The sequence below is a fragment of the Bombina bombina genome, chromosome 4 (assembly GCF_027579735.1).
Source record: "Bombina bombina isolate aBomBom1 chromosome 4, aBomBom1.pri, whole genome shotgun sequence".
In the NCBI taxonomy this organism is placed as follows: Eukaryota; Metazoa; Chordata; class Amphibia; order Anura; family Bombinatoridae; genus Bombina; species Bombina bombina.
The window spans coordinates 811300198-811444376 of record NC_069502.1 but is presented as its reverse complement, the minus strand read 5'-3'; the positions used below and the strand labels follow the sequence as shown (position 1 = coordinate 811444376).

The following is a 144179-nucleotide window of genomic DNA, read 5'->3' as shown; positions in this document are numbered from 1 at the left end:
TGGTCTGGGTGAGATGAAGTTAGGGTAAGTGAGATGGTCTGGGTGAGATGAAGTTAGGGTTAGTGAGATGATCTGGGTGAGATGAAGTTAGGGTTAGTGAGATGGTCTGGGAGAGATGAAGTTAGGGTTAGTGAGATGGTCTGGATGAGATAAAGTTAGGGCTATTGAGATGGTCTCGATGAGATAAAGTTAGGGTAAGTGAGATGGTCTGGGTGAGATAAAGTTAGGGTTAGTGAGATGGTCTGGATGAGATAAAGTTAGGGCTATTAAGATGGTCTCGATGAGATAAAGTTAGGGTAAGTGAGATGGTCTGGGTGAGATAAAGTTAGGGTTAGTGAGATGGTCTGGATGAGATAAAGTTAGGGCTATTGAGATGGTCTGGGTGAGATGAAGTTAGGGCTAGTGAGATGGTCTGGCTGAGATGAAGTTAGGGTAAGTGAGATGGTCTGGGTTAGTGAGATAATCTGGCTGAGATGAAGTTAGGGTTAGTGAGATGGTCTGGCTGAGATGAAGTTAGGGCTAGTGAGATGGTCTGGCTGAGATGAAGTTAGGGTTAGTCAGATGGTCTGGGTGAGATAAAGTTAGGGTAAGTGAGATGGTCTGGGTGAGATGAAGTTAGGGTTAGTGAGATGGTCTGGGTGAGATGAAGTTAGGGTAAGTGAGATGGTCTGGGTGAGATGAAGTTAGGGTTAGTGAGATGGTCTGGATGAGATAAAGTTACGGCTATTGAGATGGTCTCGATGAGATGAAGTTAGGGTTAATAAAATGGTCTGGGTGAGATGAAGTTAGGGTTAGTGAGATGGTCTGGGTGAGATGAAGTTAGGGTTAGTGAGATGGTCTGGCTGACATGAAGTTAGGGTAAGTGAGATGGTCTGGGTGAGAACAAGTTATGGTTAGTCAGATGGTCTGGGTGAGATAAGTTAGGGTTAGTGAGTTGGACTAGGTGAGTGAGATGGTCTGGGTGAGATGAAGTTAGGGTTAGTGAGATGGTCTGGGTGAGATGAAGTTAGGGTTAGTGTGATGGTCTGGCTGAGATGAAGTTAGGGTAAGTGAGATGGTCTGGGTGTGATGAAGTTAGGGTTAGTGAGATGGTCTGGGTGTGATGAAGTTAGGGTTAGTGAGATGGTCTGGGTGAGATAAAGTTAGGGTTGGTGAGATGGTCTAGGTGAGTGAGATGATCTGGGTGAGATGAAGTTGAGTGTTAGTGAGATGATCTGGGTAAGATGAAGTTAGGGTTAGTGAGATGGTCTGGGTGAGATGAAGTGAGGGTTAGTGAGATGAAGTGAGGGTTAGTGAGATGGTCTGGGTGAGATGAAGTTAGGGTTAGTGAGATGGTCTGGGTGAGATGAAGTTAGGGTTAGTGAGATGGTCTGGGTGAGATGAAGTGAGGGTTAGTGAGATGGTCTGGGTGAGATGAAGTTAGGGTTAGTGAGATGGTCTGGGTGAGATGAAGTTAGGGTTAGTGAGATGGTCTGGGTGAGATGAAGTTAGGGTTAGTGAGATGGTCTAGGTGAGAGAGATGAAGTTGAGTGTTAGTGACATGGTCTGAGTGAGATGAAGTTAGGGTAAGTGTGATGGTCTAGGTGAGTGAGATGAAGTTGAGTGTTAGTGACATGGTTTGAGTGAGATTAAGTTAGGATTAGTGAGATGGTCTGGGTGAGATGAAGTTAGGGATAGTGAGATGGTCTGGGTAAACTAAAGTTATGGTTAGTAAGTTAGGGTTAGTGATGGTTAGTGAGATGGTCTGGATGAGATAAAGTTCGGGTAAGTGAGATGGTCTGGGTGAGATAAAGTTAGGGTTAGTGAGATGGCCTGGGTGAGATGAAGTTAGGGCTAGTGAGATGGTCTGGCTGAGATGAAGTTAGGGCTAGTGAGATGGTCTGGCTGAGATAAAGTTAGGGTTAGTCAGATGGTCTGGGTGAGATGAAGTTAGGGCTAGTGAGATGGTCTAGGTGAGTGAGATAATCTGGGGGAGATGAAGTTGAGTATTAGTGAGATGGACAGGGTGAGATGAAGTTAGGGTTAGTGAGATGGTCTGGGAAAGGTGAAGTTAGGGTTAATAAAATGGTCTGGGTGAGATGAAGTTAGGGTTAGTGAGATGGTCTGGGTGAGATGAAGTTAGGGTAAGTGAGATGGTCTGGGTGAGATGAAGTTAGGGTTAATAAAATGCTCTGGGTGAGATGAAGTTAGGGTTAATAAAATGCTCTGGGTGAGATGAAGTTAGGGTTAGTGAGATGGTCTGGGTGAGATAAAGTTAGGGTAAGTGAGATGGTCTGGATGAGATGAAGTTAGGGCTAGTGAGATGGTCTGGCTGAGATGAAGTTAGGGTAAGTGAGATGGTCTGGGTGAGTGAGATGGTCTGGGTGAGATAAAGTTAGGGTTAGTCAGATGGTCTGGGTGAGATGAAGTTAGGGCTAGTGAGATGGTCTAGGTGAGTGAGATGATCTGGGTGAGATGAAATTGAGTATTAGTGAGATGGACTGGGTGAGATGAAGTTAGGGTTAGTGAGATGGTCTGGGTAAGATGAAGTTAGGGTTAATAAAATGGTCTGGGTGAGATGAAGTTAGGGTAAGTGAGATGGTCTGGGTGAGATGAAGTTAGGGTTAGTGAGATGGTCTGGGTGAGATGAAGTTAGGGTTAGTGAGATGGTCTGGGTGAGATGAAGTTAGGGTTAGTGAGATGGTCTGGGTGAGATGAAGTTAGGGTTAGTGAGATGGTCTGGATGAGATAAAGTTAGGGCTATTGAGATGGTCTCGATGAGATAAAGTTAGGGTAAGTGAGATGGTCTGGGTGAGATAAAGTTAGGGTTAGTGAGATGGTCTGGATGAGATAAAGTTAGGGCTATTGAGATGGTCTGGTTGAGATAAAGTTAGGGTTAGTGAGATGGTCTGGGTGAGATGAAGTTAGGGTTAGTGAGATGGTCTGGGTGAGATGAAGTTAGGGTTAGTGAGATGGTCTGGGTGAGATGAAGTTAGGGTTAGTGAGATGGTCTGGTTGAGATGAAGTTAGGGTAAGTGAGATGGTCTGGGTGAGATGAAGTTAGGGCTATTGAGATGGTCTCGATGAGATAAAGTTAGGGTAAGTGAGATGGTCTGGGTGAGATGAAGTTAGGGTTAGTGAGATGGTCTGGCTGAGATGAAGTTAGGGCTAGTGAGATGGTCTGGCTGAGATGAAGTTAGGGTAAGTGAGATGGTCGGGGTGAGATAAAGTTAGGGTAAGTGAGTTGGTCTGGGTGAGTGAGATGGTCTGGGTGAGATAAAGTTAGGGTTAGTCAGATGGTCTAGGTGAGATGAAGTTAGGGCTAGTGAGATGGTCTGGGTGAGATGGTCTGGGTGAGATGAAGTTAGGGTTAGTGAGATGGTCTGGGTAAGATGAAGTTAGGGTTAATAAAATGGTCTGGGTGAGATGAAGTTAGGGTTAGTGAGATGGTCTGGGTGAGATGAAGTTAGGGTTAGTGAGATGATCTGGGTGAGATGAAGTTAGGGTTAGTGAGATGGTCTGGGTGAGATGAAGTTAGGGTTAGTGAGATGGTCTGGATGAGATAAAGTTAGGGCTATTGAGATGGTCTCGATGAGATAAAGTTAGGGTAAGTGAGATGGTCTGGGTGAGATAAAGTTAGGGTTAGTGAGATGGTCTGGATGAGATAAAGTTAGGGCTATTTAGATGGTCTCGATGAGATAAAGTTAGGGTTAGTGAGATGGTCTGGGTGAGATAAAGTTAGGGTTAGTGAGATGGTCTGGATGAGATAAAGTTAGGGCTATTGAGATGGTCTGGCTGAGATGAAGTTAGGGTTAGTGAGATGGTCTGGGTGAGATGAAGTTAGGGTAAGTGAGATGGTCTGGGTTAGTGAGATAATCTGGCTGAGATGAAGTTAGGGTTAGTGAGATGGTCTGGCTGAGATGAAGTTAGGGCTAGTGAGATGGTCTGGCTGAGATGAAGTTAGGGTTAGTGAGATGGTCTGGGTGAGATAAAGTTAGGGTAAGTGAGATGGTCTGGGTGAGATGAAGTTAGGGTTAGTGAGATGGTCTGGGTGAGATGAAGTTAGGGTTAGTGAGATGGCCTGGGTGAGATGAAGTTAGGGTTAGTGAGATTGTCCTGGATGAGACAAAGTTAGGGTAAGTGAGATGGTCTGGGTGAGATGAAGTTAGGGTTAGTGAGATGGTCTGGATGAGATAAAGTTACGGCTATTGAGATGGTCTCGATGAGATGAAGTTAGGGTTAGTGAGATGGTCTGGGTTAGTGAGATAATCTGGCTGAGATGAAGTTAGGGCTAGTGAGATGGTCTGGCTGAGATGAAGTTAGGGTAAGTGAGATGGTCTGGGTTAGTGAGATAATCTGGCTGAGATGAAGTTAGGGTTAGTGAGATGGTCTGGCTGAGATGAAGTTAGGGCTAGTGAGATGGTCTGGCTGAGATGAAGTTAGGGTTAGTGAGATGGTCTGGGTGAGATAAAGTTAGGGTAAGTGAGATGGTCTGGGTGAGATGAAGTTAGGGTTAGTGAGATGGTCTGGGTGAGATGAAGTTAGGGTTAGTGAGATGGTCTGGGTGAGATGAAGTTAGGGTTAGTGAGATTGTCCTGGATGAGACAAAGTTAGGGTTAGTGAGATGGCCTGGGTGAGATGAAGTTAGGGTTAGTGAGATTGTCCTGGATGAGACAAAGTTAGGGTAAGTGAGATGGTCTCGGTGAGATGAAGTTAGGGTTAGTGAGATGGTCTGGGTAAGGTGAAGTTAGGGTTAGTGAGATGGTCTGGGTAAGTTGAAGTTAGGGTTAATAAAATGGTCTGGGTGAGATGAAGTTAGGGTTAGTGAGATGGTCTGGGTGAGATAAAGTTAGGGTAAGTGAGATGGTCTGGGTAAGGTGAAGTTAGGGTTAATAAAATGGTCTGGGTGAGATGAAGTTAGGGTTAGTGAGATGGTTTGGGTGAGATAAAGTTAGGGTAAGTGAGATGGTCTGGGTAAGATGAAGTTAGGGTTAATAAAATGGTCTGGGTGAGATGAAGTTAGGGTAAGTGAGATGGTCTGGGTGAGATGAAGTTAGGGTTAGTGAGATGGTCTGGGTGAGATGAAGTTAGGGTTAGTGAGATGGTCTGGGTGAGATGAAGTTAGGGTTAGTGAGATGGTCTGGGTGAGATGAAGTTAGGGCTATTGAGATGGTCTCGATGAGATAAAGTTAGGGTTAGTGAGATGGTCTGGGTAAGATGAAGTTAGGGCTAGTGAGATGGTCTGGCTAAGATGAAGTTAGGGTAAGTGAGATGGTCTGGGTTAGTGAGATAATCTGGCTGAGATGAAGTTAGGGCTAGTGAGATGGTCTGGCTGAGATGAAGTTAGGGTTAGTGAGATGGTCTGGGTGAGATGAAGTTAGGGGTAGTGAGATGGTCCGGGAGAGTGAGATGATCTTGGGGAGATGAAGTTGAGTATTAGTGAGATGGACTGGGTGAGATGAAGTTAGGGTAAGTGAGATGGTCTGAGTAAGATGAAGTTAGGGTTAATAAAATGGTCTGGGTGAGATGAAGTTAGGGTTAGTGAGATGGTCTGGGTGAGATAAAGTTAGGGTAAGTGAGATGGTCTGGGTGAGATGAAGTTAGGGTTAGTGAGATGGTCTGGGTGAGATGAAGTTAGGGTTAGTGAGATGGTCTGGGTGAGATGAAGTTATGGTTAGTGAGATGGTCTGGGTGAGATGAAGTTAGGGTTAGTGAGATGGTCTGGATGAGATAAAGTTACGGCTATTTAGATGGTCTTGATGAGATAAAGTTAGGGTAAGTGAGATGGTCTGGGTGAGATGAAGTTAGGGCTAGTAAGATGGTCTGGCTGAGATGAAGTTAGGGTTAGTCAGATGAAGTTAGGGCTAGTGAGATGGTCTAGGTGAGTGAGATGATCTGGGTGAGATGAAGTTGAGTATTAGTGAGATGGACTGGGTGAGATGAAGTTAGGGTTAGTGAGATGGTCTGGGTAAGATGAAGTTAGGGTTAGTGAGATGGTCTGGGTGAGATAAAGTTAGGGTAAGTGAGATGGTCTGGGTGAGATAAGTTAGGGTTAGTGAGTTGGACTAGGTGAGTGAGATGATCTGGGTGAGATGAAGTTAGGGTTAGTGAGATGGTCTGGGTGAGATGAAGTTAGGGTTAGTGAGATGGTCTGGGTGAGATGAAGTTAGGGTAAGTGAGATGGTCTGGGTGAGATAAAGTTAGGGTAAGTGAGATGGTCTGGGTGAGATAAAGTTAGGGTAAGTGAGATGGTCTGGGTGAGATGAAGTTAGGGTTAGTGAGATGGTCTGGGTGAGATGAAGTTAGGGTTAGTGAGATGGTCTGGGTGAGATGAAGTTAGGGTTAGTGAGATGGTCTGGGTGAGATGAAGTTGAGTATTAGTGAGATGGACTGGGTGAGATGAAGTTAGGGTTAGTGAGATGGTCTGGGTAAGATGAAGTTAGGGTTAATAAAATGGTCTGGGTGAGATGAAGTTAGGGTTAGTGTGATGGTCTGGCTGATATGAAGTTAGGGTAAGTGAGATGGTCTGGGTGTGATGAAGTTAGGGTTAGTGAGATGGTCTGGGTGAGATGAAGTTAGGGTTAGTCAGATGGTCTGGGTGAGATAAAGTTAGGGTTAGTGAGATGGTCTGGGTGAGATGAAGTGAGGGTTAGTCAGATGGTCTGGGTGAGATGAAGTGAGGGTTAGTGAGATGGTCTGGGTGAGATGAAGTGAGGGTTAGTGAGATGGTCTGGGTGAGATGAAGTGAGGGTTAGTGAGATGGTCTGGGTGAGATGAAGTTAGGGTTAGTGAGATGGTCTGGGTGAGATGAAGTGAGGGTTAGTGAGATGTTCTGGGTGAGATGAAGTTAGGGTTAGTGAGATGGTCTGGGTGAGATGAAGTTAGAGTTAGTGAGATGGTCTGGGTGAGATGAAGTTAGAGTTAGTGAGATGGTCTGGGTGAGATGAAGTTAGGGTTAGTGACATGGTCTGAGTGAGATGAAGTTAGGGTTATTGTGATGGTCTAGGTGAGTGAGATGAAGTTGAGTGTTAGTGACATGGTCTGAGTGAGATGAAGTTAGGGTTAGTGAGACGGTCTGGGTGAGATAAAGTTAGGGTTAGGAGATGGTCGGTCGGTGAGGTTAAGTGAGATGGTCTGGGTGAGCTGAAGCTAGAGTTAGTAAGATAGGTCCAGTGTATCAGAAGCAGCACAGTAAATAGGATCAGTGTCACATGACATTACCCGGCAGCTCTTACCTCTCCGGTCAGCAGGCAGATGATGCCCAGGGCCTGACTCAGGAACTGTTCTGCTATCTGCTTCCTGCATTTGTTCATCTTGTTCTTTGTCAGTGATTGAGTCTGATGCTATAAATGTGACACCTGTAAGAAGAAAGGAAAACAGCAACATAAGAGATGGGAAATAATCAGAGCTCTTCCTGTATTTTTATTATGGTAAAGAGATGATGATGTGATATTAAACATATTTAATTCACTTATGCATAATCTAATACTACACGTGACCAGCTGCATGTAGAGCAGATAACATATAAAGTGATAAAATGTGACAATCTTTATATAGCAGGTTTGTCAAACGTTATGGGGTGACACATTTGTTTAATATTAGTATCATGAGAAGCAAGAGAAGGTGACACATTTATTACAGGAATATGCAGAGTTAACTGATAAATCAGGAAACAAATGTAAAATACTAAGTGCCACAGCTCCCTGGTTACCAGTTATCCTGTAATTTATGGGATTATCCCAAACTGGTAGCTCTGTCCTGCTGCCCCTCAGTTCTTCATATGCTATTTATGCTCAAACAGAAATCTGCCCCAAATCGTATAACCCAAATATTACCTTGATCATAGGATAAAATTACAAATTATGTGAGGCTGCTAAAGTGAGGACACAACAAATACTGTGCACCAAGTAAGTATTTGCCCTACTACATGTGCTGTAAGCCTGGTCCTTATACCTACTAACCACTGAACAGTTGTGCTTCATTTTATTATATTTATTGCATTACTCTGGGATGTGGTTTCCTCTTCATATTTAGTTAAATGTCTTCATGTCACCCCTAACTTTTCACCTCTCCTAATGCCATTAAGATAGTTATAAATGGTCAATTATAGCAACAGTAATAATAATAATAATAATATCTAATAGCAATAAGAAACATATTTTTACAAACTTTTTCCCATGGTCTGGGTGAGATGAAGTTAGGGTTAGTGAGATGGTCTGGGTGAGATAAAGTTAGGGTAAGTGAGATTGTCTGGGTGAGATGAAGTTAGGGTTAATAAAATGCTCTGGGTGAGATGAAGTTAGGGTTAATAAAATGCTCTGGGTGAGATGAAGTTAGGGTTAGTGAGATGGTCGGGGTGAGATAAAGTTAGGGTAAGTGAGATGGTCTGGATGAGATGAAGTTAGGGCTAGTGAGATGGTCTGGCTGAGATGAAGTTAGGGTAAGTGAGATGGTCTGGGTGAGTGAGATGGTCTGGGTGAGATAAAGTTAGGGTTAGTCAGATGGTCTGGGTGAGATAAAGTTAGGGCTAGTGAGATGGTCTAGGTGAGTGAGATGATCTGGGTGAGATGAAATTGAGTATTAGTGAGATGGACTGGGTGAGATGAAGTTAGGGTTAGTGAGATGGTCTGGGTAAGATGAAGTTAGGGTTAATAAAATGGTCTGGGTGAGATGAAGTTAGGGTTAGTGAGATGGTCTGGGTGAGATGAAGTTAGGGTTAGTGAGATGATCTGGGTGAGATGAAGTTAGGGTTAGTGAGATGGTCTGGGTGAGATGAAGTTAGGGTTAGTGAGATGGTCTGGGTGAGATGAAGTTAGGGTTAGTGAGATGGTCTGGATGAGATAAAGTTAGGGCTATTGAGATGGTCTCGATGAGATAAAGTTAGGGTAAGTGAGATGGTCTGGGTGAGATAAAGTTAGGGTTAGTGAGATGGTCTGGATGAGATAAAGTTAGGGCTATTGAGATGGTCTGGGTGAGATAAAGTTAGGGTTAGTGAGATGGTCTGGGTGAGATGAAGTTAGGGTTAGTGAGATGGTCTGGGTGAGATGAAGTTAGGGTTAGTGAGATGGTCTGGGTGAGATGAAGTTAGGGTTAGTGAGATGGTCTGGGTGAGATGAAGTTAGGGTTAGTGAGATGGTCTGGGTGAGATGAAGTTAGGGCTATTGAGATGGTCTCGATGAGATAAAGTTAGGGTAAGTGAGATGGTCTGGGTGAGATGAAGTTAGGGCTAGTGAGATGGTCTGGCTAAGATGAAGTTAGGGATAGTGAGATGGTCTGGGTGAGATAAAGTTAGGGTAAGTGAGATGGTCGGGGTGAGATAAAGTTAGGGTAAGTGAGATGGTCTGGGTGAGTGAGATGGTCTGGGTGAGATAAAGTTAGGGTTAGTCAGATGGTCTAGGTGAGATGAAGTTAGGGCTAGTGAGATGGTCTGGGTGAGATGGACTGGGTGAGATGAAGTTAGGGTTAGTGAGATGGTCTGGGTAAGATGAAGTTAGGGTTAGTGAGATGGTCTGGGTGAGATGAAGTTAGGGTAAGTGAGATGGTCTGGGTGAGATGAAGTTAGGGTTAGTGAGATGGTCTGGGTGAGATGAAGTTAGGGTTAGTGAGATGGTCTGGGTGAGATGAAGTTAGGGTTAGTGAGATGGTCTGGATGAGATAAAGTTAGGGCTATTGAGATGGTCTCGATGAGATAAAGTTAGGGTAAGTGAGATGGTCTGGGTGAGATAAAGTTAGGGTTAGTGAGATGGTCTGGATGAGATAAAGTTAGGGCTATTGAGATGGTCTCGATGAGATAAAGTTAGGGTAAGTGAGATGGTCTGGGTGAGATAAAGTTAGGGTTAGTGAGATGGTCTGGATGAGATAAAGTTAGGGCTATTGAGATGGTCTGGGTGAGATGAAGTTAGGGCTAGTGAGATGGTCTGGCTGAGATGAAGTTAGGGTAAGTGAGATGGTCTGGGTTAGTGAGATAATCTGGCTGAGATGAAGTTAGGGTTAGTGAGATGGTCTGGCTGAGATGAAGTTAGGGCTAGTGAGATGGTCTGGCTGAGATGAAGTTAGGGTTAGTGAGATGGTCTGGGTGAGATGAAGTTAGGGTAAGTGAGATGGTCTGGGTGAGATGAAGTTAGGGTTAGTGAGATGGTCTGGGTGAGATGAAGTTAGGGTTAGTGAGATGGCCTGGGTGAGATGAAGTTAGGGTTAGTGAGATTGTCCTGGATGAGACAAAGTTAGGGTAAGTGAGATGGTCTGGGTGAGATGAAGTTAGGGTTAGTGAGATGGTCTGGATGAGATAAAGTTACGGCTATTGAGATGGTCTCGATGAGATGAAGTTAGGGTTAGTGAGATGGTCTGGGTTAGTGAGATAATCTGGCTGAGATGAAGTTAGGGTTAGTGAGATGGTCTGGGTGAGATGAAGTTAGGGTAAGTGAGATGGTCTGGGTTAGTGAGATAATCTGGCTGAGATGAAGTTAGGGTTAGTGAGATGGTCTGGCTGAGATGAAGTTAGGGCTAGTGAGATGGTCTGGCTGAGATGAAGTTAGGGTTAGTGAGATGGTCTGGGTGAGATAAAGTTAGGGTAAGTGAGATGGTCTGGGTGAGATGAAGTTAGGGTTAGTGAGATGGTCTGGGTGAGATGAAGTTAGGGTTAGTGAGATGGCCTGGGTGAGATGAAGTTAGGGTTAGTGAGATTGTCCTGGATGAGACAAAGTTAGGGTTAGTGAGATGGCCTGGGTGAGATGAAGTTAGGGTTAGTGAGATTGTCCTGGATGAGACAAAGTTAGGGTAAGTGAGATGGTCTCGGTGAGATGAAGTTAGGGTTAGTGAGATGGTCTGGGTGAGATGAAGTTAGGGTTAGTGAGATGGTCTGGGTGAGATGAAGTTAGGGTTAATAAAATGGTCTGGGTGAGATGAAGTTAGGGTTAGTGAGATGGTCTGGGTGAGATGAAGTTAGGGCTAGTGAGATGGTCTGGGAAAGGTGAAGTTAGGGTTAATAAAATGGTCTGGGTGAGATGAAGTTAGGGTTAGTGAGATGGTCTGGGTGAGATAAAGTTAGGGTAAGTGAGATGGTCTGGGTAAGATGAAGTTAGGGTTAATAAAATGGTCTGGGTGAGATGAAGTTAGGGTAAGTGAGATGGTCTGGGTGAGATGAAGTTAGGGTTAGTGAGATGGTCTGGGTGAGATGAAGTTAGGGTTAGTGAGATGGTCTGGGTGAGATGAAGTTAGGGTAAGTGAGATGGTCTGGGTGAGATGAAGTTAGGGCTATTGAGATGGTCTCGATGAGATAAAGTTAGGGTAAGTGAGATGGTCTGGGTGAGATGAAGTTAGGGCTAGTGAGATGGTCTGGCTAAGATGAAGTTAGGGTAAGTGAGATGGTCTGGGTTAGTGAGATAATCTGGCTGAGATGAAGTTAGGGCTAGTGAGATGGTCTGGCTGAGATGAAGTTAGGGTTAGTCAGATGGTCTGGGTGAGATGAAGTTAGGGCTAGTGAGATGGTCCGGGAGAGTGAGATGATCTTGGGGAGATGAAGTTGAGTATTAGTGAGATGGACTGGGTGAGATGAAGTTAGGGTAAGTGAGATGGTCTGAGTAAGATGAAGTTAGGGTTAATAAAATGGTCTGGGTGAGATGAAGTTAGGGTTAGTGAGATGGTCTGGGTGAGATAAAGTTAGGGTAAGTGAGATGGTCTGGGTGAGATGAAGTTAGGGTTAGTGAGATGGTCTGGGTGAGATGAAGTTAGGGTTAGTGAGATGGTCTGGGTGAGATGAAGTTATGGTTAGTGAGATGGTCTGGGTGAGATGAAGTTAGGGTTAGTGAGATGGTCTGGATGAGATAAAGTTACGGCTATTTAGATGGTCTTGATGAGATAAAGTTAGGGTAAGTGAGATGGTCTGGGTGAGATGAAGTTAGGGTTAGTAAGATGGTCTGGCTGAGATGAAGTTAGGGTTAGTCAGATGAAGTTAGGGCTAGTGAGATGGTCTAGGTGAGTGAGATGATCTGGGTGAGATGAAGTTGAGTATTAGTGAGATGGACTGGGTGAGATGAAGTTAGGGTTAGTGAGATGGTCTGGGTAAGATGAAGTTAGGGTTAGTGAGATGGTCTGGGTAAGATGAAGTTAGGGTAAGTGAGATGGTCTGGGTGAGATAAGTTAGGGTTAGTGAGTTGGACTAGGTGAGTGAGATGATCTGGGTGAGATGAAGTTAGGGTTAGTGAGATGGTCTGGGTGAGATGAAGTTAGGGTTAGTGAGATGGTCTGGGTGAGATGAAGTTAGGGTAAGTGAGATGGTCTGGGTGAGATAAAGTTAGGGTAAGTGAGATGGTCTGGGTGAGATAAAGTTAGGGTAAGTGAGATGGTCTGGGTGAGATAAAGTTAGGGTAAGTGAGATGGTCTGGGTGAGATGAAGTTAGGGTTAGTGAGATGGTCTGGGTGAGATGAAGTTAGGGTTAGTGAGATGGTCTGGGTGAGATGAAGTTAGGGTTAGTGAGATGGTCTGGGTGAGATGAAGTTGAGTATTAGTGAGATGGACTGGGTGAGATGAAGTTAGGGTTAGTGAGATGGTCTGGGTGAGATAAAGTTAGGGTAAGTGAGATGGTCTGGGTAAGGTGAAGTTAGGGTTAATAAAATGGTCTGGGTGAGATGAAGTTAGGGTTAGTGAGATGGTTTGGGTGAGATAAAGTTAGGGTAAGTGAGATGGTCTGGGTAAGATGAAGTTAGGGTTAATAAAATGGTCTGGGTGAGATGAAGTTAGGGTAAGTGAGATGGTCTGGGTGAGATGAAGTTAGGGTTAGTGAGATGGTCTGGGTGAGATGAAGTTAGGGTTAGTGAGATGGTCTGGGTGAGATGAAGTTAGGGTAAGTGAGATGGTCTGGGTGAGATGAAGTTAGGGCTATTGAGATGGTCTCGATGAGATAAAGTTAGGGTAAGTGAGATGGTCTGGGTGAGATGAAGTTAGGGCTAGTGAGATGGTCTGGCTAAGATGAAGTTAGGGTAAGTGAGATGGTCTGGGTTAGTGAGATAATCTGGCTGAGATGAAGTTAGGGCTAGTGAGATGGTCTGGGTGAGATGAAGTTAGGGTTAGTGAGATGGTCTGGGTGAGATGAAGTTAGGGCTAGTGAGATGGTCCGGGAGAGTGAGATGATCTTGGGGAGATGAAGTTGAGTATTAGTGAGATGGACTGGGTGAGATGAAGTTAGGGTAAGTGAGATGGTCTGAGTAAGATGAAGTTAGGGTTAATAAAATGGTCTGGGTGAGATGAAGTTAGGGTTAGTGAGATGGTCTGGGTGAGATAAAGTTAGGGTAAGTGAGATGGTCTGGGTGAGATGAAGTTAGGGTTAGTGAGATGGTCTGGGTGAGATGAAGTTAGGGTTAGTGAGATGGTCTGGGTGAGATGAAGTTAGGGTTAGTGAGATGGTCTGGGTGAGATGAAGTTAGGGTTAGTGAGATGGTCTGGATGAGATAAAGTTACGGCTATTTAGATGGTCTTGATGAGATAAAGTTAGGGTAAGTGAGATGGTCTGGGTGAGATGAAGTTAGGGCTAGTAAGATGGTCTGGCTGAGATGAAGTTAGGGTTAGTCAGATGAAGTTAGGGCTAGTGAGATGGTCTAGGTGAGTGAGATGATCTGGGTGAGATGAAGTTGAGTATTAGTGAGATGGACTGGGTGAGATGAAGTTAGGGTTAGTGAGATGGTCTGGGTGAGATGAAGTTAGGGTTAGTGAGATGGTCTGGGTGAGATAAAGTTAGGGTAAGTGAGATGGTCTGGGTGAGATAAGTTAGGGTTAGTGAGTTGGACTAGGTGAGTGAGATGATCTGGGTGAGATGAAGTTAGGGTTAGTGAGATGGTCTGGGTGAGATGAAGTTAGGGTTAGTGAGATGGTCTGGGTGAGATGAAGTTAGGGTAAGTGAGATGGTCTGGGTGAGATAAAGTTAGGGTAAGTGAGATGGTCTGGGTGAGATAAAGTTAGGGTAAGTGAGATGGTCTGGGTGAGATAAAGTTAGGGTAAGTGAGATGGTCTGGGTGAGATGAAGTTAGGGTTAGTGAGATGGTCTGGGTGAGATGAAGTTAGGGTTAGTGAGATGGTCTGGGTGAGATGAAGTTAGGGTTAGTGAGATGGTCTGGGTGAGATGAAGTTGAGTATTAGTGAGATGGACTGGGTGAGATGAAGTTAGGGTTAGTGAGATGGTCTGGGTAAGATGAAGTTAGGGTTAATAAAATGGTCTGGGTGAGATGAAGTTAGGGTTAGTGAGATGGTCTGGCTGATATGAAGTTAGGGTAAGTGAGATGGTCTGGGTGTGATGAAGTTAGGGTTAGTGAGATGGTCTGGGTGAGATGAAGTTAGGGTTAGTGAGATGGTCTGGGTGAGATAAAGTTAGGGTTAGTGAGATGGTCTGGGTGAGATGAAGTGAGGGTTAGTGAGATGGTCTGGGTGAGATGAAGTGAGGGTTAGTGAGATGGTCTGGGTGAGATGAAGTTAGGGTTAGTGAGATGGTCTGGGTGAGATGAAGTGAGGGTTAGTGAGATGGTCTGGGTGAGATGAAGTGAGGGTTAGTGAGATGGTCTGGGTGAGATGAAGTGAGGGTTAGTGAGATGTTCTGGGTGAGATGAAGTGAGGGTTAGTGAGATGGTCTGGGTGAGATGAAGTTAGGGTTAGTGAGATGGTCTGGGTGAGATGAAGTTAGGGTTAGTGAGATGGTCTGGGTGAGATGAAGTTAGGGTTAGTGACATGGTCTGAGTGAGATGAAGTTAGGGTTATTGTGATGGTCTAGGTGAGTGAGATGAAGTTGAGTGTTAGTGACATGGTCTGAGTGAGATGAAGTTAGGGTTAGTGAGACGGTCTGGGTGAGATAAAGTTAGGGTTAGGAGATGGTCGGTCGGTGAGGTTAAGTGAGATGGTCTGGGTGAGCTGAAGCTAGAGTTAGTAAGATAGGTCCAGTGTATCAGAAGCAGCACAGTAAATAGGATCAGTGTCACATGACATTACCCGGCAGCTCTTACCTCTCCGGTCAGCAGGCAGATGATGCCCAGGGCCTGACTCAGGAACTGTTCTGCTATCTGCTTCCTGCATTTGTTCATCTTGTTCTTTGTCAGTGATTGAGTCTGATGCTATAAATGTGACACCTGTAAGAAGAAAGGAAAACAGCAACATAAGAGATGGGAAATAATCAGAGCTCTTCCTGTATTTTTATTATGGTAAAGAGATGATGATGTGATATTAAACATATTTAATTCACTTATGCATAATCTAATACTACACGTGACCAGCTGCATGTAGAGCAGATAACATATAAAGTGATAAAATGTGACAATCTTTATATAGCAGGTTTGTCAAACGTTATGGGGTGACACATTTGTTTAATATTAGTATCATGAGAAGCAAGAGAAGGTGACACATTTATTACAGGAATATGCAGAGTTAACTGATAAATCAGGAAACAAATGTAAAATACTAAGTGCCACAGCTCCCTGGTTACCAGTTATCCTGTAATTTATGGGATTATCCCAAACTGGTAGCTCTGTCCTGCTGCCCCTCAGTTCTTCATATGCTATTTATGCTCAAACAGAAATCTGCCCCAAATCGTATAACCCAAATATTACCTTGATCATAGGATAAAATTACAAATTATGTGAGGCTGCTAAAGTGAGGACACAACAAATACTGTGCACCAAGTAAGTATTTGCCCTACTACATGTGCTGTAAGCCTGGTCCTTATACCTACTAACCACTGAACAGTTGTGCTTCATTTTATTATATTTATTGCATTACTCTGGGATGTGGTTTCCTCTTCATATTTAGTTAAATGTCTTCATGTCACCCCTAACTTTTCACCTCTCCTAATGCCATTAAGATAGTTATAAATGGTCAATTATAGCAACAGTAATAATAATAATATCTAATAGCAATAAGAAACATATTTTTACAAACTTTTTCCCAGTTATTTCACATCCTGTGTGGGACAACCATGCAGACTGACTTCCTGTGTCCCCATCACATATACAAGTGATAAATATACAATTATTATAAACAGGTCAGACTAGTACCCATCACCCTAACACACAGACTGTGCTTCATCAAGTCCTCACTCCCTCAAATACAGCTTGCTCATTGTATCAGCCCCCTCACACCCAGTCCATTTACCAGCTCTCAGCCCCCCTCTGTCTCACACCCCAGCCCCTGTACAGATTCTCAGACCCTCTCCCTGACACCTCAGTCCTGTACTGGTTCTCAGTCCTCCTCTGCCTCACAGCTAAGTCCCTGTGCAGACTCTTAGCCCCCTCTGTCTCACATCCCATCCCTTGTACAGGCTGTCAACCCCCTCTGTCCCACACCTAAGCCCCTGTACAAGATCTCAGTCCCCTCTGTCTCCCACGCAAGTCCCTGTGCAGACTCTAATCCCCATCTGTCTCACATCCCATCCCTTGCACAAGATTTCAGTCCCCTCTGTCCCACACCTCATACCCTGTACAAGACTCTCATACCCCTCTCTCTCACAGCCCAGTCCTGTACAGGTTCTCAGTCCTCCTCTGTCTCACACCCCAGTCACTGTGCAGACTCTCAGCCCCCTCTGTCTCACACCCCAGCCCCTGTACAGACTCTCAGCTCTACCGTCTCACACTTAAGCCCTTGTACAGACTAGGCCTGTCAAAAATAATCGTTTTGACGATGCATCGCGATGCGGCATGAAACGATTCTGCATCGATGCGCTGAGACGCGATAATCGATTAACGTTACCCACGTGACCAGCCTCCAGGAAACGTAAAAGAAAGTGCGCGAAAGTGCGCGGTACATCGTTTTGACGTCACTGACGTCACGTCACCCAATAAAGCAACATGGGCGCTCATGGGCGGTCTCTTGAAGTGCCGAAGTTACGCAGTAGGAGCAAAGCAGCAAAGCAGGAGTTTGTTGCCTGAGATTGATGATGGTACACGGCGGTATACTACAGCTACACGGCGGGCTCATTTTTATTTTGTGGGAGACAGAGGAGGAGACCTATGGTGAGAATTAGACTAACTAACTGTTTGTTTAGTTAATAGTTACCAAAACGTTGTACATTTTGCCAATGCCATGCCATAATTGCCATTGCCATGCCTGCCTATTGCCTCAACTGCCTACTACTTGCCAATAGGTAAGAGCAAATCAATAAGGGGTACACAATCACATTTATTACACAATAAGGGGTAACAATTAAATACTTGCCTTATTTACTTAACGTAGTATGCTGAGCTGACTGAGGCTCAGGCTGCTGCATAATTAATTGCTGCATTATTGAATAATATTGCATATATAAAAAATGTATTATAAATAAATATAGTATACTATTATTGTCTAATAATGTCTCTATTAGTCTAATCTGTATCTATATCTACATGTTTTTCACATGGATGGATGGCCTGGTCTGAAGTTCTAATATTTTAATAATATATTAATTCAAGAAAGTGCATGCAATTTTAAACAACTTTCCCTATTATATAATTTGCTTATCCTTTGTTGAAATGCATAGCCTCCTCCTTGTGCACAAAGTATTATATACTTAGTAAGTAATGTGTGTGCTGTGCAATGCATTGCTAATATGTCATCAACAAACGATATCTGAGAAGTATGAAGCAAATTAAATAATAGAAGAGTTAGTTATGATGTTTATTTAAAATTGTATTCTCTATCTGAATCATGAAAGTAAATGTTTGGGTTTTTGCACCTTTAAGTGTGTAATATATTACAGTAACTGTGTCAGTGAGTGAGTGATGTCCCCTGCAATTATCACAATGCAATTTGTTTTAAAATTTATGTTCGCAAAATGTATGGCATTGGCAAAGTAGTTGAAGTTACTAGTACTTGTTGATTTTACATTTGCGGCTTGACATTTTGACAACTGGAACTTAGTGTATTTTCTTTTTTTTTTAACACTGACAGAGTTTGACGTTGACAACAACATCATCCGTCACATATGTACATGTCATGCTAAAATGACAGAGGGAGACAAAAAAGATAGAGAGATAAAAAATGCACCTAGCTTTGGTATTGTTTGACTGTGTGTGACTGTGACTGTGTGTGTGTTGTGTAACAATATATTTGTGATCCCATAAAGATATTGATAATCAAAGTTAGTAAATCTAGTAGTTCAATGCTACTTCTTGTATAATGTCTATTACTACTTCTAGTGTTACTGTGATGTTTGCCAATCAGGAAGTGCTCTGTTTTGTAGATGTTGTGCTATTGTTACAGCACACCCCTGTATTGTTTGCAATGCAGTGAGTGCATAGTGCACACTGCATAAGGGATTATTAATATTATTCATTCACACTAAAAAATTGTCTATTTTAAATAGACCCTTTAAGAAAGATATCATATGTTTTTGTTTATGATCCCAATCCCAAATGCCATCCCACCCACTCCCAGGCAGATCTGTAGGGGTTAACCGAATATAACCAACCAGTTAACAATAACAATGTGTGTACTGCAGTGTCTAACTGTCTCTTTATGAGTGTGTGAGTGTGTCTGTGAGTGAGTGCCAGTTTGAAAAGTTTGTATGTATCTCATTCTCTATGAGTGTGTGTGAGATGAGTGTATTAACTGCCTTTGAATTTTTTTGTTTGTATGTGATTGTGTGTCTGTCCCAGTGTCACTGTCTAAGTGTCTATGAGTGTGAGTGTGACTGTGGCTGACTGTGGTGCCATTGAATGTTTTTGTTTGTGTGTGTGTCCCACTGTGTCTCTAGTGTCTGAGTGTCTAGTGAGTGTGACTGTCTAACTGTCTATGAGTGCACTATGCAGAGAGTGAGACTGAAGCCAAACCCCACTATAGGGGAAGGAAAAGCCTTGAGTAAACCTTGAGTAAATCTTTATTGGATCACAAATATACTGTGCACTACAGACAGTACAGCACACACACAGTGCCACACACAACAGCACAATACAAAAATAAAGCACACACACCTCAGGTGAGTGGCGTGCCACCCTTTCTTCACCATGATTTACTCCTTGATGTCTGTGTCCTTTTTTATGTATTGTTTGTTTGTGTGTGACTGCTGTGTACTGTTCAGTGACAGACTCAGTCACTATTCAGTTGTGTGTAGTACTGCTTTAACAGTAACTAATAACTAACTAATTATATTTGTGATCCCATAAAGATAATATAATCATCAAGAAGAAACTGTAGTTATAGTAGTTCAGTTCAATGCTACTTGTTTTAAATGTCTCTCTCTCAGTCTCTAGTACTATTGTAAGTCTGTAACTGTGTAAACTAATTGTATATGTCACAATCACATGTGTGTTGTGTGCACACTCTGTGCTGTGTGTTGTGTTCCAGATTCTTCACGTGATGTTTGTTTGCCACAAATTGACAGTCATGAAGGCACAGTGGACTGCACCTGTAATTTTGTACCTATAAGGGATTTATGTTTTGTTTTCTGAGGACAATTTTCACACAAATAAGGTATTATGGTGGTAACTTAAGCTTAACCTATCTATTTGGGTTTTAATTTAATGTCTATTATATTATTATTACTAAGTAAGTAAAGAAATTAAATTAAAACCAACATAGATAGGTTAGACATTTATTTGTTGTTCATGTTTCTTTACAAGTGTATAGTGTACTACTTACTAATATATAATATATACATTTAAATATTTTCTTTTACTGAAGAAGTACACTGTGAGCACTGCACTTTTTACACTACGTACTCTGTAACTACAGTTTGATGCCATAATATTGTTTCCAAACCAATACAACAATTGCCATTTAGTATTTACTGTTCTATAAACTGTTGTTGTCTGCTGTGTTCAGACTTTGCCACAGGAAGAGTGTCCTTTTTTGAGCTAATAAAATAAAAAAAGAGTTTATTTCAATACTTTGACTTCTTGAATTTTTTTTTCTGAAAAATTTAAAAATTGGGCAGAAATAGTGCAGTAATCGTGATGCATCGCGATGCATCGTAGAATCGAATCGTATCGAATCGTTACGATGATAATCGTAATCGAATCGAATCGTGAGACAGGTGAAGATGCGCAGCTCTAGTACAGACCCTAAGTCCCCCTCACATCTAAGCCCCTGTACAGGTTCTCAGCCCTCCTCTGTCTCACACCCGAGCCCCAGTACAGACCCTCAGTCCCCCTCTGTCTCATACTCCAGCTACTCTATAGACTCTTACCCCAGCCCCTGTACAGACTCTCAGCCCCCTCCATCTCACACCCCAGCTCCTGCACAGACCCTGAACCACAATAACACCACAGTCCATATATAGCCTCTCAGACCACCTCTTTCTCACACCCCAGACCCTGTACAGACACTCAGCCCCCTTACACCGCAGACCCTGTACAGAATATCACCCCCTTAAACCTCAGTCCCTGTACAGAATCAAAACTCTCTCTCTCACACACACCAGTCTTGTAGTGGTTCTCAGCCTCCCTCTGCCTCACATCTAAGCCCCTGTACAAGTTCTCAGATTCCACTGTCTCACAGCCCAGCTCCTGTACAGTCCTGTATAGTCCATGTATCCTCAACCCTTTGATTCTCTCTGCAGCCCCTCTTAAGTCTCTCAATCCCCCTCTGTCTCACACTCCATCCCTTGTACAGGCTTTCTGTTCCCTCTGTCTCACACCTCATACCCTGTATAAACTCTTAGCCCCCCTCTCTCGCAAACAGCCCAGTCTTGTACTGGTTCTCAATCCTCCTCTGCCTCACATTTAGTTGAAATATTTTTTATTGAATTTCTGATGAATAACATACAAATCATAGACATTGAGAAAGGGAGGATCACTGTATACACTTATATCAAACAGATAAAACTGTGACATCCCCTTACTGACATCAAGTGTACATTTCTCAACATACTGGGTCTGGCAGGTCTCATACCTCCATCCCCTTTATAAAGACAGATAGTTAACAGAACATCAAAAACTAAAACCCTTAACTCCCCCTACCCTCCCTCCTCCCCCCTCCAGGTGTTTCCCATCTCCACAGGTGTCCCACTGATTCTTTTAATCTATTATTTTGTCATCTCCCTATTTAATAGGAAGAAGAATGTGTCAGCTGAACTATACTAGAGGTCAAGAATGTCCAGTCTTTCTAGATATGAGTTACCAATACGTAGAGGATTCTCCCTGTACCTATTTTATCTACCCTACCTTCCTGAACTTTCTCTCTCATCTCTTTCTTGAGTAGTGTGTGAATTGGTGTGGCCTTTCAAGATCCAGTAAAACCATACTTTCTGAAACTGCTCCGTGTTCCCTTGTGCCCATGCTGCTAATTCTGACATGATATAGATATCTTTTCTAATACCTCCGCCCATCCCGGCGCAGTCACCTTCCAGTGTCTGGCTATGCATATACGTAGGCATGTGCAAAGTGTCCTAATAAAAGTGTTGATCGCAGAGTTCAGTGAGCCCACCTTTTCGTGCAGAAGTGCCTGAGTTATCGTTAATTCGATTCTTTCATCCAATGTATCACTAATTAGTCTCGAAAGCCTATCCCAGAGTGGTCGTACTCGTGAACAGTCCCACCACATATGTCTGTACGTCCCTCGCTCCCCACACCCTCTGTAACAAAGGGCGCTATTCATAGTGGGAATGTGAGCTGTCCTTTCCGGCGTAAGGTACCACCTAAAGGTTACCTTCAAACAATTTTCTTTCATATCTGCACTAAGTACCCCCTTCCCAGTGTCTGATATAATCTTTTCCCAATTTTTCTGTTCCCTTACCTCTCTCACATCTCTCTCCCATCTCTCCATAAGGGGAGACTTAAGGGTAGTTTTCTTTCCTTGTAGCACCAAATATATCTGAGATATAACATGTTTTTCCCTAGATTCTGTGCTACATATCTTTTCTAGAGAGGTGAAAGATTGGTTTGATCTATTTGCCCTGTATTTAGAGATAGCAGATGAAATCTGCAGGTAAAGAAACCAGTTCAGTGTGTATGGTAGGATTTTATCCCTAATCTGGTTAAATGTGAGGATTGATGTCCCACTCAGGAAATCTGCAACCCTATAAAGACCCTTATTTTCCCATTTTCCCACTGCTTTTCTAAGATCCATAGGTAACAGAAACTTTAAGGGTAGTAATAAAGAGTAAGGGCTAAATAAATTTATCTGTTTGGTTATCTTGTGCCAGGTGTGTAATGCTTCCTGTGTCACTGGTGATCTGTATGCAAGTTTTTTTGTGTTCCATAAGGGATCCCATAAAATATCTGCTGAGCTCTCACAACCTTCAATGTCCGCCTCTATTTTTGGCCAGATAACCCCCTGAAAATTTTTCTCCATAATGACAGATTGTGCCAGCCTGGAGGCCTGGTAATAGTCCACCAGGTTCGGAACCCCCACTCCCCCTATCTGTCTATGTTGTTTCAGTATCTGTGACGCTATTCTTGCTTTCCCATCTCCTCTCAGGAACCGAAGTAAATCTGCTTGTAAGGCGTTTAGATCTGCTAGGGGGATCCCAATCGGCAGAGTTCTAAAAAGATACAAAATCCTGGGTAGGACATTCATTTTTAGTGCCATGAGTCTCCCGTACCATGAGAATCTGCCCTTTTTCCAGTTATTGAGATCCCTTCTGATAGCTTTATATAGGGGTACATAATTTAATCTATATAGATCTGAGAAAGTGCTATTCATTAGGCCTGTCAAAAATAATCGTTTTGACGATGCATCGCGATGCGGCATGAAACGATTCTGCATCGATGCGCTGAGACGCGATAATCGATTAACGTTACCCACGTGACCAGCCTCCAGGAAACGTAAAAGAAAGTGCGCGAAAGTGCGCGGTACATCGTTTTGACGTCACTGACGTCACGTCACCCAATAAAGCAAAATGGGCGCTCATGGGCGGTCTCTTGAAGTGCCGAAGTTACGCAGTAGGAGCAAAGCAGCAAAGCAGGAGTTTGTTGCCTGAGATTGATGATGGTACACGGCGGTATACTACAGCTACACGGCGGGCTCATTTTTATTTTGTGGGAGACAGAGGAGGAGACCTATGGTGAGAATTAGACTAACTAACTGTTTGTTTAGTTAATAGTTACCAAAACGTTGTACATTTTGCCAATGCCATGCCATAATTGCCATTGCCATGCCTGCCTATTGCCTCAACTGCCTACTACTTGCCAATAGGTAAGAGCAAATCAATAAGGGGTACACAATCACATTTATTACACAATAAGGGGTAACAATTAAATACTTGCCTTATTTACTTAACGTAGTATGCTGAGCTGACTGAGGCTCAGGCTGCTGCATAATTAATTGCTGCATTATTGAATAATATTGCATATATAAAAAATGTATTATAAATAAATATAGTATACTATTATTGTCTAATAATGTCTCTATTAGTCTAATCTGTATCTATATCTACATGTTTTTCACATGGATGGATGGCCTGGTCTGAAGTTCTAATATTTTAATAATATATTAATTCAAGAAAGTGCATGCAATTTTAAACAACTTTCCCTATTATATAATTTGCTTATCCTTTGTTGAAATGCATAGCCTCCTCCTTGTGCACAAAGTATTATATACTTAGTAAGTAATGTGTGTGCTGTGCAATGCATTGCTAATATGTCATCAACAAACGATATCTGAGAAGTATGAAGCAAATTAAATAATAGAAGAGTTAGTTATGATGTTTATTTAAAATTGTATTCTCTATCTGAATCATGAAAGTAAATGTTTGGGTTTTTGCACCTTTAAGTGTGTTATATATTACAGTAACTGTGTCAGTGAGTGAGTGATGTCCCCTGCAATTATCACAATGCAATTTGTTTTAAAATTTATGTTCGCAAAATGTATGGCATTGGCAAAGTAGTTGAAGTTACTAGTACTTGTTGATTTTACATTTGCGGCTTGACATTTTGACAACTGGAACTTAGTGTATTTTCTTTTTTTTTTAACACTGACAGAGTTTGACGTTGACAACAACATCATCCGTCACATATGTACATGTCATGCTAAAATGACAGAGGGAGACAAAAAAGATAGAGAGATAAAAAATGCACCTAGCTTTGGTATTGTTTGACTGTGTGTGACTGTGACTGTGTGTGTGTTGTGTAACAATATATTTGTGATCCCATAAAGATATTGATAATCAAAGTTAGTAAATCTAGTAGTTCAATGCTACTTCTTGTATAATGTCTATTACTACTTCTAGTGTTACTGTGATGTTTGCCAATCAGGAAGTGCTCTGTTTTGTAGATGTTGTGCTATTGTTACAGCACACCCCTGTATTGTTTGCAATGCCGTGAGTGCATAGTGCACACTGCATAAGGGATTATTAATATTATTCATTCACACTAAAAAATTGTCTATTTTAAATAGACCCTTTAAGAAAGATATCATATGTTTTTGTTTATGATCCCAATCCCAAATGCCATCCCACCCACTCCCAGGCAGATCTGTAGGGGTTAACCGAATATAACCAACCAGTTAACAATAACAATGTGTGTACTGCAGTGTCTAACTGTCTCTTTATGAGTGTGTGAGTGTGTCTGTGAGTGAGTGCCAGTTTGAAAAGTTTGTATGTATCTCATTCTCTATGAGTGTGTGTGAGATGAGTGTATTAACTGCCTTTGAATTTTTTTGTTTGTATGTGATTGTGTGTCTGTCCCAGTGTCACTGTCTAAGTGTCTATGAGTGTGAGTGTGACTGTGGCTGACTGTGGTGCCATTGAATGTTTTTGTTTGTGTGTGTGTCCCACTGTGTCTCTAGTGTCTGAGTGTCTAGTGAGTGTGACTGTCTAACTGTCTATGAGTGCACTATGCAGAGAGTGAGACTGAAGCCAAACCCCACTATAGGGGAAGGAAAAGCCTTGAGTAAACCTTGAGTAAATCTTTATTGGATCACAAATATACTGTGCACTACAGACAGTACAGCACACACACAGTGCCACACACAACAGCACAATACAAAAATAAAGCACACACACCTCAGGTGAGTGGCGTGCCACCCTTTCTTCACCATGATTTACTCCTTGATGTCTGTGTCCTTTTTTATGTATTGTTTGTTTGTGTGTGACTGCTGTGTACTGTTCAGTGACAGACTCAGTCACTATTCAGTTGTGTGTAGTACTGCTTTAACAGTAACTAATAACTAACTAATTATATTTGTGATCCCATAAAGATAATATAATCATCAAGAAGAAACTGTAGTTATAGTAGTTCAGTTCAATGCTACTTGTTTTAAATGTCTCTCTCTCAGTCTCTAGTACTATTGTAAGTCTGTAACTGTGTAAACTAATTGTATATGTCACAATCACATGTGTGTTGTGTGCACACTCTGTGCTGTGTGTTGTGTTCCAGATTCTTCACGTGATGTTTGTTTGCCACAAATTGACAGTCATAAAGGCACAGTGGACTGCACCTGTAATTTTGTACCTATAAGGGATTTATGTTTTGTTTTCTGAGGACAATTTTCACACAAATAAGGTATTATGGTGGTAACTTAAGCTTAACCTATCTATTTGGGTTTTAATTTAATGTCTATTATATTATTATTACTAAGTAAGTAAAGAAATTAAATTAAAACCAACATAGATAGGTTAGACATTTATTTGTTGTTCATGTTTCTTTACAAGTGTATAGTGTACTACTTACTAATATATAATATATACATTTAAATATTTTCTTTTACTGAAGAAGTACACTGTGAGCACTGCACTTTTTACACTACGTACTCTGTAACTACAGTTTGATGCCATAATATTGTTTCCAAACCAATACAACAATTGCCATTTAGTATTTACTGTTCTATAAACTGTTGTTGTCTGCTGTGTTCAGACTTTGCCACAGGAAGAGTGTCCTTTTTTGAGCTAATAAAATAAAAAAAGAGTTTATTTCAATACTTTGACTTCTTGAATTTTTTTTTCTGAAAAATTTAAAAATTGGGCAGAAATAGTGCAGTAATCGTGATGCATCGCGATGCATCGTAGAATCGAATCGTATCGAATCGTTACGATGATAATCGTAATCGAATCGTGAGACAGGTGAAGATGCGCAGCTCTACTATTCATCTTGATCCCAAGATAAGTGATGTGAGTTTTTGCCCATGTGATATTGAAATTTAATTCTATCGACTTCTTTGTATGTGCTGGGAGGCATATCGGCAAAGCCTCGCATTTATCCAGGTTAACTTTGTAACCTGAAATTTCTGCAAATTTTCCTAAAATATTATACAGGTTAGGTAAAGAAATCAAGGGTCTGGTTAACGTCAATAAGACATCATCCGCAAATAATGTCAATTTATATTTGTCGTTGGTCACCCTTACCCCAGACACATCTACTGATTGTCTAATAAGTGCTGCTAGTGGTTCTATACTGATGGCAAATAAAAGTGGCGAGAGTGGGCACCCTTGACGGGTCCCGTTTAAAATATCAATGGACCTTGAGATATATCCTGCTGCTCCCACCACCGCCGTCGGCCTTGAGTATATAGCAGTAAGTGCCTTCATAAATGCCCCCTTAAAACCCATCCTTTCCAGGACTTTAAACATATAGGACCAGTCTACCCTATCGAACGCCTTTTCCGCGTCAAGTGATAGAAGTAGTGATGGCGTCGTAGTCTGTTTTAAGTAATCTGCTAGAGTCAAAATTCTTCTCACATTGTCTGGGGCTTCCCTATCCTTAATGAATCCAACTTGATCTTTATGAATTAATGTTGGTAAAATCAATTTAAGTCTGTTAGCTATAATTTTAGTGAATATCTTGAGATCTGTATTAATCAATGAGATGGGCCTATAATTTTGACAATATTTCGGGTTTTTCCCTACTTTTGGTATCACCACTATCTTAGCTTGTAACGTATCTCTAGGTAGTTTCCCTCCCGCTAGTATTCCATTGTAAAAAGTCAACAGATGGGGTAGTAACTCTCTCTTAAATAATTTATAGTATTCCCCCGTCAACCCATCTGGGCCTGGTGCTTTTCCCGTTTTAAGGTCTCTGATTACTGTCAGTATTTCCATAGCTGTAATGTCCTTATTAAGTACTTCAAGGTCCGAATCCTGGATCAATGCTAGTTTAGCCTGTCCTAAAAGTTCATTTGTCTGCCGAGTGAGATCCCCCGGAGCCACCTTTTTTCCATCATAAAGATTCTCATAGTATTGTGCAAAAGCTTCTGTTATTTCTTGGGGGTTAGAAGTGGGAGCCCCGTCCTGTCTGTATACAGAGGGTATAGCAAACAATTTGGTTCTCTCCCTCAACTTATATGCCAAGTATTTATCGGGCTTATTTGCATATACATAGTAATGTGCCCTCAATCTCAAAGCAGCCCTAATTGAATTTTCTTTTAGAATTGTAGATAGTTCTTTTCGTTTATATTGAAGGGACTTGTATGTTCCCGAGGCTAAAGTACGTCTGTGCTCTCGCTCTAATGTTTCTACCTCCCTCTGGAGTGTGTTCACTTTTTGTGTTGACTGTCTTACTATCACTGATTTTTCTTTAATAAGCAAGCCCCTCAGCACAGGCTTGTGTGCAGCCCAGACCACTAACGGGTCCCCCGTAGATCCAACGTTAACCTGCCAATATTCCCTCAATGCTATTCTAATCCTTTCGTATACCGCTGGGTTCCTAAGGAGTGTTGGGTTATATGTCCATGACCTTGGGCGAGTAAAATGTAAAATACCTGCTAGTTCTAGAATTACTAAGGAGTGATCAGACCACACGCACACCTGCGTATTTGATGCAACTAAGTTAGGGATCAATATTTGGCTCACAAAAATATAGTCAAGGGTAGAATAGGAGTTATGTGCTGGTGAGTAATATGTGTATTCATGTGCAGAGTTACCCACTGCCTCCCACGAGTCCATGAGGTTGTGCGCTCCCAGGGATTCCCTAATTGACTTAACTATTGAATTATGTCGATGTTGTTTGTTTGACTGTCTCTTCATTTCTCCTCCAGAGTAAGAGGTCATGGATACATTAAAGTCTCCCCCTAAGATTATTCTGTCTTGCGACCACTGGGTTAGATGTTGCGAGATTTTTTCAAAGAAAGCATTTTGTGTCTCGTTGGGTGCATATACATTACACAAAGTAACCTTAGTATTCTGAATTGTGCCTCTAACTATCACAAATCTACCTTCCGTATCCCTAATTTCACTGTCTAGTATAAAATCTAAAGATTTGTGGACTAGGATTGTCACCCCTCTTTTTTTTGTTTCTGTAGTAGAGTGGAAATGATGGGGGAACTGCTGTGTCCAGTATCTAGGAATTGTCTGCGCCAAGAAGTGCGTTTCTTGAAGAAATATAATGTTTGCTTTTAATCTCAAGTACTGTGTCATAGCCGTCCGTCTTTTAGTATCTGTGTTTAAGCCCCTAACATTATGGGAAACTAGTTTTATATTATGTGACATCATCAATCCCTTTCGTCTTCCTTTCCATCCTCCTAATATATCTTATCTTAGAAAATCTATCCAACCTCCCGGAAATCTTCCTACCCACCGTATTCCCTGAAACCTGTATTTTCCTCTTACGTCTAGCCTTCCCTAACCTCCCTTTGTTACACCTGTTGGGAAACACCTGGTTTAAAAAAAACATAAATAAAACAACATAAGAATGTAAACCTAGCAACAAAAACTTTGATAATCCCTTCAGGATTTCAACACTTTGTATACCTATGTGCAGTCAGTAGCATAGCTTAATCATTATGGCATATTATACATCTGAAGTATAGGTAAGAATAAAAAAGAAAGAGAAATCAAAACATAACAATGAGGTTTGCCTTTCTGAATGTAAGACAAAATAATTTGAGATTATTTTAAAACATGTACTGTAGTAGGCCTAAAAATTGCAACGAATTTTCCTTCCTTGATACCTGCTATGTGGAGAGGGGAATACATTAAGGAGATGTGTCCATGTCTACAGTCATAGTCATCTTGTCTGTGGGGCTAGTCCCCCAGAGCAGGCCCAAAAAGGCTAAACATCTTTTCCCCTCTCCTCCGTTTCTTATTTACTAGGAACCTATAAAACCTGGAAAACAAAACATTTGCATTATATCATTGTACTTATCTGGTTCTTTAAATATGTCCTTGCAAGTCCCTGTAGTTCAGAGCCATCCCCTTTGCTTCAGCTAAATTGAGTTCATAAAGAGGGAAAAAAGAGAAGATAAAAAGCAATATTCCCCCTTCTTTCGTCAGAGGAGGGAAAAAAGAAAAAATGAAGAGAAGAAAACTCCTCCATAAACTTGTGTGATCAGGTCTTCCGCTTCTTCTCTGGTATCCTAGACCATTGCTTTTGACGAGGGCTTCTCTCCTGACTGGGTTGAATAGGAGTGGCATCCTGCTGTAGTGCAGCTGGAGGGTCCATCTTCATCCTACGACAGATTTCTGGTATCTCTCAAGGATCTTTGATAGAGAATGTCCTGTTTTCCCATGTTATATGGAGAGCAAACGGGAAGCCCCATCTATATGGTACTTGATTTTTCCTTAACAAGGAAGTCAGCGGTCTTAGGGAACTCCTTCTTTGTAGGGTCCTTAGGCATAAGTCCTGAAAAAACTGGATGATGTTCCCCTGGTACTTAAAGGTGGGATTCTTCCTCGCCGCTGCCAGTATTTCTTCTCTCTCTTTAAAGTGCAGCATCTTGATGATGATATCCCTGGGTGGTTTGTCTCCCTTCGGCTTAGGCCGAAGTGCCCTGTGTGCCCTTTCCATTTGAAAGCTCTCCTCTCCTCCCGACCCAGTGATGCTCCGGAAGAGATTGAGCAAATATGTATTCAGGTCTTTAGGGCCTATCGATTCTGGGACTCCTTTTAATCTGAGATTAGATCTTCGGCTGCGATTCTCCAGATCCTCTAGTTTGTCGTAAATATCTTCTATTTCTGATTGTTGAGAAGTAACTTTATCCGTTACTGCGTTCAGATCCTCCACCATTGAGTCACCATTTTCCTCTAGAGTGTTTACACGTGAACCCAAGTCCACTATCTCTTGCTTTAATTCCGTTATGCTGTTAGTTACAGAGTTTTGCAAAGTTTCCATTTTTTCTATCAGTCTCTCAAAATTGACATTAATATCCTGCTTGGAAACCAGGTGATCCAAATCTGCTTTGGTTAGGGGCCTTGACTCCTCCAATCTTTCCTTAGCGCCTTCCTCTACCTCCCCTTCTTCATCTGAATCTTGTGTTTGAATATCCGATAATTTATCTCCTTTCAAGGGTTTAAAGAAGAGGTTAGCTGTAGATTGTTTATTTAGTGAAGTTGTTTTATTATTTTTTCTGGCCGCCATCTTAGTCTGCCCCTGTCTCCCTGTCAGATGTGGTGCGTGGTATTCTAGTTTTATTTTTCAGGGGAGCAGAGTGTTCTTCTATAGACAGAGTGTCAGAGTCTCTATGTCTGCCAGAGATGTATATAGTGATTCCTCAAACACCTTCCCGTATATAGTATACTTTTAACAGGCCAATATGTCGCTAAAACTCTTCCTCTATATAAATTATGCTGCTTGGTATTAAAGGGGCATAATGAAGTCTCTAGAGAGCAGCAATGTCTGGCAAGGAGTGTAATAGATCAATTCTCAAGCCATCTTTATGGAGTATCTGGGTTTGTATCCTCTGCCTGGCCTCTACTAGTTTGCATGATCAAGCTGTCAGCCCCTGTATTCCTGAGTAAACTTTTAAATCTTTGGTGCTGCAAAGTTCAACTGGCAACTTTTCCAGTCATGGCTTCTATGTGGCTCACCAGCTTCACTATCCATAAAGCGGTGTCATTGTTAACCTCCCCGTGGCTGCAGAGGGGCAGAGGCCGGGGCATGCAGATATATAATAAAGGAAGATGGCTTCCCACGTGACCTGATCTGCTACCTCGCGTTTGGGCCTGTCTTTCTGCTACTTGCCGTTGGGATAAGTGTCCCTCTGTCTTGCAGAAGCCCCTTATATAGTGGGCATATGTGTCCCCCTCACCCCTACTCCTCCGGCTCGCCACAGGTCAGGCTGCTGGAATACTCGGTCTATTTCCTCATTATAGTACAGCCCTTCATATGTACCTGTTCCGGTGCTTAGGAGCTGCAGGTGCCGTTCTCACATAATCCTCTGATCTCCCTTCACTGCTTTCCCACTCCCACGTAGTGTCGGCAGACTTAGGTATCTTTTCTGCTAACTCCTCCGGTCACCTCCGTTCAGCTGGGCATCCTCTTTCTGAGAGCCGTGTCGCAAGCAGCGCCACGTGGGCTGTAACAATGGCGCCTGAGCTGCTGCTGTTCTCACCTCCGTTATAAGGCTATTTATTGCCTAGGGGTTGCGACTTGCTTAGAGTTATGACTGATGTTACCCCTCACTTTTGGCTCCTCTTTTGTCTGTTTTCCTACCTCCTACATCACTCTTTTAACTAATATGCCATTTATGCTGCACGGAGCTCTTCACCTACACTTCCATTCCTTAGCTCCTCCCTCTGCCTCACATTTAAAGGGACATTCCATCCAAAATTGGAATCCCCAAGGATGCATTTCAGTTTTGAATGGAAGCATTTTTGTAATATACATGTATTAGCAAAAATGCTTCTAATAAAAGCTATAGCTGTTTAAAAAGTGTATTTAAGTATGCTCTGTGCACTATCATTTTTAACACAGCACTTGATCAGAGAGCCTAAGGTGCTTGTACCATCTGGTAATGACTCAATTTGTTAATTGTAGACATGATACAAGCTCCACTGGTGATCTGAGCAGCTGCAGTATTTAAAACAGAGTATTTACTATGGTGTACTTAGAATATCTAGTTATGCATCGCATGCAGAATTTTTTTTAACACTAAAGCAGTGATGACTTTTACTAGAAGCATTTTTGCCAATACTGTATATTGCAAATATGTTTCTTCTCAAATATGTAATTTATCTATGTGCATTTAAATTTTGACCGGAATGTCCCTTTAAGCCCCTGTATAAGTTCTCAGCCCCCTCAGTCTCACACCCCAGCCACCTCTATCTCATACTCCAGCTCCTCTATAGACTCTCTGCCACTGTCTCCTCTGTCTCACACCCCAGCCCCTGTACAGACTCTCAGCCCTCCTCTCTGTCTCACACCCCAGACCCTGTAAGGACTCTCAGCACCAATCACACCCCAGCCCTTGTAAAGACTCTCAGACCCCCTCTGTCTCACACCTAAGCCCCTGTACAGACTTTCAGCCCTCCCCTCTGTCTCACACGCAAGTCCCTGTACAGGCGCTTAGCCCTCCTCAAATTCCAGTCCGTGTATAGACTCTCAGCCCCCTCTGTCTCACATACCCCAGCCCCTGTACAGATTCTCAGTCTCCCTCTCACCCCAGTCCTGTACTGGTTCACAGTCCTCCTCTACCCCACACCTAAGCCCCTGTACAGACTTTCAGCTCCCTTTGTCTCAGACATCAGCCCCTTCTGTGTTACACCCTATCCCCTGTACAGACCAACATCACCCCAGTCCCTGTACAACCCAACATCACCCTTGACTCATACCCCAGTCCCTGTACAGACCATCAGCACTCCTGTCTCACACCCCAGCCCCTGTACAGCCCAACATCACCCCTGTCTCACACCCCAGCCCCTGTACAGACCATCAGCACCCCTGTCTCACACCCCAGCCCCTGTACAGACCATCAGCACCCCTGTCTCACACTCCAGCCCCTGTACAGACCATCAGCACCCCTGTCTCACACTCCAGCCCCTGTACAGACCATCAGCACCCCTGTCTCACACTCCAGCCCCTGTACAGACAATCAGCACCCCTGTCTCACACCCCAGCCCCTGTACAGACCATCAGCACCCCTGTCTCACACCCCAGCCCCTGTACAGCCCATCAGCACCCCTGTCTCACACCCCAGCCCCTGTACAGCCCAACATCACCCCTGTCTCACACCCCAGCCCCTGTACAGACCATCAGCACCCCTGTCTCACACTCCAGCCCCTGTACAGACCATCAGCACCCCTGTCTCACACTCCAGCCCCTGTACAGACAATCAGCATCCCTGTCTCACACCCCAGCCCCTGTACAGACCATCAGCACCCCTGTCTCACACCCCAGCCCCTGTACAGCCCATCAGCACCCCTGTCTCACACCCCAGCCCCTGTACAGCCCAACATCACCCCTGTCTCACACCCCGTCCCTGTACAGGTTCTTATCCCATGCCCCAACTCACACCTCAGTCACTGAAGATTTGCAGCCCCCCTCTGTCTCACACCCAAGCCCATATAGACTATAAGCCCCCCTCTGTAGACTCGCGGCCCCCTCTATCTCACACTCTAGCCCATGTAGACTCTATGCTCCCTTCTGTCTCGCACACAGCCCCCTCCTTCCCCTCTCTCTCCGCACCCCCAGGCCCCAGCTCACCTCTCACCCTTAGGCGGCTAACGTTAGTTGTCACCCCTCCTTAAATCACTAATATTACCTGGTAGCAGCTAGATCCAGTCCTGCTAAAGTACTGATGATGTCACTGCACTGCAGTCACGTGATTCACGGGTCCTTTAGCTGCAGGGGATCTAGCTATTACTCGAGGATAAGGTACTGTAAAGAGGGTGTGTGTGTGTGAAGCATAGGGAACCTCTAATAATATGTATCTGTGTATAATGCACTGGGGAGGTATTTGTGTGTGTGGCAATGGGAATATCTCTATAATATTATATACCTGTGTATAAGGTACTGGGGAGGGGGCTGTGTGTCCTTGAGGCAAATTAACATCTCTATATATATCGGTATATAAGGTACTGGGGTTCCCTATGCCTCCGTTACACATAATATTTTGGAGAGGTTCCCAATCCCATCTTGTATAGAGATTCCCTCTGCCTCTCACATGCGCATTCAGGCTGAATCACCTCCCTGCCAAAGCCTGCTGCCTAATAAACACGCACATACCGTCTTAAGTACAGTATATAGAAGTATATACCACTATACAATTATGTATTTGCTCATATTTACCTTTATGAAACCGGCAGCATATTGATACTTTTCATTATAGCAACTCGGTCCCTTCGAGCTGAAGGACCTGTGACGTCACAAGACTGCTGCTGTGACCACACAGGAAAGAGGACTGCAGGAAGTTTAAATGCATCTTCCGGTAACTCTTAGTGCATTTAGATCGCTGCACACATCACACATGTAGTTATTGTTGTATGGGAAAAGCTTTTACCGTCTCAGCACTCAGTACAGTGGTTTCATGTAGGTAACTGTGTATGTCAGAATGAAGACATTTTTTAATAATAACTATTTATTTAAAATGTACTACAGGCGATTTTGTATGTGAAGCAGAGATAACTTCCATATACAATTATATATCTGTATTTAAGGTACTGCGTGTGTGGAAGAGGGAACATGTGTATAATATTGTATAACTGTATATAAGGTACTGGGGAGGGGAGTGTGTGTGTGTGTGCGAAACAGAGATAACCTCCTACACAATTGTATATCTGTATCTAATGTACAGACTAGGAGGGGGCTGTGTGTGTGTGGGGGACCTCTCTATAATATTTTATAACTGTATATAAGTTGCTGGGGATGGGGCTGTGTGTGTGAGGAAAAGAGAACATCTATAATATTGTAAAACAGTATACAAGGTACTGGGGAGGTGGCTTGTGAGAGACAGAGGAAACTTATGTAATATTATATGTTTGTATATAATGTACTGGGGAGGGGGTCTCTCTATAACATTATACATCTTTATGGGGGCTCTGTGTGTGAGGTAGATGGAACCTTTCAATAATATTATATATTTTTATATGACATACTGGGGGGCTGTGTGTGAGACAGAGGGAACCTTTCTAGAAATATTTTATATGTGTATATAAGATACTGATGAGGTGGCTTTGTTTAAAGCAGAGGAAACCTTTATATAATAATTTGTATCTGTATATAAGGTACTATTGAGGTGTATGTGTGTGAAAGAGAATCAGGGAGCCTCACTATAGTATTATAGCTTTGTAAACAAGGTATAGTGGTGGGATATGTGTGTGTGTGTGAGTCAGAGGGATCCTCTCAATAATATTATATATCTGTATATAAAATACTGGGGAGGGGATTAAGTGTGTGTGTGAAATACAGAGGTAGACTCTTTATAATATGAACTAGCTCTGTATAAGGCACTTGTGGTTTACTATTACTTATGTATTGTATAGTACACCCTCTAAGCTCCCTTCTCTTTTACTCAAACACAAAACAACCTTTATCATCAGTTATGAGTGTGTGTGGAATGTGTGTATATGCATGTATACATTAATGTGATGCATATATATGTAGGTATAAGTAACCTGGGTATTTGTGAGTTGGTGTATATATGTTTGGGATATACATGTAAACAGATATATTTCAGGTGTATGTGTGTCTATAGTATGTGTGTATGGCCAGTAATCCCTTATCTGTAATTTCTGTCATGTACGTGCCACTGTTGCAGGTCTTAGTGTTACAGAATATCACTGACCACGAACAAGATGAAGAAGAAGCTGCCTGAGCGGATCCTGAATCACATCCTGGAGATTCTCTACCTGCTGACGGGAGAGGTGAGAAAACATCATAACAACACCACAGTAACCTGCAGTGGATATGTGTATTAGTTGCTTAGCAACAAGAGGTGATAGATGCTCAGAGATAAAGAAAGAGCCAGTGTTTTAAGGTGTTTATGCAAATACAAAAGTGTAAATTCACCTGAGGAGACAGTTACTACCCAGCAGCCTTTTGTTATTTGTTCTATCATACCCATACACAGGTCAGCAATAGGCAGCTTATGAAGCAATGACAGGTTTAGGTTAACAATAATAAACTAGTCTTTATATAGTATAGACCATTGTTTCTCAAACACAGTCCTCAAGTACCCCCAACAGGCGAGGTTTTCATTATAGCTGAACCAGTGCACAGGTGACATAATCAGCTGATTGGTAAGAGAAGGTTAGTAACAATAGTGTTACTGATCAGCGGATTACTTCACCTGTGCACTGCTTCAGCTAATGAAAACCTGGCCTGTTGAGGGTACTTGAGTACTGCCGTTGAGAAACACGGGTATAGACAAGTAGTAATTTGTGCAGAAGAGGAAGTGCTATTGTATAGAGTGGGCATACGCATGCGTACATTTGCCATATATAGATAATAAGACAAAAAAGGCAGCACACATGGTATCCAAATAAAAAACAGAACTTTATTATGGCATTGCAAAAAATACAAACAGGAGGAAAAGGCTATGACTAAGTGCCGCATGGCTATGACTAAGTGCCGCATGGCACGTAACGCGTAAGGACACGTCCCCCTTTTCCTTGTGTGTGTGTGTGTATGTATTTTTTGCAATGCCGGAATAAAGTTCTGTTTTTTATTTGGATACCGTGTGTGCTGCCTTTCTCGTCTTGTTGCATATATTCGGGACACGCTCAGTCCTCCATTTGGCCTGCACCTCGAGTCTTCAATTGTGAACATTACGGAACTGCTGTTCTATGCTATCTGTGACCAGAGGCTGTTGCTGATCTACAGAGGTATTCCTGGAGCCACACTACCCCCCCCTTCCCATATATAAATAATACCTGCACGTACACCTGCTAGCTGGTTAGTCTGCTCACATCCTGGTAATTTCATTGTGCATGTTACCTGGATTTCCTGTAATTTATCTGTATATGTTTTTTTTGTTTGTTTTTTAAACTGCATGCAAAGATACTGGAATGTATCTTACAGGAGCCAGAAATTGACCTTGCAATATATTACACAGTGATTGCTTGATTAGTGAATGAGCTTAGTTATATTTTTCCTTAATTGCCCATTCCAAAGGGGATATTCAAAAAGATTCTTAAGGCTTTTGCCCCTGGACTGCAAATAAATGTGAATGTTGCAAACAAAATGACCATTTAAATGCTTATAAAATGTATTTTGCATGCAGACCTTTTTCCAATGCAGCTCTTAATTGCTGAGACATACTGTGCATATGTAAAACCTTTATTGTGTAGACAGATATTTTGCAAGGAATGTTAACTCCTTAAGGAACAAACAGTAAATACTTGCTAGACATCATGATGTATTTAAAGCAAAGATTGGTCTTGTAAATAATATGTAGATTGTATTTTTACAATTATATTATTTGTTTAAATATTGAAAATATGTCTAAAGTTTTCATTTCTATAAATTACTTTAGTTTCTATAAAGTGATATTGAACTAGTTTTCTATTTATCTCTGTTTATGTAATTAAAGTCAGTGTTCTCCCCAGGACCTTTTTAGTGGGTGCACAACCCGGCTGAGTTTACTGACCACCCTGCTAAAATGTTAGCCAATATTACGTTAAATCATTGCGCATTATAATGAAATACATTTATGCTAAATTATGCAGAAAATTATATAATATTAGAAAATATTACACTGCCCCCACACTGTTTCATAATAACACCCGGCTGTGAAATTCCTTCTTTTATAACCTGTTTTATATCTGTATCTAATTGTCTTCAGAAGGGGAAACAGATAAGGTGCAACTTAAGCCCAAACATGGCAGCTCCCATACGTTATAGAAACTTAGTGGGATTTAAAAAAACAAAAAATGTCAGTGTTAAATTACAGGAAAAGGAAACAAAATAAATAATGAAATTATACTGTAGTCTTTTTATCTACATATATTTAAACATCTTATATTATAATTTCACACTGTTTAATATCCTTTTAATTCCTGATATATACTATATGTGTGTGTGTGTGTGTATATATATATATATATATATATATATATATATATATATATATATATATATATATATATATATATATATATATATATATATATATATATATATATATCTATATCCTAGTTATAACACAAGCACTTACTGGACTTGATACAGGTGAAATAAAAAGTGATTTATTCAATATAAACAAGTGACGTTTTGGGGTGTTCACCCCTCATCAGACCAACAATTGTACAGAGTGAATCAAACATTTTTATACATATTGAAACTCCACCCACTGTGCAAAAAACACCAAACTGTTGTCATGACAACCATAGAAAAACCAAATACATTGTGAATGGTCATAGTTACTAATCCTGTGTTAATATTATACAGTGCAATAATAAACATATAGTGGGACCATTTGCAGAACATCACTGAGTATAGTCAATCCTTTTTAGTGATAAAAATACATTCTCTATTTAATATTATCACAAACCTCAGTTGTTATTCCTTCACTGAGAAAATTACATCATAAGCCCCACCCTCAAACTTTGTGTAACAACAACATGGGGATGTATCAATGTGTATCATAAATGTATCAAAAACTATTTGACAGAACTATCCAAATCAGTGTATGAATGTGTATAAAGAAACAAATGCCTAGTGTAATCACTTTCAACTCCTATAGGCATGTCTATAGTTCTATATTGGACCTAGCAATAGAGATAACAAATCTATATACCAGCTATTGTCTAAGATATCGCTCCAAATGTATCCTCCGAATTACCTACATTTAGACAAACTGATCAAAATATTTTCAAAAAATAAAACATATCCTTATATAACTGCTTAGTTTATTTTCCCCATGATGTAACTGAAATGAGACTGACATTTAAAGATATATATATATATATATATATATATATATATATATATATATATATATATATATATATATATATATATGGCTGTACCATACACATAGTGAAAATTTACATATGCTCCCTGATGCTAACTTTATCTATGTGTTTAATTCTATATGTTTAACTTGACTTTTGGATTGCATTTTTATGTTTTTATTTTTTTAAATACTTCGATCAGTTTGTCTACATGTAGGTAATTCTGAGGATACATTTGGAGTGATATCTTAGACAATAGCTGGTGTATAGATGTGTTATCTCTATTGCTAGGTCCAATATAGGACTATAGATACATAAATAAAAAGAGAGAAGCAGTCAAACTGGGAACGAACAAAAGCATAATAGCTTGTTCTATGGCTAGTTACCACTCAAGAAGCAGCCTCTTTTTGCTCAACATGTGCCTTTCACAGAGAAGAACTTTCCTGAAGCATATCAGTCTGATCCTGACTTCACAGTACAGTCCAGCCCCGAAATACCAGGCAATCCCTCTCTGAACAAGAGAAACAGCAAAACCCCAGACGTACGTTTCGGCCTATTGTGGGCCTTGTCATTGAGGTGCAACCATATCCCTGTAGGCACACTGAGCAACGGGTCCACGTCTGGATTCCCGCATCACACTTAGGGAGACTTCCCTAAGTGTCATAATTTGCATAAATAAAAAGAGAGAAGCACTCAACCTGGGAACAAACAAAAGCATAAAAGTTTGTTCTATGGCTAGTTACCACCCAAGAAGCAGCCTCTTTTTGCTCAACATGTGCCTTTCACAGAAAAGAACTTTCCTGAAGCATATCAGTCTGATCCTGACTTAACAGTACAGTCCAGCCCTGAAATACCAGGCAATCCCTTTCTAAACGAGAGAAACCGTAAAACCTCAGACGTACGTTTTGGCCTATTGTGGGCCTCGTCAGTGAGGTGCAGCCATATCGCTCTACGTACGTCTGGAGTTTTGCTGTTTCTCTCGTTCAGAGAGGGATTGCCTGGTATTTCGGGGCTGGACTATACTGTGACAGTCTGATCCTGACTTCACAGTACAGTCAGCCCCGAAATACCAGGCAATCCCTCCTGAACGAGAGAAACAGCAAAACTCCAGACGTACGTAGAGCAATATGGCTGCACCTCACTGACGAGGCCCACAATAGACCAAAACGTATGTCTGAGGTTTTGCTGTTTCTCTCGTTTAGAAAGGGATTGCCTGGTATTTCGGGGCTGGACTGTACTGTGAAGTCAGGATCAGACTGAAATGCTTCAGGAAAGTTCTTCTCTGTGAAAGGCACATGTTGAGCAAAAAGAGGCTGCTTCTTGGGTGGTAACTAGCTATAGAACAAGCTATTATGCTATTGTTCATTCATGTTGAGCGCTTCTCTCTTTTTATTTAGGACTATAGATATGCCTATAGGAGTTCAAAGTGATTACACTAGGCATTTGTATCTTCATACACATTCATACACTGATTTGGATACCGTTATGTCAAATAGTTTTTGATACACATTCATCCCTGTGTTGTTGTTGCACAAAGTTTGAGGGCGGGGCTTATGATGGCATTTTCTCAGTGCAGGAATAACAACTGAGGTTTGTGATAATATTAAATAGAAAATTTGTTTTTATCACTAGCAAGGATCGATTATACTAAGTGATGTTCTGTAAATGATCCCACTATGATTACACTATATGTTTATTATTACACTGTATAATATTAACACAGGATTAGCAACTATGAGCATTCACAATGTATTTGTTTTTTCTATGGTTGCTATGAACAGTTTGGTGCTTTTTTGCACAGTGGGTGGAGTTTCAATAGGTATAGAATGTTTGATTCACTATGCACAATTGTTGGTCTGATGAAGGGGTGAACCCCAAAACGTCACTTGTTTATATGGAATAAAACACTTTTTATTTCACCTGTATCAAGTCCAGTGAGTGCTTGTGTTATAACTTGGATATTTGAACTTTCTATAGCACCCTGGCAGAACTTAAATTTACTGTTCGTGGGAGTGCACTTATTTCAGTGGATTATATATGTATATATGTGTGTGTGATATATATATATATATATATATATATAATATACTGTACATACAAAGTCCTAGTATCCGAAACCTGGCCAAGGATAAATGGTAATACCGATAAAGCAGGCAGCACAGTGTGAAATGCAAATAGAAGCCTTTACTCCACAATAAGGAAAAAACATAACTTTTCGGTTCTAGCCAGAACCTTTGTCAAATGGAGGCCGTGACAGACCTGGGTTATGGACGTTATGGGTTAAGGCCCTACCTGTTTTTTCCTTATTGAGGATTAAAGGCTTCTATTTGCATTTGACACTGTTGCCTGCTTTATCGGTATTACCATTTATCCTTGGCCAGGTTTGGGGTACTAGGACTTTGTGTATTTTCAACAGCAGCAGTGCACCAGGCAGTCGTTTGCATGGTGAGTGCCACTTCCTCTGTGCAGTGTGTGTATATATGTGTGTGTATGTGTATATATATATATATATATATATATATATATATATATATATATATATATATTTACTGTGTGTGCAGATATTTTGCAATGCAACACTTAATTCCTGATATTTACTGTGCATATATGCAATATTTATTGTGTGTGCAGATATTTTGCAATGCCTTGCCTTGTGACCGTGATGAGATGGGGAATATGATAACAGGATACACACAGGTGATGTGATAGGGGTCAGTGATGTTTTTATGTTTTACTCTTGCAGCGTGTGACTAACTCACTGACAGTGAGTCACATGACTGGGGACAAGACGACAACAGAGAGGATACTGACCCACACCCTGCAGATCATGTACCTGCTGACAGGAGAGGTGATGGAATATGTCATAATAACATCTGCATGTCCCTGTCACTGGCTGTATTTGTTTATTTACACATATTAACATGGTTTGTAATGATTACGATATGCTGATTGCAGCCTGACATGCCCTCGCTTATTCTGTACTTGGGGTATATAACCTTTTCACACTAAGGGCCAAATATATGTATTTTTTTTGTATATACTTTAAAAAGCAGGTTTAACCTGAAAAACAAAACATCTACAAATATATTATTATATTATAATAGACCACAAATATTCAAACATTTACAGAACATGTTTAGCATTTCTTATTACCGAGGATGGCTACAAAGCTGCCACATTTCAAAGAAATTTGTTTATGCAAAGAAAAGTTACCAGAACCTGTAAAACAGAGTTAAATGGTTTAGGGGTTAATGGCTGTTAGGGGTTTAGTGATTTTGGGGAACTATTATAGTGGGGCCTGTCTATTTATAGGTTAAATGCTTTGAGGGCAGTTTATGTGTTTATTGCGGAGCGATCAAGGAGCCTATAATGCCTGTGGGTACTGCCCACTGTAACAGTTTACAGCTTTTAAAAAGTGGTATTAAACGTTTATATTTGTATGCATTGTGCACGTGATAATCATCTGGTAATATCACAATAACTTTGGCTAGCACGCTAATTAGCTCATCTCGTTATAAGCATGTGATTTACTAATTATGTTTTGTTAAATATTTTAACTGGTGACTTCAAATACCAACAGTTATAGGAAGTCTGGTAACCACCTAGTAATTTTATGTTAACTAGTATGCAAAGCTCACAGGTAGAAGACACAAAGCCATACATATTAATATCCACCAGGATCGTCCTGTCTGTTATGCCCCACAACAGAGTTTGTCAGTTCTAGTAAACTAATATGTCACATCTATTTACTCACCCTTGTGTGGCTTCTAGTATCAATGTAGACAAACAATCCCAATGCATGCGGGCACGCTATCAATCTAACAGCGCATGGGGCTTTCCTCTTTTAACTCCAACTAGTCAGCGGGTAAATCACATGACTGTTTAATCCAATGCCGCTCAACATGGATAACGTAGCTGCAGAATCAAGCTCAAACCAGAAATTTTGTTGCAAAGATTGCAGGTTTGCTATAGATGAAATCATACACTTGCCAAAATAATAGTCCCTTTCTGTCTCCCTAAAATTGCTTCTCCGAATAATTCCTGGTTAAAATTTAAAGGTATTTACAGATGTGGGAATACAGATTGTAAAGCCTGTGAACATGTAGCCATGGGTACACATTTTTGTTCCATGGTGATAAATGAACAAATTGAGGAATGCTTTAACTGCACTACCACAGTTGTAGTTTATTTACTGGCACAAAATGTAAGTTGCAATATACAGGGTTAGCCACCAGGGATGTTCGTTGGATAATTTGTGAACAAGTTAGAAGTCCAAAAAGAGGTGGTGATAAATTGAAATTGTTGGAGTAGCAAGAAATGTATTGTATTTTAAAACTTAGAACTAGAATACCAGAAGAGCTCAACTCAGAATATGACCTTTTTGGCAATGAGTCTGAGTCGTCAGTAGTTTGAATTGATATGGATTATGGAGTAACAACTTTACTCTGACTTTTTGTATCAGATAGTTGCTATATCTGTTGTATATTATCCATTAATTCGTATATAGAATATGATTACATTTTAAATAATATTTTGTATTGATGGTTCATATGTAAATGTGCTTTTTTAGTAATAATGATATATTTATGTATTTGGATATCTGTTTAAATTAAGTAAATGATAAAGCATGAATAAGGGGCTGTGACCCCGAAATGTTGTTTTTCTATGTGAATAAACTGTCTATATTGAAATATTGAGTGCTAAGAACCATCTTTATCATTGACTATTCGTTTAGGGACCTGACAGTGTCCTGAGGTCTTTCGTGCACTCCTCCATAATTGTGCTGTTCTCATTTTTTCTCTGTTTAAATTAAGTAGTGACATCATGAAATCTTATCACCAATGAGACACAAGGTAGGATTATATCAGAGTGATTTTATCAGTGTGTTTTTAGGGCTATGATTATGGCATTAAAGCTGAAACGTGTAAGCCTTGGATTTGTGTACAGATATTTTGCAATCCAACACTTAATTTCATATTTACAGTATACTGTGCATACTGTGACAGAAAGTCTGGTTTGGTGATAGAGGGAGTATATATTAGACCAAGTTTAATACATTTCACTTTACCATTTTGCTAAGAAACCCCAGGGAAGTAATTAGTGTTTTTTAGTTGTGAATACCTTACAGCTGTTAAAGACTATTAAACTCAGGTGTGGCTCATGATTACTGCTCCTATGGTTTAAAAGGGAAGCATTTCTCTAGCTAAGTAGATTACAGCCAGACAGGAGGCCTGATATGATGTGTTGTGAAAAATATTATGTACTAAACATCTTGCTGGATTTCTGTTTGCTGTTTCATTCTGTAAAGGACATTTGTGTTGCTGCAGACAGAGATTTGCTGTTTTAGAAGCTTTTGCAGAGAAGCTTGTCCTTTTGCCTTACCTGTGAACAAACTGTATGCTGCTGATGCAATTGATGCAGCTGCAATCATGGAGTTTTTATTATATAGCAAAAGTTCTGTTTGTTTTTTCTTTTTTTTACTTCTAATACCCAATCAAGAAATACTGATTACATGAAGCACAGACTAAGGTATCTCTTGACTAATCTAGAGCGTAATATTTAGTTTGGGTAAGTGGGGGCATATATATGACTTTAAAGGTCACATTCCAGCCCTTGGTCTTATGGTTAGAAAATTTGAATTGCTGGAGAATGTGCAATTCTGGAGAATGGTGTGAGCACTGCTAGGGAATGTGACATTATACCAGTGTCAGGGCTCAGTAATTCTTCTTATTTTTCCCATCTGGCCCTGGGTGTATTTCCTACCTGCTGCCTGTGTCTCTGTATGTTCTCAGTAACATTATTCTGGCTTTGTCAATAAAAGTGTGTGACAGAATCTGTGCTGCGCCTTTAAAATCAGCGCTAAATGAGTTGTGTGTGTTTCAGGTGCCTATAAAGTGTGATGATGTTGCTGTGTATTTCTCTATGGAGGAGTGGGAGTATATAGAGGGACACAAGGAGCTTTACAAGGACGTCATGATGGAGACTCGCCAAGCACTAAGGACTATGGAGATCCCAGGAAACAAGAGCTCAGGTAACGCTGTGTAGTAATAAATATCTCACTCAGGAAATGCACATACACTACAGAAGTAACTGAAAGAGTGTAAATATACAGTGAATCCGTTATGTGTGATCTAATGAGCTGTCTGATTATAAACAAGTTTTATACCCAACATAAATATTAACACTTTTTTGTTCAGGGAAAATTAGAATACATTGTACATTGTTGCATGATTAGCAAAGGAAACTAATTGTATTCTCTTTTAGAGCTAACAGGTCACAGTGATAAACATCTAGACACAGGAGCATATGCAGTACAGAATATTCAGCCATCAGATATCTCTGCAGGTGAGTGATCTATGGTATAAGCTTCACAGTTAGAAAACTCAGATTCTGAAATGAGCCTCAATACAGAGAGATGGCAATAATACAATCAGTTTGGTTCATAAACATACCTTGTCTTCCTTTCTGTCTCATCTTCTGCTTCATGCAAATACCATGCACACACATGTCCTCTCTTCTCTCTCACCCTCTGTTTCATGTGAATAGTACACACACATGCCCTCTCTTCTCTCTCACCCTCTGTTTCATGTGAATAGTAAACACACATGCCCTCTTTTCACTCTCACCCTCTGATTTATGTAAATAGAACACACATGCCATCTATTCCTTTCTCTCTCACCATATGCTTCATATAAATGGCACAAACACACCCTATGTCGCCTTCTCTCTCACCCTCTGCTTTTAGTGAAATAACACATGCGCGTGCCCTCTCTTCCCTTTTTTTTCTCACTCTCCGCTTAATCTAAAGGACACACACATGCCTTCCCTTCTCTCTCACCCTTTGCTTCATGTAAATGGTCCACACACTTGTGCCCTCCCTATTCCTTCTGCTCACCCTCTAGTTCATCAAATTGTATTCTGAAAACTCTGATTTGTTGTGAATTAAGTTATTTTTGCCTTTAATAAATATGACTTAATATAGGAAAAAAATGGCAACTGGTACTTTGCAATATAATTATTATTTTGAATCTATGACTGTAGTGGAACATTATCTAATCTACAGATTATTATGTACATTTGAAGCTCTGAAATTAACTGAATGTAGCTCGCCCCTGCTACCAGACCAGAGCAGGAGCGAGCTACATTCAGTTTAATGGAGCGATTGGGAGTGCTGTGATTAGACAGCGCGCCCGCGAAGTGCTTTTTAAAACCAAGACCTGATCAGAAGAGCCTGGAGAGAAGACAAGGTAAGTGCAACTTTGAGAGCTAAAATATCTCAAAGCTTTTGATTTTGAAAGCTGCCTTTAAAGGGACATTAAACACTTTGAGATGGTAATATAAAATCATAAATTGTATATAATAAAACAACTCTGCAATATACTTTCATTATTTATTTTGTCCTCTTTGCCTGTAATTCCATTCTGAAATTGTAAACTTTTCAGTTCCTGTTAGAAATGGAAGTGCAGAATACTGTTAAATCGAACACAACCATTGGCTGCACACTCTAGTGACCTATTTATAACTGACCCTAATTGGCCACAGCAGAGAAGGTAACACAAGTTACAACATGGCAGCTCCCAGTGTTTTATAGACACTAAGGCCTAGATTTGGAGTTTGGCGGTAAAAGGGCTGTTAACGCTCCGCAGGCTTTTTTCTGGCCGCACCATAAATTTAACTCTGGTATCGAGAGTTAAAACAAATGCTGCGTTAGGCTCCAAAAAAGGAGCGTAGAGCATTTTTACCGCAAATGCAACTCTCGATACCAGAGTTGCTTACGGACGCGGCCAGCCTCAAAAACGTGCTCGTGCACGATTCCCCCATAGGAAACAATGGGACTGTTTGAGCTGAAAAAAAAACCTAACACCTGCAAAAAAGCAGCGTTCAGCTCCTAACGCAGCCCCATTGTTTCCTATGGGGAAACACTTCCTACGTCTGCACCTAACACTCTAACATGTACCCCGAGTCTAAACACCCCTAACCTTACACTTATTAACCCCTAATCTGCCGCCCCGCTATCGCTGACCCCTGCATATTTTTTTTAACCCCTAATCTGCCGCTCCGTAAACCGCCGCAACCTACGTTATCCCTATGTACCCCTAATCTGCTGCCCTAACATCGCCGACCCCTATATTATATTTATTAACCCCTAATCTGCCCCCCTCAACGTCGCCGACACCTGCCTACACTTATTAACTCCTAATCTGACGAGCGGACCTGAGCGCTACTATAATAAAGTTATTAACCCCTAATCCGCCTCACTAACCCTATCATAAATAGTATTAACCCCTAATCTGCCCTCCCTAACATCGCCGACACCTACCTTCAATTATTAACCCCTAATCTGCCGAGCGGACCTCACCGCTACTATAATAAATGTATTAACCCCTAAAGCTAAGTCTAACCCTAATACTAACACCCCCCTAAGTTAAATATAATTTACATCTAACGAAATAAATTAACTCTTATTAAATAAATTATTCCTATTTAAAGCTAAATATTTACCTGTAAAATAAATCCTAATATAGCTACAATATAAATTATAATTACATTATAGCTATTTTAGGATTAATATTTATTTTACAGGCAACTTTTTAATTATTTTAACCAGGTACAATAGCTATTAAATAGTTAAGAACTATTTAATAGTTACCTAGTTAAAATAATAACAAATTTACCTGTAAAATAAATCCTAACCTAAGATATAATTAAACCTAACACTACCCTATCAATAAAATAATTAAATAAACTACCTACAATTACCTACAATTAACCTAACACTACACTATCAATAAATTAATTAAACACAATTCCTACAAATAAATACAATTAAATAAACTAGCTAAAGTACAAAAAATAAAAAAGAACTAAGTTACAAAAAATAATAAAATATTTACAAACATAAGAAAAATATTACAACAATTTTAAACTAATTACACCTACTCTAAGCCCCCTAATAAAATAACAAAGCCCCCCAAAATAAAAAATTCCCTACCCTATTCTAAATTAAAAAAGTTACAAGCTCTTTTACCTTACCAGCCCTGAACAGGGCCCTTTGCGGGGCATGCCCCAAGGATTTCAGCTCTTTTGCCTGTAAAAGAATAAATACAATACCCCCCCCCCAACATTACAACCTGTTACGGTTACCCTTAGTCTCGCTGAGAGATGGACCGCTTAGTAGCCTGGATCCCTATTGCTAAAGAGGGGAGAAGCTGCTTTCCATAGTATTCTATATGAGTCTCGCAAATATAGAATAATCTCCCTTAGCTGCAGTACAGCTAGGATACCCTTCTGCCCACAAAAACGAGTCAACGCTGCGATTGAGGGTCAAACAAGAACTCAGGACTGGGATGCCCAGCCTGCTTTTTATTAAGGTTACATGCACACAGGGCACTCCCAGGGGGAGAGGGGGGGAAGCACAAAATCCCCCATCACACATTTAGATAGAGAGCACTGTCCTTTGACAGGCCACAATAGGATTACAGTACTTAAGATAACAAGTTTACAAGTTCATCTTATCAATTAGCAGTCTGGCTCCAGAGGTGATTAGACAATAGTTTCTAAAAGCTGAAAAAAAAAGTTAACTCTTTATGAAATGATACTTGTTACGGTTTTCTTGGAGCCCTTCTTAGGCGCTGGCTTGGCTGGTTCAGGCATTGCTGCTGGGAAATAAGCTCTTCACAACAAAATAACTAATGCTTCTGTAACAGTGCTCCCTTTCTGTGGAACACTCTGGCAGACACGGTCTGACCCCTTTTCGGGGCAGACTAAGGCTGTCCAGACCGCTGGTTATGCGGGGCTGAGGTCGGTTTGTCTGGACAACCCGTCGGCGTTGCCATTCTGTTTCCCAGGTCTGTAAGTAATGGTGAAATTGAAGGGTTGCAACGATAAGCTCCAACGTAATAGCCTGCCGTTATCTCCAGAGACCCGGTTCAGCCACACCAACGGGTTATGGTCGGTGACCAGGGTGAACTCCTGACCATATAAATAGGGAGTCAATTTCTTTAATGCCCACACCAAAGCCAAACACTCCTTTTCGACCGCTGCATAGCTGACTTCGCGGGGCAGGAGCTTCCGGCTGATGTAGGCAACTGGATGCTCCCCTCCATCTTCGCCTACTTGGCTGAGGACGGCTCCCAGCCCGAACATGGAAGCATCTGTATGGACGATAAAACGTTTGTTAAGGGCTGGGGCCGCCAAGACAGGAGCGTTAATTAGAGCATTTTTGAGAGCCTGGAAAGCCATTTCACAGTGGGGAGACCACAGGACCTGTCGAGGTAAGTTCTTCTTGGTCAAGTCAGTCAGGGGTTTGGCAAGTGTGCTGTAGTCTGGTACGAACCGTCTATAGTACCCTGCCGTGCCCAGGAAGGCTAGGACCTGAGTCTTAGTGATGGGGGTGGGCCAATTGGCGACAGCTTCTATCTTGGCCGGCTCTGGTCGCTGCTTTCCACACCCCACCCGGTGACCCAGGTACTGTACCTCGGCCATCCCAAAGTGGCATTTTTCTGGCTTCAGAGTCAGGCCAGCAGCCCGGATCTGATCCAGAACCATTCCTACATGAGCTAAGTGGTCCTCCCAGGACTCACTGTGGATCGCTATGTCGTCCAGGTAGGCGCAAGCAAAACTCTGGAAGCCATCCAGGAGCCTATCCACCAAGCGCTGGAATGTAGCTGGGGCATTCTTCATCCCAAACGGCATTACCCTAAACTGATATAAGCCGAATGGGGTGACGAATGCCGACTTGGGGATAGCCTCCGGGGCCAGGGGAATCTGCCAGTAACCTTTGCAGAGGTCAATAGTGGTCAGGTAATTTCCCCTGGCTATACGATCGAGTAGCTCGTCTACCCTGGGCATAGGGTAAGCGTCCGTCACGGTTTTTTCATTGAGCCTCCGATAGTCTACGCAGAACCGGGTGGTCCCATCTTTCTTGGGCACCAAGACAACTGGGGAGGCCCAGGGACTATCGGAGGGCTCAATTACCCTGAGCTGGAGCATCTCATCGATCTCCTTCTTCATTCCTGTCCTAACTGCTTCGGGGATTCGGTACGGAGCCTGGCGCAAGGGAGCTTGTCCCGGAGTATCTACCTGGTGGGTGGTTAAAGTAGTGTACCCTGGCTTCGGGGAGAAGGTGAGGTGTTTGGACTGGAGGAGTTGGCTGAGCTGCTCCCTTTCAGTGGGGCTAAGTCGGTCTCCTATCTGAACCTGAGCCACTATACCTGTGGGGAGACTCTTTTCTAATAGGTCTGGAATGGGTAGACTGTCGGGGTCTTCCTGAGGGGAACAACATACGGCCGTCACGTTCTCTGGTCGCTCAAAATATTCCTTGAGCATGTTTACATGGAATGTCTTTCTAAGATTGTTGTCATGGCAGCTAGCTATCACATAAGTGGTGTCTCCCCTTTTCTCTACGATCTGGTAGGGACCCTGCCAGGACGCCTGCAATTTGTCTGTCTTCACCGGCTTAAGTACTAACACCTTTTGTCCTATGGTGAAGATTCTCTTTCGGGCCCCCCGATCGTACCATACTTTCTGTCTTCTCTGGGCCAACTGGATATTAGCCCGCACGGATTTGGCTAATTGCTCCATTCGGTCCCTGAGTTCCAGCACGTATGGCACAATGGGGACACCGTCAGCCTCCATCTCTCCCTCCCAGTGCTCCCGGATCAGGTTTAGGGGTCCCCGTACCTTTCTTCCGTAGAGCAACTCGAAGGGAGAGAACCCTGTCGTTTCCTGGGGCACCTCCCGATAAGCAAATAGGAGGTGCGGCAGGAAGCGTTCCCAGTCTCGGTATTCCTGAGTGAACGTCTTGAGCATTTGCTTGAGGGTCCCATTGAACCTCTCACACAGCCCGTTCGTCTGGGGGTGGTATGGGGAGCTCAGGAGGGACTTAATTTTGCAAACCTGCCAGAGTTGTTGGGTCAATTCAGCCGTAAATTGGGTGCCTCGGTCGGATAGGATTTCTTTTGGAAATCCTACCCGGGAGAACACCTGTACTAGTGCATTCGCTACCGTATCCGCTTGTATGTTGGATAGGGCGACAGCCTCTGGGTACCTGGTAGCGTAGTCCACTACGGTAAGAATGTAGCGCTTACCGGAGGGACTAGGGGTAGCCAGTGGTCCCACTAGGTCAATAGCAACCCGGCTGAAGGGTTCCTCTACAATGGGCATATTTACTAGATGGGCTTTAGGGTGATCGCCTCGCCTTCCTACTCGTTGACACACATCGCAGGTGTTACAGTAAGTTCTAACGTCAGCGTGCACCCCTGGCCAAAAGAACGTGTGAGTAATGCGGTGTAGGGTACGGGTTACGGCTAGGTGGCCTGCTAAGGGGATGTCATGGCCTATCTTGAGGATTTCTTGACGGTATTTGTGGGGCACTACCAGCTGTCGCCTACGCTGTCCCCTTTTCTCTGTCCAGCGGTATATTTTCCCTTTTTCCCATAAGAATGTTTCGTTATCTGCCCCGCCCCCTCCGGTCTCTGCTCGTTCCCGGTACTTTTGTAAAGTCGGGTCAGTCTTAGACTCTGTCTCAAAAGCATCTGGGGTGTCCCAGGGTATGGGGCCTAACATGTCAGGCAAGGTCGGGGTAGGTCTTACCTGTGTCTCCCGCACTGGTGAGAGCTCTCGCTCCATCCGGGCTTGGGCCCGTGTAGTCACTGGGTCCGCCTCGTTGTTGCATACTGGAGCATAGGCAGAAGTCATGGGGCCCAAATCGTTGCCCAGTAGTACTTCGGCAGGTAAATTATCCATTATGCCCACGTTCACAGCCCCCTTTCCCGCTCCCCAATCAAGATGCACTTGAGCTGTTGGAATTTTGTACACATCCCCCCCCCGCCACTCTAACGGCCACAGTCTGTCCGGATCGCTTGTGCTCTGGCACCAAATGACTCTGTACCAGCGTGATAGTAGCCCCTGTGTCTCTCAATCCCTCTGTAGATCGCCCCTCGAGCCATACCTTCTGCCGATGGTGCTGGCGGTTATCTGAGGCAGCATATACAGGGTCCACCTCGTGAAGCGGCCCCACATATCCCTCCATAGGGGCCTCTTGGTTAACACAGAGGGCCCGGGCCGGACGATAGGACCCAGAGGGGTAATTGTAATTCCTGGGTGTCTGGTGCGTATTAAGGGGGCAGCTAGCCATGAAATGCCCTGGTTGCTTGCATCGGTGGCAAGTCGGTCTGGGACGCTCAGAGCTGTTATTGTGTGGTCCTGAGTGTCGGACGGGCCCTGTGGGCACCGGGGCTCGGAATTCAGCACGAGGGGGTGCACGGTAAACCTCTCTGGGTTCGACCCGTGCTGGAGCTCGGTAGTTCATGGGTTCGTGAAGACGGGAGTCATAATGTTCATCGGCCAATTTGGCTGCTTCTTCTAAGGTAGAAGGCCGCCTGTCTCGCAGCCATTCCTTCCCTTGCTGTTCCATGCCATTATAAAAATGTTCTAAGAGAAACAATTGTAAAATTTCCTCACCAGTCACCGCTTTACTTCCGCTCAGCCAGTGATTTGCCGCTCTCCGCATTCGGTGCGCCCATTCCATATGGGTATCGTTAGGCTTCTTTTTCGTGCCCCGAAACTGTCGGCGATACGTGTCCGGAGTTACAGCGTACCGTCGCAACAGTGTCTCCTTAACTAGCTCATACTGTGTCACTTCCTCAGCACCCAGAGTACGAAAGGCTTCCAGGGCTCGCCCGGATAGTTTCCCAGACAATATCGTGGGCCACTCTCTGTTGGGAGTCTGGTGCAGGGCACATTGCCTTTCGAAGTCCGCCAAATATTCATCAATCCCTGTCTCGCTCTCTAGGAAGGGTCGAAATGCCGCATAGGGTATCTTGGGCCTCCCAGCATTTTCGACAGGGATGATTACCTGCGGGGCTTCAGCATTGCGGTGTGCGTTCGCTAGGTTGAGTTCGTGGGCTCGAGTCTCTCGTATATCCTCGTCCGCCTCCGCCATCAACTGCTGTACCAATTCCATGGAGGGGTTCGGCCCGTATAATGAGAGCCTTTCCCGAACAATCCTGGTTTTTTCGTCACTAATCGTGGTCGGTGTTTCCGCCATTGTGAAGCTCTGATCCAGTTCGGTCAATTCTGCGATCAGCTCTCTCCTCGGCCGGTTGCTGGCGTACCCCCCTCTGCTTTCAAGTAAATCCTTTAGGGTTGTACGCTTCAATTTTTCGTAAGCGCTCTCCATCCGTTCTGTACCTCTCCTAGGAAATCCAGGAAAATCCCGCCGCTGCCGCCAAATGTTACGGTTACCCTTAGTCTCGCTGAGAGATGGACCGCTTAGTAGCCTGGATCCCTATTGCTAAAGAGGGGAGAAGCTGCTTTCCATAGTATTCTATATGAGTCTCGCAAATATAGAATAATCTCCCTTAGCTGCAGTACAGCTAGGATACCCTTCTGCCCACAAAAACGAGTCAACGCTGCGATTGAGGGTCAAACAAGAACTCAGGACTGGGATGCCCAGCCTGCTTTTATTAAGGTTACATGCACACAGGGCACTCCCAGGGGGAGAGGGGGGGAAGCACAAAATCCCCCATCACACATTTAGATAGAGAGCACTGTCCTTTGACAGGCCACAATAGGATTACAGTACTTAAGATAACAAGTTTACAAGTTCATCTTATCAATTAGCAGTCTGGCTCCAGAGGTGATTAGACAATAGTTTCTAAAAGCTGAAAAAAAAAGTTAACTCTTTATGAAATGATACTTGTTACGGTTTTCTTGGAGCCCTTCTTAGGCGCTGGCTTGGCTGGTTCAGGCATTGCTGCTGGGAAATAAGCTCTTCACAACAAAATAACTAATGCTTCTGTAACACAACCCACCACCCACATACCCCTAATCTAACCCAAACCCCCCTTAAATAAACCTAACACTAAGCCCCTGAAGATCTTCCTACCTTGTCTTCACCATACCAGGTTCACCGATCCGTCCTGGCTCCAACATCTTCATCCAACCCAAGCGGGGGTTGGCGATCCATCATCCGGTGCTGAAGAGGTCCAGAAGAGGCTCCAAAGTCTTCCTCCTATCCGGCAAGAAGAGGACATCCGGACCGGCAAACAACTTCTCCAAGCGGCATCTTCAATCTTCTTCCATCCGGTGCGGAGCGGGTCCATCTTGAAGCAGGCGACGCGGATCCATCCTCTTCTTCCGTTGTCTCCCGACGAATGACGGTTCCTTTAAGGGACGTCATCCAAGATGGCGTCCCTCGAATTCCGATTGGCTGATAGGATTCTATCAGCCAATCGGAATTAAGGTAGGAATTTTCTGATTGGCTGATGGAATCAGCCAATCAGAATCAAGTTCAATCCGATTGGCTGATCCAATCAGATTGAGCTCGCATTCTATTGGCTGTTCCGATCAGCCAATAGAATGCGAGCTCAATCTGATTGGCTGATTGGATCAGCCAATCGGATTGAACTTGATTCTGATTGGCTGATTCCATCAGCCAATCAGAAAATTCCTACCTTAATTCCGATTGGCTGATAGAAATCCTGTCAGCCAATCGGAATTCGAGGGACGCCATCTTGGATGACGTCCCTTAAAGGAACCGTCATTCGTCGGGAGACAACGGAAGAAGAGGATGGATCCGCGTCGCCTGCTTCAAGATGGACCCGCTCCGCACCGGATGGAAGAAGATTGAAGATGCCGCTTGGAGAAGTTGTTTGCCGGTCCGGATGTCCTCTTCTTGCCGGATAGGAGGAAGACTTTGGAGCCTCTTCTGGACCTCTTCAGCACCGGATGATGGATCGCCAACCCCCGCTTGGGTTGGATGAAGATGTTGGAGCCAGGACGGATCGGTGAACCTGGTATGGTGAAGACAAGGTAGGAAGATCTTCAGGGGCTTAGTGTTAGGTTTATTTAAGGGGGGTTTGGGTTAGATTAGGGGTATGTGGGTGGTGGGTTGTAATGTTGGGGGGGGGTATGGTATGTTTTTTTTTACAGGCAAAAGAGCTGAAATCCTTGGGCATGCCCCGCAAAGGGCCCTGTTCAGGGCTGGTAAGGTAACAGAGCTTGTAACTTTTTTAATTTAGAATAGGGTAGGGAATTTTTAATTTTGGGGGGCTTTGTTATTTTATTAGGGGGCTTAGAGTAGGTGTAATTAGTTTAAAATTGTTGTAATATTTTTCTTATGTTTGTAAATATTTTATTATTTTTTGTAACTTAGTTCTTTTTTATTTTTTGTACTTTAGTTTATTTAATTGTATTTATTTGTAGGAATTGTGTTTAATTAATTTATTGATAGTGTAGTGTTAGGTTAATTGTAGGTAATTGTAGGTAGTTTATTTAATTATTTTATTGATAGGGTAGTGTTAGGTTTAATTATATCTTAGGTTAGGATTTATTTTACAGGTAAATTTGTTATTATTTTAACTAGGTAACTATTAAATAGTTCTTAACTATTTAATAGCTATTGTACCTAGTTAAAATAAATACCAAGTTGCCTGTAAAATAAATATTAATCCTAAAATAGCTATAATATAATTATAATTTATATTGTAGCTATATTAGGATTTATTTTACAGGTAAGTATTTAGCTTTAAATAGGAATCATTTATTTAATAAGAGTTAATTAATTTCGTTAGATGTAAATTATATTTAAGTTAGGGGGGTGTTAGTGTTAGGGTTAGACTTAGCTTTAGGGGTTAATCAATTTATTAGAATAGCGGTGAGCTCCGCTTCGGCAGATTAGGGGTTAATAATTGAAGTTAGGTGTCGGCGATGTTAGGGAGGGCAGATTAGGGGTTAATACTATTTATGATAGGGTTAGTGAGGCGGTTAGGGGTTAATAACTTTATTATAGTACGCTCAGGTCCGCTCGGCAGATTAGGGGGGTTAATAAGTGTAGGCAGGGTGTCGGCGACGTTGAGTGGGGGCAGATTAGGGGTTAATAAATATAAAATAGGGGGTCGGCGGTGTTAGGGGGTAGCAGATTTAGGGGTACATAGGGATAACGTAGGTGGCGGCGCTTTGCGGTCGGAAAGATTAGGGGTTAATTATTTTAAGTAGCTGGCGGCGATGTTGTGGGGGGCAGATTAGGGGTTAATAAATATAATATAGGGGGTCGGCGGGGGGTTAGGGGGCAGCAGATTAGGGGTACATAAGGTATAACGTAGGTGGCGGTCGGCAGATTAGGGGTTAAAAATTTGATCGAGTGGCCGGCGATGTGGGGGAGCTCGGTTTAGAGGTACATAGGTAGTTTATGGTGTTAGTGTACTTTAGGGTACAGTAGTTAAGAGCTTTATGAACCGGCGTTAGCCAGAAAGCTCTTAACTCCTGCTATTTTCAGGCGGCTGGAGTTTTGTCGTTAGAGCTCTAACGCTCACTTCAGAAACGACTCTAAATACCGGCGTTAGAAAGATCCCATTGAAAAGATAGGCTACGCAAATGGCGTAGGGGGATCTGCGGTATGGAAAAGTCGCGGCTGTAAAGTGAGCGTTAGACCCTTTAATCACTGACTCCAAATACCAGCGGCGGCGGCCAAAACCAGCGTTAGGAGCCTCTAACGCTGTTTTGACGGCTACCGCCGAACTCCAAATCTAGGCCTAAAACTTTACACTTATTTTGTCACTTTTAAAACCACTAATGAAACTTTAAAAAAACACTCACTACTACATATCATGTTAGTCATGGACTAATCTTTTCTTTGAATGCATCATTCTATCTAGCATGTATTTAGTGTTTAATGTCCCTTTAAGATAATGTATATATAATTCTGCAGAATTATATCACATTATTTTTTAAGTATACTGGTCCCTTTTTTTATTTTTTATTTTTTTATTTTATTGAGGACAAGAGAGTATATACATCATACAAAATAAAGAGATAAGCAAATCATAAAATATTTACATCATACTTGATCAAAAAATGTTTACAATTTTTCCCTTTTCAATAAATTAATAGGTCACTCTTAGACCAAGGTAATGTATTCTTATCAATGAGTTATCAAACATCTTAATACAAAGGTTTAAGGCTTAAAACAGCATTGTAAATGCAAACATTAAACTAACAATTGTATAAGAGGAAACAAATTGGATAATTCTATTCAAAACTAACAATCTGCATTTACGTATTATGAAATATCTATACTAATCTTTCTAGATTACAGGTTATATTTGTCGTATTTTGGGATCAGTCTTCATCCCAGGACTTTGGTTGAAGGAATGAACGGACTTGTATTTTAACTTTAGACTCTCGAGGCAAATATGCTCCGGTCGCATATTGGGAGTGCATAGGGGATTGTATATTATTTACCTCTAAAGATGGCCTCATTTTCGTATTTTACCATACAGGTTATTGGTATGGTTCCCCAGATTGGATAGCCTGTCTTGCCTCAGTCAAAGTTGCTGATGCAGTTGAATCGGTCCTCTGTCTTGCAAAAACTGTCTTCTGGGGGTCCACCACCAACCCCTTTAAGATGCGGTATGTGGCAGAGATCCTCTCTTCTTTAAGGACCGTTCTGTGTTGCAGTAAGGTCGGTATTGATGTCTTTGGGTGTTAGAGAATCTGTGTCTGCTATGGCCTCTCATGGGCGGGTTGTTTGATGACTCAATGCAATTTTGAACTGCATAGCTGTCTGTGCTCCATAGGTAAAGTGATCTTGGTGTGTCTAGGGCCCCTTTTGCCGATTTATCTGGAACAGGAGAAACTCTCTCTGGTGTTTCATAGCGTTGTTCTTTTCTTTGCAGTCTCAATTGTGCAGGCGGGTCATTAAGATATCTATCGAGGCACAATCCAATTAGATGCTGTAATAATGCTTCTAGCTTTAGCCAGTGTCATACTGGTGACGCACATGGTCCTGCTGCTATTATTATGTCTATTGTGTTTTGCTGAAAAAGTGTTCGTTGTCCTCTTTCTTTAATCACCCTCTTCGTGTATCGTCCAGTTGTTGTTGTTATTGCTCACAAGTGGTAGATCAGTGTGCTCAGTTGATGCAAAATACCTCGCCTGCTGAGGGGGGTATGGTTGCCTGCTGTGTCCTGCCCAGGCCCCTTAACGTCTGATGCAAGCTCCAGATTCACTAATACAGGCCCATTACAAGATATGTTTGGCACGGCTATATGCAATGATGTTTGCAGTGGATATATTCGTCTAATTTGTAATTGAACTCCTTTAAACTGACTGATTAGTGGAGATTCGCCTGGAGTCAAGGAATATGTGACCATTTCAGGTCACAGTTCAGACACGCCCCCCCCCCTAGTTTACTGTCCCTTTAATACTGGCATAGTTGTGAAAACAGAAGATTTGAGTGTAACTTGTCAGCTGGATGCTCCAATGCAGGAAATGTGTTACAGCGGCAGTGCAGATAGGTGCAAGTGGTGTGACATGTCTTCTGTTTTGAGGAGTTTGCCTGGCTTTTGTAGTGTGAAAGTATACTGTACATTATATCACTGTCAGGGTGTCACCTCAATCAGACACTGAGTGTCACAGTGCAATATAGCCTTATACTCACCAACTGTTGTCTACATTTACTAGTGTTCAGTTATATCAGCCCATATCATATAATAATACCAATACAGCTGCTGACATTTTCATAGGGAGCACACGGAGGAGCAGGCACTACTTGTTAGAGGAAAAAGTTTTTTTTTTTTTTATTCTGTTTATTGAAACAAATAAGAAAAAATGGAGTATCCTCGAGTGAGTACAAACACACAGGGCAAGTCTTACGTGTTTTGCGTGCCCTAGTGGCGCTTAATCATAAACTAGTTAGGTATAGCAGAGGAGAGCCCATTTATACTTAAGGTACAAATTGATTAACCCCTGCCAACCATAATTTGGGAAGCAGGTTTTTTTTTCAGAATTAAGTTGCACTGACCAGTAGTTTGACAGTGTTCCGTATACCCCTCTTGCCTGCCTGCTGACATTTATATCTACCATAGTATAATCATTACTATTGTCTTATGATCAGCTGCGAATACACTTTGTAGGAGCATAAAATAAATCCCACAGGCGCTATGTTATTTTAAATTTTGCCCAGTCTTTATGTCCTGTCTGTATATTGAGAGTTAAAGGTAAAGTTTACCACAGCATTAGAATTACAGCATCAACCAAGCAGGGATCAGAAAGCAAAATACACATCTGCAAAAAGGCAATATTAGTGATACACGCCCAGATGAGAAGGTGGCAAGCAATGATTACCATAGAAATTGAATTAAGTGTGCAATAGTGTACCCAGTCGAAAAGCATTTTTTTATCAGCTGTTCACATTTATAAGGAAAGACAATGACTACTCTGTAATATTGTATATGTTTTGTATAAAGTAATCAGGATTTGATTCTATGGGTGTGTGTGTAGAAGCTTATGTTAGCTAGTGTCTGTGCATTTTTACAGGGTGTTGTTGGAATACTGGTGCTGTATTGTTCCTTTTGTCAGGTATAGGGGCGGTTGAAATACTAGTGCTGTATTGTCCCTATGTCAGTATTAGGACTGTTGGAATACTAGTGCTGTTATGTACCCATATTAGGTATATGGGCTGTTGAAATATTAGTGCTCTATTGTCCCCGTGTCAGGTATAGGGGGCTTTTGAATACTAGTGCTTTATTGTCCCAATGTCAGGTAACGGGGTTGTTGGAATTTTTGTGCTGTATTGTCCTTATATCAAGTTTAGGGACTGTTGGAAAGCTCAGGCTTTTCTGAATGTGTGGTTCAGATCTAAAGCTATTCAGGGGTGATTGTTCTGGTTCCTCTACAGGGAACAGGGTTTGGGGTTTTATTCAAATCAGATTCATTGTCCCAGAGAAAGAGAATTCTTTCAGACCAGTTTTGGATCTGAAACTTTTAAATCGTTTTGTAAGAGTCCCAACTTTCAAGATGAGTGACTTTAAAGACTACTCTGCCTTTTGTTCAGCATGGGCATTTTATGTCCACAATAGACTTACAGGATGCTTATCTTCATGTTCCAATTCATCCAGACCATTATCGGTTAATGAGATTCTCTTTTCTAGACAGAGCATTACCAGTTGTCGCTCTTCCATTTGGCCTAGCAACAGCTCCAAGAATCTTTTCAAAGGTTCTCGAGCCCTTCTTTCTGTAGATCAGAGAGCAGGGGTATTGCAGTGTTTTCCTTATTTTGGATGAGTATCTTGGTACAGCTCAGTCTTTTCATTTAGCAGAATCTCACACAAATCAACTAGTGTCGTTTCTTGAAAGGCATGGTTGGGGGATTAATTTACAAAAGAGGTATCTTGATTCCTCAAACAAAGGGTCACCTTTGTATTGTCCTTATATCAAGTTTAGTGACTGTTGGAATACTAGTGGCTGTATTATCCTCATGTTAAGTATAGAGGGCTGTTTGGATACTGCTGTAATGTCATGTCGGGTATAGAAGCTGTTGCAATACTAGTTGCTTTATTGTCCTCATGTCAGGTATAGGGGCTGAGTATAGGAATACTAGTGCTATATAATCCCCATGTCAGGTATAGGTGCTCATTTTTCTCCACACAAAAAAAATTGCCAGCAGGTGGCATTATGAAGTAGCCAGGTGGGGCTAGTGTAATATTTTCTAATGTTATATAATTTTTCTGGTATTCAAAACACAAATTAATTGCATAATTTAACCATACATATATTTAAAGGGACAGTTTACTAAAAAAATTGTCTCCCCCTTTAATTTGTTCCCAATGATCAACTTTACCTTCTAGAGTGTATAAAATTGTTTACAAGTATTTCCATTTCCCTTATATTGGCATTTGAAATAGTTGATTTAGACTTTGGTATCCCCACCCATCCTGAAAGTTTTTGGCCTCAAGGGCCAAGCTGTGTAAACACAGGCCAGTAGAAGAAATTAAACTTCCCAGTGGGTTATAGAAGATAGAAGGTAATAACATGTTAATTTTCTATTGTTCTCTCTAAGTATCAGCTGGTTGGTTTATGGGACAGATTTAAGATAAAGAAGCAGGGTATATGAACACAATGTGATGAAGTAATGAGATCTGCTTATACCCTTCAAGCTCAACCCATTTTATTAGGTTATGTGGCTTACAAAACACAAAATCAGCTAATTCATATACACAAATATAACCTTAAAAAATGCAAATCTCATACATTTATATACTCTGCAGCTGGTAAAAAAGTAATTGATACACATCAAGGGAAAATACAATTTTATAGTATACTGTCCCTTTAAGATAATTTGTGCAATAAAAATTAGTATGTTAATATTAGCTAATTTTAGCTTAAATGGATACTAAACCCAAATGTTTTCTTTCATGAATTCAGATAGAGCATGCACTTTTGCAACTTTTCTAATTTGCTCTATTTATCTTCATTCTCTTGCTTAAGCCAAAAATGGGCCTGCTCCTAACCTTACATTTCTGCTTTTTCAAATAAAGATAGCATCGAGAACAAAGAAAATTTGATAATAGGAGAAAAATTAGAAAGTTGATTAAAATTGCATGCTCTATCTGATTGATGAAAGATAACATGTGGGTTTAGTATCCCTTTAAAGGACCACTAAATAAAGTATGATTATATAAGTTAACAAGTGGCATTAACCAGTAGATTTTTTTTCTAGACAAATGTATTTTTTCCCCATTTGCCTGCCCCCTGTATCATGTGACAGCCATCAGCCAATCACAGACTAAAAATACATATACCCTATGAACTTGTGTGCATCCTCAGTAGGAGTCGGAAAGTGTGTATATAAAAAGATTATGCAAAATTTGTTAAAAGAAGTAAACTGGAAATTCTCTTAAAATTGCATACTCTATCTGAATCATGAAATTTTTAGCCTTGTGGTCATTAAAATCATCCGGGGGTGCACCCGCTAAAAAGGTCTGGGGAGAACATTGGGTTGCTGTTGGAATACTACTACTGTATTGTCCCCATTTTCAGTCAAGGGGCTGGTTGGAATATTAGTGCTGGATTGTCCCATGTCAGGTATTGGGTCTGTTGAAATTACTAATGCTGTATTGTACCCATGTCAGGTATAGGGGCTGTTGAAATACTAGTGCAGTATTGTCCTCATGTCCGGTATCGGGGTTGTTGGAATACTAGTGCAGTATTGTCCTCATGTCAGGTATTAGGGCTGTTTGGAATACTATTGCTGCTTTGTCCCCAAGTCAGATATACGGGGCTGTTGGAATAATAGTGCTGTATTGTACCCATGTCAGGTATAGGAGCTGTTGAAATACTAGTGCAGTATTGTCCTCATGTCCGGTATAGGGGTTGTTAGAATACTAATGCTGTTTTGTCCCCATGTCAGTCAAGGGCTGGTTGGAATATTAGTTGCTGGATTGTCCCCATGTTAGTATTGGGTCTGTTGAAATACTAATGCTGTATTGTACCCATGTCAGGTATAGGGGGCTGTTGAAATACTAGTGCAGTATTGTCATCATGTCCGTTATAGGGGTTGTTAGAATACTAATGCTGTTTTGTCCCCATGTCAGGTATAGGTGGTTGTTGGAATACTGAGTGCAGTATTGTCCTCATGTCAGGTATTAGGGCTGTTTGGAATACTAGTGCTGGTTTTGTCCTCAAGTCAGGTATAGGGGCTGTTGGAAATAATAGTGCTGTATTGGGGCTAATGTCAAGTATTAGGACTGTTGGAACAATAGTGCTATATTGCCCCCATGTCACCTATAGGGTCTGTTTTAATACTAGTGATATACTGTCCCCATCAAGTATAGGGGCTGTTAAAGTACGAGTGCTGGATTCTCCATATGTCAGGTGTAGGGGCTGTTGGTTTAATATTTCTGTTTTGTTTTCCATGTCAGGGAATAATGGCTGTTAGAATACCAAGTGCTGTATTGTCTCCATATCGGGTATAGGGGGCTGTTTGGAATACAAGTGATGTATTGTCCCCCATGTCAGGGTATAGGGGTTGTTGGGAAAACTACTGCTGTATTGTCCACCATGTCAGGTACAGGTTTTTTTTTAATACTAAAGCTCGTATTGTCCTAATGTCAGGTATAAAGGGGTGTTACTGTGATTTGAGTGGCATTTTGTTAAGAATAATGCAAGGTTTTAATAAAAACAATTAGAATGGATTATTTTTTAAAAACGCAAACAAAAACCTGTGTAGCAAAATTAGAGAAATAAGGATTTTAAAAAGGCAATTTGAACATTGATCACAATATTTAGTTTTATTAGGAATCTAGTTATCACAAATCAGAGCCAAACTCAATTAGGAGGTTCTGCACAAAACTAGAACCCCCCCACATTTGATTGCAAATAGAGACTTACCTAGACTAGACATTCTCTATAACTTACATGGGGACCCCCCCACCATCTCTCCTCCTCCCATTTCTTAACACCTCACCACTACTAATAATTTCCAGACTCTCTCTTGCCCTATCACCCCCTTATTTTTTAGATCCAGAAAAGCGTTTGGGTATCCTATAGAAAAGGCACTTCCCTCATATCTTACTCTCTTTATGAAATATGCTTTTCTTGAAATTGACCAGTTAAGTAGTTATATTTTGGTTATAATTTTTATAGTTTAAACATTACTTCCATGTACTTAACAATGACCATGTTTTGGTTATAATTTTTATAGTTTAAACATTACTTCCATGTACTTAACAATGACCATGTCAAACGTGATAAGACATATTGTGCACTTATAGCTATGTTTTGTACAACTTTACTTTTTCAATATAGCTGATTACAAATAAACTAAACAAAAAAACAAACTGTAATACACAAAACATAGAAATTCTGGAGGGAGGAGCTAGCCAGCTAATGAAGCAGCAGCACTTGTGGAGAGCTCTGTGTTATATACTCCATAAACTGATAAAAAGTGCTTTTTGAGACCTAATAAAGCCTTAAAAGGATAAGGAGCAACATCCCCAAGCAGAGGATTATGCAATACAAGGAGCCTTTTTTAAGATTGGGAAAAACTGAACTCAATCCGGTTTTGAGAGAACCAGAACAAAACCAGAAACCCCCCGGCTTCGGCCTGCACCGGATCGAAAGGCCTCACAAAAAAGTTCTTTAAAGATCACCAAACTACCTAAGGTCAGTGTAACAGATGTGGTCAAGCACTAGTGGGGCTAATTGACATCATAAGCTAAGAGAAAGGGGCACTTTATAAAGCAGAGAAAGGGCCCTGGGCCTATCCACATTTTGGCCGAAAGCTGGGTGGGGGAGAGACCATTCAAGACCCTGCATCATAACTCTTTAATAACTGGAGAGGTGTCCCAAGGTGGGCCTTCCATACAGGGAAGATCTGCTCAATTGAAAAAAGAGAAAAAGCCCATTGTGATTTAGCCATTTTAAAGACACTTTTTCTCTTCTTTTTTTTTTTTCTTTTTTTTTCTTCATTACCACTTTTCTCTCCTTTTGCATTTTTTATGGAGTGGAAAAGGTGGGGTTGGAACATTATATATTGAGGGGGCCAGAGAGGTTTAGTGCAGCTAGAGCCATTAATAACAGCACAGCATCCTAATTACAATGTGTTGGAGAAAGGACTTTGAACTAGGTGCAGTTTCCATGCTGCAGCACAATAATATCACAGCTACCATCCCCCACTCAGGCTTCATTTAAAGAGTATTTGCAACTTTGCTCCCACAACTTTATCAGGCAGACACATCTAGAGACTATAAGGAGAGACACTGAATTAATCAGTTCCTGGAGAGTTGGAGGCGGTCAGAAACTGCCTTTGTTTGGCTACTACTGATTGACAGTTTTGGAGGAAATATCTACAGCAGACACTAGCACTCTCTCCCACCCCTTTCCTGCCAGTCCCCAGTACTGGTGGGTCATATCCAGAGATTCCCTCTCCGTGATGGTCCTGTGAGGGACAGCTTTCCCTGGGGAGGTTGAGTGCTTTATTTTTGCAACTGCTCATATTTTGGACTAAAGTGAAGCATAATTACCATCCTACATACGATCATCTAACAGATGGTCCACAGATAGGGCTAATACAGTACTTACAGGGGCTTTTTCTCCACTCCGCTGATCTCTCAATCCTCTAGCCTAAAGGCCCTTTGGGCAACAAGGAATACAGAGAGGGGTATATTTAGCCGGCCCCTGACACACAATACCCTATTCAGACCTCTCCATCAGTCCAGATAATTCGCCCACTATTGCAAGTTTTTGCAGAGGAAGACATGATGTGGGACCTAAATTGGTTAATGGATGAACCTTTCGGACATGACTGAGTAGATAATAATATAGGTGGATATCTAAAAAAGAATTTCGGGCTCTGTGAGGGCTGCTATATTGGCAAACAAAGTGTAATTGTTCTATGCAACAGAAGCTACAAAACCACTAAGCAGGTTCTATACAGAATAAATTTCAGTTTTTCTGTTTGTTTCTCTCTTCTCTCTATTAATACATCATTCCCTAACAGTGCTCCTCAATATGAAAAGCCGTACGCAGTCAGTCAAAGAGTGTTTATCAAAATCACAACAGAAAAAGAAACTAGCTATGTTAGGATTCCTCTCAACAGATGGAACCATTGAAGATATACGGATTCCTCTCCGTCTCCGCCCAAGTCAAATACCTCAAACGAGGCGCCCTTTTAAAGCAAATAAAACAAATGTTTCATGAGGAAATGAGATCAGCCTTATCAGAACTAAAGCAAGATTATCGCAGACATAGGTGAAAGGAACTTCGGCTATAAGAGATAAGTTGATGAAATAGTAGAAGAAATCCCGGAACTACAGGCCACAGTAAGCTTGCCCAACAAGCCTCAAATACAGAAAATTGGAAGATCATCTGGAGGATCTGGAAAACAGATCGCGCAAGATCCACATCCGCATACGCAATTTACCAGAAAAAATATAACAATCTCTCTGATACTGTAACTCAGATCTTCCAACAGTTATTGCCGGATGAGGAGACATCATTTCTCCTTATGGACAGAGTACCATCGGGCTCTAACCACAGCCTCCAACTCCGGAGCTCACAGAGTATGTTATAACAAAACTCCATTATTATCACATCAAAGATAGAATCATGCAAGTTGTCCGAGGAGTTCAAGAAATCACCTATGAAGGCCACAAAATACAAATTTTTGCTGATTTATCGCCTATTACTTTGAGGAAAAGGAGAGAATTCAGAACCAATAGTAGCAGCCCTAGCCAATGCCCAAATCAAATATAGATGGGGATTTCCTTTTCGATTGTCCTTCACAGTAGACAAAACATCTTTTTCCTGTGCCACAGTTGAGGAAGGACAGTCTATTTTGAACAAAACTTCACATCGGTAGACGGAACGCCCCCTCCAGCACAATCGCCCAAACCTCAGCGAAAAGCGTCTGACCGTACCTGGACACAGTTCATCAAAAATGGGAAAACTCCAAGGAGAAATCATGATTCGGAAAGCCCAACCTGAGTCAAAGAGACAACTTATAAGTATTCTTTCATGTCCCCCAAACGGGGGAGTCAGAGACCTCATTGGATTTTCTTATGGGGGTTAACTCAAGAATTCTTGTCACAATTGATGTAGATCTACTCAGAACTCCTGTGTTCATTGTTTAAATAGTTAGTAAGGATTAGTCAGAAAGAGATCCACCTTTCATTCAATCATTCACTCATGCATTTGGGTCATTCCAATGATTCAAATGTTGGACATTTCTGAGACATGTATCTAATGTGCTGATATTATATGTCAGAAGTTCATATTGGTTTTTCATGTTCTTTATTATTTTTCATGATGTTTTGTTCTTTAACTTTACAGGATTCCGATTGCTAGTTATGACCAATACTGGTTCTTTGTTGTTTGTTTTCTTGTTGTTTGAACTAATTGACAAATGTTTTTCCACCTCGGACTACTTGTGCACTACAAGCAGGGTAAACCCTATGCTTCACGTACATTGCAAAAAAGTGGCTGATAGATCTGTATTTGCCGGGGGAGGGAGACCCAGCCGTACTGCAGTTTGGTGAGTCTTTCACATGTGTAATAAGAACATCTTTCACATGACTAAGAAATGTCTATAAATATATGTCTCTCACAATGTTAGAGGGTTACACTCAAATGTTAAGAGACGTAAGGCTCTAGACACATATAAATCCCTGAAGGCCCACATAATCTTATTACAGGAAACCCAATTTTACAAAAGTGAAAACCCCGAAGTATTGGGGATAGAGGGTTTCCCCTCCCATTCCATGCCACATGCCAATCTAAAAAATGCGGAGTGTCCATCTTAATCACTCAGACCTAAATTTCAAAGAGGATGAGGTAATAATAGATAAGTCGGGGGGGGGGCAGATTTATTATTGTTAAGGGGCAGAGATAACATGACTCACATGTAATTCTTGGCAACATATATGCTCCCAATGAGTCTCAAGCCCTTTTTATGTCTAAGATAGGTAAATTGCTTACTACTTGGAAGAAATCAAGGCTAATCATAGGGGGAGGATTTTAATTTGGTAACTTAATTCAGAATTAGATAAATCATCAATCCCACGACCAAACCTTCTTCCCAAAACTCTAAAAACTCATGTATGACTTTCTATTAGATCATAATTTGGTGGACAGCTGGAGATACATCAACCCGGAAAACCAGAGATTACTCATTTTACTCTAGTGTACACAAAGTGGGTATTCTAGAATTGATTATATTCTACTTAGCCAGATCATGACTACCTTTGATAATGGCTTCGGATATTTTGGCCTGCACATGGTCAGACCCATAATATAGGTGTTGACAAGAATATCTGGCTTGATTGACCTTACAGGGCAGAAGCTGGACAAAAATCCAACTTTATTTAGAGACAAAGTTTTCACACAAGTTTTCAGACAGGAATAGCACACTTTTTAGAGGACAAACATGACTCAGTGACTAATCCTATGCATATATGGGGGGCACTAAAGGCCTTTGCGAGAGGCATCTTGATAAAAGAATCCAATAAGCAGAATAGGGGTTATGTAGCACAGATTGAGCACTTAAAACAAGATATACAGAATCTGCAATCCCAACATCATTTAACACAAGATGACAGGGACACTCAGATTGTTGAAAGGACAGAAAATATTCACTAGATAAGTTGCTGACAAGCGAGGGCAACCAGATCCTTGAAACTTGGGGATGCTCAATATTTTATACAAGCTAATAAACCAGACAAGATGTTGGCTTTTAAATTAAAAGAAATATCTAGGATCAACTTCTGTCCCACAAATTCAAACATCGAATGGGACAGGTTTCTAATCACCCGCAGATCGAGTGCGAATACTTTTGGCCCAATAATTATCAAAAACTATACACTATACCGACACAAGGTACCCACTTGATTTAGCCTATAGATACCAATAATTTTTTGCAGGCCTGAAAACTACCTAAAATTGAGGAGGGGAGACTTAGATAAGTTGTACGCGCGAGGGATAACTACTCAAGAAGTGAAACAAGCAATCCGTAGTCTAAAGATTGGAAAGGCACCTGGTCCTGATGGATACTCGGGTATTTTTTATAAAACACTTATGCCAAGATATTAGCCCCATCTTAGTTACAATATTTAACCATATGCTAGAGGTGGAGAGATCCCTAAGGAACTTCTAGCAGGCTCGTATATCAGTGTTGCCTAAACCTGGAAATGCATCAGCAACTTTTGTAAAAATTACAGACCTATCTCGTTAATTAACTTAGACATTAAATTGTTTACCAAAAATCCTGGCAGTCAGGCTAAATGATACTCTCCCAAAACTTGTCCATCAGGACCAGGTGGGATTTATTCGCAACAGGGAGGCTCCAGATAACATTCGGAAGGTAATAGATCTCTAGATTACTCATCCAAGCAGGCTGTGCCTTCTCTGTTTTCTTTCCCTGGATGCAAGAGGAAGGCATTTGACCGTGTAAGGTGTAAGCTGGGCTATTGGACTAGTATTAAAACATATGGGCTTTACGGGAAATTTTTGTGCGCTATTTCTACAATATATTCTAACCCTTCTGCCTTTATAAAATAGGGCTGGGTATAAGTCTTCATCTATAACAATTCTTAATGGAACCAGGCAGGGCTGGCCCTTTATCACCACTACTATTTGCACTGTGCATCGAACCATTAGGCAGGCCAGCATCAGGCAAAACGTAGATATTACCAGGCATTAGAAATACAAGACCAGGAACATAAGATCAGCCTGTTTGCAGATGATGTTATTCTGCTCTGGGTCACTAAACCTATGATCTCTCTCCCCCTAATATACTCGACTATTGGCAAATTTGCCAATTCTCGGGTTACAAGATTACATATGATAAGTGTGAGGCTATTAGTGTACATCTTCCAGAACACACTAAAAAACTTTTAACACTGAATTTTGACTTTACTTGGTCTGACAGGGGTATGAAATACCTGGGCATTAACATTCCAAGCAATCTGGATCATCTATATAAACTAAACCTACATACCTTTGTTCACGCCACATTAAAAATTTACTATCCAGATGGAACAAAGCTTAATATCTCCCTATATGGCACGATTGACTTCGGTCAGATGGGACAGTTCTGCTAAAATTCTAGTATCTTTTCGGTCATTAACCTATAAATGTACCCACCTCAACACTACAGAAAATACAAAAAGACTTAATAGCTTTTATATGGAAATACCAAAGATCTAGGAGTAAACAAACAAACCCTTAGTAGACATAAGGTGGGGAGTAGGGATGGGGCTGCGGATTTAACATCCTATTATACACGGCTAGAATGGCACAATCCACCCTGTGGGCATAAATCATTTAGATAAAATCCAATGGGTACAGATAGAATCAGACATGATGAAGACATACCCTATTGTATAAACTCTTGTGGGTCTTAAAAAAAAAAGATAGACCCACTAATTGGAGATCCTTTATCACCATAGCACATACCATTGATAATGGTGGGACACCTGACAACCAAATACCCCCTTGCTTCAGGAGGGGGATCGAAAGCGACCCCGCTGGTAACGTTATCCACTAGTTATGACCAAGATACACAGGAGAAATGGGACAAACAAGGGACTATATCGAATTGCAGATGCTCTTGAGGGGACTAAGGTTATAACTTTCCATCAGTATGCTGAACTCAAAAGGTTGGGGGTTGCCAGTTGGTTTCACTACCTTCAGTTTGAGAGCCAGGGTAGCTGAAGTTTTAGGTAACGATAAGATGTCTGCTAGTTCTTATGTAGAGAGGTTGTGCTTGGCCACCAGTAGGGATTAGAGGAGCAATCTTCCGACCTTTATATTCAATTCAATACACCTCCTAAGTTAAATAAATTACCATTCTTGATAAAATGGGAGTCTGAATTAAATTTCACCTGGTCAGCAGAAAAGTGGTGTGACACTCTTATGGTCTGGCACTTCTTTTTCGATATGTGCCCATTTAAAAGAAAATTTCATAAAAGTGACATTCCGATGACTTTCACCCCTCCAGAATACATAAGATTCAGGCTAACACAAATTGTTTACAGAGGTTGCAATGAGAAGAGGGACATACTCCCATATGTGGTGGCATGTGTTGTCATGTAAATTAATAATATGGTCCCAAACGTCATCTCTTCTGAGTGAAATTTTGGAAGAGACAAATTAATTTATCCCTACTCAGAGCACTGCTACATGAACCCCTACCAGGTCTGAATTCAAGAGTTAATAAATTATAGCACTTATCTGTACGATAACTTAAACTAAACTATAGCTAGATACATGGAAGACATCGGTGCCATCATTTTTGTTAATCAAGAATAAGATTGATTTCTACTATCAGATGAGTAGTGCTTCTGCCGACATACTAGACAATAAGGGAGCAATTTTTGAGGATATGGGAACCCTGGATAATGTACTCCGAAGCTAGAAAATAGAAATAAGACAGCAAAGATTCAGAACACCTGACTAAAACCAAAAGAGTTATTGAAGTGGGTGCCCCCCTGCCTTCTCCCGCTCCTGCCCAGCTTGTCTGGGTGGGTCACACATCCCATTACCCTTCCCCTCCCCTTTGGATGAAGTCCAGTCTCCCCGGGACAGGGGGGGGGTGATAGATAGGCACCAGTGGGTCTTCTTACTGGCTGGGTCCCCCTCCTCCACAGGGTTTTGAAAGGTTATTACTGATAATAATATATTATGCTTAATTTGTGCTTTTGTATATGAGGTATGTGTACCCATGTTCAACTGACTTAAAATTTAGCAGAGATGGAATTCTTTGTCAAATGTAAATTATGCACTGTAAAACTCAATAAAAACTTTTGTTCATTATAAAAAAACATAGAAATTCTTGGTGTGGCTACAGTGGGTGTATTTGCAAAAGTCCACTAAATCCCAGCTAACTTGCTTTACTACATGGCACATGCTGTGCTTACTGATATGTTTGTCACTACATTGAATTTTCTTCCAGATGTGACTGCTAGTGATCTACACTCAGGTTTTGTTTCAATTAAATTACACAATTCTTGTTTAACATTTATTTTCATCTTAAGTTATTTAAAAGAAGACCATTGCCCCTGTAAATAGTGATTCTTTAGATTGTGGTTGTTTTTTTATTATTAGTTTAATTGAAATGATACTAAGATTTCATTGAACATGGAACAAACAGAAGATAAGTGGCTAAGAAATATGCCAGAAGCTGCAGAGCAGGAAATATGTGACAATATAGGTTACAGGTGATTCGTATGTGTGTGATTATGTCTGAGGGACACGGCACAGGTGAGTGTATGTGTGCGACATGGCTGTGGGAAACAGGGTAACAGGCTGCACACAGATATTGTTCAGAAAATAATTTTGTCCTTTTTTGCTTCTAGGTCGTTTCAGCTGAACAGTGGACACTTACTCAGGATGACTTCTAGAAGCAGAAGAATCCCTAAGAAGTATCTGGACGGCGAGAATTTGTGGACGGGCAGCTCAGTGCGAGAGGAGAAGAAGGCCAAGAAGAGAAAAAGGACACTGTAGGAGTTAGAGGCATGGAGTCACAGGGAACTGTCTTTCCTGAAAGGCTAGGGAGTGCGGTGCAGGCTGTCACAGAGGTAAGTGTTGGGCCCTTTCACCCCCTTTCTGCCCCCCCCCTTTATCTTCCTTTAGTCCGCATTCTATGCTGGGGTCTTCGGGATCTAACTCTGTCCAATCCCCAGCTCCCCCTCCTATCCACTGAGTTGTTTCTGAGCAGGACTTGTCTTCACCGGATATTCCCCCAGGTCAGGGGCGGGCCCTGTTGTCATCGGCTTTTAATTCCCCTCTTGTGGGGAGGCGCGGTCAGCTTCAGATAGATCAGCGTTGGGTCCGTATGTTCGATCAAGGAGGGCATCCATTCCTCCGGGGTATGCTTAGGCTGGGCGAAGGGAGTTCCTATAAAGAGTATCAAATCCGTACCTATGTGGTAGACGGGGGGTTTTTCAGTGAGCGGGGTCAAAGCTAGGATAGGGGACAAGGGGAACCAGAAGGGGGCCCTCAGAATTGTAGGTCCCTAGCGATAGTTGATCACGATGCCCCGAGCCTATAATGATAAAAATCTATGTGTGGGTGAGGTGATATTGTCCTCGTTATGGCTCAGATAGGAGATTCTGCTATCCCAAATATTTTTTCAGGGCATCAGGGTAGGCATTGCCACAGAGATAGTGCGGGTAGGGGGATATGTTCATGGGGGCCAATAATATACCCAGCAGTCCTTTGTCCAAATAACAAACACTCAAAGGAATGCTACATTTTTAAAGGTCAGCGACGGGCACTTAAATATGAGAGTTAATGATTCATCTAATAAATGTGCCGTTAAATGCTGGTAACCATATGAGTATGACTAACATATATTATCCACAGGCTGGAAAGGAGGTTTCATTCGGAATCACGGCTGGGGAAAGGGCGGAGGGAGCAGTCAACAGAGGAGCAACAAGATCAAGGAACAGAGAGCCAGCAGAAACAACCCAGTCCGAGCAAAGTGAGGCCTAGGGTGGAACTTTCAATTTGTGGAGCCGTAGTACATAAGAAAGGTAAGAAATGTAGTATCGTTATCTCATCCGGATAGTTCTAGTTGGCAGGTTGACTCTTATGTTGTTAAAGGCCCAAATATGAACAAAGTAGGGGCACAGTGGGGGGTCAAAAACGCCTCTGATTCAGAGGAAAGTGAGGGGGATAATGTTATAGAGTAAATCGGTAACCACTCTCTTTCACATTTAAAAGGAAAATAGTGCAGAAAGCTCAGAAAGGAAAGTTCCTTGACTTTTTTTAGTATTAGCTAGGGAAGCTGTTGCCACTAAGTCAAGAGCAAAGAATGCAGCAGCACCACCAATTCTTCTTAAAGGTTTATTGGACCAAACGATATATTTCTTTGTTTCAATAAACTTTAACAAGAATTGGTGGTGTTACTGCATTGTTTGCTCATGGATATTTGTTAGGGGAATTTGGTGTATACCCTGACAGCTTGCACACCTTATATACCTGCTTGAGTGCTGAACAAAGTTTGAATTGCCACTAAGTCAAGGGGAGAAGGCGCTAAGGCTAGGAAAAAGATTTCATTTGTGGACTGGGTTTAAAGGGTTTGCAGTGTACTCTGATGTTTTCTGGATGTTTTTTGGATTGCTATCCAGAGCAAATAAAAGGTATGATGCGGTATTTGCATTTAATTGCGTATTGTTTTACAAGCTATGGGGGAATTCAAGAGAGGTAGCGTGGCCACGGGTGGAAAAGGGCAGAAAGGATTTTTTGGGGTAAAAATCATTGACATGGTCATGTTTAGTTAAATTAGCAGAAGAGCAGAATCCGTTTTATTGCTAAGGGGGGAATAAATATGAGGTGAAGGAATGTTGAGGGCGTTTAACGGCAAGCTCTAGTGACAGGGGGGATTATCTTGTAAGTACAAACATATTTATAAACACTGCACAGGTAATCACCCCAGTTTGGATTGTAGAAGAAAAGAAGGGGGTAAGAATAATTCCTTTCAGGGCTCAGGTGGATTTCAAGGGGGGTGGGGCAGGGGGTTTGGCCAGAATCCCATTGAAAAGTAACTAAGATTTTGAAGGTATGGAAGGATATCATATTGTCAAGGACAGGGGGATGTTAAAAGGAAGGTTTTGAATTTGGTTTAAGGTGCCTATCAGTAGGGGTGCGCATCTTCACTGGTTCCACGATTCGATTACGATTATCAATGTCACGATTCAATTCTACGATGCCATCATGATGCATCACGATGCATCACAATGCATCACAATTAGTTCCCTAATTATGCCAATGATTTAAAGTTTTCAGCAAAAAAATTCAAGGCAGTCAAAAAGAATTTTTTTTATTTTATTAGATCAAAAAAGGACACTCATTCTCATGTGCAAAGTCTGAACACAGCAGACAAAAACAGTATTTAATCTTGCTCTCGTTTGCAGCACATGCGAAAAGATCTGCCAGTCCTTGCTAACGTAATGTGCAGTTTACTGTAACATAAGACTCCGTCGTCGACTGAAGTCCATGAATCACACGTTATTGCGACTCGACTGGCTTGGCTCATTGATGCAAATTACCTGAGCTTTGTTTCGTGGTAGAGTGCAGGGTATAATGTTTCTGTAAAGTTGACTTGCGTGACGGGAGCTTAGTAACGTGGCTCTAGTATCTTCAACAGGGTTGCGAAACCCGAGGTTTTCCACAACAGAGTAAGGCCGTAGGGCCCTTCGCTATGAAAGTTGCCACAGCTTTGGTTTATTCTCTTCCCTTTTTCAGAGTTGGGGCGGCAAAGTTGACAGCATCGCATCAATTCTTGGCTGAGCTAGGCTTGTTATTTCCTTGGCACCTGGCGGCAAGTGTTAGCATCTCAGAGTGAAAACGGCTAACTTGATTTCTCAAGTTAGTAGTATTCCCTAGGTATTTAATTTTTGTGTGACAGGGCTTTACAAACACCGCGTGTGTCTTGTCCAATTTGTGCTTTCCAGTATGTTCATAAAATCCAAAATAGTGCCAGAGGTTTGCTTTTAAAATGCTAGGTGCATGATTTATCTCTCTTTTTGGTCTCCTTCTGTCGTTTATCATGACATACATATGTGACGGATGATGTCAACGTCGAACTCTGTCAGTGTTAAAAAAACAAAACACTAAGTTGTCAAATGTCAAGCCGCAAATGTAAAATCAACATAGATATTTAAATTTAGTACATTACATTAGTAACTTCAACTTGCCAACATTTGAAAACAAATTGCAGGGACACTTGGCATTTGGCATGGGGGGCTTGGTTAGGTTTCTGGACTGGTAGGTATTGTAACGGTATAGGTGTCTGGAACACCACAACATAATAAAAAAAACACTACAATTGTGTTGATGCAGTTAGTCTTCAGACTCGCCAGAAACAGCAGTTATGAAGCAGCTGTCACAAAGACCGCTGCTCCATAACCTGTATGCCTGCTCTGAGCAGGCGGACAGACATCGCCGCAATTCAAACCCGATCGAGTACGATCGGGTTGATTGACACCCCCCTGCTGGCGGCCGATTGGCCGCCATTCTGCAGGGGGCGGCGTTGCACCAGCAGCTCTTGTGAGCTGCTGGTGAAATGCTGAATACGGAGAGCGTATTGCTCTCCGTATTTAGCGAGGTCTGGCGGGACCTGATCCGCAGCTGTCGGATCAGGTCCGCCAGACTTTGATAATGGGGGCCTCAGTCTCAAATCAATGCAGGAAAAAAAAATACAGGATAAACTGCTGTTCCTTTAGGGGCTACTTTTACAAGTAGACTACCTAGAAAGAAAATGTTTGGGTTTTGTGTCCTTTAAGTGTGTAATCATGTATTACTGTGTCCTCGTAGTACTACTAATAGTAGTAGACACGTAATATTACACACTTAAAGGGACATGAAACCCCAAATTTTTTTTTTCATGATTCAGATAGAGAATACAATTTTAACAACATTACTTCTATTGTTTAATTTGCTTCATACTTCAGATATTGTTTGTTGATGAAATAGCAATTTACAAGAGGCATTTCAACAAAGGATAAGTAAATTAGATATAGAAGTAAATTGGAAAGTTGTTTAAAATTGCATGCACTTTCTTTTGCATCACAAATGGGGGTTTTATGGCCTTTAGTATGTTTTAAAAAAATGCAGCCTTAGCCTTGTTATAAATAACACAGGGATTGGGTTCGGATTGGTACCTTTTATACTCCCTAACAGAGCACATGAATTGCATATAGTATTATTTAAGTATAGTGTATATTTTCAATATTTGCAGATGTGGTCAAAACTTTGTAGGAAAATTTGTAATCATGCAGTAGTATGTGACTGACTAATGTGTGTCACACAGTCTGTGTGTGTGTGTGTGTGTTGTGACCGACCTGACCAATCATTTCATGACCAATCCATGTGATATGGAGTTTCATAAATAAATACAAATGAAAATAAAGCACAATAATGTTCATGAGCATTTTGAAAAAACATCTAGAGGGGCCTGTGATTTCACAGATATGCGATAATGAGGGTTTTTCTAGTAGAAATTAAGATAAGTGGTGCTCACAGGCAAAATGTATTCTGCTTTACTAAGTTTCTCACCATAGGACTCCGTCTCCCACAAAATAAAAATGAGCCCGCCGTGTGTACTCTGAGTCGTCACCATCACTCAGGCAGTCACGGCACCAGTCCTCCTACTGCTGCGGCACTTCCAGAGACCGCCCATTAGAAGCCCCGTTGCTTTATGGCGACGTGACGTCAAACGCTGTGCTAGTGTACCTGGTTGGTAGTACCCGCGCGCTTTTCTCTACAGTTGTCCTGGAGACGGGGTCACGTGATGATACATGAATCGATTCGCGCCCTTCACTGCATCAATGCAGAATCGTTTCATGCTGCATCGCGATGCATCGTCCTTCACGATTATTTTCAGCACCCCTACTATTCAGGGAGAGGTATATGGGGCAAAAAAGGCAAATAATTTAAAATCTGCATACACATTACCAGAGGTATTGAGGGAGAAATTAAAAAAGATAGTTGATTTAGGGAGGATAGGAGGCCTTTTTAAGTAGAAGCCATTGGAAAGGCTGGTAGTGTCACTGTTGGGAGTGGTTTCCGAAAAAAGAGGTTGGTAAATTTAGAATGATTCAACACTTGTTTTATCCTAGAGGTCAATAAATGTCTGCCCATGGGATGCGCAATTACATATTTTCAGATGTTCAGTACCTTTTTGCATTGGTTGGTACAGAGAAGGACAGGTAGCAGGTCAATAATCCATTATTTTGATGACTTTATGGTTGTTGGGGAGCGTGATACATGCGAATGTGAGGAAGCTGTTAAAAATTGTCATAAAGTTGTGGGTACCTGTAGCACAGGATAAATCAGAGGGGACCTTGTACTAGTTTGTCATTTTTAGGCATAGAAAATGATTCAGTGAATAAACAATGTAGATTGCCAAAGAATAGGGTAGCTAAGATGATAGCAGCTATAAAACAGGTAAGAAAACATAGGTAAGAAAAAGTAACACTTAGGAAGATACAAAAACTGTTAGGGCTGCTACATTTTGCATGCAGAGTAATACCCTTAGGAAGAATTTTTAAAAGAAGACTGGAAATCAGTACAGGGGGCGCGGTGTTGTCCAGCCATAGAATTAGATTGAACAAACAGTTAAAGGGGAGAGTTGCAAATTTGGGACAGTTTTTAAAGGGATAAGGATTTGGGAGGAACAGGTATTGGCAAATGAGATACAATTATACACAGATGCTGCGGGCAGTGTAAGTTTTTTGAAGCATTTTTAATGGCTAATGGTGTGTAGGAAAATGGCCTCATGTATGGGAGGATAAAGGTTAGACAAAGAACCTAGTGTTGTTGGAATTATTCCTATTGTTATCGCAGTAGAGCAATGGGTAAGGAATTAGCTAATAAAAGCATTTTGTTTTGGTCTGATAATATGATAATAATGGTCGTAGATGTAATGAACATATTGTCAGCATCCTCTCCCCAGGTCATTGCATACGTGCAGCATTTCGTTCTAATGTCTTTATATAAGTTTTAGGGCTAGGCACATTCCGGGCGTTAAAAATGTTATTGCTGATTCTTTGTCAAGATTTAAATGGGATATATTCAAAAAATTGGCACCTAATGCAGAGCAGAAAGATGAGGACTGTCCCATTTATCTTGGCTGATTGGGAGCAAGTAGAGATGATCAGGAATTTGATAAAGGTCAGTGGCTCTGCGGACGTGGGTGGCTTATAATATACATTGGAAGGATTGGGAGCAATTTGTAGAGAATAAAGAAGAAAATAAAGATAAGCTCTTTTTAGAATACTTAGTAAGACTTAAGCAACTAGGGATTAAAAAAAGGAAGCTAGGCAACATATTGGCAGGTATTTTATATTTTGCACAGCTATTAGAGGAGAAGGATGTTAAAAACAGATTTATAGTTAAGAAAGTGTTAAGAGGTTGGTCAGTGGGGGAAGAGAAATATAAAGATAAAAGGGAGCCCATTACATCAGAGAGACTCCAAGTCCTGATAGACTCATTAAAGAATGTCTGTGTGGATGTCTGTGAGGTGAAGTTATTCTGAGCAGCTTTTGTTTTGTTTTTTTCATCGACTTTGCGTATAAGTGAGTTAGTGGCTTCAAGTAAAGGATCAATTTGAAGCGGTTTGAAATTAGAAGATGTCGGGTTGTCTGACAAAGTGGTTTTAATATTAATTTAAAAAGTCTAAAATGGATAGGGAAGGAAGAGGGTCATGGATAGCAGCTAGGGAAACAGGAAATTGAATCTGTCCAGTAGCACGTGTGAGGAGCTACTTGGAGGCAGGTCCCGCAGCGGCATTATGTTTTTCATACATACACATGGTGGTCCTTTAACTAAACTTCACTTCAAAAACTAGGTTGGAAAGTCAATCATTTGGCCCCACACTCCTTTAGCATAGGAGCAGCTATGAATGCAGCCTCACTAGGAGTGCCTACAGACCAGATAAAGAGGTTGGGCAGGTTGAAATCAAATGCTTTTAAGAAATAATTTTGACCTCTGTCTAATATATATAATTTCTCTTTCAGTTTTTGTGTAAAGTTGACGTGTGAATTGTTTCTATTACAGAAAGTGCCTTAAGAGTTTGGATATTGGGGCACTCCTATGTGCATTGGGCTGCAACTACCAAGCAAGGAGTGAATTTAGGATTCAGCTCTAGAATAGTAGGAATTAGATGGATAGGACAGAGAGGGATGAAATGGAGGCGGCTGATGGAAGTGGCGGAGGTATCTAGGAGAAAGTGGAGCATGTAGTGATCATCCATTTTTACGAGGCAAAGATATAGGTTCAGTACCTTTTTATTAGTTGCAGAACAAGTGAAAAAGACCTGGTCCTAATTGGCATGGCCAGAAACTAACTTGGTATGGTCAAGTATTATCTCTAGGATGTTTTGGAGGGACTGTATCCCACAAAATGGAGGATATCAGTGCAAAAAAAGTGAACCAGGCAGGAAGGAAAGTGATAGAAGAAATATGAGGCAATGTGCTAGATAATCGGGGTTAGAAATTTAGTAGTTGTACAAAGCTGATGGTGTTCACTAGACAAGCAAGGGCAACAACATATTCAAAGAGGACATCCGGAGTATGATGCAATCTTTTGTGGAGGTAAGAAAAGGTCACAATGGGAATTAAGGGTGGCAGGATCCTCTTTTGTTGGTAGGAAATATGGCGGCCTGGCACGTGGGTATGGCGGTAATAGGGGGAGGTATGTAGGGTACAGGGGACATTGAGTGGTGGTTTGTCGGTCAAACTCAAATGCCCTCCTAGTCTGCAGACCTTTCAGCCTGTTATCTGCCAAGTTACACCTCTGAGTTGCACGTGGTTACGCTGGGCCGCCCATTTTCTTTACAATCTCCAATAGGGCTAATATCCAGCACAAATGTCCCAAGGTGTGTGCACACGCTGTGTGGGGTTAACTGCCAACCCCCAGAGATAATGCCAAATATCAAGAACACAGCAGCACCACTTGTAATTTCGAAACCCTTCTTTTATTCCATATCACATGGGCAGCAAAAAGTAGTTAAAACAGAACAACGTTTTGGGTCAAGCACCCTTATTTATGTTCAAACAGTGTATGTACCCATTAACCAACTTAAGTACCTGTAGGCAGGTGAGACCACAACTCTTTAATTAACACTTTAAATATGCCTTTATGGTTTTCATTTGTATACACTGACCCCTAGTGGTCTACACCTATATATACTATTTTTCAATAAAAAAAATATTTATATAATTTAAAACACATCTAACATGACATGGAAAAAAGCAGATCTACCATACAGATTTGTGTATGAAAATAAACTTTTCCTACTATGTGGCGCCACCTGGTGGCGCTACATAGATGATATCTTTGGCATTTGGTGGGGCGACATTGGTACCCTCCAGCGTTTTATGCTGGTATTGAATTCTGCAACAAGGAGCATGAAATTCACATTATCCTGGAGTGAGGAGTCTATAAACATTTTGGACACTAAGGTATATAAGGATGGGGGTGTGCTAAAAACTGATTTGTATAGAAAGGATACAGATAAGAATAGTCTCCTTCACTATACTAGTGCACATGCCCTATACTAGTGCACATGCCCCAGCTCTAATTAAGTCACTTCCTTTTAGCCAAATGTTAAGGGTGAGAAGAATTGTGAGAAATGATGCCTTAGCCCTGGTTGGACTAAAGGAGATGGGAGATAGATTTTTGGAGAGAGGTTATACACATAACATGATAGAGGATGTCATAAAAAAGGTACTGGAATTACCGAAAGGAAGGGTCAATAAGGAGAATAGCCTAAATAAGAAATACCCTGACAGGTTGGTATTTATTTCTGAATATAATGCCTATGCCTTTAGCCCAAGAATTCCAAGAATATTACGAAAACATTGGCCCATTTTAAGTCAGTGTAACCGTGAAGTGAAAGCCTTTATACAGCCGCCTATGCCAGCATACACTAGACTCCCCAGCCTAAGAGATAAGATAATCTGGGCTGATGTGGGGAGCAAAAAGAAGAGTAGACAGGGCTTTATAACCGCAAAGAATAATGGCTGTTTCCCTTGCCTTAATTGTTCAAATTGTAACAATATGAATAAAGGAGAGTAGTTTCACTCACCCCTTAATGGGTCAGAATTTTAGGATTAAAGGGTACTATAATTGTAATGCCAACTTTGTAATATATCTAATTAAGTGTCCATGTGGCATAATTTATATTGGCGAGATGACCCAACGGGTCAGGGATCGAACCCTACAACATAAATCAAATATTAGGACCAATGACCTTAATGCTCCTGTAGCATACAATTTTTTGAAAAAAGGCCATACTATCTCACAATTAAGATTTCAAATTATTGATTATGTACACATTCCTAGAAGAGGAGGCAATAGGGAATTACTCCTTAAGAGATGTAAAGCCTTTTGGGAAATAAATTACAGTCATTAATCCCCAAAGGTATGAATAGGGAACTTGATTTGAGTGTATTTATATAAAGGCTGATTTCAGGGTTTATTTATACAAGTTATGTGATAGATTTTGCATTGTCTATGACTTAATCTGTTTGGTAGAACTGCTGCTTTCCATGTCTGTTTAGATGTGTTTTAAATTATAAAAATATTTTTTTATTGAAAAATAGTATACAGTATATAGGTGTAGACCACTAGGGGGTCAGTATATACAAATAAAAACCATAAAGGTATATTTAAAGTGTTAATTAAAGAGGTGTGGTCTAACCTGCCTACAGGTACTTAAGTTGGTTAATGGGTACATACACTGTATGAACATGAATAAGGGTGCTTGACCCAAAACGTTGTTCTATTTTAACTACTTTTTGCTGCCCATATGATATGGAATAAAAGAAGGTTTGGAAATTACAAGTGCTGCTGCTATGTTCATGATATTGGCACTTTTTTTACAATGCCGGCGCATTGAATTGTGTTACAATTTCTTTCATGTAAGTGGCAAGAGTCCATGAGCTAGTGACTTATGGGATATACATTCCTACCAGGAGGGGGCAAAGTTTCCCAAACCTCAAAATGCCTATAAATACACCTCCCACCACACGCATACTTCAGTTTTACAAACTTTGCCTCCCTGTGGAGGTGGTGAAGCAAGTTGTGCTTGATTTTCTTCTGTGAAAGGCGCTTCTAAGCATTTTGAAGCCCAATTCCTCTGAGTACAGTGTTTGTCAGAGGAATGTGAAGGAAGTATTGCCTGTTGATTAAGTGGTTTAAACCCATGGGAAATCCTTTCAAAGGCTCTCTGTAATCGGTGGTAGGGATTCATTCCTTGCCTCCCTTTTCAAATTGACGTTATACTCCTATACCATTACCTCTGCTGATATTTTTCAGTACTGGTTTGGGTGTCTGCTATATGTGGATGGGTGTCTTCCGGTAAAGTATGTATTTTAAGACACTCTTAGCTATGTTGGCGCTTTATGTTATAAAGTTTTAAATATATGTATTTGCTTATATTTGCCAAGTGTCAGGTCTATGTATATTTCCCTTTTCTGCAGACTATCAGTTTCAGTATGGAGTTTTTATTTGGGAAGTTTATTTTTTATTTCTATCTCTTACCTGGGGTTTCAGACGTCTTCAATCTGACTTGTTTCCAAATTTTCATGGGCAAAATAGGCGCGCAGGGACGCAAAATGCAGTTTTTTATGGCGTCATTTCTGGAGTGGAAATTTTTTGCCATGAAAGTGCATCTAAGGTAACTTAATTGTTGTCATTTCCTGCATCTTTGTTGGCGCAACGTTGTTTAGGGCGAGGAAGACACACTTGTTATGACATAAGTTGCGTCATTTTCTGATGTTAACTTTGGTGCTAAAATATTTTTTTCCTTTTTGTGTCTTGCGTCCTACTTGGCGCCAGAAATCTTTTTATATATAACCCCTCTTGCTTTTTTGCTTCTGGTTCTCTCCATGTTAAGAACTATGATACTAATTTTTTTTGCATTCTACTTTTGCATAAGTATTATTTCTCAATCCTGAAACTGCTATATGAGGAAATTGGATATTTTATTTAAATGTTATTTTTTTTCTTTTTACATTTTGCAAGATGTCTCAATCTGATCCTGCTTCTGATGTTGCTGTAGAAACCATGCTGCCTGAACACAGTGCTACCAAAGCTAAGTGTGTCTGTTGTAAATTAACTGATGTTATTTCTTCAGCCCAATTATGTGGCATCTGTCATGATAAGCTTTTGCATGCCGATAATGTTTCTATTAGTACTAATACACCATCTCTTGTTCCTTCAACGTCTACAGTACCTGATATTCCTGCAGATGTTAAGAATTATATACTGCAGCTATAGCTAAAGCTATGTCTGCTATTCTGCCTTCAAATAAACGTAAAAGTTCTTTAAAAACTTCTCATAAATCTGATTAAATTTGTATTGACCGACAGTATACTGAAATATCCTCCGCTGATGAGGATTCTGAATTGATATCTGTCTTGATAATAAAGCCAGGTAAACCTTTGAATACTGTTTTTAAACCTTCTAAGCTTGCTCCTGAGGTTTTTCCTGTTCCAGATGCTGTTTTTGATATGTTTACTAAGGAATGGTGTAAGCCTGGTTCTTCTTTCAATCCTTCTAGGTTTAAGAAGTTGTATCCTTTACCTGTGGCTAATTTAGAGCTTTGGGAAAAAGTTCCTATGGTTGATGGGGCTATTTCCACTCTTGCCAAACTTACTACTATTCCTATGGAAGATAGTACTTCTTTTAAGGATCCTTTGGATAGGAAGATTGAATCTTATCTTAGAAGAGCATATTTACATTCTGGCTATATTCTTAGACATGCTATTTCAATGGCTTATGTTGCTGTTGCTTCAACGTTTTGGTTGGATAGTTTAGCACAGCAGGTAGAAGATAATGATTTGTCCAGCATTATTCTTTTGCTTCAACAGGCTAATCATTTCATTTGTGATGCTATATTTGACATTATTAAGATTGATGTTAAATCTATGTCTTTAGCTATTTTAGCCAGAATAGCTTTATGGCTTAAATCTTGGAATCTGACATGGTGTCTAAATCTAGATTACTATCTCTATCTTTCCAGGGTAAGAATGTTTTTTGGTTTTCAATTATATTCTATTATTTCCACTGTTACTGGTGGGAAGTGAGTTTTCTTACCTCAAGATAAAAAAAATATAAGGGTAAATTTAAGGCTCCTAATCATTTTCGTTCCTTTCATAAGAATAAGGAACAAAAGTCTACTCCTTCCCCTAAGGCCACCGGTTCCAATTGGAAACCCATCCTCAAATTGGAATAAAAGGGTTTCGAATAGGATTCAGAATAAGGCCTCCTGTGAGAAGATTCTTTCTTTCTCATATTCCAACAAATCCTGTGAAAGCTCAGGCTTTTATGAAATGTGGTTCAGATCTAGAGCTTTCAGGGGTGATTGTTCTGGTTCCTCTACAGGAACAGGGTTTGGGGTTTTATTCAAATCCATTCATTGTCCCAAAAAATGAGAATTCTTTCAGACCAGTTTTGGATCTGAAACTTTTAAATCGTTTTGTAACTTTCAAGATGGTGACTATAAGGACTACTCTGCCTTTTGTTCAGCAAGGGCATTTTATGTCCACAATAGACTTTCAGGATGCTTATCTTCATGTTCCAATTCATCCAGACCATTATTGGTTTCTGAGATTCTCTTTTCTAGACAAGCATTACCAGTTTGTCGCTCTTCCATTTGGCCTAGCAACAGCTCCAAGAATCTTTTCAAAGGTTCTCGGTGCCCTTCTATCTGTAATCAGAGAGCAGGGTATTGCAGTGTTTCCTTATTTGGACGATATCTTGGTACTAGCTCAGTCTTTTAATTTAGCAGAATCTCACACGAATCTCTTGATTCTTGATTCCTCAAACAAAGGTCACCTTTTTAGGTTTCCAGATAGATTCAGTGTCCATGACTCTGTCTTTAAAAGACAAGAGGCGAATGAAATTGGTTTTAGCTTGTCTAAACCTTCAGTCTCGATCATTCCCTTCAGTGGCTATGTGCATGGAAGTTTTAGGTCTTATGACTGCAACATCGAACGCTATCCCCTTCACTCGTTTTTAATATGAGACCTCTGCAGCTTTGTATGCTGAATCAATGGTGCAGGGATTATACTCGGATATCCCAATTGATATACTTAAATCCCAACATTCAACTCTCTCTGACTTGGTGGTTAGACCATCATCGTTTAATTCAGGGGGCCTCTTTTGTTCGTCCTACCTGGACTGTGATCACAACAGATGCAAGTCTTTCAGGTTGGGGAGCTGTCTGGGGATCTCTGACAGCACAAGGGTTTTTGGAAATCTCAAGAGGCGAGGTTATAAATCAATATTTGCTATTTCAGGGCTCTTCATGTTTGGCCTCTGTAAAGAGAGAACCATTCATTCGTTTCCAGACGGACAATATCACAACTGTGTCATATGTCAATCATGAGGGTGGGACTCGCAGTCCCCTAGCTATGAAAGAAGTATCTTGGATACTTTCTTGGGCGGAATCTAGCTCTTGTCTAATTTCTGTGGTGCATATCCCAGGTGTAGACAATTGGGAAGTGGATTATCTCAGTCTGTCAGACCTTACATCCAGGGGGAGTGGTCTCTCCATCCAGATGTATTTTGTCAGATTGTTTAGATGGTGGGGTCTTCCAGAAATAGAGCTGATGGTTTGTCATCTTAACAAGAAACTTCCAGGTACCTATCCAGGTCCAGGGGATCCTCAGCGGAAATGGTGGATGCTTTAGCAGTTTTCTTGTTTTACCAGCCTGCTTATATCTTTAGCCCTCTAGTTCTTCTTCCAAGAGTGATCTCCAAGATCATCATGGAACAATCGTATTTGTTTCTGATAGCACCAGCATGGCCTCACAGGTTTTTTTTATGCGGATCTTGTCCAGATGTCCAGTTGCCAGCCTTGGCCACTTCCTCTAAGACCAGACCTTCTGTCTCAAGGGCCGTTTTTCCATCATGGATCTCAAATCCTTAAATTTGATGGTATGGAAATTGAACGCTTAGTGCTTAGTCATAGAGGTTTCTCTGACTCAGTGATTAATACTATGTTACTGGCTCGTAAATCTGTTTCAAGGAAGATGTATTATCGAGTTTGGAAGACATATCTTTCATGGTGTTCTCATAAATTCTCCTGGCATTATTTTAGAATTCCTAGACTTTTACAGTTTCTTCAGGATGGTTTGGATAAAGGTTAGTCTGCAAGTACTTTGAAGGGACAAATCTCGGCTCTTTTTGTTTTATTTCATAGAAAGATTGCTTCCTGATATTCACTGTTTTGTTCAGGCTTTGGTTCGTATCCAGCCTGTTGTTAAATCAATATCTCCTCCTTGGAGTCTTAATTTGGTTTTGAAGGCTTTGCAGGCTCCTCCCCTTTTGAGCCTATGCATTCTGTGGATATTAAACTACTGTCTTGGAAAGTGTTGTTTTATTTTTGGCTATCTCTTCAGCTAGAAGAGTATCTGAATTGTCTGCCCTCTCTTTGTGAGTCTCCTTTTCTGATTTTTAATCAGGATAAGGCTGTTTTGCGGACTTTGTTTAAAATGCCTTCTAAGTTTGTGAATTCTAACAACATTAGTAGGGAAAGTGTTGTTCCTTCTCCTTGTGTCCTAATCCCAAGAATACTCTCGAAAAATCTTTGCATTCTTTGGATGTTGTAAGATCTTTGAAATATATGTTGAAGCTACTAAAAGATTTCAGGAAGACTTCTAGTCAATTTGTTGTCTTCTCTGGTTCTAGGAAAGGTCAGAAAGCTTCGGCCATTTCTTTGGCATCTTGGTTAAGGCTTTTGATTCATAAGGCTTATTTTGGAGGCGGACAGGTCTCCGTCTCAGAGGATCACAGCTCATTCTACTAGATCACTCTCTACTTCATGGGCTTTTTAGAATGAAGCTTCAGTTGATCAGATTTGCAAAGCAGCAACTTAGTCTTCTTTGCATACATTTACTAAATTTACCATTTTGATGTATTTGCTTCTTCTGAAGCAGTCTATGGTTGGTAGAAAGAGTTCTTCAGGTAGCTGTTTCAGGTTTGAACCTTCTGCTAATGTTTTAAGTTTTCTTTTTTCAATTTATGAGAAAACACTATTTTTGTGTGGGATTTAATTTTTTCAGCGGAAAATGCTGTTTTTATTTATCCCTCCCTTTCTAGTGACTCTTCTGTGGACTTTCACATCTTGGGTATTTCTATCCCGTACGTCGCTAGTTCATGGACTCTTGCCATGGACTCTTACATGAAATAAAACCTAATTTATGTAAGAACTTACCTGATAAATTAATATCTTTCATATTGGCAAGCGTCCATGAGTCCACCCTTTTTCTGGTTGGTTTTGATTTTTTTTGTATAAAATTATATTTCCAGTTCCTCGTTTTTTGTATGCTTTTTTACTCCTTATTTATCACCCCACCTACTTGGCTATTCCTTAAACTGAATTGTGGGGTTTGGTGAGCGGTGTATTTATAGGCATTTTGAGGTTTGGGAAACTATTTGCCCCTCTCTGGTAGGATTGTATATCCCATACGTCACTAGCTCATGGACTCTTGCCAATATGAAAGAAATGAATTTATCAGGTAAATTCTTACATAATTTTTTTTTTTTAGTTTTTTTCTTGGGTGTTCACCTGTGGGTGCTGCCTTCTTTTTCTTTGATCTGGTTAGGATGTATTTGTGGGGGTTTTTGGAAGCTCATGTTTGTTATAGTTTTCCTGTTGGGAAACATTTCTTCTCTGGAATTTGATACTAGAGATTTTGTGGTCGCTTTGGCACTTCCGCAGAAGTTGCATGTTAAGGTGTTAGTTACATAGTTTTATAGATCCTTTGCTCAATCCCTACTCTGGTTTCGATTTTTCTGTGACCTGGGTCAGTTCGGGAATGCCCTATGGTAGCAGCTGGTCCTGGTTTGGCGCTGGGTTCTGGTCCTTAAGGTCTATTCCATCCACGTTGTGCTGGTGTATCTGGTTGACCTGGTTGGATGGTGAGTTGATCTCTCAGATGAGGAGTTCATTATACTGCTGGTTCCTCCTTTATAATGTATAAATTCTTTCCCCTTTGGATAAGGATTTACGTGGAGAGGAAAACCATGAGTTTTCAATAATTTTGTTTTGAGGTTCTGCCTCTGGCAGGGCTACGAGAGAAGGCCTTTTCATTCATAGATGTCAGGGCTGGTTCTCACTGCTTCCTTTTGGGTGGGGCATCAGGAGGGTTTGTACTCAGTCCTCTTTGTCCTGTTCCTGATTGGTGGTTGGGGTTCAAGAAACGGATCCTGCTAAGACTTACACTGAGGGTTCTGAAGGTTCTTTGTCCATGGAGCTTAGAGTTCTCCATTCCTAATTGGACTGGAGGTTTTGATGACTCCATTAACATTTGGGGGTACCATGTCGGGGATGCTATTTATCCCCCTATGGTATTCTTTGGCCTGCCTTTTTTTACCTTGGTACTTCTTCCTTAAGGGGTCGAGGTGACTTAGCTTCCCTTTTTTCTCTTCTGGGACTGGTTGTTGGGTCATCAGGTTTTGGAAGTTTGGGCATTTACGGCCTCTTTTCTTCATCTGTTTCTCGTCTGCTCCCATGTTTTTGGGGGCTCTGGAGAATGCGTTTGTCTCCATTTTGCCATGGATCTACCCTTACTTACAACATCATCTCTGCTTGATATGTCGTGTTTCCTGGATATCGATGCTTTGTTCATCATTCTTTTTCCTTGTTCTAAAGGGGGTTGCCGGGAGTTTGATCCAGAAGGATCGTTTGGAGACTATATTGCTGACTCAGAAGTGTGCTATTTCTTGTCAGCTCCTTAGCTGTTGGTCTTGGGGGTATTATCCTCGAGTCTTGAGGAGTTATATTCACTGTCTCTGGGATGCTTAGTCAACGTCCAGTGTCCTAGGACCTTTGGATGTGGGCTGGTGATTGCATCTCCTATGGTTCTCTGTCTGAGGTATTCCTATGGTTCCTCAGGGGTTACTAGCTTTTGGCCGCTCCGGTTTCCGGGTGCCCAGTTTTTCTGGGCATGGTTTGGGATATCTGATCGGACTCTTAGTTAGATCCTGGGGCGTTTCAGTCCTTACTGTTCTGAGACATCCCCTTACTCCTTCAGGTGTTGTCTTTCTCTTATCGAAGACTTGGAAATGGCCTGATGGTTACTTTAGCTACCTAGCAAGCGGAGATTGCGGTTGGACACCTATTACAGCTATTGGCACTTCTAGAGGTGTGTTAGCTGGCTGTTTGTTTGTCTTACTGGCCGGCTGTTGCAGCTGAATGGCTCCTCTTCAGTTGGTTTTGTTTTTTGCCGTCTATCTGCTGACGCACGCTCCATGCCTGTGGGGTGGGTGAGCGTTTGTATTTTGCATTCCCCTCCCCTTCGGGATTGGGGTATGCCACAGTATCCACCTGTTGCCCCGGAAGGGGGTCCCTCTGCCTTGCGTGTGGGGATGTCATGAATGGGTGGATCCTGATATTTTGCCATCACTGTTGTTTCAGTGTGGTCTCCCTTTTGTCTGTGAGTGTCCCTTCATGTAGGGAAGGATCTGGGTCTGGGTTCTGGAACCCGAGATCGTCCTATGTTCTGTTATAGCTTAGTAGTTTAGCATGCCAGTCTTGTTACATATGGTCCGGGTTTGTCCTGCCCCTTTGGTACCGTTTAGTTCCCCCTTTTCTTCCTTTTTGGGGGATATGGGTGGTCTGGGGAATTAAGAAAAAAGAATATATAATGTGTACTAGACACACCAATCTTCCAGGGGGGCGCCCTTAACAGATGTATAATATCATGTGGAACAGAAACAAATCAAAAATAATACTTAAAAACAATAATAAACATGCAAATTATAATCCATACAAAGAAAGTCCGAATGGAGGAGAATACTCCAAAAAAAAAAAAAAAAAAAAAAAAAGGTCAGCTCTCTGTTATAGGAGGGTCAGGATCCTGGTAATTTGGATGGTCTAGGAGAGAAGAACACAAAGGCCCCAATGGCCTAATACCATATACACAGAGTGGATACAAGTAAGCAAAATGGATACTCACAAACGGACAGCACCTGAAGGGTGCAAACAAGCAGGACTGGAACCTCACAGTTGCCCAGCTAACTGGATATGAACAACCAGATATTCAAAGGGGAGTCCACACTTGTAAGATTCCCATTGTGTTCCTATATACAGGGAGAAAGAGCCAACAGCCCAGCACAGTTTTAGGTACAAGGATGTGCACTGTGTATTTATGGAAATAAGCACACTTACATGTTCCAAAGCACCTCCAGGTGCAATCAAACAGGCTGGAGCTTCTGAGCCGCCCAGCTGACTGATTCCAAGGGTACAGCAGGTCACAAAAAACTCCCAAAGAGTTCAGAGATGAAAAAATATTACAAGAAAAACAGCAGCAAGTGTATGAATAAAAAATATACTTTATTAAAAGTGACGTATTTCTCAGCCCGTTATGTGGCTGTTTCTTCAGACTAATACATCAGGTTGAATATCTGGCTGTTCATATCCCGTTAGCTTGGCAACTGTGAGGTTCCAGTCTACTTGTTGGCACCTTCAGGTGCGGTCCGTTTGTGAGTATCCATTTTGCTTACTTGTATCCACTCTGTGTATATGGTATTAGGCCATTGGGCGCCTCTGTGTTCTTCTCTCCTGGTCTGGGGAATTGTTTATTTCCCTTCCCTCGGACATTGCCAGTCATTGTTTGTGCTGGGTCCATTTACCTTGGTACTTCTTCCTTAAGGGGTCGAGGGTGACTTAGGCCTTCCCTTTTTTCTCTTTCTGGACTGGTTGTTGGGTCATTCGGTTTTGGAAGTTTGGGCATTTACGGCCTCTCTTTCTTCCTCCTGTTTCTCGTCTGCTCCCATGTTTTTTGGGGCTCTGGAGAATGCGTTTGTCTCCATTTTGCCTTGGATCTACCCTTACTTACAACATCTCTGCTTGATATGTCGTTTCCTGGGATATCGATGCTTGTTCATCATTCTTTTTCCTTGTTCTAAAAGGGGGGTTGCCGGGAGTTTGATCCAGAAGGATCGTTTGGAGACTATATTGCTGACTCAGAAGTGTGCTATTTCTTGTCAGCTCCTTAGCTGTTGGTCTTGGGGTATTATCCCTCGAGTCTTGAGGAGTTATATTCACTGTCTCTGGGATGCTAGTCAACGTCCAGTGTCCCTAGGACCTTTGGATGTGGCTGTGATTGCATCTCCTATGGTTCTCTGTCTGAGGTATTCCTATGGTTCCTCAGGGGTTACTAGCTTTTGGCCGGCTCCGGTTTCCGGGGTGCCCAGTTTTTCTGGGCATGGTTTTGGGATATCTGATCGGACCTCTTAGTTAGATCCTGGGCGTTTCAGTCCTTACTGTTCTGAGACATCCCCTTACTCCTTCAGGTGTTGTCCTTTCTCTTATCGAAGACTTGGAAATGGCCTGATGGTTACTTTAGCTACCTAGCAAGCGGGAGATTGCGGTTTGACACCTATTACAGCTATTGGCACTCTAGAGGTGTGCTAGCTGGCTGTTTGTTTGTCTACTGGGCCGGCTGTTGCAGCTGAATGGTTCCTCTTCAGTTGGTTTTGTTTTTTGCCGTTTATCTGCTGACGCACGCTCCATGCCTGTGGGTGGGTGAGCGTTTTGTATTTTGCATTCCCCTCCCCTTCGGGATTGGGGTATGCCACAGTATCCACCTGTTGCCCGGAAGGGGGGTCCCTCCTGCCTTGCGTGTGGGATGTCATGAATGGGTGGATCCTGATATTTTGCCATCACTGTTGTTTCAGTGTGGTCTCCCTTTTGTCTGTGAGTGTCCCTTCATGTAGGGAAGGGATCTGGGTCTGGGTTCTGGAACCCGAGGATCGTCCTATGTTCTGTTATAGCTTAGTAGTTTAGCATGCCAGTCTTGTTACATATGGTCCGGGTTTGTCTGCCCTTTGGTACCGTTTAGTTCCCCCTTTTCTTCCTTTTTGGGGGATATGGGTGGTCTGGGGGAATTAAGAAAAAAGAATATATAATGTGTACTAGACACACCAATCTTCCAGGGGGGCGCCCTTAACAGATATATAATATCATGTGGGAACAGAAACAAATCAAAATAATACTTAAAAACAATAATAAACATGCAAATTATAATCCCATACAAAGAAAGTCCGAATGGAGGAGATACTCCAAAAAAAAAAAAAAAAAAAAAGGTCAGCTCTCTGTTATAGGAGGGTCAGGAGCCTGGTAATTTGGATGGTCTAGGAGAGAAGAACACAAAGGGCGCCCAATGCCTAATACCATATACACAGAGTGGATACAAGTAAGCAAAATGGATACTCCACAACGGACAGCACTGAAGGTGCAAACAAGCAGACTGGAACCTCACAGTTGCCCAGCTAACTGGATATGAACAACCAGATATTCAAAGGGGGAGTCCCACACTTGTAGATTCCAATGTGTTCCTATATACAGGGAGAAAGAGCCAACAGCCCAGCACAGTTTAGTACAAGGATGTGCACTGTGTATTTATGGAAATAAGCACACTTACATGTTCCAAAGCACCTCCAGGTGCAATCAAAACAGGCTGGAGCTTCTGAGCCGCCCAGCTGACCTGATTCCAAGGGTACAGCAGGTCACAAAGAAAACTCCCAAAGAGTTCAGAGATGAAAAATATTACAAGAAAAACAGCAGCAAGTGTATGAATAAAAAATATACTTTATTAAAAGTGACGTATTTCTCAGCCGTTATGTGGCTGTTTTCTTCAGACTAATACATCAGGTTGAATATCTGGCTGTTTCATATCCCGTTAGGCTTGGCAACTGTGAGGTTCCAGTCTACTTGTTGGCACCTTCAGGGTGCGGTTCCGTTTGTGAGTATCCATTTTGCTTACTTGTATCCACTCTGTGTATATGGGTATTAGGCCATTGGGCGCCTCTGTGTTCTTCTCTCCTGGTCTGGGGAATTGGTTATTTCCCTTCCCTCGGACATTGCCAGTCATTTTTTTTGCTGGGTCCATTGCCACGATGAGGGGTCTGAGGTCTGTTGGCTCAGTAGAGCTTTGACCGCATTTCTTGCCTAGATCTTGTGATCTCTCCTTAGGTGGAGTTTAGCTGAGTCTCTTACTCAGCAGGGAGTCTTTCTCTGCTGGTTTTGAATGCTCTCCTGATTTTCTCTTTTTGCCTGGGAGGGAGGTTAGTTCCTGCACTTCTTTGGAAGGTTCCCTCTGTGGGACCTTCCTGGTGCAGTTCCTAGCTTGATATGTTAGTATTAGTGGCTGGTGTCTGCTAGACTTGTGTCGCTAGCATTAGAGCATGGGGCTTCATCTGGAGCACAATAAGTGATATTTTTTAGGCAGTTATGGGGAGTGAGTGTCTATTCCTCGGTCGCTCTTTCATGAGTATAGACAGCACTCTGTATGAGTATGGGATCTGCCTAGTCCTTCTGGGTCTTCATTGGTTTCATGGTCTTTTGGACTTCCATTCAGATAGGGGTAGGTTTTTTTCCCTCCCTACTTTCTTCCGGTCATTAGAGTGTATTCTCTATGTCTTGTTGCAGCACCTTGGGTTGCGCTTGGAGTTCTGCTGGGGTTCCTTTTTGCCCTAGTTTCTGATCTTTAGATCTCTTGTTGAGTCCTTCCTTTTTTTTCTTCTGCTTCTTCCCTTCAGGGAATATGTGGAAAAGTACGGGCTTGAAGCCTACTTGTCTCTTGAAGCGACTTGTCTCTTTGGGGGCTTTGTGTTCGGTGGAATCTAGCGATTCTGAGCGGTCCTCTATCTAGGGCCTTGCTGGGTTTAACTGATGGGCAGTTACTTGGGTCCTTCAGTTTTTAGCCTTCTATTCTGTTTAGCAGTTTTTTTTGGGTAATTTCAGGCTGTGGTGCCCTTCGAATGGCCGCCTCGTCTACCCACCCTTTTTTGCATTCAGTGTCCTCTATAGCTTGGGTATTGTTTCCCAAAAAGTATTGAATGCAGCTGTGAACTCTCCCCGTTTAAGGAAGAAAAACTTAAATTATGCTTAACTGATAATTTACTTTTCTTCTGACGGGGAGAGTCCACAGCTCCCCGCCCATGATTTTTATGTAGGGCGGCTGTTTTTTATTCTTCTGGCACCTTTTTTCACCTGATATTTCTCCTACTGCTCCTTGTTCCTTTAGCTGAATGACTGGGGGATGGGGGCAGTGGGGGAGGTATTCAAGCCTTTGGCTGTGCTGTCTTTGCCTCCTCCTGGTGGCCAGGTTCTGAATTCCCAAAAGTAATGAATGCAGCTGTGGACTCTCCCCGTCAGAAGAAAAGAAAATTATCAGATAAGCATAATTTGTTTTTTGCCTGACATGTTGGTGTTATATCTTCAGTTGGATGTTATAAGTTTCACTGAGTAATTACAACTGGATAAACAAAAAATGTCTGTCTTTATTTCAGACTGCAAAGCAAAAATTTGATTATTTTTAGGGGGGTGATTCTTTTCAGTACCCACTGTGCATGTGTGACATTTGTCTGGAAAGGAGGGGATAGGTGAGTGTGCATGTGTGACATATCTGAAGAAAGGCAGGGCACGTGTGAGTGTATGTGCGTGACATGTCTGAGGAAAGCAGGGAACATGTGAGTGTACGTGTGTGACACTTGAGAGGGATGTAGGGCACATGCAAGTGTTTTGGTGTGACATGTCTGTGGGAAACAGTGCACAGATGACTTTATGTGTGCAAAGTGTGAGGTTTGCAGGGACAGGTGAGTGTACATGTGAGCTGTATCTGTGGGACACAGGGCATAGATGAGTGTGTGCTGAGTCTGTGGAAAACAGGTTAGTGTACATGTGTGAGATGTATGTAAACTAATATAGTTTATTTTACATATTATATATTAATTTTTATATAAAATGATAATCTGGTCTTCATTACAAATAAAGAATACACTCACCCGGCCACTTTATTAGGTACTCCTGTTCAATTGCTTGGTAACACAAATTGCTAATCAGCCAATCACATGGCAGCAACTCAATGCATTAAGGCATCTAGACGTGGTGAAGACGACTTGCTGAAGTTTAAACTGAGCATCAGAATGGGGAAGAAAGGGGTATTTAAGTGACTTTGAACATGGCATGGTTGTTGGTGCCAGACAGGCTGATCTGAGTATTTAAAAAAAACTGCTGATCTACTGGGATTTTCATGCACAACCATTTCTAGTGTTTACAGAGAATGGTCTGAAAAAGAGAAAATTTCCAGTGAGCTGCAGTTGTGTGGACCAAATGCCTTGCTGATGTTAGAGGTCAGAGGAGAATGGGCAGACTGGTTTGAGATGATAGAAAGGCAACAGTAACTCAAATAATCACGCAATACAACCAAGGTATGCAGAATACCATTTCTGAATGCACAACACATTGTACCTTGAAGCAGATGGGCTACAGCAGCAGAAGACCACATTGGGTGCCATTCCTGTCAGCTAAGAACAGGAAACTGAGGCTACAAATTGCACAGGCACACCAAACTTGGACAATAGAAGATTGGAAAAACGTTGCCTGGTCTGATGAGTCTACCTGAGTAATTGTTGCTGACCATTAGTCTATCTTTTTTGGGGTTATCACACACTCTTTAAATATATTTTTAAATGGATGTTAATAAGTTTAAAATATTTTATAAACTTTGGTGCCTGGCGTATTTTTCTATTTTTCTCGTTGTTGCTGACCATGTCCATCCCTTTATAACTACAGTGTACCCATCTTCTGATGGCTACTTCTAGCAGGATAATGCACCCATGTCACAAAGCTCAAATCATCTCAAACTGGTTTCTTGAACATGACAATGAGTTCAAGTCTACTCCAATTGCCTCCAGTCATTAGATCTTAATTCAATAGAGCACCTTTGGGATGTGGTGGAACGGGACATTTGCATCATGGATGTGCGGCCGACAAATCTGCAGCTATCATGTCAATATAGACGAAAATATCTGAGGAATGTTTCCAACACCTTGTTGAATCCTATGTCATGAAGAATTAAGGAAGTTCTGAAGGCAAAAGTGGTTCAACCCGGTACTAGCAAGGTGTACCTAATAAAGTGCCAGTGAGTGTATAATGTCATGAATGCAACATTCTAAAACAATAATACTGAATGTTTTGTGCACATAAGTAGTCATGTTGCATATTAAAGTGCTTTTAAACATAACCCTCTTTCCAGTGAAGTAAATGCTCTTAGCCTTTTTTTAAAGGGACACTGAACCCACATTTCTCCAACATAGGTGTGTCCGGTCCACGGCGTCATCCTTACTTGAGGATATTCTCCGCCCAACAGGAAATGGCAAAGAGCCCAGCAAAGCTGGTCACATGATCCCTCCTAGGCTCCGCCTTCCCCAGTCATTCTCTTTGCCGTTGTACAGGCAACATCTCCACGGAGATGGCTTAGAGTTTTTTTGGTGTTTAACTGTAGTTTTTATTATTCAATCAAGAGTTTGTTATTTTAAAATAGTGCTGGTATGTACTATTTACTCTGAAACAGAAAAGAGATGAAGATTTCTGTTTGTAAGAGGAAAATGATTTAGCAACCGTTACTAAAATCGATGGCTGTTTCCACACAGGACTGTTGAGAGGAATTAACTTCAGTTGGGGGAAACAGTGAGCAGACTTTTGCTGCTTGAGGGTATGACACATTTCTAACAAGACGATGTAATGCTGGAAGCTGTCATTTTCCCTATGGGGATCCGGTAAGCCATTTTTATTACATAAAGAAAAAAAGGGCTTCACAAGGGCTTTTAAGACTGTAGACATTTTCTGGGCTAAAACGATTGATATATAAGCATATTTTATACTTCATAGCTTTGAGGAATTATTTTATTCTTGGGAATTATGTAAAATAACCGGCAGGCACTGTATTGGACACCTTATTCTCTAGGGGCTTTCCCTAATCATAGGCAGAGCCTCATTTTCGCGCCTCTATTGCGCACTTGTTTTTTGGGAAGCATGACATGCAGATGCATGTGTGAGGAGCTCTGATACATAGAAAAGACTTTCTGAAGGCGTCATTTGGTATCGTATTCCCCTTTGGGCTTGGTTGGGTCTCAGCAAAGCAGATACCAGGGACTGTAAAGGGGTTAAATATAAAAACGGCTCCGGTTCCGTTATTTTAAGGGTTAAAGCTTTCAAATTTGGTGTGCAATACTTTTAAGGCTTTAAGACACTGTGGTGAAATTTTGGTGAATTTTGAACAATTCCTTCATACTTTTTCACATTTGCAGTAATAAAGTGTGTTCAGTTTAAAATTTAAAGTGACAGTAACGGTTTTATTTTAAAACGTTTTTTGTACTTTGTTTATCAAGTTTATGTCTGTTTAACATGTCTGAACTACCAGATAGACTGTGTTCTGTATGTGGGGAAGCCAAGGTTCCTTCTCATTTAAATAGATGTGATTTATGTGACACAAAATTTAGAGAAAATGATGCCCAAGATGATTCCTCAAGTGAGGGGGAGTAAGCATGGTACTGCATCATCCCCTCCTTCGTCTACACCAGTCTTGCCCACACAGGAGGCCCCTAGTACATCTAGTGCGCCAATACTCCTTACTATGCAACAATTAACGGCTGTAATGGATAATTCTATCAAAAACATTTTAGCCAAAATGCCCACTTATCAGCGTAAGCGCGACTGCTCTGTTTTTAGAAAATACTGAAGAGCATGAGGACGCTGATATTGGTTCTGAGTGCCCCTACACCAGTCTGAGGGGGCCAGGGAGGTTTTGTCTGAGGGAGAAATTTCAGATTCAGGGAAAATTTCTCAACAAGCTGAACCTGATGTGATTACATTTAAATTTAAATTGGAACATCTCCGCACTCTGCTTAAGGAGGTGTTATCTACTCTGGATGATTGTGAGAATTTGGTCATTCCAGAGAAATTATGTAAAATGGACAAGTTCCTAGAGGTCCCGGGGCCCCCCGAAGCTTTTCCTATACCCAAGCGGGTGGCGGACATTGTAAATAAAGAATGGGAAAGGCCCGGCATACCTTTCGTCCCTCCCCCTATATTTAAGAAATTGTTTCCTATGGTCGACCCCAGAAAGGACTTATGGCAGACAGTCCCCAAGGTCGAGGGGGGCGGTTTCTACTCTAAACAAACGCACCACTATACCCATAGAAGATAGTTGTGCTTTCAAAGATCCTATGGATAAAAAATTAGAAGGTTTGCTTAAAAAGATGTTTGTTCAGCAAGGTTACCTTCTACAACCAATTTCATGCATTGTTCCTGTCACTACAGCAGCGTGTTTCTGGTTCGACGAACTAGAAAAGGCGCTCAATAAAGATTCTTCTTATGAGGAGATTATGGACAGAATTCATGCTCTCAAATTGGCTAACTCTTTCACCCTAGACGCCACTTTGCAATTGGCTAGATTAGCGGCGAAAAATTCTGGGTTTGCTATTGTGGCGCGCAGAGCGCTTTGGCTAAAATCTTGGTCAGCGGATGCGTCTTCCAAGAACAAATTGCTTAACATTCCTTTCAAGGGGAAAACGCTGTTTGGCCCTGACTTGAAAGAGATTATTTCTGATATCACTGGGGGCAAGGGCCACGCCCTTCCTCAGGATAGGTCTTTCAAGGCCAAAAATAAACCTAATTTTCGTCCCTTTCGCAGAAACGGACCAGCCCCAAGTGCTACGTCCTCTAAGCAAGAGGGTAATACTTCTCAAGCCAAGCCAGCCTGGAGGCCAATGCAAGGCTGGAACAAAGGTAAGCAGGCCAAGAAACCTGCCACTGCTACCAAGACAGCATGAGATGTTGGCCCCCGATCCGGGACCGGATCTGGTGGGGGGCAGACTCTCTCTCTTCGCTCAGGCTTGGGCAAGAGATGTTCTGGATCCTTGGGCGCTAGAAATAGTCTCCCAAGGTTATCTTCTGGAATTCAAGGGGCTTCCCCCAAGGGGGAGGTTCCACAGGTCTCAATTGTCTTCAGACCACATAAAAAAACAGGCATTCTTACATTGTGTAGAAGACCTGTTAAAAATGGGAGTGATTCATCCTGTTCCATTAGGAGAACAAGGGATGGGGGTTCTACTCCAATCTGTTCGTAGTTCCCAAAAAAGAGGGAACATTCAGACCAATCTTAGATCTCAAGATCCTAAACAAGTTTCTCAAGGTTCCATCGTTCAAAATGGAAACCATTCGAACAATTCTTCCTTCCATCCAGGAAGGTCAATTCATGACCACGGTGGATTTAAAGGATGCGTATCTACATATTCCTATCCACAAGGAACATCATCGGTTCCTAAGGTTCGCATTTCTGGACAAGCATTACCAGTTTGTGGCACTCCCGTTCGGATTAGCCACTGCTCCAAGAATTTTCACAAAGGTACTAGGGTCCCTTCTAGCGGTGCTAAGACCAAGGGGCATTGCAGTAGTACCTTACTTGGACGACATACTGATTCAAGCGTCGTCCCTTCCACAAGCAAAGGCTCACACGGACATTGTCCTGGCCTTTCTCAGATCTCACGGGTGGAAAGTGAACGTAGAAAAAAGTTCTCTATCTCCGTCAACAAGGGTTCCCTTCTTGGGAACAATAATAGATTCCTTAGAAATGAGGATTTTTCTGACAGAGGCCAGAAAATCAAAACTTCTAAACTCTTGTCAAATACTTCATTCTGTTCCTCTTCCTTCCATAGCGCAGTGCATGGAAGTAATAGGTTTGATGGTAGCGGCAATGGACATAGTTCCTTTTGCGCGAATTCATCTAAGACCATTACAACTGTGCATGCTCAGTCAGTGGAATGGGGGACTATACAGACTTGTCTCCGACGATACAAGTAGATCAGAGGACTAGAGATTCACTCCGTTGGTGGCTGTCCCTGGACAACCTGTCACAGGGGATGAGCTTCCGCAGACCAGAGTGGGTCATTGTCACGACCGACGCCAGTCTGGTGGGCTGGGGCGCGGTCTGGGGATCCCTGAAAGCTCAGGGTCTTTGGTCTCGGGAAGAATCTCTTCTCCCGATAAATATTCTGGAACTGAGAGCGATATTCAATGCTCTCAAGGCTTGGCCTCAGCTAGCGAAGGCCAAGTCATACGGTTTCAATCAGACAACATGACGACTGTTGCGTACATCAACCATCAGGGGGGAACAAGGAGTTCCCTGGCGATGGAAGAAGTGACCAAAATCATTCAGTGGGCGGAGACTCACTCCTGCCACTTGTCTGCAATCCACATCCCAGGAGTGGAAAATTGGGAAGCGGATTTTCTGAGTCGTCAGACGTTTCATCCGGGGGAGTGGGAACTCCATCCGGAAATCTTTGCCCAAATTACTCAATTGTGGGGCATTCCAGACATGGATCTGATGGCCTCTCGTCAGAACTTCAAGGTTCCTTGCTACGGGTCCAGATCCAGGGATCCCAAGGCGACTCTAGTAGATGCACTAGTAGCACCTTGGTCCTTCAAACTAGCTTATGTATTCCCGCCAGTTCCTCTCATCCCCAGGCTGGTAGCCAGGATCAATCAGGAGAGGGCATCGGTGATCTTGATAGCTCCTGCGTGGCCACGCAGGACTTGGTATGCAGACCTGGTGAATATGTCATCGGCTCCACCATGGAAGCTACCTTTGAGACGAGACCTTCTTGTTCAAGGTCCGTTCGAACATCCGAATCTGGTCTCACTCCAACTGACTGCTTGGAGATTGAACGCTTGATCTTATCAAAGCGAGGGTTCTCAGATTCTGTCATGATACTCTTGTTCAGGCCAGAAAGCCTGTAACTAGAAAAATCTACCACAAAATATGGAAAAAATATATCTGTTGGTGTGAATCTAAAGGATTCCCATGGAACAAGATAAAAATTCCTAAGATTCTATCCTTTCTACAAGAGGGTTTGGAGAAAGGATTATCTGCAAGTTCTTTGAAGGGACAGATTTCTGCTTTATCTGTTTTACTTCACAAAAAGCTGGCGGCTGTGCCAGATGTTCAAGCTTTTGTTCAGGCTCTGGTTAGAATCAAGCCTGTTTACAAACCTTTGACTCCTCCTTGGAGTCTCAATTTAGTTCTTTCAGTTCTTCAGGGGGTTCCGTTTGAACCCTTACATTCCGTTGATATTAAGTTATTATCTTGGAAAGTTTTGTTTTTGGTTGCAATTTCTTCTGCTAGAAGAGTTTCAGAGTTATCTGCTCTGCAGTGTTCTCCTCCTTATCTGGTGTTCCATGCAGATAAGGTGGTTTTGCGTACTAAACCTGGTTTTCTTCCGAAAGTTGTTTCTAACAAAAACATTAACCAGGAGATAGTCGTGCCTTCTTTGTGTCCGAATCCAGTTTCAAAGAAGGAACGTTTGTTGCACAATTTGGATGTAGTTCGTGCTCTAAAATTCTATTTAGATGCTACAAAGGATTTTAGACAAACATCTTCCTTGTTTGTTGTTTATTCTGGTAAAAGGAGAGGTCAAAAAGCAACTTCTACCTCTCTCTCTTTTTGGCTTAAAAGCATCATCAGATTGGCTTACGAGACTGCCGGACGGCAGCCTCCTGAAAGAATCACAGCTCATTCCACTAGGGCCGTGGCTTCCACATGGGCCTTCAAGAATGAGGCTTCTGTTGATCAGATATGTAAGGCAGCGACTTGGTCTTCACTGCACACTTTTACTAAATTTTACAAATTTGATACTTTTGCTTCTTCTGAGGCTATTTTTGGGAGAAAGGTTTTGCAAGCCGTGGTGCCTTCCATCTAGGTGACCTGATTTGCTCCCTCCCTTCATCCGTGTCCTAAAGCTTTGGTATTGGTTCCCACAAGTAAGGATGACGCCGTGGACCGGACACACCTATGTTGGAGAAAACAGAATTTATGTTTACCTGATAAATTACTTTCTCCAACGGTGTGTCCGGTCCACGGCCCGCCCTGATTTTTTAATCAGGTTTGATAATTTATTTTCTTTACCTACAGTCACCACGGTATCATATGATTTCTCCTATGCAAATATTCCTCCTTTACGTCGGTCGAATGACTGGGGAAGGCGGAGCCTAGGAGGGATCATGTGACCAGCTTTGCTGGGCTCTTTGCCATTTCCTGTTGGGGAGGAGAATATCCACAAGTAAGGATGACGCCGTGGACCGGACACACCGTTGGAGAAAGTAATTTATCAGGTAAACATAAATTCTGTTTTTTTTCTTTTGTGATTCAGATAGAGCATGCAATTTTAAGCAACTTTCTAATTTACTCCTATTATCAAATTTTCTTCATTCTCTTGATATCTTTATTTAAAGAGCAAGAATGTAAGTTTAGATGAAAGTCCATTTTTGGTGAACAACCTGGGTTGTTCTTGCTGATTGTGGATAAATTCACCCACCAATAAACAAGTACTGCCCAGAGTACTGAACCAAAAACTTGCTGGCTCCTTAGCTCAGATCCCTTCTTTTTCAAATAAAGATAGCAAGAGAACGAAGAAAATTTGATAATAGGAGTAAATTAGAAAGTTATTTAAAATTGCATGCTATCTGAATCACAAAATAAAAAAAAATTGGTTTCAGAGTCCATTTAAGTTAACTCACTAACTTTGTTATTTTGGAGATTTGTCACACATTGATATCTCTTTGGATTAGCTGCATTGTAGTTTTTAAGCCTTTTCATCTAAATAATCCTCCTCATCTATATGGTATAACAGAATTGCCTGAGTTGGCTGCTAATTATCACAGAAGGTGCAGTTGACACATGAGTGAAATTCTTCTCTCTGTTAAAGCTTTTATAAATTGCTTTGGTATACTACACCACCTGGGGCAATTTTCTTTGTTTTTATTGTTCTGGAGTCATCCTTCTTTTAACTACAAGCACACAAGCAGTAGTTATGGGCTGAAACCATTTTAAAAGGACTAGATACGTTAGGTAGAAAAACAACATTTCAATTTAGTTGACTAATTGTGAATTCTTAGAAATAGTCCCTAATGTCTAATAAACTGCCATTAAGCCTTAGATAGGAAGCTGGGAAAAGATCTAGTTGTCACAGTGTATTCTACAAGGGTAGGGGACTGACTAAATCAGAACAGTTTATATGTTCTCATGATAAAATAATTATGTAAATAATATTACTCCCATCGTGTTTCTTATTGACAGGTGAATTCACAAACTGCAATAATCTTCGTCATAATCAGAGTGCAGATGCTTCTTTACATCTTCTTCAAAATCAAAGAAGCCACATGGGAAATGTATGTTCTGAATGTGGGAAATGTTTTCTTAAGAAAGCACTTCTTTCTAAACATCTAAAAATTCATACAGGAGAAAAGCCATTTTCATGTACTATATGTGGGAAATGTTTTACTCAGAAATCAAATCTTTTTCGTCATCAGAAAATTCACACAGGGGAGAAAGGATTTTCATGTTCTGACTGTGGGAAATGTTTTTCTGTTAAATCAAATCTTATTAACCATCAGAAAATTCATACAGGGGAGAAAGGATTTTCATGTTCTGACTGTGGAAAATGTTTTATCCAGAAATCAAACCTTATCACTCATCAGAAAATTCATACAGGGGTCAAAGGATTTTCATGTTTTGATTGTGGAAAATGTTTTACTCAGAAAACAACTCTTATTAGGCATCAGAAAATTCATACAGGGGAGAAAGGATTTTCATGTTCTAAATGTAGGAAATGTTTTACTCAGAAATCAACTCTTATTATTCATCAGAAAATTCATACAGGAGAGAAAAAATTTTCATGTTCTAAATGTGGGAAATGTTTTCTTAATAAATCGCATCTTTTTAATCATCTAAAAATTCATACAGGAGAAAAGCCATTTTCCTGTCCTATATGTGGGAAATGTTTTACTCAGAAACCAAATCTTTTTCGTCATCAGGAAATTCATACAGGGGAGAAAGGATTTTCATGTTCTGACTGTGGGAAATGTTTTACTCAGAAAGCAAATCTTATCACTCATCAGAAAATTCATACAGGGGAGAAAGGGTTTTCATGTTTTGAGTGTGGAAAATGTTTTACTCAGAAATCAACTCTTATTAAGCATCAGAAAATTCACACAGGGGAGAAAGCATTTTTATGTTCTAAATGTGGGAAATGTTTTATCCAGAAAAACACTCTTATTAGGCATCAGAAAACTCATTTTAAAAGAAATCAGAGCTTAACATCCAAAGTACAGAGGGTTACACATAGTTGTAACCCACACAATACGAAATGCTGATGATGACTGCATGTGATCCTCTGGGGTGCACAGTTTTAGAGCTGTTTTGAGGCCCCTTCTGCACCTCAAGCATTTATGAGGTGACCCCAGGTTGTATTTTATTTAAATCAAATTTGTTTAGCTCATGATTTAAATTACTAGTCAGCAAGACTGATTCAAATCATGGTTTTTATTTTTAGAATAAGTTTTAAGATAATTATTTTTCCAGTTATATCAGACCATTACTGTTTTTGTAATATATCATTAGATATGCATAGATAGATCATTGAAGTGAATGAAATTATTTGGAGGGGAACTATCTCCAGTTCAATTGCTTAATATTGGATGGAGAAAATGATTACATTAATAATAACAATAGAAATATTTTTAACTAAAAAATAACTATTTCTTTCATGTAATTGGCAAGAGTCCATGAGCTAGTGACGTATGGGATATACAATCCTACCAGGAGGGGCAAAGTTTCCCAAACCTCAAAATGCCTATAAATACACCCCTCACCACACCCACAATTCAGTTTTACAAATTTTGCCTTCTATGGAGGTAGTGAAGTAAGTTTGTGCTAAGATTTCTACGTTGATATGCGCTTCCTTTTGCAGACTATCAGTTTCATATTTGGGGAAAAAACATTATTTAGGAAAATATTTTTTCTTACCTGGGGTATAGTCTTTTCAGTTGACTGCTTTTTCATTAAATTTCGCAGGCAAAATTAGGCTCGCGAGGGTGCAAAATGCCAAAGTTTATTGCGTCATTTTTGTAATTTCCGGTGTCTTAGTTGACGCCGAGTTCCTTGCACAAAGTTGCGTCTACTATGACGCGAGTGTGTCATTTCCGGATGTTGTTAGCACCAAAAAAATTTCAGTTTGCGTTGTGCGTCATACTTGGCACCAAATAATTTAATCTAGATTGTAAATTCTCACGGAATAGGGCCCTCAATTCCCCCTGTTTTTATCTGTAAAATTTTGTGTCTTATCGTATTGTTTCTCCATTGTACTGTTATCCTTGTACCCATGGGCAGCGCTGCGGAATCTGTTGGCACTTTATAAATAAAGAATAATAATAATTATTATTATTATTTAAAACCCCATTCCTATATGCCTCTTGCCCTTTTCTATGTCAGAGGGCTATGCTGTTTGCATTTTTTCCCATTCTTGAAACTGCCATATAAGGAGATTGATAATTTTGCTTTATATGTTGTTTTTTTCTCTTACGTTTGCAAGATGTTTCAATCTGATCCTGTCTCAGAAACCACTGTTGGAACTCTGCTGCCTGATAACAGTTTGATCAAAGCTTAGTGCATCTGTTGTAAATTTGTGGAGATTATATCTCCAGCTGTGGTATGTAATAGTTGTCATGATAAGCTTTTACATGCAGAGAATGTGTCCATCAGTAATAGTACAATGCCTGTTGTTCCTTCAACATCTAATGTACATGATATACCTGTGAGTATGAAAGATTTTATTGCTGATGCGATTCAGAAGGCTTTGTCTGCCATCCCGCCTTCTAATAAATGTAAAAGGTCTTTTAAAACTTCTCATAAAGTTGATGAAATTTTAAATGACCGACATCATACTGAATTATTCTCTGATGAGGATCTATCTGATTCAGAAGAACTTTCCTCAGATATTGACACTGACAAATCTACTTATATATTTAAAATGGAGTATATTCGTTCCTAGTTAAAAGAGGTGTTGAGTACATTGGATATTGAGGACACTTGTCCTCTTGATATTAAAACTAGTAAATGTTTAAATTCTGTTTATAAACCTCCTGTGGTTACTCCAGAGGTTTTTCCAGTTCCTAATGCTATTTATGTTATGATTTCTATGGAACGGAATAGGCCTGGTACTTCTTTAATTCCTTCTTCAAGGTTTAAAAAATCGTATCCTTTGCCAGCAGTTAGATTGTAGTTTTGGGAAAAGATCCCCAAAGTTGATGGGGCTATTTCTACTCTTGCTAAATGTACAACTATTCCTATGGAAGATATTACTTCTTTTAAAGACCCTTTAGATAGGAAACTTTAATCTTATCTAAGGAATGCTTATTTATATTCTGGCTGTCTTCTCAGGCCTGCCATTTCTATGGCTGATGTTGCAGCTGCATCAACTTTTTGGTTGGAAAGTTTAGCGCAACAGGAAATGGATCCTGGTTTGTCTAGCATTGTTCGCTTGCTTTAACATCCTAATCATTTTATCTGTGATGCCATTTTTGATATCTTTAAAATTGATGTTAAATCTATGTATTTAGCTATTTTAGCTAGAAGAGCTTTGTGGCTCAACTATTGGAATGCTGACATGGTATCTAAGTCTAGATTACTATCTCTTTCTTTCTAAGGTAATAAGTTATTTGGTTCTCAGTTGGATTCAATTATTTCAACTGTCATTGGGGGGAAGGGAGTTTTTTTGCCTCAGGATAAAAGACCTAAGGGTAAATCTAAAGCTTATAACAGTTTTCATTCCTTTAAACAAAATAAGGAACAGAAACCTAATCCTTCCCCCAAAGAATATGGTTCCAATTGGAAACCTTCTTCAAGTTGGAGTAAATCCAAACCGTTTAAGAAACCAAAACCAGCCCCAAGTCTGCATGGAGGTGCGGCCCTCATTCCAGCTCAGCTTATAGGGGGCAGATTAAGATTCTTCTAAAATATTTGGGCATATTCTGTCCAAATTCAATGGATTCAGAGTATTATCTCTCAAGGGCACCGAATAGGATTCAGAGTAAGACCTCCTGTGAGAAGATTTTTTCTCTCACGCATCCCAAAAAATCCAGTAAAGGCTCAGGCTTTTCTGAAGTGTGTTTCAGATCTGGAACTTTCAGGGGTAATCATACCAGTTCCGTTTCAGGAACAGGGTCTGGGGTTTTATTCAAATCTATTCACTGTCCCAAAGAAAGAAAATTCATTTTTGAATCATTATGTAAGAGTGCCAACTTTCAAAGTGGTGACTATAGGGACTATTCTGCCTTTTGTTCAGCAAGGGCATTATATGTCCACGATAGACTTACAGGATGCATATCTAAATATTCGATTCATCCAGACCACTATCAGTTTCTGAGATTCTCTTTTCTAGACAAGCATTACCAATTTGTCGCTCTTCCATTTTGCCTAGCGACAGCTCCAATAATCTTTTCAAAGGTTTTTTGTGCCCTACTCTCTGTAATCAGAGAATGGGGTATTGCAGTGTTTCCTTATTTGGATGATATCTTGATACTAGCTCAGTCTTTACATTCTGCAGAATCTCACACAAATCAGCTAGTGTTGTTTATTCACAGACATGGTTGGAGGATCAATTTACCAAAAAGTTATTTGATTACTCAGACAAGGGTCATCTTTTTAGGTTTCCAGATAGATTCAGTGTCCATGACTCTGTCTCTAACAGACAAGAGACGATTAAAATTGGTTTCAGCTTGTCAGAACCTTTTTTCTCAGATTGTTCAGATGTGGGGTCTTCCAGAAATAGATCTGATGGCTTCCCATCTAAACAAGAAACTACCAAGGTACCTGTTCAGGTCCAGGGATCATCAGGCGGAAGCGGTGGATGCGTTAGCAGTTCCTTGGTGTTACCAACCTGCTTATATCTTCCCGCCTCTGGTTCTTCTTCCAAGAGTGATTTCCAAGATCATCATGGAACAATCGTTTGTGTTGCTGGCCTCACAGGTTTTGGTATGCGGATCTTGTTTGGATGTCCAGTTGCCAACCTTGGCCACTTCCATTAAGGCCAGACCTTCTGTCTCAAGGCCCGTTTTTCCATCAGGATCTCAAATCATTAAATTTGAAGGTATAGAAATGAACGCCTTGTGCTTAGTCATAGAGGTTTCTCTGACTCAGTGATTAATACTATGTTACAGGCTCGTAAATCTGTTTCTAGGAAGATTTGTTATCGAGTTTGGAAGACTTATATTTCATGGTGTTCTTCTCATAAATTCTCCTGGCATTCTTTTAGAATTCCTAGAATTTTACAGTTTCTTCAGGATGGTTTGGATAAGGGTTTGTCTGCAAGTTCCTTGAAGGGATAAATCTCTGATCTTTCTGTTTTATTTCACAGAAAGATTGCTAAGCTTCTTGATATTCACTGTTTTGTACAGGCTTTGGTCCATATCAAGTCTGTCATTAAATCAATATCTCTTCCTTGGAGTCTTAATTTGGTTTTGAAAGCTTTACAGGATTCTCTGTTTGAGCTTATGCATTCTTTGGACATTAAACTACTTTCTTGGAAAGTGTTGTTCCTTTTGGCCATCTCTTCTGCTAGAAGAGTTTGCAAATTATCTGCTCTTTCATGTGAATCTCCTTTTATTTTCCATCAGGATAAGGCAGTTTTGCAGACTTCATTTACATTTCTACCTAAGGTTGTGAATTCTAACAACATTAATAGAGAAATTGTTGTCCCTTCTTTGTTTCCTAATCCTAAGAATTCTTTGGAGAGATCCTTACATTCTTTGGATGTGGTAAGAGCTTTGAAATATTATGTTGAAGCTACTAAAGAGTTCAGGAAGACCTCTAGTCTATTTGTTATCTTTTCTGGTTCTAGGAAAGGTCAGAAGGCTTCTGCCATTTCCTTGGCATCTTGGTTAAAGCTTTTGATTCATCAGGCTTATTTGGAGTCGGGTCAGGCCCCCCCTCAGAGAATTACAGCTCATTCTACTAGATCAGTCTTTTAAGAATGAAGCTTCAGTTGATCAGATTTGCAAAGCAGCAACTTGGTCTTTGTTGCATACATTTACTAAATTCTAGCGTTTTGATGTATTTGCTTCCTTGGAAGCAGTTTTTGGTAGAAACGTTTTTCAGGCAGCTGTTTCAGTTTGATTCCTCTGCATATGTTTATTTTTTTTCTTTTCATTATGAGAATAAAATTTATATTTTGGGTTGTGGATTCATTTTTTTCAGCGGAAAATGTCTGTTATTATTTTATGCCTCCCTCTTTAGTGACTCTTCTGTGGGTTTCCACATCTTGAGTATTATTATCCCATACGTCACTAGCTCATGGACTCTTGCCAATATGAAAGAAATTAATTTATCAGGTAAGTTCTTACATAAATTATGGGGCTTTTTTTTTTTCATTTTTAGTGATTGCCTCTCCCTCCTCACACTTTGGTCCTTGTGCAGATCTATTCCACTCCAAACAATATTCTATTCATTGAGTGTTTTGAAACTTCGTATGGGTTGATTCTGTGAACATAGATTTGTAGGGGAGAAATGTTAATAAAGGAAAGTCAAAATTAAACTTTCAAGACTCAGAATCAACATTTGATTTTCCATTTGACATCACTTATCTAATTTGCTTTGTTCTCTTGGTATCCATTGTTGAAAAGCCTGCATAAGTAGGCTCACTAAGATGCAATGCACTACTGTGAACTAGCTGCTTGTCACTGTCTCACCCAGATAGGCCCCAGTAGTCATTGCTCTCCTTCAACAAAGGATTCCAAGAGAATGAAGCAAATATGATTATATAAGTAAATCTAAAAATGTTATGTTCTATCTCAAACCCAAATGTTCTCTTTCCTGATTATGTCTCTTTAAAGTCTATTTATCAACTCTGTATGTTTATTTTATAATATTGCTATGAAGAAGGGCATGTTATTTCTGCAGACACAAATTCACAGTTTTGAGAACTACAAAACCAATAATAAGTGATAATATCTTCAAGATTGAAAAATTGTCCAAAATAATCTGACAGAAACCTCTGTGAATGGATTCATAGAATCAATTACGAAAAAAAATGCAGCCATGAATATACAGCATGTTGCTATCTAATTAAAAACAAATCGATATTTCAGGATGAATAAACTTTGGATTGTAATGTATCTTAAATAGCAACTATCTTTAGATTGATGTTTCCTCAAAATGCATTTTATTATTTTTTAAAAATCCTATTTAAATTAAAAAAAACAACTGATTTAAATTTTAAAAAATACGTTTTGTATCCACCTTCTATGATCCAGTGTATTTGCCATCCCCGGGGGAGGGGGGGGATCCAGGGTCCCTATATAGGTTTAAATAGCCAAGTGATCACCTGGAGCCACTATGTTATTTTGTAATTTATGCTTATTTAAGAAATGTTACCTAATACAACTATAGATCCACAACAGTTTTTACTATAGATTTGAGGAAAAAATCTCTGTATTGTTTACAACCTTGTTTATTTAAATTGTAATAAAATGAAATCCATCAGAGATAGCAGGAACATTAGGAGTGACCAAATAAACAGTTTGGTTCATTCTGATTAAAAAAAAAAAAGAATGCACTGGTGAGCTCTGCAACACAAAAAGGCCTGGATGTCCACAACAGTGGTGGATGATCGTAGGATCCTTTCCAGGTTAAAGAAAAAGCCCTTCACATCATCTGTAAAACACAGTGGAGGCAGTGTGATTGCATGGGCATGCATGGCTTCAGTGGCACTGGGTCACTGGTGTTTATTGATGATGTGACAGAAGCAGCCGGATGAATTCTGAAGTGTATAGAGATACATTGTCTGCTTAAATTCAGCGAAGTTGATAGGACAGGATTTCACTTTACAGATGGACAATGCCCCAAAGCATACTGCGAAAGCAACCCAGGAGTTTTTTAAGGCAAAGAAGTGGAGTATTCTGCAATGGCCGAGTCAATCACCTGATCTCAACCTGATCAAGCTTGAATTTCACTTGCTGAAGATAAAACTTAAGGTAGAAAAACCTACGAACAAACAACTGAAGAACTCTGCAGTAAAGGCCTGGCAAAGCATCACAAAGGAGAAAACCTAACGTTTGGTGATGTCCATGCGTTCCAGACTTAAAGTAGTCATTTCCTGCAAAGGATTCTCGACAAAGTGTTAATTTGTCCAATTACATTTGAGCCCCTGAAATAAGGGGACTGTGTATGAAAATGGTTGCAATTCCTAAATGTTTCATATATTTTTCTTCAACCCCTTGAATTAAAGATAAGTCTGCACTTCAATTGCATCTTGGTTGTTTCATTTCAAATTCATTGTGTTGGCGTACAGAATTATGACAGCTGGGTCAGTTTCCAATTATTTATGGACCTAACTGTATATATACATGATTATACATAGGTGTGTGTGTATATATATATATATATATATATATATATATATATATATATATATATATATATATATATATAAATAACTATTTAAAAATACTTAAAACATATTCTGCTATGTGAAATATTTAAAGTAAATTCACAGTATAAGACTTTATTAAAAATGAATATTGAATAAATATTGTTTTTCATGTTTTCATCTACTTAATTGCAAAGGGCTCTAATGCACTTATGTGTATATACGTACAGTATACATATGTGTATATATTTATGTGTATATATGTCTGTAAATACATATATACACATATAAATACATATTTATATACCGTATTGTGCCGCATATAGGCCGCAACCTTAAAGCTTGGTGCCATTTTGAAGAAATTAAATTATTTCAAGAAAACACACAAAATGTGCAAGCAATGAGTCCCAATGCAGGGTGTCAGCTCCCAGGGGATACTTTTACACTTCCCCAAGAGTATAGAAAAACAAAAACAAAGGAAAGATGCTGCACTCAGTAATTTAAAATGTGAAAAAAACCTTTATTCAACCATTAAAACTGTAATGGCTGAATAAAGGCTTTTTTCACATTTGAAATTACCAGTACTAAGGAGTACAGCATCTTTCCTTTTTTTATTTTAACATATTAAAGCTGCAATTTGGTATGTACTGGTACATTATTAGCAGGTTTCGCAGGTATGATGTGATGGGGGGGGGGAAAAAGCACTTTCTTACCTGACAATATCAGTAGCAAAACTGACTCACATGAACTATTGCAAGACGTTACAGAACTATCCAATCCAGTGGACTACAATCCCCATAAGGCCACAGGGTGCACCGGAAGTTTGGCTGTACAAGCCCGTTCTCCGAATTACACTGTGCTCAGCACAGTATTACCACATCTTCACACACCTTCACAGCTGTGGCTCCTGCATATGAGCATTCTGCTCATCATTCAAACCAATCAACTATTGCAAAACGTTGCAAAACTACCCAACTCCGGCAAACTACAATCCCCATAAGGCCACTGGGTGCACCGGAAGTTCGGCTGTACTGCGCAAGTTCAATTTTGCCGATAAGCACTCGACTATAGGCCGCGCCCTGCATATAGACCGCACTGCACATTTAAAGCTACAAATCAAGGGAAAAAAGTGCGGCCTATATGTGGAACAATACGGTATACAGTGGGGCAAAAAAGTATTTAGTCAGCCACCAATTGTGCAAGTTCTCCCACTTAAGAAGATGAGAGAGCCCTGTAATTTTCATCATAGGTATACCTAAACTATGAGAGACAAAATGTGGAAACAAATCCAGACAATCAGATTGTCTGATTTGGAAAGAAGTTATTTGCAAATTATGGTGGAAAATAAGTATTTGGTCAATATCAAAAGTTCATCTCAATACTTTGTTATATAGCCTTTGTTGGCAATGACAGAGGTCAAACGTTTTCTGTAAGTCTTCAAAAGGTTGTCACACACTGTTGCTGGTATGTTGGCCCATTCCTGCATGCAGATCTCCTCTAGAGCAGTGATGTTTTGGGGCTGTCGCTGGGCAACACAGACTTTCATCTCCCTCCAAAGGTTTTCTATGGGGTTGAGATCTGGAGACTGGCTAGGCCACTCCAGGACCTTGAAATGCTTCTTACAAAGCCACTCCTTTGTTGCCCGGCCGGTGTGTTTGGGATCATTGTCATGCTGAAAGACCCAGCCACGTTTCATCTTCAATGTCCTTGCTGATGGAAGGAGGTTTGTACTCAAAATCTCACAATACATGGCCCCATTCATTCTTTCATGTACACGGATCAGTCATCCTGTTCCCTTTGCAGAGAAACAGGCCCAAAGCATGATGTTGCCACCCCCATGCTTCACAGTAGGTATGGTGTTCTTTGGTTGCAACTCAGCATTCTCTCTCCTCCAAACACGACGAGTTGTGTTTCTACCAAACAGTTCTACTTTGGTTTCATCTTACCATATGACCTTCTCCCAATCCACTTCTGGATCATCCAAATGCTCTCTAGCATACTTCAGACGGGCCTGGACATGTACTGGCTTAAGCAGAGGGACATGTCTGTCACTGCGGGATCTGAGTCCGTGGCGGCGTAGTGTGTTACTGATGGTAGCCTTTGTTATGTTGGTCCCAGCTCTCTGCAGGTCATTCACTAGGTCCCCCCGTGTGGTACTGGGATGTTTGCTCACCGTTCTTGGGATCATTTTGACCCCACGGGGTGAGATCTTGCGTGGAGCCCCAGATCGAGGGAGATTATCAGTGGTCTTGTATGTCTTCCATTTTCTAATTATTGCTCCCACAGTTGATTTCTTCACACCAAGCTGCTTGCCTATTGCAGATTCAGTCTTCCCAGCCTGGTGCAGGTCTACAATTTTGTTTCTGGTGTCCTTCAACAGCTCTTTAGTCTTTACCATAGTGGAGGTTGGAGTGTGACTGTTTGAGGTTGTGGACAGGTGTCTTTTATACTGATAACAAGTTCAAACAGGTGCCATTAATACAGGTAATGAGTGGAGGACAGAGGAGCCTCTTAAAGAAGAAGATACAGGTCTGTGAGAGCCAAAAATCTTGCTTGTTTGTAGGTGACCAAATACTTATTTTCCACCATAATATGCAAATAAAATATTTTTAAATCAGACAATGTGATTGGCTGGATTTGTTTCCACATTTTGTCTCTCATAGTTGAGGTATACATATGATGAAAATGACAGGCCTCTCTCATCTTCTTAAGTGGGAGAACTTGCACAATTGGTGGCTGACTAAATACTCTTTTGCCCCACTGTTAGTGTATATATATATATATATATACACATATATACACTGTGTATGTATATATATCAAGGACGTGCAGTCATAGGAGGCAGGGCCTCCCTTGCCATTTTGGCCCCCAAAGTTTATTTAAATTTAATATAAATGAAAAAAAAAATTGTGTAAAAAAAAAAAAAAATTACTTTTTTTTTCTCCCCCATGTTACGCTATGGAGATGCAGACAGTGTACTTTACATACTCCATTGCGCAACATGGGTGCATATTTTGGGCATTAGAGCGACACCTTCTGGCTGACAAACAAAAAATATTAACCTTTTTTTTCTCCCCATGTTACGCTATGGAGAGGCAATGTACTTTTCTACTTCTCCATTGTGTAACATGGGTGCATTTTTTAAATTACACAGTAAGGAAGAGAACACCACCCACTGGCTGCCACAGGCTGACCGAACGTCAGTGTGGAAAAAATAGGCCAATAGGAGGCATCACTCGTAATGCCTCTTAGCGAGGGAGCCAATCAGAGACGGACATGTTCTCCTGGTGATTGACAGCACCAGGAGAACGTGACTGTTGTAGATTGGCTCCCTGCGCATGCGCAAGATAGCATGATTTTGAGCGCAGCGCAGTACTGGCGGCAAAAGGGAACTGGGAAGGAGAGACTGCTGCAACCTGAGCTGTCATCCCATCTAGAGTCTGGACGGAGCCATCTACTTGGTCACTTTGGAGTTGGACTTGCTATACCGGACCGGTAAGCCAGGTGAGTAACTGAGACTGAGTGAGCGACCCCCTGGAAGAAACTTTGAAAGATCACTGCCAGCCGCCCTGGGGACATCTGAAATTTCTGTATCGCAGAGCATCTGCTGCAGGGATTCTCTTAGTGATAAGTGAATGACGTAAGGTAACGGTTATTACTATTATTTGTGCACATTATTTTTATTATAATTTACCTTGATGACATAAAGATATATTACAATAAAAATAATGTGCACAAATAATAGTTATATTCATTTCATTAGTACATTTAATTTTGGGTTAACAGTAGCACTGTAAGAGCGCGCTCCCTTTACATAACTTAACATGTCATGTGTCAGGCTGTCAGCTCTTATTTAGAGATATTTATCCACCGTGCTGCTATTGAGTCACGCTCCCAATTTGTGTTAGACTGTTAGTGCACTTCATGCATTGCACTCTTAAACTTAGATTTCTTCTGCTGACACAACTTTGTGCACCTTCATGTAAGGGGAACAATTCATTAAAGGTAATGTTAGTGATAGAAATGTGAGTGCCTGTGCCTGTCATCGTATCTGGATTATAATACAGTTGTGATTGATAGGTAGTGGACCCGGTACTGTATTTAATGCATTGCATAGTATTGGAAATGAAAACCGGGAGATTAAAGACATGGGTGCACTGCAGGGGGAGGGAAATTAATAGATTCATTGATTATTATTCACAGCTTATGGTAAGTTTAGATGAATGAGTGCACTGGTGACTGACACATACTATGGTACTATGGTACAACCCTCCTTCATCTGCCTGTGTCTCCTAGTCATGACAGTTTTAAATCAGAGCATTGCCATGGTAACCTGGGACAACGCTCTGATTTCAAACTGTCATTTCCTGCTGAGGCTGAGAGGGAAAGAAGCTGCCTGTGTGTGTGTAATGCAGTTGCCCGGTGCTGTAGTGTGAAGTGCTCAGTCAGACAGTGTCAGTGTCACCATGGATAGCAGAGCTGCAGATTAAAGGTATGTGCTCAATTTGCTTGGTAATGGTACACCACTGCTGACTTCAGAAATTTCATCCCCTGTATCTCTCTCCCTTCCTCCCCTGTGTCTCCCCCCCTCCCCCCCCCCCTCCCCCATGTCTCTCCCCCCCTCCCCTGTCTCTCCCCCCTCCCCTGTGTCTCTCCCCCCCTCTCCTGTGTCTCTCTCCACCCCTCTCCGCTGTGTCTCTCTCCCCCTCTCCCCTGTGTCTCTCTCCCCCATCCCCTGTGTCTCTCTCCCTTCTCCTCTGTCTCTCTCTCTCCCCTCTGTCTCTCTCCCCTCTGTCTCTCTCTCTCCCCTCTGTATGTTTCTCTCCCCTCTGTCTGTCTGTCTCTCTCTCTCTCCCCTCTGTCTCTCTCTCCCCTCTGTCTGTCTCTCTCTCTCCCCTCTGTCTGTCTCTCGCCTCTGTCTGTCTGTCTCTCTCCCCTCTGTCTGTCTCTCTCCCCTCTGTCTCTCTATCCCTCCCCCTCTGTCTCTTTATCCCTCCCCCTCTGTCTCTTTATCCCTCCTCCTCTGTCCCTCTCTCCTCTCTCTCTCCTCTCTCTCTCCCTTCTGTCTCTCCCTTTCTCCATCTCCCTCTGTCTCTCTCTCCCCTCTCTCTCTCCCTTCTGTCTCTCCCTTTCTCCATCTCCCTCTGTCTCTCTCTCCCTTCTGTCTCTCCCTTTCTCCATCCCCTCTGTCTCTCTCTCTCTCCTCTGTCTCTCTCTCCCCCTCTGTCTCTCTCTCCACCTCTGTCTCTCTATCCCTCCTCCTCTGTCTCTCTATCCCTCCCCCTCTGTCTCTTTCTCTCTCTCCCTTCTGTCTCTCCCTTTCTCCATCCCCCTCTGTCTCTCTCTCTCTCCCATCTGTCTCTCTCTCCCCTCTCTCTCTCCTCTGTCTCTCCCTCTCTCTCTCCCCTCTGTCTCTCTCTCCCCTCTGTCTCTCTCTCTCCCCTCTGTCTCTCTCTCTCCCCTCTGTCTCTCTCTCTCCCCTCTGTCTCTCTCTCCCCCCCCCTCTGTCTCTCTCTCTCCCCTCTGTCTCTCTCTCTCCCCTCTGTCTCTCCCCCTCTGTCTCTCTCTCCCCCTCTGTCTCTCTCTCTCCCCCTCTGTCTCTCTCTCCCCCTCTGTCTCTCTTCTCTCTCTCTCTTTCTCCCCTCTGTCTCTCTCTCTCTCCCCTGTGTCTCTCTTTCTCCCTCTCCCCCTCTCTCCCCTCTGTCTCTCTTCTCTCTCTCCCCTGTCTCTCTCTCTCTCCCCCTATCTCTCTCTCTCCCCTGTCTCTCTCCCCCTGTCTCTCTCTCTCCCCTCTGTCTTTCTCTCTCTCTATCACTCCCCCCTCTGTCTCTCTCTCCCCCTGTCTCTCTCTCTTTCTCCCCTCTGTCTTTCTCTCTCTATCTCTCCCCCCCCTGTCTCTCTCTCTCCCCTCTGTCTTTCTCTCTCTCTCTCTCCCCCCTCTGTCTTTCTCTCTCCCCCTCTGTCTCTCTCTCCCCCTCTGTCTCTCTCTCTTCTCTCTCCCCTCTGTCTCTCTCTCCCCTCTGTCTGTCTCTCTCTCCCCCCTGTGTCTCTCTTTCTCCCTCTCCCCCTCTGTCTGTCCTCTGTCTCTCTCTCTTATCTCCCCTGTCTCTCTCTCCCCCTGTCTCTCTCTCTCCCCCTGTCTCTCTCTCTCCCCCCTGTCTCTCTCTCTCCCCCTGTCTCTCTCTCTCCCCTCTGTCTTTCTCTCTCTATCTCTCCCCCTCTGTCTCTCTCTCTCTCTCCCCCTGTCTCTCTCTCCCCTCTCTCTCTCCCCCCTCTGTCTCTCTCTCTCCCCCCTGTTTCTCTTTCTCTCCCCTCTGTCTTTCTCTCCCCTCTGTCTTTCTCTGTCTCTCTCTTTCTCCCCTCTGTCTCTCTCTTTCTCCCCTCTGTCTCTCTCTTTCTCCCCTCTGTCTCTCTATCCCTCCCTCTCTCTCTCTCCTCTCTGTCTCTCTCTATCTCCCCTCTGTCTCTCTTTCTCACCTCTGTGTCTCTCTCTCTCTCCCCTCTGTCTCTCTCTTTCTCCCCTCTGTCTCTCTATCCCTCCCCCTCTGTCACTCTATCTCTCCCCCTCTCTCTCTCTCCCCCTCCCCCTCTCTCTCTCTCCCCCTCTCTGTCCTCTCTGTCTCTGTCTCTCTTTCTCCCCTCTGTGTCTCTCTCACCCCTCTGTCTCTCTCTCTCTCCTCTGTCTCTCTCCTCTGTCTCTCCCTTTCTCCCTCCCCCTCTGTCTCTCCCTTTCTCCCTCCCCCTCTGTCTCTCCCTTTCTCCCACCCCCTCTTGTCTCTCTCTCTCCCCTCTGTGTCTTTCTTTCTCTCTCCCCCTCTGTGTCTCTCTTTCTCTCTCCCCCTCTGTGTCTCTCTCTCTCTCTTTTTCTGTCTCTCTCTCTATCATCTCTCTCTCCCTGTCTCTCCCACCCCCTCTGTCTCTATCCTTATGTGTCTCTCTACCCTCTGTCTCTCTTTGTCTCTCTCTCTCTCTCTTCTCTGTCTCTTTGTCTCTCTCTCTCCCTCTGTCTATCTCCCTGTCTCTCCCACCCCCTCTGTCCAACTTACATCTAATATCTAATTTCCTTCATTTTCTTGATATCCTTTGTTGAAAATCATATCTAAATATGCTCAGTAGCTGCTGATTGGTGGCTGCACAATAGATACCTCATGTGAGTGGCTCACCCATGTACATTGCTATTTCTTCAACAAAGGAAATCTAAAGAATGAAGGCATATCCTAGCCAGTGCCTCACCTGCTTCTGACCTCACTGCACGTCACTGATATATATATATATATATATATATATATATATATATACACACACACACACATATACATCTTTAGATATTTATGTATGTATGTCTACGTAAAAGCCCTTTGCCTCCCTTTTTTTTCTAAAAATGGAGATCTCATATCTTTGTGCACTTATAACTTTTTTGTGCAATATATTTTTAAATACATTTTATTAGATGGTGTTATTATGAGTGTAACTGTACTTTGTAATGTATTTTTGATGTGTTTTGTGAACTTTTTAATTTTGCAAAAAAGTTAACCACAGCACTGAGATTGTGGTAATAATTCTAGCGTAAATTGTAATTGCGCTCATTCGATTTGCTCAACTTGTAATATGTTCTCAATTTAACCTGCACTCAAATGATCCTGAAAACACGTGCAAAACTGACCTAGTTACATCTATTTCTGCCTCATTCACAGGATTTGAAGAATAAACCATTTACATAGAACAACTACAGATGTATATTGTAATAATAAAGTAACAGATCTGTTTGTAGAATAAGAGTTTCTGTGTAAGACATAACAAACAACTAACAAAGAGGTAAATAACAAAGTCGACTGCAGTGTAGGACATTGGTCACACTTGCACTAGTGTAGATAACACTGACAATAAACCATGGTGTGGGGGGTAAGTTTTTAAAGCTGAGTCTTTAAGTGGTTCAGGTATCATAAGATCCATTGTGGTGAGTGGCTGATTAAGAGTCTCTTAATTGGTACCAAACCAGGTGACTAGATATATCACATCCCTTTCAGATTGGCACAGACTGATATAACAGGTCATTACATATTATTAACGCAATTCATAATAGGTTAACAAATAAATGTCTGGTACATGAGTCTCAGACAAACAGAACATTGTATAAAGAGTGAGAGGAATGTAGGGAAGTGATAGCGGAATGAGTAATGTACAATGCAGTGGGAGGAGATATACCGCTAGATTACGAGTTTTGCGGTATGAGTAAAAAAGCAGCGTTAAGGCTCATAACGCTTTTTTTTCACTACCGCTGGTATCACGAGTCTTGCAGGTTTAGGGGCACCACACACTTTTTTGGCAGTACCGCAAATTAACTTACGCAACTTGCGTAAAATCTTTTTTCAATGGGACTTCCATAGCGCTGGTATTACAAGCTTTTTTTGGGAGGCCAAAAAGTGAGCGGTACAGCCTATCCCGCAAGATTCGTAACGCAATCTAAAGTCAGTAGTTATAAGTTTTACACTACAAAGCTGTAGCATAAAACTCATAACTAAAGTGTTAAAAAGTATACTAACACCCCTAAACCGAGGCCCTCCCGCATCGCAAACACTAAAAGAAAATTATTAACCCCATAATCTGCCGCTCTGGACATTGCCGCCACTATAATAAACATATTAACCCCTAAACCGCTGCACTCCCGCCTCGCAAACGCTAGTTAAATATTATTAACCCCTAATCTGCCACCCCTAACATCGCCGCCACCTACCCTAATTTTTAACCACTAATCTGCCGCCCCCAACGTCGCCCCCACTATACTAAATTTATTAACCCCTAAACCTAAGTCTAACCCTAACACCCCCTAACTTAAATATAATTAAAATAAATCTAAATAAAAATTGCTATCATTACCTAAATAATTCCTATTTAAAACTAAACACTTACCTATAAATTAAACCCTAAACTAGCTACAATATAACTAATAGTTACATTGTAGCTAGCTTAGGGTTTATTTTTATTTTACAGGCAAGTTTGTATTAATTTTAACTAGGTAAAATAGTTATTAAATAGTTATTAACTATTTACTAACTACCTAGCTAAAATATACAAATTTACCTGTAAAATAAAACCTAACCTAAATTACAAAAAAAACACACTAAATTACACAAAATAAAAAAAGAAATCAGATATTTAAACTAATTACACCTAATCTAATAGCCCTATCAAAATAAAAAAGCCCCCCCAAAATAAAACAAAACCTAGCCTACAATAAACTACCAATAGCCCTTAAAAGGGCCTTTTGCGGGGCATTGCCCCAAAGAAATCAGCTCTTTTACCTCTAAAAAAAATACAAACACCCCCCCAACAGTAAAACCCCCCAAATACAAACCTAACTAAAAAACCTAAGCTCCCCATTGCCCTGAAAAGGGCATTTGGATGGGCATTGCCCTTAAAACAGCATTTAGCTATTTTTCTGTTGCCCAAACCTAAACTAAAACTAAAACCCACCCAATAAACCCTTAAAAAAACCTAACATTAACTCCCGAAGCCGGGAGAAGTCCTCAGCAAAGCAGCAAGAAGTCTTCATCCAAGCCGGCAGAAGTTGTCCTCCAGACAGGCAGAAGTCTTCATCCAGACGGCATCTTCTATCTTCATCAATCCGGTGCGGAACAGGTCCATCTTCAAGAGATCCGGCACGGAGCATCGTCTTCAAACGAAGTCTTCTTCCCGAATGAATGTTCCTTTAAGCGACGTCATCCAAGATGGCGTCCCTTGAATTCTGATTGGCTGATAGAATTCTACCGGCCAATCGGAATTAAAGGTAAAAAAATCCTATTGGCTGATGCAATCAGCCAATAGGATTGAGCTTCAATCCTATTGGCTGATCCAATCAGCCAACAGGATTGAGCTTGCATTCTATTGGCTGTTCCAATCAGCCAATAGAATGCAAACTCAATTGCATCAGCGAGCTGATTGCATCAGCCAATAGGATTTTTTCACCTTTATTTTCGATTAGAATTCTATCAGCCAATCAGAATTCAAGGGACGCCATATAGGATGACGTCACTTAAACGAACATTCATTCAGGAAGAAGACTTTGTTTGAAGAGAATTCTCCACGCCGGATGGATGAACATAGAAGATGCCGTCTGGATGAAGACTTCTGCCCGTCTGGAGGACCACTTCTGGTGGCTTGGATGAAGACTTCTCCCGGCTTCATTGACGACTTCTTGCCGCTTCGCTGAGGACTTCTCCCGGCTTCATTGAGGATGGATGTCCGGTCTTCAAAACTGTAAGTGGATCTTCGGGGGTTAGTGTTAGTTTTTTTAAGGGTTTATTAGGTGGGTTTTAGTTTTAGATTAGGGTTTGGGTAATAGAAAAAGAGCAAAATGCCCTTTTAAGGGCAATGCCCATCCAAATGCCCTTTTCAGGGCACTGGGGAGCTTAGTTTTTTTAGTTAGGATTTAATTTGGGGGGTTGGTTGTGTGGGTGGTGGGTTTTACTTTTGGGGGGTGTTTGTATTTTTTTACAGGTAAAGAGCTGATTTCTTTGGGACAATGCCCCGCAAAAGCCCCTTTTAAGGGCTATTGGTGGTTTATTGTAGGCTAGGGTTTTTTTCTATTTTGGGGGGGGGGGGGCTTTTTTATTTTGATAGGGCTATTAGATTAGGTGTAATTAGTTTAAATATCTGATAATTTCTTTTTTTATTTTGTGTAATTTAGTGTTTTGTTGTAATTTAGGTAATTGTATTTAATTTTGGTAATTTATTTAATTGTAGTGTAAGGTTAGGTGTTAGTGTAACTCAGGTTAGGTTTTATAATTATATAATTATAATTATAATATAAATTTCTATTTATTTTAGCTAGATAGTTAGTAAATAGTTAATAACTATTTAGTAACTATTCTACCTAGTTAAAATAAATACAAACTTGCCTGTAAAATAAAAATAAACCCTAAGATAGATACAATGTAACTATTAGTTATATTGTAGCTAGCTTAGGGTTTATTTTACAGGTAAGTATTTAGTTTTAAATAGGAATTATTTAGGTAATGATAGTAATATTTATTTAGATTTATTTTAATTATATTTAAGTTGGGGGTGTTAGCGTTAGGGTTAGACTTAGGTTTAGGGGTTAATAAATTTAGTATAATGTATATGTATAATAATAAATGTAGGTAGGTGGCGGCGATGTTAGGGGCGGCAGATTATGGGTTAATAATATTTTACTAGTGTTTGCGAAGCGTGAGTGCGGCGGTTTAGGGGTTAAGTATAATGTAGGTGTCAGCGATGTCGGGGGCGGCAGATTAGGGGTTAATAAGTGTAAGATTAGAGGTGTTTAGACTCAGGGTTCATGTTAGGGTGTTAGGTGTAAACATAAATTTTGTTTCCCCATAGGAATCAATGGGGCTGCGTTACGGAGCTTTACGCTGCTTTTTTGCAGGTGTTAGGCTTTTTTTTCCAGCCGGCTCTCCCCATTGATGTTTATGGGGAAATCGTGCACGTAAAACCAGCTCACCACAGCTTTCAGCAGCGCTGGTATTGGAGTGCGGTATGGAGCTCAATTTTGCTCTACGCTCACTTCTTGCCTGTTAACGCCGGGTTTATAAAAACCTGTAATACCAGCGCTGTAGGAAAGTGAGCGGTGACAATAACGTGCAAGTTAGCACTGCACCCCTCATAACGCAAAACTCACAATCTAGCCAATAGTGAGGTAGAGCAGAGCAGGAGAGAAAATGTGAGGTTGGAGGTACTTAATGTTCAGCCCTCAAATTAAGATTCCTGCTAACACCCCGTAGGTCATGAAGGTTGAGGGAGGATTGGAGGCTGGGGGGTCTGTGAAGGTCTATGTTTCAATTAATATTTCTCTAAGAAAAATATTTATTCTGTCTGCACAAGACAAGAGTGTGGGTATCTGAGTGGATTTTCAGTCTCTGGCTATTACCGTACCTTTCAATACCAGGGTGGATTTGACTTAAATCAAACGGATTCTAATCATTATATAAATCACAATTGAAATCACTTATCAGTAAGATTCAGTTTAAGTCATGTTTTTTTACATAAATGTTACATTTTTAGAACAATAACCTTTCACATGATTTCCTTCTTAATAAGCTGCATTCCTTACTTGTGGTAAATACTGAACCTGGCCACCAGGAGGAGGCAAAGACACCCCAGCCAAAGGCTTAAATACCTCCCCCACTTCCTCATAACCCCAGTCATTCTTTGCCTTTTTTCACAGGAGGTTGGCAGAGAAGTGTCAGAAGATTTTGGAGTAGTCTCTTATGGAGGGTAGTACTCTTCGAGATGGGACTGGAGTTTTAAGTAGTTCTGTCAGCCTCTCAGTAAGAGCATGGATAAATGTTAGAGTCCAGGGATTGAGGGAGACTCTTTCTGCAAAACCATCCCGACTCGTATTAACAGCTCCATAAGCAATCAGTGTAGATGAGTTTCGCTGCCTGCTTTCTTCACTCAAGTTCATGTCTTGAGTGAAGAAAGCACTGTCTGTCAAACTTGAAGGACCGTGTTACTGTTCCATGGCATAGGTTCTGGTTAGATCGTTTAATTTTTTATACATGTATGATAGGGCTTGGCGATATTGGGAAGAAAAACTGCAATTGCGATTTAAACTTTAATAAAAGTTTAATAAAATTTTTCATTAAAAAGTTTATTTAACACTTGATAATCTTAATGTACATGTTTGCCAGTGTACAAAACACTCTTGGAGCATACAAATATAAACCACAAATTTTTTAAAATAAAATTAGCTGCCTGTGCTGTGGTTACATAGTAGCAACTAGCCAATTCTTAGGTCTTCTGACACACCATTGTCATGTTTTCTTGGACAGTCATTATAACTGTGGTATGATTAACATATGAAGCAGTGTATGCATGGAGAAACCTGAAAAGTGCTGAATTTACAGCAGTATGATTTGTGTACAAGACAGTATACATTAAAGGTAGTACAATGCACAGCTAAATGAATACATATATATTACATAGTCCTAGCAAATGCAGCAGAGTAACTGTCCACAATGTCCACACTGTCCAGGAAAACATGAGGGATGTGGCACTGACAAGGTCAATCCTGACATCCTGCACTGCCCAGTGCCTGTCATATTACATACAGTCACACAGTGTAATGTCCCTTTAAGTAATGTTCCTTCTAGTAAACTCCGCCTATTTAGCCTTTATAGCCTCATTTCCTTTTTGGTTCTTTGCTTGATTATTTTGTTTAAGCAGAGTATCTGAATTGTACCCTGCCTAGTGTCTCATATTCAAGTCAAATTTAACCCTCTAATAACTTGTACTTTTGTATTGGAGTTATTGGAACTCTTTTTGCTGAATTTACTAGTATTCACCTTACCTTTAACAGCTGCAACTTACTAATCCATGCTTGCTTGTTACTTACTTTGGATCACTGCTCTCATTGGAATTGCAACCTTTAGTGTTCCTCATTTACTAAGTTCTTATTTTGTTTGCTTATATATATATATATATATATATATATATATATATATATATATATATACAGATTATATATATATATACAGATTTTATATATATATATATATATATATATATATATATATATATATATATATATATATATATATTTATACTCTTTACTGCACTAAATTGCTGTATTTCTTATTACCAAGTGTTAAGTCTCATATCATTTGGTGTTTGAATGCTACAGCTACACAACAAACTATTTATAAAATAGACCTATGTTACACATTACAGTCATTATATAATAATCAAGCCTAAATATACCAGTAGCAATGGATCCCCAGGCTGTACAAACAGAGATTGATACATTAAACCACAAAGTGGATTATCTTGCCAGAGCTCTTACTGATCTCCAGACTAAAAACACTGCATTAAAAAATGTAGTTAAGGATTTAACTGCATCAAAACACACAGAACCACCGATTAACCCTCCTGCCTTGTTCTCAGGGGAAAGGTGTGACTTTAGAGATTTCAAGAATGCATGTTTATTGCTATACACAATGAAGCCTAAAACTTATTGTTCAGATATAATTAAGGTATGCACTACAATTTCCTATCTCACAGGAGAACCAAGATCATGGGCAAATCGGTTTTTTGAATCAAACAATCCTATTTTAGACTCATTAGACGAATTCTTTGCTGCCATGGGTGCTCTTTATGAAGGCAGCAATACCCAGATACAGGCAGAGACTAAGTTAAGAGCGCTTAGACAGGGTAAGCGCCCAGTGGAAGATTTCATAACAGACTTCCAAATGTGGGCTACAGACTCATTATGGAACGATATTGCACTAAAAAATCAATTTAGATTAGGTTTAAATGAAACCTTAAAGGATGAGTTATCCAGATTAGATATGCCAGATACATTACATGGTTTAATTAAATTAGCAACAACTCTTAACCGCAGACTCAGAGAAAGACGATTAGAAAGATTTTCATCTGAGACACCAAACAAGAAATTGTCAGTACCACCAGTAGAAAAATTAAACTTTCCACATACTCCTATGGAAATTGGTGTAATGAAAGGTCCGCTGACTACTGAAGAAAAGACTAGACGACGCCTGTCCAACCTTTGTCTATATTGTGCAAGTAAAGAGCATACAGTAGCAACCTGCCCCATACTACACCGACAAAAGAAGGGTAAACTGACAAACTTATATTCCACTACTACACAGATAAGACAGAAATCTTTAACACTTTCTCTCTCATTACAGTGGGACCATCTACAAGTTAAGACTGACGCTATTCTAGACTCTGGGACATATGACTGCTTTATAGATGCTTCATTTGTTGTAAATAATAAAATACTGTGTGTTACAAAGCAAAATCCAGTTTTTATAAGAGTTATTGATGGATCATTAATACATAATGGCCCAATAACACAACGTACTGTTCCTTTAATGATAACCACATCACATGGGCATACTGAATATCTTAGCTTTGATTTAATTCCATCCACTCTCCACAGTTATATTAGGTTACACATGGCTAAGTAAACATAACCCAAGTATAGATTGGGTTACTCCCACTGTTAAGTTTGAGTCAGATTATTGCACCACTACTTGTTTCCCACATCAGATATTAGGTACTATAAACTCAGAGATCCCAAATCACTACCAAGGTCTACTTGAGGTATTTGATATAAAGGAAGCTGAGGTACTCCCACCTCATAGGGCATTCGACTGTCCCATAGATTTGGTACCAGGAGCCAAGGTCCCTCATGGGAAGATGTATCCCCTCTCACAGAAAGAGTTAAAGTACTTAAGAGAGTATTTGGATGATAATATTAGAAAAGGCTTTATAGTTCCATCCATATCCCCAGCAGCTGCTGGTTTATTTTTTGTAACTAACAAAGATTCCTCGTTAAGACCCATCATAGATTACAGAGCACTCAATGCTGTTACAGTAAAGAATCGTTATCCCCTACCACTCATCCCCGAATTCCTTGAACCCCCTTAACGGAGCTACTATCTTTATTAAACTTGATTTGAAAGGCGCTTACAATTTAATAAGAATCAAGGACGGGGATGAGTGGAAAACAGCGTTCAGAACTAGATAGGGCCTTTTTGAATATAGGGTGATGCCGTTTGGGCTCTGTGATGCCCCTGCCACCTTTCAACACTTTGTTAATAGGATATTTAAGGACTTAACTGATGTATGTGTCATAATTTATCTTGATGACATTTTAATTTATTCAAAAGACCCACAAGAACACATAAAGCATGTAAGATGGGTTTGACACGGTTACGTGACCATAGACTTTTCGCAAAAGCCGAAAAAATGTCAGTTTCATGTTAAAAAAATAAAGTTTTTGGGTTATGTAATTACTCCTGATAAGGTACAAATGGACCCTGATAAACTATCAGCTATTCAAAATTGGCCAAGACCCACTAGCTTAAGATCTTTGCAAAGTTTTTTAGGTTTTGCCAATTTTTACCGCAAATTTATCCAAAATTTAAACCTCTTACAAATTTGACAAAAAAGGATGTGAAGTTTCACTGGTCCCCTGAAGCAGATCAGGCTTTCAATTATTTGAAGGTCTGTTTCACCTCAGCTCCTATTTTAAGTTTACCTGATCACTCGTGTCAGTTTATAGTAGAGGTTGATGCTTCTGACTGTGGAATAGGTGCAGTACTTTCACAGAGAATTTATGAAAGACATCCGACACATCCCATTGCTTATTATTCCAGTACATTACTTCCTGCTGAGGTACATTATTCAGTTGGCGATAAAGAATTGCTAGCTATTAAATGTGCATTGGAAGTTTGGAGACACATTTTAGAGGGTACTGACAAACCATTTTTGATATACACAGACCATAAAATCTTCAGTATTTAAAACAGAACAAAATATTGTCATCTCGCCAAGTACGTTGGTCTTTGTTTCTAGACAGATTCAATTTTCAAATTACCTATAGACCTGGTGTTCTGAATATTAAAGCTGACACGCTCTCACGACAACACGACAACAAACCACCCAAATACCAACTTTTACAATTGATACCCACACATAAAATAATTGGTTCTTTGAGTACTTTAGAACTGGACATCATTACAGCTTTACAGACCGACGTTATACCTAAGCATAAACATTTAGTAAAAGAGCCAACTGGTCTTTATACTTTACATAAGAAACTATACATTCCACAACCACTCAGACATAGAATCCTCAACCATTATCATGATACCCCGTTATCCGGTCATCAAGGAATTCATAAAACTAAAGAACTCCTACAAAGAGATTTCTGGTGGCCCAAGATGGCTGAAACTATTCAGAATTGTATCTATCAACTTCATACCACCCTCAAACAAACGGTCTTACTGAAAGGGTGAACGGCATTCTGGAACAATATCTCAGATGTTATGTATCACATCTGCAGGATGATTGGTTTGAACATCTGCCAATGGCCGAGTACTCATACAACTCAGTTTCCAGTTCCACTAAAATGACACCATTTTATGCTACATATGGTTATCACCCGCAGTCTACCCGAATTACAAAACATGTTTCTGACTCCCCATCAGCCTCTTCTTATCTCAAGAACCTACAGGATAGTTTACTTCTCCTAAAACAACATCTGCAAAAAGCCAAGGCAGATCAACAATATTATTATGATTCCAGACATAGACCTAGTCCTGATTATAAGTTAGGGGACCTTGTATGGCTATCTACAAAGCACTTCAAACTCGCCATACCGACAAAGAAATTAGGAAGTCAGTTCATCGGACCCTTTCCAGTAAAACGTATCCTCAATCCTTCAACCCTCGTCTTAGACCTACCACAGTCATATGGCATACATTCCTCTTTCCATGTTTCGCTCCTGAAGTCTTACAGAAGTACCTCTGAATTTAACCGTCAGAAGTCACCACCTCCTCCTGTTGAATTCGAAGATCATGAGGAATATGAGGTTGACTGTATACTTGACTCCCGAATATTTCGTAGGAAATTGGAATATCTTATACGTTGGAAGGGTTATGGTCAGGAGGAAGATTCCTGGGTACCACACTCTCATATCCACGCTCCATTGCGGATAACTGCTTTTCATAAACGTTATCCGCTTAAACCTTCTTCTGCATCCTCAGAGCTGATGCCTTGAACAGGGGGATCTGTAATGTCCCTTTAAGTAATGTTCCTTTGAATAAACTCCGCCTATTTACCCTTTATAGCCTCATTTCCTTTTTGGTTCTTTGCTTGATTATTTTGTTTAAGCAGAGTATCTGAATTGTACCCTGCCTAGTGTCTCATATTAAAGTCAAATTTAACCCTCTAATAACTTGTACTTTTGTATTGGAGTTATTGGAACTCTTTTTGCTGAATTTACTAGTATTCACCTGAGCTCAACTTATTTTCTTATTTTTTCACCTTTGATTGACTGCATCCTGATAATTAGCTGTGCTGCTCATGTGTCTCTCTGCTGCAGTCTCTGTTCCATGCTGCTGTAATCATTGCAGCCTCAGTTACCTGGCTTGCCGGATCTACTTGCAGCATGTATCACTCCGTCTGCTTTCTTCCATTACTACATGCTGTGTAAAACTATCACAGCTCATCTGAAGTTTGCTTTCCTTCTGCCAGAACCTACCTGCTCTACTTACCGGAGTCTAGCTACATCATCTCAGGGGAAGCAAGTATTCATCATCCAAATACCACCGGATAAGCAAGTATACTAAGGCCTAGATTTAGAGTTCGGCGGTAGCCGTCAAAACCAGCGTTAGAGGCTCCTAACGCTGGTTTTGGGCGCCCGCTGGTATTTGGAGTCAGTGATTAAAGGGTCTAACGCTCACTTTACAGCCGCGACTTTTCCATACCGCAGATCCCCCTACGCCATTTGCGTAGCCTATCTTTTCAATGGGATCTTTCTAACGCTGGTATTTAGAGTCGTTTCTGCAGTGAGCGTTAGAGCTCTAACGACAAGATTCCAGCCGCCTGAAAAAAGCAGGAGTTAAGAGCTTTCTGGCTAACGCCGGTTCATAAAGCTCTTAACTACTGTACCCTAAACTACACTAACACCCATAAACTACCTATGTACCCCTAAACCGAGGTCCCCCCACATCGCCGCCACTCGATTAAAATTTTTAACCCCTAATCTGCCGACCGCCACCTACGTTATACTTATGTACCCCTAATCTGCTGCCCCTAACCCCGCCGACCCCTATATTATATTTATTAACCCCTAACTTGCCCCACACAACGTCGCCGCAAGCTACTTAAAATAATTAACCCCTAATCTTCCGACCGCAAATCGCCGCCACCTACGTTATCCCTATGTACCCCTAATCTTCTGCCCCTAACATCGCCGACCCCTATGTTATATTTATTAACCCCTAATCTGCCCCCCACAACGTCGCCGACACCTACCTACACTTATTAACCCCTAATCTGCCGAGCGGACCTGAGCGCTACTATAATAAAGTTATTAACCCCTAATCCGCCTCACTAACCCTATCATAAATAGTATTAACCCCTAATCTGCCCTCCCTAACATCGCCGACACCTACCTTCAATTATTAACCCCTAATCTGCCGACCGGAGCTCACCGCTATTCTAATAAATGTATTAACCCCTAAAGCTAAGTCTAACCCTAACACTAACACCCCCCTAAGTTAAATATAATTTTTATCTAACGAAATAAATTAACTCTTATTAAATAAATGATTCCTATTTAAAGCTAAATACTTACCTGTAAAATAAATCCTAATATAGCTACAATATAAATTACATTTATATTATAGCTATTTTAGGATTAATATTTATTTTACAGGTAACTTTGTATTTATTTTAACCAGGTACAATAGCTATTAAATAGTTAAGAACTATTTAATAGTTACCTAGTTAAAATAATTACAAATTTACCTGTAAAATAAATCCTAACCTAAGATATAATTAAACCTAACACTACCCTATCAATAAAATAATTAAATAAACTACCTACAATTACCTACAATTAACCTAACACTACACTATCAATAAATTAATTAAACACAATTGCTACAAATAAATACAATTAAATAAACTATCTAAAGTACAAAAAATAAAAAAGAACTAAGTTACAGAAAATAAAAAAATATTTACAAACATAAGAAAAATATTACAACAATTTTAAACTAATTACACCTACTCTAAGCCCCCTAATAAAATAACAAAGACCCCCAAAATAAAAAATTCCCTACCCTATTCTAAATTTAAAAAGTTACAAGCTCTTTTACCTTACCAGCCCTGAACAGGGCCCTTTGCGGGGCATGCCCCAAGAAGTTCAGCTCTTTTGCCTGTAAAAGAAAACATACAATACCCCCCCCCCAACATTACAACCCACCACCCACATACCCCTAATCTAACCCAAACCCCCCTTAAATAAACCTAACACTAAGCCCCTGATGATCTTCCTACCTTGTCTTCACCATGCCAGGTTCACCGATCCGTCCTGGCTCCAAGATCTTCATCCAACCCAAGCGGGGGTTGGCGATCCATAATCCGGTGCTCCAAAGTCTTCCTCCTATCCGGCAAGAAGAGGACATCCGGACCGGCAAACATCTTCTCCAAGCGGCATCTTCTATGTTCTTCCATCCGATGACGACCGGCTCCATCTTGAAGACCTCCAGCGCGGATCCATCCTCTTCTTCCGACGACTAGACGACGAATGACGGTTCCTTTAAGGGACGTCATCCAAGATGGCGTCCCTCGAATTCCGATTGGCTGATAGGATTCTATCAGCCAATCGGAATTAAGGTAGGAATTTTCTGATTGGCTGATGGAATCAGCCAATCAGAATCAAGTTCAATCCGATTGGCTGATCCAATCAGCCAATCAGATTGAGCTCGCATTCTATTGGCTGTTCCGATCAGCCAATACAATGCGAGCTCAATCTGATTGGCTGATTGGATCAGCCAATCGGATTGAACTTGATTCTGATTGGCTGATTCCATCAGCCAATCAGAAAATTCCTACCTTAATTCCGATTGGCTGATAGAATCCTATCAGCCAATCGGAATTCGAGGGACGCCATCTTGGATGACGTCCCTTAAAGGAACCGTCATTCGTCGTCTAGTCGTCGGAAGAAGAGGATGGATCCGCGCTGGAGGTCTTCAAGATGGAGCCGGTCGTCATCGGATGGAAGAACATAGAAGATGCCGCTTGGAGAAGATGTTTGCCGGTCCGGATGTCCTCTTCTTGCCGGATAGGAGGAAGACTTTGGAGCACCGGATTATGGATCGCCAACCCCCGCTTGGGTTGGATGAAGATCTTGGAGCCAGGACGGATCGGTGAACCTGGCATGGTGAAGACAAGGTAGGAAGATCATCAGGGGCTTAGTGTTAGGTTTATTTAAGGGGGGTTTGGGTTAGATTAGGGGTATGTGGGTGGTGGGTTGTAATGTTGGGGGGGGGGTATTGTATGTTTTTTTTTACAGGCAAAAGAGCTGAAATTCTTGGGGCATGCCCCGCAAAGGGCCCTGTTCAGGGCTGGTAAGGTAAAAGAGCTTGTAATTTTTGTATTTTAGAATAGGGTAGGGAATTTTTTATTTTGGGGGTCTTTGTTATTTTATTAGGGGGCTTAGAGTAGGTGTAATTAGTTTAAAATTGTTGTAATATTTTTCTTATGTTTGTAAATATTTTTTTATTTTCTGTAACTTAGTTCTTTTTTATTTTTTGTACTTTAGATAGTTTATTTAATTGTATTTATTTGTAGCAATTGTGTTTAATTAATTTATTGATAGTGTAGTGTTAGGTTAATTGTAGGTAATTGTAGGTAGTTTATTTAATTATTTTATTGATAGGGTAGTGTTAGGTTTAATTATATCTTAGGTTAGGATTTATTTTACAGGTAAATTTGTTATTATTTTAACTAGGTAACTATTAAATAGTTCTTAACTATTTAATAGCTATTGTACCTGGTTAAAATAAATACAAAGTTGCCTGTAAAATAAATATTAATCCTAAAATAGCTATAATATAAATGTAATTTATATTGTAGCTATATTAGGATTTATTTTACAGGTAAGTATTTAGCTTTAAATAGGAATCATTTATTTAATAAGAGTTAATTTATTTCGTTAGATAAAAATTATATTTAACTTAGGGGGGGTGTTAGTGTTAGGGTTAGACTTAGCTTTAGGGGTTAATACATTTATTAGAATAGCGGTGAGCTCCGGTCGGCAGATTAGGGGTTAATAATTGAAGGTAGGTGTCGGCGATGTTAGGGAGGGCAGATTAGGGGTTAATACTATTTATGATAGGGTTAGTGAGGCGGATTAGGGGTTAATAACTTTATTATAGTAGCGCTCAGGTCCGGTCGGCAGATTAGGGGTTAATAAGTGTAGGTAGGTGTCGGCGACGTTGTGGGGGGCAGATTAGGGGTTAATAAATATAACATAGGGGTCGGCGATGTTAGGGCAGCAGATTAGGGGTACATAGGGATAACGTAGGTTGCGGCGGTTTACGGAGCGGCAGATTAGGGGTTAAAAGTGTAATGCAGGGGTCAGCGATAGCGGGGGCGGCAGATTAGGGGTTAATAAGTGTAAGGCTAGGGGTGTTTAGACTCGGGGTACATGTTAGAGTGTTAGGTGCAGACGTAGGAAGTGTTTCCCCATAGGAAACAATGGGGCTGCGTTAGGAGCTGAACGCTGCTTTTTTGCAGGTGTTAGGTTTTTTTTCAGCTCAAACAGCCCCATTGTTTCCTATGGGAGAATCGTGCACGAGCACGTTTTTGAGGCCGGCCGCGTCCGTAAGCAACTCTGGTATCGAGAGTTGCATTTGCGGTAAAAATGCTCTACGCTCCTTTTTTGGAGCCTAACGCAGCATTTGTTTGAACTCTCGATACCAGAGTTAAATTTATGGTGCGGCCAGAAAAAAACCCGCGGAGCGTTAACAGCCCTTTTACCGCCAAACTCCAAATCTAGCCGTCACTGTGCTAATTACTTGTATATAGACTTGCCTTTAACAGCTGCAACTTACTAATCCATGCTTGCTTGTTACTTACTTTGGATCACTACTCTCATTGGAATTGCAACCTTTAGTGTTCCTCATTTACTAAGTTCTTATTTTGTTTGCTAATATATATATATATATATATATATATATATATATATATATATATATATATACTCTTTACCTGGGTTATTTCCATTGCACTAAATTGCTGTATTTCTTATTACCAAGTGTTAAGTCTCATATCATTTGGTGTTTGAATGCTACAGCTACACAACAAACTATTTATAAAATAGACCTATGTTAAACATTACAGTCATTACACACAGCTATTCTGTAGAACATAACACTAGAACAGTTATAGTAATATATAGTTACAAGTGAAGTTACTGAACTCAAGACACACAAAGCTAATTGAAAGGAAATTAGCTGGCCAGTTCTTACCACATTGTCCATATCAGTGTTTTCTAATGGACAGTCAGTCTAGCTGTGGTATGAGTAACAAATGAAGCAGTAGTATGAGTAACAAATGAAGCAGTATAGCTATGCATGGAGAAACCTGAAAACTGCTGACAAGACTTTTGTCTGACTGATTCATTTGTGTTTCTATGTCTAGTAATTTAGGTAGTCAATGCACACTGCTTCATGTGTCATTTAGCTGAGTGACTATCCAGGAAAACATGGATGTGCACTGACAAGGTCAATCCTGACATCCTGCACTGCTTGTCATATACATCACACATCTATTCTGTAGTACATAAAGATAACACTAAGAACAGTTATAGTTAGAGTACATAATACAAACAAGTGAACTCAAGACACACAAAGCTAATTGAAAGGAAAATAGTTGGCCAGTTATTACTACATTGTCCATGTTTTCAATCTAGCTGTGGTATGAGTAACAAATGAAGCAGTGTAACTATGCATGGAGAAACCTGAAAACTGCTGACTTGATTTTTGTCTGACTGATTGATTGATTTGACTGATGATTTGTGTTTCTAAGTCTAGTAATTTTGGTAGTCAATGTACACTGCTTCATGTGTGTTAGTCATTTAGCTGAGTGACTATCCATGAAAACATGAGGGATGTGGCACTGACAAGGTAAATCCTGAAACCTGTTTTGTTTTTTTTTGTTTTTTTAAAACAGCTTTATTGATAAATTAGTAAGGTTTGTACAGACAGTGCATGTTACATTTCGTTAGAGGAAAAATCACATTGATGATATCAAGTTCAAGGTATACTGACTGTTGACAAAGAATAATGCTGCCAGTTAGTATTTAAAGCTTTAAACAAACAAACAAACAAACATACAGTAAAATGAAAAATATATTTGTGTGAGAAACAACAATGTCTAAGTGATTAATTTCGTCGTGAAACTGTGTGAGAAACTTCTTTCTGTGGAATCTGGGATCTGGAGTTCACATAGTCCTCCCATATCACTTTCATTTGGGCATATGAATCTATGTTCTTGTTAGTCAAGTAGGAGTACTCCTCTAGCTCAAGAATTTGATTAAAAATGTGTAGCCATTGTGCTATATCTGGTACTATTCTGCTTTTCCAATTTTTTACCATTAATTTTTTGAGACTGTTGCTACCAATAAATACCTGAAACCTGTTTTTAACATCTATACATCAACTAATAGCAGCGGCAATGCAGCATAGTACAGTAAGAGTAAGAGTACATTTTTCAAATTTAAAAGAGAGACTACAATATTCAAAACATTGGAAGTTTGAACCTGGCTGCCCAGGTTATGACATTTATGGAATAGTTTCTTACTTCTACATTCATCTATTACTTTGCATGGGGGACTGCTGATTGCATGCATAACTTGCTGATCCGACACAATGTCCATATGACATCTCCCTGGCCTTGATGCTTGAAATTTTATCCGCATTTATGTTGGTTGTCTTGAATCGTGGATCAAGGAATGATGCCATATCTAGCAGATCTTGAGTATCTTCATAAATTCTATTTAAATGTATTCTTCATATATTCAAGATTTTTGGATTTCATTGTCTCGTTAAGGACAGAATTATCTTCCTCCAGACTCAGAGCCAGTATCTTTGTTTTTAAAAGATGCAGAACTGGTTTCACATATGATAGAGTGACTTGGTTTTCTCCAGACATAATTACAAGATGGCAGTTGGTATCTCTTGTTGAGTGTGTGTATCATTCTTTTGATGCTTTCTTTACTAACCGTGTATGCAGAAACCGCATATATAATATGCAATAGCGTTGGTTATTTCTCTATGCCTTTTAGAGGTCTTCGCATATAGTGATGTCACTGTGTTTGCAAATGCCTTTATGATTGATTGCTGCTGCTCAACTTTAGCTTCACAGCTTGTTTGTGTTGTCTTTTCTCTATCAGTTTTTTTTTTTTTTTGCCATACATAGTTCAAAGATTTCCTTATGCCGCTGTTTAAGGTGCTGGAACAGGTTTGATGTGTTACTTCGTTTTATTGTAACACTCGTTCCACAAGTCTTGCAGATTACTTGGTTCTGTTTCACATCTTTTCTGAATCCAAAATATTCCCAAACAACTGATGTTGAATTTTTCTTTGGCACCAATAATTCTTTAGCATCGGTATTGTTGGACACTGACAGCTCTTCAGAACTCATCTTGAATTTTATGTAAAGCGCACCACACAAAATAACAGCAGGCACAAAAAATGAGAATTAAAATTAAAATCCCAGAGTCTACCACGCACACTGCAAGCTGCCACTGAAAATGAGGAGATTATACTACCACACACACTGCCTGATAGTATCAGTAGGGTGGCACTGCCAACCGTGGCACATTGATAGACAAGAGACCACAGGCTTGCACTTGAAAGACAGAGAACAATTGACTGGCCTTGATTGATGATGCTGATCGATAACTGTTAGCTTAGATCTGATGATGCTAGTATAGCTTCTTCAAGTTGCAGAGATGACGCAGCGGAAACAGTCTTAAAAAAGCTTCCTAAATATTTTCTAATCCCAATTTTTTAGGGATCAATAATGAGGATGATCTTCTGCACTCTGCAGCAATTAAAACAAGAGACAACAGGCTTGCACTTGAAATTAATTGAATAATATAAAGAAGACGACAATGTGCTTGATGAAGCGGTCGCTTTGATTAAAGAGAGAACCCAGGTTTACTGTGCTTGAATATAAAGAAGACAACAATGGGCTTGAGGATGCAATCACCTTGATTGAAGAGAACTCACTCAAGCTTGCTGCACTTGAAGAAAACAATGGGCTTGATGATGCATTCACCTTGATTGAGAATGGACAAGAGAACACAGGCTTACACTTGAATATAAAGAAGACAACAATGTGCTTGATGAAGCGGTTGCTTTGATTGAAGAGAAAACACAACACAGGCTTGCTGCGCTTGAATATAAAGAAGACAACAATGGGCTTGATGATGCAATTACCTTGATTGAAGAGAACACACTCAGGCTTGCTGCACTTGAATATAAAGAAGAAATCAATGGGCTCGCTTGATGATGCAATCACCTTGATTAAAGAGAACACACTCAGGCTTGCTGCACTTGAATATAAAGAAGAAAACAATGGGCTTGATGATGCAATCACCTTGATTGAAGAGAACACACTCCGGATTGCTGCCCTTAAATATAAAGAAGTTAACAATTGGCTTAATGATTATGCAGTCACCTTGATTGTGAAGAGACCACAGGCTTACACTTGAAATTAAGTATTGAATATAAAGAAGACAACAATAGGCTTGCTCATCATGTTTATTTCAGACTGCGGCAACACTGGCTTTCACTGGAGAAGACTGACCTTGCAGTTGTAGAATATAATGGCTCTGGAGGACTGACCTTGCTGTTGTAGAAGACACTGGCAGAATGGCTGACCTTTCTGTTGTAGAAGACACAGGCTTGCAGAGTTGCAGTGCACTTGGAGGATGACTGCTGTTGTAGAAGAAGAAACAGGCTGCAGGATGTGGATGACCTTGCTGTTGTAGAAGAAGAAACAGGCTGCAGGATGTGGATGACCTTGCTGTTGTAGAAGAAACAGGCTGCATTCTGGAACAACAGATGTTGTCTGACATAAGGTGGTGGGAGGGAGGAAAAAATAGACAGACAACATAGAATAGGGGTGGTCAGGGGAGATTTGTAAAGACAACAAACACAGTCACAAAAACAGAAATGGACTGGGAGAGACTTCATCAAGTAAAAAAAACTTTTTTCTTAATTTATTTATTTTGGGTTCTGAAACTGAATCAATCAAGAGCAATAGAGCATGCAATTTTAAACAAAATTCACGTTTGAATTGACTTATATTAGCTTAGCTATTTTATTAATTCTTAAAAACAATTTTCTTTCTAAGTATATACTATATAAAAAAGTTGGTCCCTTTTGGTATTGTGTTTAAATTCTTTCCTAAAGGCAGTTTAAGCAAAACATTGTGTCATCTGGTGGTAATTTTTGAAGCAGGATATGTACACAGAATCATAACCTTGTTGGGACCCCCCCCCCTTTTCTTTCTGAATTTATTTGAGTGACAAGTGGCAAGTCACTCGCCCCATAGAGGTTTTTATTACAATGCAGCAAATAGAAGAGGAATCCACAGTGATTTCCTTTTTTTCCCTTAAAAAAGTGGAAGAGAGAGATGTGGATAATAGAGATATTGAAGAAGTGTTTTCTCAAGACCGCAATAATTTTGTTTTGCCAATGCGGTTTGATGATATGGAGCGTTTGTTAATTAAAGAGAAAAAAATAAAGTGGGATATCTGGACTCTAGAGAAATATCTAGCCCTAAAATATATACCTAGGGGTCTCAGAATGAACAAATACCCTACATTTGAGATGGAAGATCAAGAATTTATTGATATATGGAACACTGTGTTGACTGTTCCCTAAAATTGATGAATCTTTTGATTACCTTTAAGTCTAATTTGTTGATTACAATAAGAGCTGAAATCAATGATGTTCAAGTACTCCTGAATGGCTTTTTCAATGAGATAGAATACCCTAACTTTGACAGAGTGTTACAACAGACCATGTTAGAGATTAAGACTGAGATAGTTAATATTAAACACACCAAGTTTATTAGGGACAAATCTGACTATGATAATAACAAAGTCTATATATGGAGCAAAAGCCAGAGATTTCAGTATAGGAGATATCAAAACACCTCTAGAGGCGGTAGACGGAATAGAGGACGGAGACAAAGAGGCAGGGGTAATAAGAACGTGACTTTTTCTGACAGTGAAGCTGACTCAGGTGGAGACAGCACACAGTCTGAAAATGAGGATAACTTCCCCGAAGAAGTGGTAACTATGAACACAAATTATAATAGAACAGGGGGATATAATTATCCACAGACTAGAAGGGGCAATAGATTTGGACCTAATAGAGGAAGAGTACCACAACACACAGTGCAGAATAGAGGGCGGCAATATCAACAGAGGAGATATCAGCCCACATCTGATTATATACCTCCATCTATCCAGCAAAGAGGTAGTAGTGCAACAAGCAGGGATGAAGAATTTGTACAATTAGAACAGGTTTTTAAGATGGGTCAACATCCACGGGAAGGAGGGGGCACGAGTACACAACTACCCCAGCAAAGGAGATATCCGTTGTGACAGACACGTGCCCCATCCAAATACATACCATCTTAAACCTGTCTAATTATGTTTTATCATCACATGAGGAGAAGGTGTTGTCACTTGGTCTTGGCTTTGTACCGACAGTAAATTTCAATTTGTTTAAAACTATGCTAGATCTTAATAGATTTATTCGCAATATCACTTTGTGTAAATATTTTGCTAACAATAGCCAAGACCGGGTGACACCCCCAGATGATCCTTTGTTGGAAAATACACATGATGATTTAGATTTTTTTAGAAACATGTGATCTGATTGCTCTGGGGGAGTTGGAGAGGGAGGGTTTACAAAATATTGATGGAATTAACCCTACAATGATTAAAAGATACAAGAATCCCTCTACCTTCTACCCCATCCAGAGCAGAGGTAGTATAATAGAAACATTCTACAAAAGAGTGGAGGCAGATCTAAGACGTATATCTTTATCCCAGACAAATCCGAGGAAAAACTTAACTAAGGAAGAAAGAATGGCTCTTAAGTCACTGGAACAAAATACAGATGTGGTCATTAAACGGGCGGACAAGGGCGGCTCTGTAGTCCTCCTGAATAAGAGTTACTACATTGCAGAAGCCTTGAGGCAACTGGATGATGAGGCTAACTATGAACACTTAAGCTATGATCCAACTAATGAATTCCAACAAGAACTTGTGCACCTTTTGGATGAAGCAGTAGATGATGGTCTCATTGATGTTAAAACCGCTCAGTATTTATATGTAGAGCATCCAGTGATTCCTCTATTCCATCATCTACCAAAGGTGCACAAGTCCTTAGCTAATGTTCAAGGAAGACCCATAGTTAATGTAATAGGGTCTATGTTGGAACACCTCTTGGAGTGGCTGGATGGGGTTTTACAACCATTAGTTAGGTCTCTTCCCAGCTACACGAGGGATTCTAAACATGTCTTAAGCCTTGTTGAAAAAATACAATGGTCACATGATTTTGGATGGCTCTCTGTGGATGTGGCCTCATTATATTCCTCAATACCACATGAATGGGGCCTAAAGGCAATAACATATTTTTTGGAAAATGAGACCGCACACAGTGAGCCACTAATAAAATTTATACTTGAGGTCACACAGTTCCTCTTGTCCCATAACTACTTTCAATTTGAGGGCGAATTCTACCTGCAGAGATGTGGGACCGCTATGGGAGCGAAATTCGCTCCCACATACGCCAACTTTTTTATGGGTTGGTGGGAGCGGTCCCACATCTATGCGGGTAGAAACCCCTATAGGCCAGCCATTAAACTATATCTCCGTTATATTGATGACCTGCTCTTTATATGTTAGGGTGATGGAGATCTAGTGACAAACTTTTTGGATTACCTTGAGCTTAATAATGTAAACTTACGTTTCACTTTTGAATACAACCGAGATGTAGTGCATTTCCTAGATTTGGAACTCAGAGGGTGGCCCTCAGGTAGGGTCACCTCAGAGGTCTATAGAAAGCCTATATCTGGTAATAGTCTCCTGCATGCAAGGAGCTGTCACCCAAGTCATATGCCACATTCTGTGGCTAAAGGCCAATTTGTATGGCTTAAAAGGAATTGCACTCTGTGACAAAATTATGACAAGCATGCAAATGAACTGGAGATACGTCTGCAAGAACAAGGCTACAAGAAAAGAGTTATAAAGAGTGCTAGGAATGAGGTTAATCTTATCCCTAGAGAATGCCTTTTGGAAGATAAAAAGATTCCTTTAAAAAATTCAGAAAACAGGTTAACTTTTGTAATGGATTATTCGGCCCAATACAGAGAAAATTGCGTAATTCGTAATCATTTTCGTCTACTGGTGGCAGATGATACCCTTGCAGAGACAGCAAGAAAGGGGTGTAGATTTTCCTATAGGAGGAATAAATCCATAGGTAATTTAATCTCCCCCTCTCAATTAAAGAAATCAAGCTCTGCAACGGCATCCGCATCCTCCTGGCTGAGACATAAAGGTACATACAAGTGTGGCTACTCGCAATGTAAGGCATGTGAACATGTCCAAGTGGGGACTACCTTTTCTTCGACAGTAACAGGTGAGACCTTTGAGATCTCCTCTTGCCTTAATTGCAGGTCTATGTATTGTATTTACCTGCTTTGGTGCTCGACCTGTGACCTTCAATACATAGGTTTAACCACTAGGGATGTCTGCTCAAGGATACGTGAGCAATTGTCCACTATTCGAGTGGGTACGAGTACCACACCGCTAGTGGTCCATTTTGTACAAAAACATGATAAAAATTGCCATTCTCTTAGGTGGATGATTATTGAGAAAATGCAACCTCAAAAATGAGGAGGTGACCGATATAAAATCCTCTCAAGACAAGAAATGTATTGGATATTCAGGCTCCAGACAAAAAGACCACTGGGCCTGAACTCTGAATACGATTTTATTAATTACTGGTCATGAATTTTTCTATGTTCATAGATTATCCATCCAAATCTCTTTCCCTTTAAGACTCTATAAAGTCACTCATAGTATTTATCTAGATAGATATGGGTCTTATAATGAAAAGTATGTTTTACTAATCCAAGAATAGTGTCAAGCGCATTGGATAAATATATGTATATATACTCTTATATTAATCAAAAAACATAATTTATGTAAGAACTTACCTGATAAATTCATTTCTTTCATATTAGCAAGAGTCCATGAGCTAGTGACATATGGGATATACATTCCTTCCAGGAGGGGCAAAGTTTCCCAAACCTTAAAATGCCTATAAATGCACCCCTCACCACACCCGCAATTCAGTTTAACGAATAGCCAAGAAGTGGGGTGATAAGAAAGGAGCGAAAGCATAAAAAATAAGGAATTGGAATAATTGTGCTTTATACAAAAAAATCATAACCACCACAAAAAGGGTGGGCCTCAGACTCTTGCTAATATGAAAGAAATGAATTTATCAGGTAAGTTCTTACATGTTTGAGCTAGTGACGTATGGGATAGCAGATACCCAAGATGTGGAACTTTCACTAGAGAGGGAGGGATAAAAGTAAAGACAGCCAATTCCGCAGAAAAATGAATCCACAACCCAAATCAAAAAGTTTTAATCTCATAATGAAAAAAACTGAAATTATAAGCAGAAGAATCAAACTGAAACAGCTGCCTGAAGTACTTTTCTACCAAAAATTGCTTCTGAGGAAGAAAAAAACATCAAAATGGTAGAATTTGGCGGAGCTAACCACCAAGGAGACTAGCCGCACATGACAATAGCTCCTGTCTTCACCTTATATTTTTTGGGGTCATTTTTGCCCTTTGAGCTCACAAATTCTGGGGATGTGCTGTACCCCTAACTGAGACTCTGCTACACAAGACAGAGCAAGTTTAAGGAGCGCTCTCCCAGCTCTTTGTCAATTCCATAAGGTGAGGCCTAACCACGAGGCGTTGTAAACATGGAGGTCACTCGCGTGGCTATATTGGCTCTTTTTGAGGAACATCACCGCAATCTGCTTTGCAGACTGGATCGGCTAATATTGATTAGCAGACACCCGGACTCGAAGGAGGATGGGCCTCCTGTGGCTCCCATTATCTGTGAGGGTACTACCTGTGAGAATGACTCCAGTTACAATGCACCAGAGATGGAGTTTTCTGGGGACCAGGGAGTGGTTTGTGTGCAGCCGGATGCCTGTGAGCCTTCCCTGCTCCCCTTGGCCCTCACCCGGGGAGTTGCTGCTGATGCTTGGGATGACGGAGGTAGTTCGAGAATGGAGATGGTAACTGGGGAGTATCTGCAAGCTCAGCCCGATCTGTTGCTGCTGCAACACTTCTCCCCTAATGCTAATGCTGCCCGGTCCCTACACAGAGGGGAGATCATCTGGCTGGATGCGGGGACTTACCTTCCCGACCCATCTGCATTACATGTCGATCAGCTTCCCCTGGTCGCACCCGCTCTCCCAGCTGTTCGGATGGGAATCCAAAGCTGGCGAATAGCAGTGGGTTAGTTTGAGGATACTACCCTGGGACCCAATACATCCAATTACCCGGTCCTTTCAGATATGCCTACCTTAACACAGCTTTGGCTACCGCTGTGGACAATATTCACTGACTTAAGCAAAGGATCTGTTTTTCACTCTCAGGGATGCCCTTTTCCATCTGACAGTTTGAAATAGTATAAGAGAGCCCTACATGCATGACCTGCATCATTGTTATTCTCCTACATATAAGAGACTTAGACAAGGGATAGGTTGAGCCTTGGGCCTAGGGCTATAACGCTGTGTTGCAACCAACATGATTTGCATGATCTTGCCTATTAGTACGTTTGTATCATTATCCAACCTATCCAAGATAATACTGTATGAAGGCTGTAAAAGCCGATATGTATGTACAACATGTGCTTAAGCTAGTTCATTGCTAATTATTTACCGAGCATATTTGAATATTTATCTACGCTAGTTATCTGCTCCTCCAAAAATCTAAGTGTATATGTCTTTTTATGTAGATCCCTTAAAGTGCCATTATATACTAAGCCCTGACTTTTATAGCTCTTAAGGGGTTACTCTATGTCCGTGCTATTTAGAAGCAGCTATTTAGCTAATGTAATACAAAAATGTGAGTAAATGTTTTGGAAATGTTGTTTGAGACTATAACTGGGAAAACATGTATACAGAATCACATTAGCTGCTCTTGATATCCGAATAGATACCTACTGTTCCCAGTACCCTTGGGGCTTATATTAGGGATCACTTGTTAATTATCTGCTTTAAATCCGTCCCCCCTCTATCCCTCTTCTCCACCCCTCTCCCTCCCTCTCCCCCTCCCGCTTCCCCTCCCTCTCCCCTTCCCTCTCTCTCCCCCCTTTCCCTCTCCCCCCCTTTTTCCCTCTTCCCCCTCCTTTTCCCTCTTCCCCCCCTTTTTTCCTCTTCCTCCCCTCTCTCTCCCTCTTTCGCCCTCTTCCTCTCTCTCCCTCTCCCTTCCCTCCCCCACCCTATCCCCCCTCTCCCTCCTTATTCCTCCCTCTTCCAAGTATGTGGTAAGGGATAAACACCTTATCCTCCACATTCCCATTTGGCAGAGTTGTGTAGTCTCTGCCCTGCCCGTGGAGCCTTGTTTGAGTGTGTCCCGGTTTGATTGTAAAAATGGCTCTTCGGGAATTTACTATGTTTATTACTCTGTGTTCAATACTTCTAGATACTTTTTCACTCTCATTTTAGTATAAGAGTTTTCTCACTTATGTACCTAATGCATGTGATAACACTACTGGCGCGTTGCAATGGGTTTAGGGATTGTATATTTCTCACCTGATTATAAGTCTTTTGAACCTACAGCTTTTAGACTCACATTCTTATTGACCTCCTGGTAGCTGTTTTAATGCGAATAGTTATACGCTGGCACCTATTAAGGTTCAAGTTTAATTATGATCCAGTCCCTGTAGCTTATTTCCCTGAAGTAGTGTAAGGTACTCGCATATATATTGTTAATTTTTATTTTCTTCTTCCATCTCCTTCAATTTTATTGTTAGTTTTCTGGACCTACCCATGGTCCCAGCGGCTATAGGAAGGAGGATATAAAGTGTAGGCCTCATTCAGGCCTGTACTAACTAAAAGCCCTCTGAGTAGTACATTCATCTTAATGAGGTCCAAAAGCAGCCTCGGCTACCATGGGGGGGAAAAGGGGGTGCTTTGAGGTTTGCTGTGCCATTTTATGTATATCCCAATCTACGAGTCTTCTATGACTGTCATAATAAGAGATCTATACCCAAATTTGTTATTTAACATCTGTTTATGTTCATGAAACCTATCTTGTCATATACTATGTGCCATATGTTTGTCTGAGCAAACTGATTCTTGTCTGTTATTGTTATTCCCTCAATAAAAAAATATATATAAAAAAAAAAATGGTAGAATTTAGTAAAAGTATGCAAAGAAGACCAAGTTGCTGCTGTGCAAATCTGATCAACAGAAGCTTCATTCCTAAAAGCCCAG

The 144179-nt window shown here is 41.0% G+C and overlaps 2 protein-coding genes across 3 annotated transcripts; both read left to right on the top strand.

Annotated features, from left to right (window-relative positions):
• Positions 1-33365: 33365 nt before the first annotated feature.
• Positions 33366-66226, top strand: LOC128657894 (gastrula zinc finger protein XlCGF66.1-like). The gene is made up of 6 exons (XM_053712322.1): positions 33366-33387; positions 35270-35375; positions 41149-41253; positions 44289-44436; positions 44670-44750; positions 66021-66226. The coding sequence occupies exons 2-6, from the start codon at positions 35307-35309 to the stop codon at positions 66224-66226; spliced, it is 609 nt and encodes a 202-aa protein (XP_053568297.1). The 5' UTR covers positions 33366-33387; positions 35270-35306.
• Positions 66227-71076: 4850 nt separating this feature from the next.
• Positions 71077-110131, top strand: LOC128657080 (gastrula zinc finger protein XlCGF8.2DB-like). 2 transcript variants are annotated; one of them, XM_053711318.1, is made up of 3 exons: positions 71077-71263; positions 72051-72220; positions 102131-110131. In XM_053711318.1, exon 3 carries the CDS (start codon positions 105875-105877, stop codon positions 107030-107032), a length of 1158 nt encoding a protein of 385 aa, XP_053567293.1. In that variant the 5' UTR covers positions 71077-71263; positions 72051-72220; positions 102131-105874; the 3' UTR covers positions 107033-110131. Both variants share the same exon structure in this region, with proteins under 2 accessions (XP_053567293.1, XP_053567294.1).
• The last annotated feature ends 34048 nt before the right edge of the window (positions 110132-144179 follow it).

Coding starts and splice junctions, on each gene's coding strand:
- LOC128657894 (XM_053712322.1), top strand. CDS start 35,307: ATGAAGAAGAAGCTGCCTGAGCGGATCCTGAATCACATCCTGGAGATT. Junction 35,376..41,148: donor TCTACCTGCTGACGGGAGAG/GTGAGAAAACAT, acceptor TTACTCTTGCAG/CGTGTGACTAACTCACTGAC. Junction 44,751..66,020: donor GCCATCAGATATCTCTGCAG/GTGAGTGATCTA, acceptor TTAACTTTACAG/GATTCCGATTGCTAGTTATG.
- LOC128657080 (XM_053711318.1), top strand. CDS start 105,875: ATGGATTCAGAGTATTATCTCTCAAGGGCACCGAATAGGATTCAGAGT.